Genomic DNA, 141,822 nt, shown 5'->3' on the forward strand with positions numbered 1-141,822 from the left:
ATGTGACTGCATGAGCAGTGGGAAGAGGAAGGGGCATTTTATGTATGTGCACTAATGTGAAGGCAATATTAACTGCAGAACCTCCAATTTGCTTTGGTCAGAAGCTGCTAAGTTTGCTTTTTGTTGTGAGGAGCAAGATTGAAAAATAAGTAAATCAAGAAGTTTTCTACTGCTTTCATCAGTATGAGTGTGAATTTAGGCCACAGAATAAAACAGAGATTCTGAATTAATACTAGGGAGTACAGCATCTGAACCTTTACCTGAACAGGCTTTTCTGCTGTACCAGCTCTAAATTTCCATTGTTCCTAACACCAACCATACATGTAAATCTTTTGAGATGTGTCTCTTTTGAGAAAGTGTATCGAGAGGTGACCTTCAGTGTGCTGCTCATTGTCACCTTCTAACCAAAGCCACTATGCTCAACTTAGTAGGCAGCTCTGCTCAAAGTGCTTGACTTATGTTTGAGATGCTCTGCACTGCTCCTTCCAACGTGTGAGATATTCTCAATAGCATTTAGACTGTCAGGAATTGACAGATGCATCTGTTTTGGCTGTTCCATGTTCATAGTCTCAGTCTGCACCAGCTGTTTTCTCCCAGTCCCATTCAGGCAAGAGGGCAGACTGAGTGCCACGTATATCCTTTCTTTGTGTGTTTGTGAGAATAAGTTGTCTACTCCTTCATAAAATGCGTCTGTGATGACAATCTCATATAAATGAGGGCAACCTCTTGAGACACTATCTCTTTTTACAACCATTGTTTCTCTTTATTGAGATACACAGAACTATTTTCATGAAATAGGATAGTTTCTAAGGCTTCCAATTGTATTATTTTTTGTTTTTCTCTGTCTGTTGCTTTATAAATCAGCAAATCTCTAATGTGTTTGACACTGGGTTTCAACAGCGTAGGCAGGCATTCTGGTTTTCAATTTTCTGTTGAACACAGTGTCGGAGGGTGACAACCCACACTTTAATGGTATTGTTCCTTAATTAAATAGTACGGAATACGGATAGGAAACTGATTCCAAGGTCTTTCAAATAAGCAATTTATTTTGATACTGTTTTCCAATACCTATTTAAATGAAGGATAATGGTGACTAGTGGTTGCTTGTCTCTAGGTGCTCTTTAAATTCATCTCCATTAAACTCTGGTCCACTTTCAGACATACCTCTGGGCAGGTAGAACATGCAAGAAAAATGCATTTGATATAAGCAGTTGTTAATTCAATTGTGCTATCTTCTAGTGAGACTGTTTCAGAGAAATGCAAGTAGAAATCTAAGGGAAGTTTGTTTTAATACACGGAATGAAAATGGATTGGGAGTATGCCACTCCAGCCGTGCTCTATCATCTAAATTACTTTTGGTGACCTAATCCTTGCCAATAGCTGTTGATAGTAACCATAAATGCAAACTGACACGTGAAACCTGTTTTGTTCAACTTCAGGCAAAGGCTGCTGAATTTGCCTGTTCATCAAATTGTTATGCGCCTCATATGTTTTAAAGTACTTCTATTTTCTCTCTTCGATGGTGTGTGATGCCACAGTAAGTAGTTACTAGTTAATGCTGTTTAATTTCCACCCCTATGAAGGGAGACAGGTCATTTTTACACTTTCTGTATATGAGCATGTGGACGTTCAACCTTTGAACTAAACCTTCAGTTTAGTGTTACAAAAGCAACACTAATCCCCATTGCTGGGACATCCATCAAGAAGTCCATTTGTTTAACTGTTCCACACCATAGACATGAATCCTTTGGTTTCTATGTCTATTTTTGCCACAGCATCCTCGTGTTGTCCTCTGTGCTGCCTTGACTTTTTTTTTTTTTGGTAGCAGACTGCTTGATAGACTTCATCACAGCATATTTGAACTGAAGAGGTCAATTGCGTAGCCTGAGCTGAACTCTGTTCCTAGCATAAGTTGTCTTGAGTGGTGTAGCTCTGCAATCCATCTTTAGTTTAAAGCATCTGTCGTGGTTTTCAACTCCTTCTCCATAACTGAAGAACCAAGTTATAACATTCAGAACAGGGCAATACAGTAAAACAGGGACAGGCAGTTTGCATTTGCTTCTGCAACTCTAATCTCATCAGAGTTAAGACAGCCAAGATAAACCTAAGGCAACTTCACACTTAACATATCTTTTTAATGCAGTCATGCTTAACGGTGCTGCTGCTGTATATTCCTAGGGTAACTATGGCCCGTTTCTCAGTGTGTGCTGAAGTGTTTCTGTTTTTAATATAAGGATCTGACTTGAAGAGGAGAAAAACACCCCTTTTCCAAGTTTTTCATGCTGAGAACTACAATTAAAAGTAATTGCTTCTATTTCCAAAGTAAAACATGACTTTTAAAAGCTGTAATATTCAGCAGTACCAGGAGGACACTTATGTCATGTAGAGACAGTTTCGATATTTCACTTTATAGGTGCTCCCATCTGCCTCTCTTAAAGCAGTTCTTCCTGAGAGATGAATGAAGCAGGTTTCTCAAAAAGGCAATATAAAGGGAAGAGGAACACAAAATACCAGAAGTAGAAAAATTAAATAAATATAAATGCCGCATCAATCTGAAGGCATTTGTGCAAATTGCCTCATAAATATAAACAGTGTAGACTGCTGTGATAAGTAGAGGCATTTTAGGGCTGAGATGTTTTGTATACAACTCCGATGCTAATTGTAAACGAAAAAGATTATATTGATAAATGAACCTTGTCTTACTTCTTTTTTTCTTCTTCTTCTTCTTCTTCTTCTTTTTTTTTTTCCCCTCATAAAATAGAGGTACAAATTGCATGAGTTAAATTTGTTTTACCTATAAGCCATTATAAATAAGAGAATCAAGAGAATGTCTGAACTTTGAGAGGAAACAGAACAACGTAAAATGGGTTTAGAAACCTATCTTGATTGGGCAATGAATTGTGCTGAAACAGCTCAACATAGAAGGACATGATCAGAATATCCCAAATTTGGAAATTTAAGTTTTATGCCTGGGAAGGAGAATAGACTGAATTAAAACAAAATACAAGTTCAGATGACATTGGAAGGGGAGATATGGCTTTCTGCAGAGTTTGCGCCTGCCTGGGAAAATCTGCTGTGATCTGACACATCCAGAACAACTGGACAAGTATTGGTTTTGCTGGCTTCCTTAATGTGTTGTTCCCTGGAGTGCGCACTGTGGACAGAGTAAAAGCCAGATGCTTGCCAAATACAACAGAAAGGAATTACAGAATTAGAACCCTTCGCAGCCTCTTAAAACGCTATGAAACTTGTGAGATTTACACATGGCATCACTGCTTTCCGGCTTAATGAATTGGCCAAGTCCATTTTCCACTGCCCTTTGGACCTCCTCTGTAGGTCATCTCCCTGCAGAGACAGGCCAGCTTTTTAGGAGACCCAAGCTTTCAAATAGAAAAGCCATTTTTTTAAAGGCCATGCTCCTGTATCCATAGATGTAGGAAGTACTTTTAGCAGTAAGGATGGGGTAGGTTGGAGCATGTGTAGGAAGGCTGGGAAACCTGATGCCCTGACATCCTGCTCTCCATACGTTTCCTGCAGGATTTGGGGCAAATTACTTTGCCTCTTTGCCTGGCAGTTACACAGTTGTGAAATGGGGACAGCTGTCCTCCTCTATTTCTCAGAGGACTTGTGAAAATAAAGGCATTAAAGATTGTGAAGCCATCTGTTGCTATGGTGATGAGGCTCATTTAGGCACTGAAGCACCAAGATTAGAAACTAATATGTTTCCTGCACAACTTATTTAGAAATATGGATAGGCGGCACTGACGTGTCGGGTCTGGCTCTGCCTCCAGTAACAGGGTTACTGATTTTCATTGGGAACAGAATCTGTAGATTGTAGCAGGCACTCTTTGCTAAGCCTTGGTATGTTAAATGCCTCAAATTGGGTCAGTTGCATAATGCCTCATGGTTGCTTGTTACACCAGGTAAAAACAACGTGCAGGATTTTAACACCTATTATGATTGCTAGATGCTTTTGCATTTCTTGTTAGGCATTCAGAGCTCAGGTGAACGCAGTGGGAATGTGAAAACTTTGCTGGGGAGGTACTGGAGGAAAGAGCAGAGAAAGGGTATAGGGAAATGGATTTTCTTACTTCAGCCCTGCCATAAAGAGCATGCTATGGATGAGTCAGAGGCTGGGGAGAAGGATCAGTGGGATACCTGTGATACTGCTGTTGGTGGGGAAGGATGATTACTTCCATTGTTGCTTTGCCCTGCAAGTGTAAGTTTGATATCTTGAGGCTGACAGATTTTGCAAATCTTACCTGCCTGTCTTTTCCCAATGCTCTGCATCAGTACAGCTAGTGCCGTTTAGCTGTATTGAATAATTCAGGTTGGAAGGGACCTTTGGGTCCTCTGGTCCAATGCCTTGCTCAAAGGAGGGTACGCTTCAAAGCTAAACCAGGTTACTGGAATTCTTGTCTAATCAAGTTTTAAAAATCTCCAAAGATGAGTATTCCATACCCTTTATGGGCCCCAGTTTCTGTTCTGATCCACATTTTTCACTATTATTTAACTAGAATTTTCTTTGATGCTGCTTATCCCTGATGGGTCTTTATTGGACTCTGAGGAAAAACTGCAGTACCTTGAAGCCACGAGACTGTGCTTACAGGACATTTGCTTATTAGCAAATGCTGCATGACCAGAAATCTTCCTGCTTGCAAGGCCTGAGCTTCACCCCACGTGGGACAGCCCTCTGCCACACTGCTGCTCATTCTCAGCCTGAGTCCTTCCTGCATTATGCTGCTGTGCACCATCTGTGTTTGCCCTTGGAAATAAAAAGACTGGAAAACAAAAACCTACTTATGATGAGGAGCTTTAATAAGCACTTGATACAAATAGAGAAAGCATCTGGGGTCGGCTGTAAGATGTTTGCTTTTAAATGGCCTATCAAAGTATGAGATGCTTTCTCTAAATCTGATCTTGAGAGAAATCTGAGTTCTATATCCCATTTCCAGATGGCATAACTTAATATCATGGTGAATTATTTGGCACACTTTAAACAAATTCTTCTTCTCTCTGCACCTGAGACAGAAGCATCATCAAATTATGTCTGGAAAGTTTGGTGAATTATTGTTTCTTAAAAACATAATACAGTTTTTTAGACTTTTCTGGGACCTGGTTAATATTCTCTCTTTTTAAACCTAACATGACTTTTCTCCTATGTGTTTGTGTTTGGGAGTTATTCTAGCACACCATTCTCAACCATCTGTTTTTGTTCAGTGTTTTGAATCTTCTTCCAGCTTCCCTATAGCTCAGAAGTCTCCAATGCAGAGGGAGAATAGGCTCCAGTAAAACACTAGAGTGGTTAAGTGGTTCCAGCATGACCAGCGTGAGTTTGCTCTGTTTTTAAACAATGTGAATATGAACTAAATGAAAATGCTCTGAAGGAGAAGGACAAGGCAGGAAAACTTCTTATTTTCTGTATCTTGCTGAGACTTTGTAGTCAGAAGTAACAGGAAAATTGATCATTTTCTCACATCCAGGTGATGGCGCACATGGCCTCTATTAGCTGACAACAAATTTAGATTATGTTTATGTTGTAGCCAGCTTTGTCAGTAATTTTCTTTTGAAGTAGTAAATAATATTAATTGTGTAGAACAGAAGCATAAATACTCTTCTTTACCACTCTCTGCTGTTTAGAACATTATTTTGAGAAGGATTTGTATTTCCTACAGTTTTTAATATTAATTTGTTAAGTCATTCATGGCGTGTTCAAGTGATTAAGACTCAAGGTCTGCTTTCCTGTACCTCTAGGTCATTGCAATGAATTTCAGTTTTTATTTGCTTCTGTTGCCTGAAGTACAAGCCAACAATCACATGTAAATGCACTTCAGAAATTCCACAGGTGTTCCATGAACACTGGCTTATAAATTGAGTTGAGACAGAATAGGATGCAGCTGAAGCATAAAAGTAAAAGGTTGCAGAACTGTATTCCTGCAGCTGGGACCATGCCTTGGGGGGCATTTATCAGTTCAGACAGCCTCCTGATTAGGACTCAAAGAAACACAGGAAAGCACAGTGAGGGTGGATGTAGGAATAGGGCATTGCAGAACATACAAGCCAAAATCAAACATCTGAGGAGTCAAAATGTCAGATATGGAGTGGCCGAAAAACAATTGGAAGTCAGTCAAAGGATCCCAAAGCCATCACAACCAAAGCAAAATGTGGTCAGAAACAGGGATAAGGCAGGAATGAGTGGTGCTGACCCTTAGAGCAATCTCAGGATGAGGTGTAAGAGCCCCACGTAGCACAGTGGTGCTGTCCCCATGTCCTCCATGCCTGCCTGGGTGCTGCCACCATGCCTTAGGCTGACTGTGAACACTCTCCAACACCTCTGCAAGCTGTACTGCTCAGTTGCATTTGCAAATTCTTAAACACTTTCTCCTTGGCAATGCCTCTGCAAGGAAACGAGTGACACTTAGGTCTCTTTCCTTTCACTGTCGGCCTTGTTCTTTGGCTTGTCAGGGTTATTATCATTAAGGGGTTGCAAAGCTCTCTTCAGCCTGTTAGCAATTAGCAGACTGTGGCCTGGGATTTCTGAGACAGAAGATGTGGCCTTGCAAAAGCAGTTACAGCTGAGAGTGGTGTCTTTGCTGTGCTCTCTTAATGCGTAATTGACTGCTCCAGGGCGGAGGGAATGAGCAGACAGAAGTATCGGGGAAAAGTGTATCGTTCTGCTTTTTCTTGATCTGATCCAAGCACTTGGTTGAATCTACAGTGAGCAAGGCATGCTTGTAATTGGCCTGACTTTTCTTTGCTGGGTTTTGTTATTCCCCGAACTATTTGGAGCTCTCCAAAGTTTTGGTGTTAAGTCTAAAGGAAGGATTTCTGTATGTTATACTCAAAATGGAGTAAAAGGTCTTCAGGGCCAAAAGCCTTTGGACCTTTGTGGTGCTACCATACTGGAAACCCAAGTTAAACACTCTATCACCACTGCAAGCTTTGTCTCTGCCTTAGAAACTGGACTAGTATTTTGTGGACTAACCTTTGTGTCCGTGAAAGCAGACTTGCACTGTGGTTCAGACCTGGTAGAAGCGAAGTTCTGCTGATCTGGAAGAAATGGTTCTTTGTTCCTATTTTCTTCCACTGTTTGGATAGAGAATGTTTTATGAAAAATGACTGTGTTCCAGGTAGCTTTGTTGCAGCTGATAGCTATAGCACTGCCATGTAGCTGTATCATCTCAGTGACTGCAATAAAAGATTCAGTGGGCTTGATTCTGCTCTCCATCTGATGTGTTTATGCCAGCAGGCTTCTGTGGCTGTATTATTGTTTGTTTCTAACAGTGTCAGAACAAGAACAGAGCTTCTGGGGACAAATATAGGTAAATGGAATATTTCTTTGGAATTCAACTCATTCGTTGCTCTCCCTCACCTGTCTAAGAGCAGACTACCCTGGCAAGGCTCTGAACCAACTTCCCATATTGGTCCTGTTCCAAGAAGGTCATCTGAAAAGTTGTACCACTTGGCAGCGATTTAAAAACAAATAATCAAACCTACTTGTCTCATTTCTTCAGAAGAGAGAGAAAGGGCACCAGTCTTAAAGAGAAATTTTTGAGCTGTGAATTCCAAGGAGACAGTGGCATCAACTACGGCCATGACAAAGTTGGAGGAGAATGCAGATTTAAGAATTACTCTATCCTTACTGAATAGTTGTTAGCTAAGGGTAGAGGAGAGTGGATTTTACATGGTCCCTTGGTTAGTGAGCTTGAGTGCATTATATACTGCTATTATGCATTAAATGCACCATGTACTAGACAAGATGTCTCAGTAGAGTTGAGATCTCTAAAGTCAGATATAGTAGTGGCTGTCTTCAGCTCTGTCTTTAGTGTGAACATCTTTGCCAAAGGAGGGAACTTGTTTTAATTGACTTTTTTTTCTCTGCCAACATTTTGCTTTGGTAAAATAAGTGAAAAATCCTATTAGACAGGGGAAGGAAAAAAGAGAGGGACTTTTTGTCCCTCAGTGTGTTCTGAATATTTGAAGGATGTGATGTTTAGAAATCAGTGAAAGCTAGATGGGATTTAAATATTAAGGGGCAGGAATTTGCCTTCAGGTAAAGGATGATATTTGCATGACTCATGTTGTTAGGTGAACATTCCTGTGTATTGGTGACCTTTTACCTTGGTAGCAATGGGAAATATGTTAAGTAGGGGGCCCAGTTCTTCATCATGTTCCACCATAGGAAATGATTAGAGGGAACTCAAAAATAGTGTGTAGCATAACAAGATGCTGAACTAAATATTTTCACTGCTCAACTAAATCTCCCATTGCTTTTAATAACACACTATTTTTTTTTTTTCTTTCTTTCTTTTTCCCATGAATACCATACAAGAAGAGGAAATCTTGTAACAACTGCTATGGAAGCCATGAATTTCACTGCAATTTCATTTCTATAGTTTAAATTATATGAAAGAATATGCTGATTTATCTGCTTAACCATGTCTCTCCTCTGCCTGGTATTACAATTTTCAAGGTATCCAAAGAGTAGGAATGTTTTGGTGGAGGTTTGTATGGTTTCTATAATGCAGCGATACTTGAAACAAGTGTCAAGTATGTAAACAAAGTTTATTGAATTTATTCTTTCCTGTTTAAGTCTTGTACGGGTCAGGAGTCCAAAAGAGAATTAGAAAATGGTGTTCTGCATGTCTGCTAATGATGACTTAGGATTGCTGATACTTACTGAACTTGTAGTGAAAGGTTTTTTTTCCTGTTTTAAGGGGAAAAGATCTATTTTATCAAACTGTAGCCACAAATATTCAAGATTATTTTTCTGATTGGATGTTATCTGAGCTGCCTATGACTGTATCTTTAGTGTCAGTCTTTATGTTGGTCTTTTAGCTGATGCAATATAAAGAAATCATAAACAATGGAGTATGTTTATGTAATTCAAATAAAATAGTGATGCAGATAAAAATAGCTAAGTTCCATTAACTTTTCAGACCATAATAGTGAAACACTTGTAAGTCGTAGGATACGCTTGAATGTCTGTAGTACCAATTTATGCCTCTGCTTAGTCATTCATTTCTATTTAGATCTTGGTGCTTCTGTGCAGCCTGTGATTAGATTGGCAGTTCTCATTTAAACCCTAACTCATTCAGTCTTGGTTATCAAATAGCTTAAAAGGCAAGAACAAACGCTGTTGTTTTTAAGATGTACTGATATATGATTTGCATCCTTACATGTGGTATAGGCTGGATTTACCAGAGTAAATGTTCTTTCATCTGTAGTTTTCTTTGTAGGTATTTTGTGTTTTGTTGTGTGGGTTCAGTACACAATACTTTAAATGTTATATTTGTTCCAAATTCGCTGTTGTAGCGAATCAGAGCGGAGCAGGATGAGAAAGTAGCATGTTTTGTAAAAGAGAAAAATTTTACTTTACAACTCTAGGAAGTGGAGGAACCGGTACTCCCAAAAATATCCCTACCCATCAGTACTGCATCTCTGGCTCCATTCAACTTTAGTTTTCTGACTAGCAGTACTGTCTCATCGTCACCAAGCACTGTTTCAACATCAGTGATGAACAAGGTGAATCTATGTTGTATGCTATAAATGCTTTCCTGTATGAGTCTGTATCTGCTCTTTTGCAAGTTAACTTCTGTGGTGCTCATGAAATTAACTGGTGTTAGTTCATACTGAGTTGAGTAAGTCAGAGCTGTTTTGCAGTTTGGAGAGAAAAATGCAGTTTTTTGATTGTCAATCTTAGACTTGCAAATGTCTGGTTAAAGATAACTGTTCAAACACTATGGAATTTTAGGGAGGTGGGATTTTATGCCAAGTTCTTCATAGTGGTTTTGTCAGAGATAGAGTTAATTTTCTTTATAGTAGCTATGAAAAGTTGCCAGTCTGTGATGAAAACAGTGTTGATAACAGACCGGTGTTCAGCTGTTGTTGTGTAGTGCTTACGCAGCATCAAGGCCATTTCTGCTTCTCAGGCAGCCCTGGCAACAAGAAGGCTGTGGTGCACAAGGGCTGGAAGAGGGCTCGGTCCCGTGTGACCAAAGGGATGAGCCATACCGATAGCATCATGCTTGGCACTAAACATGGGGCCGGGAGGGAAGGGGGAATAATGGGAGTATGTTTGAGGGAGTGAGTAACTGCCTACTATGGTTACGCCATGATATGAAGTTACTGAATTAGAGGTAGCATAAGGTGATCATTCAAGCCTTGCATAGAATGAGCCTAGGGTGCAATAATTGGAATATTACTATATAGGAAAAAACATTAATTGTTCTAGAATACTTGAAATAGTTTTGCATTTTTTGAAGCAAATATCTGCTTTAACCTGTTGAGGAAGTTCTTTAGTAGAGCTGAGTTTAGAGATGTCTTCAATTTCCTGCTTTTCCATCTATTTAGACCTAATTAGCATCTCATCTTTTTCTCTTGGTTTGTGTGATTTGGTTTTAAAGATGATGTCTTGTAGACTCACTAGCAGACTTCATTTTGTTTTATTATTCCTCTAATCTGTGGATTAGAAATAACTAAAACACCAGATTTCTGAACTTCACTGCAAAACTTGTGTTGCATTCTGAATTCAGGTAGTTGCTGCTCTTAGATATAAACCTTTCATTCTTTTGAAAATACAGGTACAACCAACAAGTAACGTTGGCAGTCCTGTGTTCAGATTTTCATCTCCAATTGTGAAATCTACTGAGGCAGAAGTGCTACCTCCATTGTCTGTAAGTAAAATGAAAAAGCTCAACTTTTTATCAGACATTTAGTAGAGTATTGCGGACCATTAAGACAGAGGTGGCTGTGCTAGTGGGGGAAACAATTATGTGGCTTTCTGCCTTATAATTAATCATCCAGTATGTATAGCAAAAATTTGGAGACTTGCTTTCAGATCTGTGCTTGTGTGTGAATTTCATTAAAGTTTCTTAGGTTTCTGACTCTGAAAAACCTTTCTTTTTTGTAGCTGACTGGGTTTACCTTTAGTGTTCCTGTTGTAAAATCGGCAAAGCGTTCTGGATCCAGCGATACACCAGTGACATCCTTACTTACCCGTGGTAACTGCAACTTTAGCATTTCAGTTCTGAAGTGCAGGTTTTCTTTTTTTGGGTATCAAATACTAAATCTGTCCTTTCTGAGCATGTTAGCAATTGCAGACAGTGTTGGGCTTCCACAGTCCTTTTTTCAGTGACAGATCTGCTTTATAAAGTGTAACTAGAAGTTGTAAAGTGGGCTGAATGTTAAAGATTCTTAGATTCATGAAGGTTGGAAGTTGTTGTTTGTGGCAGAAGTGGATGTGTTCTGTTCTTGTTGGATTGTGCCACGAAAGATGTTTTTGTTTACTCTTGTTTCTAAAGAAACAAACCTGCAAACCTGCCAGCAAGGGACTTCACTCTTATGTATGTGTAGGACGTTCTCTTCTGGCTTATGGCATTTAATTGGGGTAGTAAAGATATCTCATTCATCTTTATTTTTATATGAGTGTGTTAGGACACTGGCAAAACCTAACACTCACTTGTAGACTACTTGTTTAGCATAACAGCATAAGGTGGGAGATTGTTCCTGGGTTTTGTCATGAAAATCCTTGTGTTCCCTTCCTCCTGCAGGAGTCTGGCACCATTATTAATGTGAAAGTCAGTTCAAATTGGTTTATAAATCTGATATTTTAAGCATACAGAAGTGCAGGCTTCAGCTGCCATAGCTGTAAAAGTTCTGTGGACTAAGGATGATCCCCGCTGTCAATCTCAGCCTCAGCATTCAGCTTTTGCTTACCCTCCTTAGTGTTAGACTTCTCAGCTCACACTTTGTACATTTACAATATACATATTGTATACGCATGTATACAATATGCTTTTCAACCTGGAAATTATTGGAGATAACTTGTTGACTTAAAGGAGGCAACCATAAACACAAATATCCTAATAACAGTGCTTTAATTTCCTGCCTGTCCTTGATTATTTCTGTGGTATTCCTGATGACTAGGTGTTTTAGTTATGAAGTTATAAAACCTTAAGTGATGACTGTATTCAAAGCAGGTGAGAGAAGGGAGGAAAACTTAGCTTTGAGCTAGCAATCTTGTGCCTTTAAACTACTCATCTTGAAAGGTATCAATGATTTTCTAGGCCTTGGATCTAGTTAACCCTCTGTGTATTGGATTACTTGTTACTTCACAATATATATAATGATAAATAGGTCAGGTTGGAAACAGAATATTCTAAGAGCAGAAATTGCTGTGGCAGTAGCTGTGGAAGCTGCTAATGCCAGGTGAGGCAGTTCCCTACTACTATGTGTGATGTAGGTATACATATATGGAGGTGGGGTAGGGGCATCAGTTTCAGCAATTGCAGCTGGCTCTCTCTAAAGCAGAGAAGCACTGGAGCTGGGCACAGGAATATGTTGGGCCATTCCCTTGTGTGAGCTGGTGATCTTTAAAGGATTAGGTTGAGGGGATTTAGTAACAGGAGCATGACTTGAGCTAGAGGTGAGAGATAAAGCAGAGAGAAACTAGAGGGAAATAACTTGCTTGTGTGTATATATGGAGTTGTTGAAGGGGAGAAACTCAAGACAGTAGGTGTAGGCCTCTTGAATTTGGATGGCAGTGTTACAGCTTCAAAAGCTTACAAGGTTTGCCACTTTATGTGTATGTGGTTTCACTTAGTCTGGTGCAGTTGTGGCCTATGACCAAAGCATGTGAGCCTCAGAGAAAAAGTCTGTGGCCACCCCATTGTTTGAGGTTTCCTATAGGAGTATCCAGTAATGGTTTCGTAAACTCTTTCCATTGGATACAGCTGCAGCAGGGGGTACCTTTACACAAAACCTGCTAGTTTCTTCAAGAATAGTAGTGGAGTGTTTCCTATCTCTTCTCTGATCAGGAAGGTTTGAGGGGCTACTATTAATCTCTAAGTCAATGAGAGAGGAAAAAACAGCTATGGAGAAAGGTTAAAGGGTTCTTAAGAGGATGCATGAATAGTAAATGGTACTTAAGCCATGAATGTTTCTTTTTGCAGGGATGCTTTGGACCAACTGCTTCTTTCTAGCGCTACCTCAAAGTAACGTGCAGATATGACTCACAGGGAAGACTGATCAAATGGCGATGATCACTATCATTCTGCTGGATGCCTATATATATTTGCCTTTTTTTTTTTTTTTTTTTTGTTTCGGCTCACTTTTAGCAACAATTAACTGAAGTGACACGTGTTAACGGGCACTGACCACACCTGCAGATATTTCAGAGTTGTGAGTGTCATACAAGGCCTGTCACTTGTTTAGAAATTGTTCTAAATGGGAAAAACGAAAGTGAAATAAATAAAGCAGCGTTTGAATTTACAGAGGAAATTAGAGTTGAGCATGATAGTCGTGTTCTTGACTATTGACTAAAGATGAGGCCTTCCATGTTCTGCAGGGAGGGTGTTGATAGGAGCCATCCTGCTGCTGCTCAACGTGTATTGACAGTGTGTGTGTGGGGGAAGCTCTGAAAGTGCAGGGTGTAATTCTGCTCACCAGGGGTTTCAAAAGTGCTTTGTATGGCAGTACACGAGAACTGAGAACTAACAGATCCTGGAGGATGACCCTGAAAACACCGGAGGGGGGTTTAAAATGACAGCAACCAAAAAGCATGCAACTACAAGCGAGGATTTATTGCAAATCTTTGGACTGAGACTCCTGCAGCAGTTCCTTCAGTGCTCACTTTGTGTGGACTTTGACTGGGGAAAGGTGGGACGGCTGCGAGCAATCCAAGGGCTCCCTGTGATGGCCTCAGTCACCTTCTGTGTCCCTTCCACATGAAGATATTCTATGCTCGCTGTCTCATTCCACACAACTTTGAGCGTGTTCTGTGCACGAGGAAGCATGTTTGAGTGCTTCCTCTGCTTCCCCTGCTGTGCCAGGGGAGATTCAGGCTGGACATTAGGAAATATTACTTCTCATAAAGGGTAGTCAGGCATTGGAATGCACTGCCCAGGGAGGTGGTGGAGTCACCGACCATGAGTGTGTTCAAGAAACGTTTGGATGTGGTGTTGAGGAATATGATTTAGCTGGGAAGTATTGGGAATGGTTGGAAAAGACCTAGAAGAAGGTCTTTTCCAACCTTGTTGATTCTGTCTTGAATTCTGTGCACTGTAGGCGCCGTGCCTCCCTGCTGTGCCCACTCCCCAAAGCAGCGTTCTAAACGGGCGGTAGAGCTGCACCGTTGCCCTTCCAACACCACGGCAACACAACGGCACATTCGAACGTTCTATTCTTTCCCACTTCACAGGGGAAAAGCGCACTTCAGGCCGAGTCCCGTGCCGGACGCATTTTCTGAGGCGCTTCAATTTCTGCGTGTTTGCGGCCCACTCGCCCACGTTCTCGCCGTGCTTTCCCGCGCAGCCCTGCCTCCACCCGTGTTCGCTGTGCACGCCGGTCCGTCGTGGTTGCTGATGCTTTGGCGCTTCCCGGTGACAAGCGGGCAGCTTGGTGTGGTTGGTCGGAGCCGGAGCCCGGAGGGGGGTGGGGGCGAGCGGGCGGGCGGGCAGCGCGGGGCCGGCCGGTGCCCAGAGCGCGAGGCGGCAGCGGGCGAAGGTCACGAGGCAGCGGGGCTCGGGGTTGAGGCGCGCCCGGCTGAGGAGAGGTGGAGCGGAAAGGCCGGCGGAGCGGAGCTTTGGAGAGCGGGGCGGAGGGGAGGAGCAGGGGCAGGCCGACAGGGGCCCCCGCGCCTTCCAGGCCACGTGGCGTGTGGCTTGGCGGGCGGTGAAGGCGCAGAGCAAGGGAGTGACCCGGCGGAAAGGAGGGCAGCCGAGGGGCCGCGTCCCAGCATGGCCTCGGGTGGCGGCGGAGGAGCGGGAGGAGGAGCCGGCAGCGGCAGCGGCGGCAAGATCCGGACCCGGCGGTACCACCTGGGCACCGCGAATCCTCCGTACCGCAGGAGCAGGCAGGTGAGGAGCGGCGGAGCGGGGCCGACCCTCTCTCGGTCCCCACGTGCGAGGCAGCGGGTGAGGGGCGGGAGGGCGGCCCCTTTTGTTCCTCTCGGTGCCGGCGGCGGGACTGGCAGGGAAGAGGCCTCACCGCCCGGCGGGAGGGAGCGGGGACAGGAGCGGCCCTTCCCTCATCTTCGCCCGCCTCACGCTCCGCGTGCGGCCCGGGAATGGAGGGGGCGGGGAACAAAGGCCGGGAGGTTACAGCCCCTCTGAGCGGCCCGAGGAACAGGAGGGGAGTATGTTGGTACCCAGTGCCTGTGGGTGCCCAGTGCCCGCTGGCTTCGTATGGTTGTGCCCGATCTGCGTCCTGTTCTTTAAAGGAGCGCTGAGTCTCGCGTGCTCCATTGACTGAGCGATGCTGTCCACGTGAGGCTGGCAGCACTCTGTGTGGAGCATCGCCGCGCTGACAGTGCTGAAAGCTCTGACTGAATCAGTGTTGAAGTTGCTGTGTATTTCCTGCACTGATAGTGTGTCTGATAAGCTTCGTGCTTGTGTTTAAAGTAATCGGCAGAGGTGGCTTCCTAGTTCTGCTGTTGTCTGATATCTAGAGGAATTTCTCAGTAGGTTTGTTTAAGCATAAACCTGTGCTGAGAGATGGATGTTTAATGGCTGTTTACAAGGGTGGATAGCGATAGGATAAAGGGGAATGGTTTTAAACTGAGACAGGGGAGGTTTAGGTTAGATATTAGGAGGAAGTTTTTCACGCAGAGGGTTTGTGCCACACTGGAACAGGTTGCCCAAGGAGGCTGTGGATGCCCCATCCCTGGAGGCATTCAAGGCCAGGCTGGATGCACACAGCAGGGGGGTTGAAACTACATGATCATTGTGGTCCTTTTCAACCCGGGCCATTCTATGATTCTGTGATTCTATGTCTGTGGGTTCTGCCCTGGTAGTGGGTGCTGCAGAGCCAACGTGTAGACTAGATCAAGAGTAGCTTGTTGGAGCGGGAAGCTGTAGTGGGTTAGTAAATGATGGACTGAGAGATGCTCTTATTATAGTGAATAGCTTTTTAACCGTATGAGTAGTGTAAACTCATATTACATAAAAGAATGAGCTCTAGGTAGGTAGCTAACTGACAACGAAGTTGAAATTGAAATTAATGAACATATGTTCCTGTTTTCGATATAAGGTTTGCTCTCCACAGGGGATCTGTGATTTATTAGTCTCAGTGATGCATTCAGGAGGACTCGAAAGCGATCAGCGCAATTTAATCTTGAAGTCATACCGGATTCTGATCATTCCCCTTCCAGCTTTTATCATTAAGTAGATTCACTTGAGTAGACCTGCTTGAGATGCTCACGGTCAAAATAGTGGCCCCAAAAACCCTTGGTCTCTTACTGTCAAGCTCTGAGGGTGACTGGGCACTCTGGGCAGCATAGCCGGCAGCTTTGAATCTCTGGGAAATCCAATTCCTTCTTTTTTCCCCACTTGTATGGGGATGATTAGGGGGATGATTAGCGGGATGCCAAGCTCATCACCATCTACTTTCTGGATGTTGTAATTTAACTGTTGTTCTTGGGGATTTTAGTCAGGTGGGAATTCTCCGATCGTCTCCAATATATGCTGCAGTCAGTCTTCTACAAAACACAGTGACAGCTTAGGAAGGCGTTTGCAAGAGGAGGTGCTGATGCTTTTTAAAGGCTATTAGTTATAGCGTTCGTTCAAAATGTGGTAGACCCCGCTTCAGTTTCCTTTTTTTGCCTGGAGCAATCAACCCACATCTTCCACTTTGCAGGCAGATATCCCAGCCGTCAAGCTGCGCGTTAGCTTCAGCTCTCCTGGTTGAAGCTGTGCTGCTATCCAGAAAAAGAAAGCGTGATTCACTGAGCCAGAAAGAGGATATATAAGAAAATGCTGCCCTCCAAGAATGGAGGTGTGCAGGCTCTGGTCCACAGTTTCAGAACTTGTTACTCATTTTACATTAGATGTTCCTGCAGCGAGCATCCAAAGCCTAGTATTTCCTGCCCATATGCTTGATGATTAATCTTTCAAACCATGCTTCATTATGCTTTTATTTGTTTGTTTTAAAGTCTAGTGCATTTTTTAAATCAGCCGTAATAGGAAAGGTGAGCAGATGCAGTCTGGAGAAGAACGCTGGTGACTTGCAATTCATGTGCTGTCCTGGGGGATGGAGATACGGATGCTGATTGTCCCAGAAGTGAAGGAACTTAAACCATGGTGCTTTCCCTCCTGCCTCACAACAAAGGGCACCGTCAGTGGCTTTGTTATCAAACAAATGAGAAGTAGCAGCCTTACTAAGTAAAGGGGATACAGACTCTTCCACTGTGAAGGATTCCTGGTTGGCAGTCCTCAGAGCCAAAAGGGCCCTTCTGTATTTCTAGGTGAGGCATTCTGCAGGTAACATTTAGGAGTTCCTCTCAGCAGCTGGGTTTTCCTAATGGCTGAATGACGACAGCTCCATGCTGTTTGTGTTGACTTTTGGTAACGCCATACTTGGCAAACGACCTGTTCAGTCAGCTGCCTCGTGCTGAAACATCCATCCTCATTCAGCACTACCTGAAGAGTGTGGACACTTGGCCTAAAGTCATGTATTTGCTCTGAGGGCTCAGTATGGTACAGCAAGGGACCTGTTGTTCCTGGCATGTGGGTTTCATCTCCTGGATGTGGCTGGAAGTGCTTTAAATGCTGGGTTGTCCTGGTCATTTAAGTAGGATGATGACTGCAATTACTAGGGTGGGTGTGTTAATGGGATATCTGTTGACATTATTAACTTATTAAATATCTATATGATATCTCTGTGTTCTTATTGTTAGTTTTAGGTTTAGCTTTGCTGTTTTGTGTAGATGTACTGATTAGCGTGGAAGAAACCAGCAGGAGTTGCTACATATTTGTGATCAGTCTGATTCTGACGTCCTTGGGATGATACCAGAAAGATGAGAGGTGCATTTTCTGTGTGTCCTGATTGTAAAGCAGCTCTGCTTGGATGGATGAAGTTTAGTGTCACATGCGATGTCACGTAAGGACAGAGTAGTTATGGGATTGGGAACTTCCACTGTCTGCAGCAATGCCTGAATCATTGCATTATCACTAGATTCTATAATGAACATGGGCCAGTTATAAGCTCGCACTTGATTTATGTCTGGGATTTCTGTGGTGTGCAGTGCCTGCAAGCAGTGGGCAGGAGTTTTATAAACTGCTGGGTTTATTTGGGGATGAGATCTTGAAATCATGCAGAAAGTTCCTAGAATATCCTGTTGAGTAATGTAAGTTAGTTCTTGTAAATCTTAGGAGGGAAAATCTTAATCTATAAAAATACTTAATCTATTAAGAATGTCCATGGAGAGCTAAGCAAGTATGGCTATCGGTTTCATTCTTACCAATAGGATTATACCGCAAAGTGTGCTGAAGTGGTTGTGTTTACACTTGTATGTCTCTCTGCTGGTTTTGATTTAGTAGCAGGTGAGCACATCGGGCTCAACGTTTGTGAACTTCCAGAACTAATTGAATCATCATCCTTAAATGATGTTTCGTCTCTGTTCCAACAATATCAAATTGTATTAGCAAAACAGGTGTTTAAATCTAATACTTGGCTTTGGAGCGGCGTCGTATCCTGGTTGGGAAGACCTTAGCTGAGATGCTGACAGTTTTCCCTCACTGAAGCTGTCAGTGCTGTCAGTGGTACGACAAGCAGTAGAATCTGATTGCTGTCCCATTTTATGAATATTTTGATTTCTGTCTTGCAAAGTGTTTTCACGACAGCCTTGGGGGCTAAGTGTTGGAGGAGAGCAATCTTAGTGAGCGGTGTCTTCAGACAGAAGATTTTAAAGTAGATGAAAGAATGGTCCCTTAGCTGGGACACTGACACGGCCTTCATTTGCCAGCGGCTCATCATTTCCTCCGTGTTGTTTATTCCTCCAGTCGGTAATTAGCATTGCTTCTTGCTTCCCTGCTGTGTGGGAACTGAGCTGCTGATTCAGAAGACTGAGGGTAGAGCACCACATTTCTTCCGCTTACCTGAAGAAGTTTGAGCGGAGCTATTTTGGATCAGCACGACTGCTACGGCAGCACTGTGTAACAAATTTAACATAAGCAGGATGGATGGCTGGCTCAGTCAGCATGGCTCACCCAGAGATCAGCAAGGACCTCAGCATGGTCTTCTCTATTATTTGTGTAGACAGCTTGGTGAAATACATGCTCATCAAGTAGACTGCCAGGTGGTTGGGCCAGACTAGCTGACCATTGGCCTTAAAGAGTTGTGATCTGTGCTGCTGAGGGACACTGACAGCCAATTGTTAAGAATCTCCTGGGGGTTGATATTTGGACTAATTCTGTTTTAGGTCTTTAGGAAGCAACAGGGACAAGAGAAGGGCATGCACCCCCAGCTGGCTCCTGGGTGACAGCAAACTTAAGGGGGCAATGTCCGAATGCTGAAGGGCGAGGCTGCAGTGTTTCTTGACAGTAGTGGGCTGACAGGAACCTTGTTTTGTTGGGGTATAACAACCCCATGCAGTGGTACAGGTTGGGGAAAGCGTGGCTGTAAAGCTGTCCAGCAGAAAAGGAACTGGAGGTGTTAGTCAACGGGCAGATGAACATGAGCCATCAGTGTGGCCAAGGACACCAATGACATCCTGGTCTGCATAAGCTTCGTACTCACTTCTATGCGTCACCACTTCAGGCTGTTACTCCCTCACCTCTGTTAGTGAAAGGGACTGGAAGATTACAGAGCCCTTTAAAGCCAAGGCAGATGGGTCATCTGAAAATGGGGCCAAGGCGAGCAGGAACTGGCTTGTTTGACTGCCTGAAGCGTAAGTCATTTTGCAACTTGCTGATGCAGTGTTTGTCATAGTGGTATTCTAGATTATTTTACAAAAAACACTCATTAATTAAAAGATCCTCTCAACTATAACGTTTGCTTTTCTTTGTTGTTATTGGAGGGAATACAGATATATTCCCCTTCTTTTGACAAGAGAAGACCTGAAGTCATTTTTCTGCTGTCTAGGAAGTGGCACAGCACTAAAGCTATTGTGGTGGGGCGGTAGCACTGACGTTTTCAGGGCGGCAGTTCCTTTTGAGATTCTGTAACTCATCTTCTAATTGCACTTGGCATTTAATTATAGTGTCTCTGTGCGTGCTTGGCATGGTTGTGATTGCCATCTAGTGCATGGGGACAGGACTAGGGGTAATGGGTTGAAACTACAGCATAGGAAGTTCTGCACGAATGTGTGCAAGAACTTCTTTACGGTGAGGGTGACGGAGCACTGGAACAGGCTGCCCAGGGAGGTGGTGGAGTCTCCTTCTCTGGAGATATTCAAGACCCGACTGGACGCCGAGCTGTGTGATGTGGTGTAGGGAGCCTGCTTTGGCAGGGGGGTTGGACTCGATGATCTCTAGAGGTCCCTTCCAACCCCTACAACTCTGTGATTCTGTGATCTTTTTTAAAGTAAGCATAGGCTCATGATAATCTCTACTTTTGTTGCAGAAAAAAATGTGTGTGTTAACATTTATACCTCTGGAACTAGGCTTAAAGCTACAGTTTTAACACACATGCTTGCTTTGCAAATACCTGTGCCAGCAGAAAATTTTCTTTCTCCTTGGTAAGGTTGTTTATTATTGTCTCCATAACGCTGCTGTTGGAAGGAGTTGTGCAAGTGTGTCCGGAAAAAATAGCTGACTTTGCTTTGAAGCTGTAGCTCTGCTTTGAGACAAACTCTTTTCTGTGTGAATTGGGTCTCGTGGCTCCTTCCCCTCTTAGTGCTCTACCTCTGCTTGTCTCTAAGGTATCAACCAAAGATTAAAACTCTTCATCTGCACCGGGCATGTGGTCATTCTAATATCACAGCTGCTGTAATATCAGCCTTAAGTATTCACTATGATAGTATGCAAAGCTGCAGAATACATACAGATTTGTAGAACTGTATGCTGTTATCTACAGCCACTGAGTAAATCTCTGTGCAGTGACAATCTTTTTTGTTTGGTAGTGGTAAGATAATGGTATTTAGAGATCCACTTACGTTTGAGAGATGCTCTTGATTCTGTCAGATGAACTGTGGAGAAGGCACGTGGCCAGAAATATGTTGCCCAGGGCCCCGTCCAACCTGGTCTTGAACACCTCCAAGGACGGGGCATCCGTGGTGTCACTAGGATTTAAGCTATAGTTACATGCTGGTTTACATACAGGAGCACACCATACACTGGCTTTTTGCACTCGGATGGAAGTGATGATGATGGGCTGTCGTCTTCCTGCTGGAAATCTGCAGGCAGTGCCAGAATGCAGAACAGCACCAGTGTCCCTGGGTGTTCATTCTAGAGCTGGACTAAGAAAGGCTCGTTTATCACTATAAGAAGGAAGTACTGGCATCTGAAAGCGTAAACCCTTCTTCGTGGTCTTTGGAAGTAAAGTTGTACTAGTCCAGTTGCCTTAAATAGTTGTTTTTTTCCACTGTCGTATAATTGATGACATTGCTGTAACATATTGTTCTTATTAAGTCATAAGTTTTATTGTCTGTTTTCTAAATGAAATATCAAACTCTGCTGTCCTACATCCAGATTGAAACCACTCCCTAAAGGAAAAGAGCACGGCGAGTTCGGAGCCATTCTGCATCTGTGCTGCTGCAGGAGACAACCATGTCACATTTCCATTTCTGTCCTTGCTTTTGCATTATCACCACTGTAACTAAATAGTGAGCTGTTGCAAGCTGAAGGTGAAATTCTGGCTGAGTTGGTTTGAAGCAGGCCTGGTACGGCTGTTCATGGTTGTGTATCTGTGGATATTTGCTCAAAGGAAGGTCTTGCTGCTTCTTTATCTTGTCCTGCTGCCTGATATTTCTCTTTCTCCTGAGCCATTTTCGTTGCACTGCGCCAGCTGAACTCATTAGTCCAGCAGAGAAACATGCGCTTTTTGCCAGATTAACAAATTCAGCTAGTAAGGAGAGCAGCCTGCTGCGCCAGAGCTGGCACCGGGTAATGTGGGGGATGGAAGGAGCCTGAGTTCTGTTGGCTATTGGCTTTTATTTCTTTATATCAACCATTTCAGAAAATGGTGTTTCAAAGTAGTAAATTAGGCCACCTGCTTGCTTACTCTTGGGTGCCTACAGCACATCATTTGTTTGGAGTCGCATCCCAAGGCAGCGAGCCTCTGAGCTGCAGCTGTAGTTACTGTTGCTGTGGTGGTGCATGTATGTGTTGGTGGAGACATACCCAGCAGTGCTGCAGGTGCTTGGGGGGTACCATGTTCGAGGAGCTGTTGTAAATATCTGTTCATAAGCTATTGGATCTCTTCTCCACGTTCTGTGTTTTGTTCTGCTTTCCTGCCGCTGCTGTTTTCAGATGAGCTTAGCGTGTGAGTGCATTTAACATCAGCAGACAACTGCTGGAACTGAGAGCAGCTTTCAAACTGCTGAAATCAGTGAGTTAATTCTGAATCTGCTGAAGGACCAAAACGTATTCCCTGACCAAATTGCTGCTACTCACAGTTTGGATTCTCCCTGTCACCGTATCACGTTTCAGAGCCTCCCAGGCCAGTAGCAATGAGGAACTACAGAGCTGCCCTTCCTCTGAGCACAGGGCTGGCACCAGAAGAGTTTTTGTGCGGCAACACATTGGGCGTATGTCTAGTGAGTTCAGGTGACGAGGGAGGGCCTGGTAAGTAACTGTGGTGTGAAGAGGTGAGGGGTGAGCATTTCACAAGTAAGTCTTGTTATAAAATGAAGCACGTCTGTTTCTTGGGTTGTTTCCTTTTTTCTGCTTTGCATGCATTGCCCAGTATATTCCAGGAACAGTAAGATTCATTATGTATTTTTTTTGTAATGAAATCAGCTTGGAAGTTGTAAGTGAAATAAACACAGGTAGCGTTTTACTTGAATTTGATTTACTTCACCATATGCATTGGTCACCACGTGGGTTGATGGGCTCAGGCCAGTTGTATGAGGTTCATTGAGACCAATTTTGCTCACAACAGCCCCATGCAGTGCTACAGGCTTGGGGCAGTATGGCTGGCAAGCTGTAAGGAAGAAAATGATCTGGAAGTGCTAGTCAACAGCTGGCTGAACGTGAGCCAGCAGTGTCTCCAGGTGGCCAAGAAGGCAAATGGCATCCCAGCTTGTATCAGAACTAGCGTTGCCAGCAGGAGTAGGGCAGTGATCATCTCTCTGATGAGGCCGCACCTCAAATACTGTGTTTGGCTTTGGGCCCCTCACTACAAGAGAGATGTTGAGGCCCTGGAGCACATCCGGAGAAGGGCAACAAGGCTGTGAAGGATTTGGAGCACAGGTCTTATGGGGAATGTCTGTGGGAACTGGGGTATTGTTCTGTCTGGAGAAGGCTACTCAGGAGAGACCTCATTTCTCTCTACAGTGACCTGAGTGGACGTTGTAGCCAGGTGGGAGTTGGGCTCTTCTCCCAGGTAACTAGTGATAGAATGAGAGGTAATGGTCTTAAGTTGCACCTGGGGAAGTTCAGGTTGGATATTAAGAAAAATTTCTCCTCTAAAATAGTGATGAGGCATTGGAACAGGCTGTCCATGAAGGTGGTGGAGTCATTATCCCTGGAGGTGATGGAAACAAATGGGAAGAGATCGAGGGGAGAAACAGTGAAAGAATAGACGAAACAAAGGTGAAAGAGATTTTCCACCACATTCTTGGATCCAGTGTTGTCTTGAGTTGGAGCCTTGCTCTGTGGGTGGAGACTCAGCCAACAACAAAATGTGTGTGTTCACCATCAAGTATTCCAGTTGTTTAGAGGATGCCGTTGAGGTGGCAGGTCCCTCACATCTGTTCAGCAAGGGAGTTCTAGAAGATAACAGAGTTTTTGACAACGGCCTCTGGTGGTTGTGCACCCTCTCGTCAGTAAGATGCCATGAAGGGAAGCGGGTAAACCTGCTCATTGCCCTGCCTCTGCAGGACCCAGTTCTTCTCTTTCTCGAACTCAAGTTGTTGAGTCAGTTTCTACTGACTACATGAAGCAGTGCCTTTTGTGAAGGAACGCAGCCCTGGGTGCTGTTTGTGTCCTGAGCATTTGCTCTTTTTTGCAAATATTATCCCATCTGATTTGTCCCAATGCTCTTTCATTGGTAGCCCTGGTAAAAAGTGAAGTGTGTCAGGGAAAAGGGTGTAAATAAGGGGCTGGGGGATTAGAAGGAGCCGCTCTGCTGACACCTTGCGTTGAACTGCTTGTGAACTCTGGCATCATCTGCATTTGTGGTTTCTGCAGGGAAGCGGAGGCTTAGCATATAAGAGAATAGCATCATTCTGAGCATTTCGTAGTCGTGTGCATTTTAAGGTAGTAATTGTGATGGATGTGTTCATTCCATGGTATCCTGTGTGGTTCAAACTGTCCACGGGTATTTATTCTGTCCTTGTGCAAATAAACAATAGAATTACAGATCATTAGGAAAAATGTCTAATTGTGAATTAGGATGACTTTCTTCCTGCGAAAAGGCTTTTTGTTTTCTACTTTTTCCTCTTCTCTTACCTCCCTCTCAGCTCTGGATTCAAGGATGTATCGGTGTTTATAATTCTTGTATCTCGGTTTTTGCACTGTCTTCTGTGGAATACTTCAATGATACAGGGTTTTATTTTGGTTATTTGGGTTTGTTGTTGTTGTTGTTATGTGTGTGCATGGTTGTTATCTCAGAATTTTGTTAGACTGTAGCTAGCTTCAGCACGTTCAAAGCATATTATCAATTTTCTACACCCAAATAACAAGTTCAGCTGGGGAATTCTATTTCCCAAACCCAGAAAAGTGGTAGAGCAGGCCTGTTGGTACAGAACCAGCCAAAACCTGGATGTACCCGTTAGCAACAGATTTTTTTTGCTGAATTCCATTCACTCTTGTGTCACTTCTTGGTTTTCAGTGTTGGAGTTGCTGAGTCAGCCTTCATGTTTGCTTGTAGTGTAAGGAGCCAAGCAGCTCCATGGTTGTCAGCAGTGTGAGAAGGAGTGCTGCAAGTGATTGTCTGCCTGTGGTTGAGATTTGACAGAAAGGGATGCTAAAGTTTTCAGGGAATGATAGCAGATACAATGATCCTCACTATCACTGCAGATAACTGCTGAGCTTCTGTTTTAGGTGGTTTCCATTGGAGTGTGTGGAGGAAGAGTTGTGAAACAAGTATGTAGATGAGGAGTTATGTAGAAATAGTTTCCTGGTGGCCTTGTGAATTGACTCTGATGGAAGCTTCGGAACTTTGAATATTAATAGTTAGTCAGAAATTAATATTAGGGAAATTTTAGGCATCCCAGAAGCATAGCAATCCTACACTTAGGATCAAACTCTTGCATCTTACTCTTGCCTTTGAGGTTTGTGGAAGATTGTATCCCAGCATATGCTGTTGTCTGTTTCTGTAATTAAAGAAGCATTTCTTCTTTCAAGCAGGGAATCATTAGCAGAATGACGGAGTCGGTGAAAAACATTGTACCAGGATGGCTACAGAAGTATTTTAATAAAAGTGAAGATGAATGTGCAGATACAAATGAATCTACAAACCAGGAAGAGAATCCAGTAAATTATCATCACGATTGTGGAGATGAAAATACCATAATGACTGATGGGAGAGTCACGCCTGAACCAGCAGGAATTAACCTGGAAGGTATGTGAAAAATCATGTGGTGTTCTGGTTATCTCTATTTCCTCACAGATTTCTGGTTTCAAATCTAAATAACCAAAGGAATTTGCTAAGAGGGTTTTTGATGTAATTAAAATCAGCCCCTCCTCCGCAAGTTAACAAAAAAACCACCCAAACCTCAAAACAACAGTTTGTGAAACTGTCTCTTAGCTTTAAATTGTAAATACAGTTGTAAAGCACAGAACTTACAACTCTTGGAAGCCGTCCGTTGACTTCATGTACTCTATTAGTCAGGGAGGAAACGTTGAAAATACTCACAAGTGTGCTAAATTGTATTTTCTGTTTTATTTTTTAGAAGACCTGTTAGACTTTGTCTAAATGCCTTAGGCAGTTAAAAACATTAATTTGTTTTGAAGTCCTGAAAACAAAAAGTAGCTTCCAGAATGGCAGAGGAAACATTTCTTCTCATGTCTTGATTTTTAGAATTTTATTTATTTTTTTATTTGTTTATTACTTTTTGGACTTTGATCGATTTAGTAAAGCTCCTTGTTAGCTTAATAGCGAGCTGGGGAACTCATGCATGTGATATATTACATTATTTTTAGAATATTCAATAAAATTAAGATATGTGTTAGTATCTAGGCTGTTGTCTTTGAAAAGATATTTGGACTCTTGGCAGAGACTTGCAGCCTCTGTACTATGTTAAAAATTCATCTTTGTTTTAAATCAGGTTCCTCCCACTGGTTCTGTAGTCGTGCTGTGTGAATTTGCGTGTGCTTTCAGTTGGGTTCCTCTTTGATAGCTGTTGGGGGAACTTATCTTTTAATAAGGAAAGTAGTTTAGTCTGAGCATGTAAAGGTAATCGTAGATAATGTGGAAAGTCGGTTGCTTCTGTTGTCAGAGTCAAAAACAATGAGGAAGTATCTTTGCCTCCAATGCCATGTAATTGTAAACAATGGTACTCAGCACTGGTGAGGCCACATCTTGAGTACTGTGTTCAGTTTTGGGCTCCTCGCTACAAGAAAGACATCAAGGCCCTGGAACACATCCAGAGAAGGGCAACAAAACTGGTGAGGGGTCTGGAGCACAAGTTTTATGTGGAGCAGCTCAGGGAGCTGGGATTGTTTAGCCTGGAGAAGAGGAGGTTCAGGGGAGACCTCATTGCACTCTGCAACTTCCTGAAGGGAGGTTGTGATGAGGAGGGGTTTGGCCTCTTCTCCCAGGCGACAAACAGGACCTGAGGAAATAAGTATGAATAAAGGAATAGATAATGTCTTCATGACTGAGGAGCGTGTGTTGGCTTTTCTACAGGACTGTGTTAAAGGACCTTTTAGTAAGAACAGCTGCACAGCAAACTTATTAAGTCCAGAATATTGGAAGCAGGTGGACCGTGTGGGACCTCTGCTAGCTTATGTTGCTGTCTGTGTATGTTACTTGTTATATTTCAGTTTTTTGTTTAAGATTAGTTATTACTGCAATTTTAGAAATATGTATTTCTTCAGCTCTGAGATACCTACGTGCTACAGCACGTATTCCTTGCTTGGCCAATAAACTGTCAAGCAATACTGTCCTCATAATCTGCTAATGTTTCAGAGAACTGATTAGTGCTACAGCAGTGGTAATGAGGATTGAACTAGCTAGTTTAAGCTTCAGTGCAAGTATCAAGGGGAGAGCGGCTCAGAATCTTTTGAATTCCCAGGATTCCTGAGAGAGTGAACTTTCATCAGGCAAGATATTTATTAGTAGTCCTGTTCACTCAGCAACTTGGAGCTGTGAGGCCACCCCCTCCAGGCCACTGGCAGTGTTTGTTGACCCTTTGGTTCCAGAGGAAAACATGCTTACTTGTTTCTTGACTTAAAATCTCCAAAGTTTATGGATAGGAGATAATGTTTACATGTGGCATGACCTGATTTGTAGATTTGTTTTGGAAGGAAAAATAAAAAGTACTGCAAACATTCATTTTCATGTTGTATTCAAACTAATGTACTGAGATTATGTAAACGGCAGTGTTGTCTGCAATTTGCTGCATGGTCTCAAATTTTGGAAAGTTTATTGCAAGCTTTTCATGCAAGAGGAAGGAGTCTGTATGTTTGATTTAGTTAAAGATCCAGTGTTGAAGTACTTGAGCATGAAGTCAGGGCCCGGTGTTGTAAAGCCCCGTAATTAACTTCTTCTTAATGTGATATTAATACTCAGAATTGCAAGTAGTGTTGCTGTTATAGTCACACAGTTGAAACTCTATCTGGATGAGGAAGAAGTTAAATTTGGCTTCTCTATTTTTGTGCTTAGATCTTGGCAATAGCTTGACTGTTGATAGAAAACAGATTTTGGCTTCTATGAGCTCGTCTATAGGAAAGCTAATCGTCTCCCTGTTTGTATTTAGAACCATCCACGAGTAGATCAGCATTGAACTGTTCAGCTGTATTAACGAGGCCCTCTCTTCATCGGGGCCATTTGAACTGTAACGTGTCAGATTCCACTGTGCCACCCTGTCAGCCCTCTACATCTTCTTCACTTGGCATTGGCAATCCTGGACTGTCTCTAGTAAAGGAAATAAAAGATTCTACCTCTCAGCACGATGATGATAACATCTCAACAACTAGTGGCTTCTCCTCTAGAGCATCTGAGAAAGGTAATTTTCATATTTTTTTTAGGCTTTAGTGTAATTTTTACATCATGTGAAATACTTTGCATCCATTCATATTCCTCATCAACTTAGTAAATAAGTGAATGTCAACTTTGGAAGTGAGAATTGCATTTTATTTTTAGTGTTTTAGAAGTATTTGTTTCAGTCAACGTTTTAATGTAACTGTGTTCAGAAGTGCATTATGAGACCTTGGTATTACAAAAAAAATCAGTTCTGATTTACCCACTCTCAGCTAGTTGTATGTAAATATTGAACTGGGATGGTAGCAAGTGAAAGTGAATTGCTTTAGCTCAACAACTAGGTTTATTGCTTAGAAGGAAGAGCTACTGTCCAACAGACAGCTAGTGAGTAACTACAGGTGACAAATGGCAATGCAGGTTGTTTTCTTGTGTTTCACAAAGAGCAGATAAAGGAACTATTCTGACTGTGCAAGTTTTGAGCTGCTTTTCTGGCCTTTCTTGAAAGAAGGCTTCAGCTGTCAGTGCTACCGTGTTTTATGCTGAGTTCACTAAGGAATGATTTTTGTATTAAAGAGCTTAGGTCAGTGTGATCCTTAATAACGGGAGTTCTTTTTGTCCTCGAGGCTTTTATATCCAGTGTTTGTCTTTTTGGCAGATACCGCAGTTTCAAAAAATAATTCAGCACCACTGCTCTGGTCCGCAGAAGCTGAAAGATCTCATTCCCTCACCCAACATTCTGCGTCTAGTTCAAAGAAACCTGCATTCAATTTATCTGCTTTTGGAGCTCTCTCTCCTGTAAGTACTGCACAGTATTTGTTTTAATCATTTGAAATGCATACCCATTTTACTGACCAGTTACCATGCTATGTTTCTATAGACGCTTGGAAACACTTCTGTCTTTAAGACAAGCCAGCTTGGAGACTCTCCATTTTACCCTGGAAAGACCACTTATGGTGGAAGGGCTGCAGCTGCAAGGCAGACAAAAGTGCAAGCTGCTCCTTATCAGGTAAGAGAAAAACAGTGTGGTAAGAAATTGTGGTTGAAATATTAAAGTAGCACTGTAGCTTTGAGAGGGGAGCCAAGAATGTGGCAACAGCTCCTATTCTTCCCTCTTTGCCTACAAGAGCAGAAGTTTAAATGGCAATTGTTATTCAAATTATTTTAATGGTTATTATGTAAGTATTTGTTGGAATGAAGGAGAATGACTGTTAAAGCTAGATGTTTGTAGTTGGGATTTCCTCTGTTAAGTCTTTAAAAATATTCCATTTGAGTGCTGTTGTATACCTCTAACTGTATCACGTTAAAATAACGTCATGCAATTAGAACAATGACAGCACAACACTGAAAACTTGTGCTTATAGTAGCAAAAGCTGCAGTGGTCAGACCTGTCTGATATTTATCTGTAGAAATTACACAATCATATCTATGCTCATGCTATGAATAAATTGTATGAGGCTGTTTGCTCTTTACTGTATCTAGAATTAGCATTACAGATCCTTTGTTCTAATACTGAGAGGAGCATGCAGGACTAAATGCCAATCTCGAGGTGAACAGTAGCATTCTTTTTTCTTTTAATGTTTCGCACTGTTCTTGAAGAGAGTTATTTGCCCATAAGAGTTCTTGGTGTTCTGAAATGAAGCTGTAAATGAATGCTGACAACTCTTAATAGCTAGAGTGCAAGTTTCTGATGTATGGGAAACCTTGAAAACTTGTTTTTAAAACTTCCTGAAAGCTGGGAGCCCTCTATGATCAGTTATTTAAACTTTTTGCAGTGTAACTGTAGGTTATACTGAAAATAGGAACCAAAATATTAGGCTTTTAAAGGAGACAGTAGCTTACTTATTCCTGTATGCTGTGGATTACAGCAACATACTGAGGAGAGTCCAGAAGGCCACCAAGGTGATGAGGGGTTTGGAACACCTCTCTTGTGGGAAGAGGCTGAGAGAGCCGGGCCTGTTTAGGGAGATCTCATCAGTGTCTGTAAATCCTTGAAGAGCGGATGCCAAAAGGGTGAAGCACTGGTCTCTTTTCAGTGTTGCCTAGTGCTGGGACAGGAGTCATTGGGCACAAACTGGAACACTGGAGGTTCCATGTAGATACCAGGAAGCACTTCTGTGCTGTGCAGGTGATGGAACATTGATACAGGCTATTCAGACGCTGTCGAGTCTCTTCCTTGGAGGTCTCCCTAAGATGTCTGGATGCAGGCAAGAGAGAAGTAGAACTAAAAACTCCTGGTTGCGGTTATATACACTGATTTAAAGTTGGTATTGTACCATCATGAAACTCCTGAGGTCTGTGTTGTTAGTGAAAGCGCTGTCTGGATCACAAGCCTTTGCTTCAGTTCAGTTTTTCTAATTACTGCTTCAGAGACACCGGCAGTCATAACATCTTCCATCTTTACTTTCTACACATATGGGCTTCTTGTTTTTGTTTTATCCCGTGTGCAAGATGTATTGGAGACCCAGTTAAACTGCTATAACTCAGAATGTTTTTTCATTGTCTTGAGCTCCCAGCGAATGCGTTTTTCTCTGTCATCGGAGAATATTGGTTATATTGTTCGTGTAGCCTGGGGCCATAAAATACACGTGTGTTTAACTCAAAATTGAACAGCATGACAATTACAATGTTGTTTTTTCAGACACCAGTAAGGCAAATGAAAGCTAAACAAGCAAACGTGCAATCCTATGGTGTGACGAGTTCCACAGCACGGCGCATCCTGCAGTCACTAGAGAAGATGTCAAGTCCTCTGGCAGTAAGCAGCACTCCTTTTAATATATTAGTAAAACTTAGTAGATGTGCCAGTAAAGAATGAAAGTCTTCCCTATGTTGAGCCCTGTTTAATTTATTGCATTATTTTTTCCACAGGATGCTAAAAGAATTCCATCTTCTGTTACCAGTCCACTGTCTTCTGTAAGTTGACCACCAAACCTATTGCATGAAACCCTCTCTCAGGGAAAAAAAACAACTCTAATATTTGGGCTTTCTTTTTTTCTCTTAGCCTGTGGACAGAAGCGTGCTGTGTATCACGGGTTTCCATTCCCCACGAAAACAGGTAAGAACCAGGAACGTCTTAAGCTGAGAAATTGTCTTTGCTTCAGTGCTATCACAAGAAATTTCACAAACCTCGGTGGCAATGTATGCATGAGTACAAGTTAATGTTAGCATTACAGTTATAAATTCATGTCTTGGTTGTGTAGCTAAAAAGTGCCATTCTGCCTGCACTAAATGAAGAGCTGTGAAGATTACTCAGGTTAAACATTTATGTGATCTTTGTGTGGTGGTGTCTTGATATGTCAAATGAAGAAACAACTTTCCTAGAGTGCATAAAGTGGTTTTGTCTTGTTCTGCATCTTGGAGTGAAGCTGTGTGTTAAAATTCCTATTTAGGAAAGCTTGATCTTAAAGAAATTATCACAGATAGCAAAGTAATGATTGAGTGGTCATACAGATTTTGTGCAGGCTTCTGTGTGGATTCAAGCACTGAAAAAGAATACTTCTGTTTACTATCACCATCCAGATAACGAGAAAGAAAACTGTTAATTTCTGTCCTTTATACAATCCCTTGATCGGTGTATAATTAAGTTTACAATCACTTCAGAGTTTCCAAACATCTGAGACTTCCTGCACCTTCTTTTTGCCATGTGCTAAATTGCAAGATTATTGAAAATAAAGTACAGCTTGTTACCCAATTAACTGCAAGCAAATCTGGTGTGAATTCTCAGTCAAATTGTAGAACCACACCTGTGATAAGGCATTAACAAAGATCTGCCAAATTTGCAACAGGGAGCTTGAAGTTGTCAGGCAGTAAACGAATGTTGCACACAGCTGTCACTGGGTAAAAGGAGATAGACTGTCTGTTCACAATACTAGGATTCATAATATTTGGCAGGAGAAGGGTGGCCCGTGATGAAAACAATTATTTGTGAAGGACATGGCTCTCCGTTTTCCTGCTGAAGTGAGCGTGTGGTTGACAGAGCTCTTGTACGCTCAGGCAAAACTTTTGCAGTGGGTAGCAGTGATGTATGTGGCATTTCACTTATTTCAAGGATCTGCACCAGACAGAATAGCTCTTGGTGTACTGAACAGCTAACTGGGCAATACTTTGAACAGGGAAGTTAAAGTACTTTAAATCTATTTAGTACAAATCTAAAATGTTAGATGACATATTAGTGAATGAGATTAATTTAATATTATTTGACAACATTTTTTACTTTTTGCTCTACTGTTTGTTTGGCTCTGTAGGAGGAAAATCTATGTAGTATGTAGCTCAGAAGGCCCTATCAGTTGCTTAATGCTTTGAATGATAAATCAATGGGTTAAGCTAGTAAAAACTATCACAGTGTAGGCAGAGGAAGAGAGGGGAGTATTGTAGGAACATGAGTTATTTTGGTTATGGTAGTGTGAATTGTTTTGTCTATGAAACTAAGTGCCAAAGTTTGAAATGAGATTTAGTCAAGCTTTGGCTACTTCTATGTAGCTTCTGTGTAGCTTTCTGGACTTGATCTCTGGTTTTCTGGTGATTTCCCTCTGTGAGTTGAATGCATTTAGAGTTGAGTTCCAAGACTAATAGGATGTTTATAGTTCTGTAAATGTTTTCATCCATAAATACTGCAGTTAGTTTTGGTGCATGAAAGAATAAATTGATTACCGCTTCCCTTTCTAAGATGGAATCTCAGCATCCACCTGTTCAAAGAGTGGTGACACCAAAGGCAATCTCTCTGTCAGGAGTTCTGGCCCGTTATGTCAAGCCATCTCTGACTCCATCTGCTGATTCTAGCAAAATTCACCAGAGAGTAGATACAAAGCACAAAGTAAGTAAATTTTGCAGCCCTTACCTGCCTGGAATGTTTCTGACCAATTCCTATACCGAGATGTTCTTTCTTTGCAGAGTGTACTGCTAGTACATTTGGGATATGCATTAAAACTGTGGGAACTACTGAGAAATAGGTTGAGTTTTTCTGGATTAAATTACATTTTTGGAATGATTAAGTGGCTTGTGGTTGTTTCACAGTGTAATGATGTACTGTAGGATCAGGTTGTTTTCAGTGAAAGAATATTAAAAGACAGAAGCGACATTTTCCTTTTGTATCCTCCTGTACACAAAGTTTTCTTTATGTTTTTCTTTCTGAAAAACCACCGCATTCCCAGTATTGGTCTGAGTTTAAAAATGGCCCGGTGTTAAATCTGTGGACCTTATAGGGAAGAGATGAAAGTGGACGGTCATTTCTGATTAATTACTGCTTTGAAACCTCTCAATCTCTGTATCATTTAGCCAGCATAATCTTTCTTTAGAAGAGTTCTAAAAAAGAGCATAGCTGCAACTGCTTGGGTTTTTTTGGGGAGGGAAGGTTGTACTGTTCTGTTTTGTTCTTTGATAAATGATATAACTGAAGCCCTTTTTAAGGGTCGGTAAACTAGCTTTATTAACAACTTGATTTGATTCCCTACCATGCAATACTATTATCGTTATGTTTTGTTTAATTATGTTCTTTGGTAGAGAGTTTGACAGATGTGGTTAACTGTTCTGTCAGTTCATCCTCGATGCAAAGAGAAGCAGCAGTACTTGTTTTAGCCCCCAAATGTAGCTGAGCTGTACCTAGAATACTGAATTAGGGAACGAGATTTATTAGCTAGAGGTGTATTTAGTGGTATAAATTAAAAAGCTAGCAAACAAAAATACAAAAAAAAATACGAGTCATTGTCTTTACTTTGCATATAGTATATATCTTCAGCTAAATCTTGAAATAATTTGCAGGAAATGAAAGAGAAGAGTTTGCCTGAAGAACAGCGTGTAGAACCATCTGAAAGGTATGACAGATCTATTAATTTAAGACTAACTTGTATGAAGAAAACTGTCTCCTTTGTCACTATGTTCTGCCTGTATGTCTCTTAGAAAACGCAGTAACAGTTCTCAGTAATGGGAACAAGAATTCTGTATTTTGAGAGCTGTAAAGTCTAAATCACATTTGAAGATCAATGTAAGTTTGAAAAAAAATTTGTTTTTAAGATTGGAAGGAAGATAAACAAGAAGAAAATTAGATTATCAGTGATGTATCAGAAATGATTTCTTTCCCATGTCTATATCCTTAGTAGGATAGGAAGATTGGAAACAAGGTATGTCATTGTAGTGGAAATGCTAAGTCACAGCCTGAAGCAGTGATTGAGCACCTGATGGGGGAGGCAGGGCCAACCCAGGTGAGCTCAGGTACCTGCAGTGCACCTCAGTGACCAGAAGGAGTGTGGAGCCAGACCTTATTTAAGGGTTGGCAGTGGAGGTGAGGGTATCTTGCTGGAGATCCCTGCCTGCCTGAGGCCTTCCAAGGGCAAGCAGCTTTTTTACTTTGTTTCTACATCCATGGCTGCTGCATTTGGGATTATCTTCACTTTCTGTAGCCTAGAACTTAGCTACCCTGCTGTCATTGCTGTTTTCCATTGCACTGTAGCATTATAGTTACGATGCTGTATCTGCAGAAAGAGTATTTGCTATTGGAGGCCTTTTTTTCTTTAGGAAGTAAAGACAGTTTAGTTTTCACTTCAATGAAGTCTACAGTGTAAGAAATTTCACTTTGGCAGATATTCTGTAGTTTATCAGTTTACTTATTGGCAATGGAACCATTTATCCATCTTGATATTCTCTGGAGTAAGACCTATTAGTTTTAGTTAGGATGAGAACCCGGAGCTTTACAGAACCTTTTGAGGCCAAGTGCCAGCTTGTTCCTAAAACAAAGTTCTCAGGGAGTTAACAGTTGTAATTGTCCAGAGGAGATTGATCTGTGCTATACTGCTTACTTGGTTTAGGTAGGTAGGATGAGTTCTCCAGATAACGTCAATAGCTTTCCTTTCTGGACTAATAGTTTGTTCTGTAAAGCTTGACTGAAGGCACTTTGCACTCTAAGGTTACCTTTTAGGGTGTGGATTTTTCTCTTCAAACAACAGTAACAGGGCTCTGTTCATCTGCCAAGCAATTCCAGTGTGGCCTGGGGCATTCTTTGGCTCATAATAAAAAACAAAATGAAACAACCAACAAAACAACACCTCAACGCTTTGATTTGGCATTTAAAAGTATGACTTCACAGCAGCTGCCTTGTCAGGGGTGTGAGAGGTTGGCTTTAAGGTTTTGGTCTTAATGAAAAGAGGCGTTCAGTTTGACTTGTGGTTTCATTCCAAACAGCTCTGAATCGTCTTTTGTTGAAATCCATTCTACTCCTCCATGTAGAGATTCAGAATACATACTGCATTTTATTTTGTACACAGTGTTTATTGCACTATTGCAATGTTGCAGTGTCTTACTTTTTGTCCATAGAGTAGATAAGCTGGCATACTGGTTAAACTATTTTCAACTTACAAAGGGCTATTTGTTCTTTAAACTTGCCTGGTTGTGGGATGGATTTACTTGAAGCCTGACAAATGTCTTTGCCCCTTGAAGCTGATACGTGTTAAGAGAAAGAGGGAAACAGACTATTATATGCAGGCTATAGTTGTCTGTACAAATATCTATTTTGACATAAGACTTTTTTCAGAATTCTGATTGACTGACAGTTTGGTTTAGAGAAAAGCCTGAGCTTTATGGCCTTAGGGATCTGGCTTCCCCTCAACAGTTACAGTGCTAATCAAGCTGCTTTCAAGTGTCTGACAAGTTTAGACTGATTCTTTTCCTCAGTCTTCCAGAAACTGGACCTGGTATCTTCCAATGTCAACTAATAGATTACTTTAACAACTGATGGGATAAGCATTGATATAATGATTTATTTTTTTTTCCCAGGGATATTTCATTTTGTTGCCACAGTACTTCTGATGTTATTTCTTATTTCACTTCTGGTTTGGGGTACGTTTTCTTCTCTTAACCACTTGCATTGGGAAATCTTTCTGGTTTTGATCTAGGCTTTCATAATAAACAGAGAAATGCCTTTGTATGCATTACAAAAGGGATCTGTGTTCGTGTCTGAAAAGACTTCTGGAATGTTGGCATAGCCAAACACCTCTGCTGTTCCTGCTGATGGCCACATAAAAGCCTGAGCTGCTTCTCAAACTTCTTGCCATCTTAAAGGCTTGCTCTGCTGTTGGCGGTGTTTCCCTTATGTGCATATGTGCACTTTTTGTGTATTTTCATGAGTTGTTCTTTTTATATCCTTGTAGAGTTAATGTTTATCACAGAACTGGAGAACCAGTCCACGTCTGGGCTAATTAAAAGAAACATTAGAAATTATCGATATGAATCAGCTGTTCTATTTCAGGTCTTCTGGCTTAGTCATTATTTCCATATGGATGTTGCAACTTTATGTATGTCATTTTCCTTCCTGTTCTTTTTTAAAACTTGATTTTCTATATAGCAGTAATTGTATTTACCGGCATTTAGGAACTTTTGAAGCAGCTTAACTGTTTCTTCTGATTCTGATGAAGAGGTTTCATTTCAAGGACTAATGATGGCTACAATAGCTCAAAAAGAAATTGACAATTTTTTCTTATTTTTCTTTCCTTTTTTTTTTTTTTTTTTAAACCCCATCCCACGTGTTGTTATTCAGTGCTAGCAATTCAACCTACCCCAAATTCAGTACTCCTGCATCCAATGGTCTGTCTTCAGGAGTAAGTGGTGTTGGCAAGATGAGAAGGGTAAGAGGAGTGCACTACGTGTCAAAGTCTGGACAAGAACAGGTAGGTGACTCTTGCATTGATTGTTGTCTTTGAGATGACTGAAGTATATCAGTTTTATTGCCTCATAGTAAATGATAAGAATGCAGCCTTAGGATTTTTTCTTGTGGGTTTCAGAGCAAACTCGTATTTACTTACTCTGAACCTTGCTTATGAAGTTCTGAATTGGTAGTTCTGCTACGCTGGAGATTCCTCGTACTAGGAAGTTTCCCACTAGCAGTTAAATGAATGAATCCTAAGAGTAGGAATGTTTTGGTGGAGGTTTGTATGGTTTCTATAATGCAGCGATACTTGAAACAAGTGTCAAGTATGTAAACAAAGTTTATTGAATTTATTCTTTGCTGTTTAAGTCTTGTACGGGCCAGGAGTCCAAAAGAGAATTAGAAAATGGTGTTCTGCATGTCTGCTAATGATGACTTAGGATTGCTGATACTTACTGAACTTGTAGTGAAAGGTTTTTTTTCCTGTTTTAAGGGGAAAAGATCTATTTTATCAAACTGTAGCCACAAATATTCAAGATTATTTTTCTGATTGGATGTTATCTGAGCTGCCTATGACTGTATCTTTAGTGTCAGTCTTTATGTTGGTCTTTTAGCTGATGCAATATAAAGAAATCATAAACAATGGAGTATGTTTATGTAATTCAAATAAAATAGTGATGCAGATAAAAATAGCTAAGTTCCATTAACTTTTCAGACCATAATAGTGAAACACTTGTAAGTCGTAGGATACGCTTGAATGTCTGTAGTACCAATTTATCCCTCTGCTTAGTCATTCATTTCTATTTAGATCTTGGTGCTTCTGTGCAGCCTGTGATTAGATTGGCAGTTCTCATTTAAACCCTAACTCATTCAGTCTTGGTTATCAAATAGCTTAAAAGGCAAGAACAAACGCTGTTGTTTTTAAGATGTACTGATATATGATTTGCATCCTTACATGTGGTATAGGCTGGATTTACCAGAGTAAATGTTCTTTCATCTGTAGTTTTCTTTGTAGGTATTTTGTGTTTTGTTGTGTGGGTTCAGTACACAATACTTTAAATGTTATATTTGTTCCAAATTCGCTGTTGTAGCGAATCAGAGCGGAGCAGGATGAGAAAGTAGCATGTTTTGTAAAAGAGAAAAATTTTACTTTACAACTCTAGGAAGTGGAGGAACCGGTACTCCCAAAAATATCCCTACCCATCAGTACTGCATCTCTGGCTCCATTCAACTTTAGTTTTCTGACTAGCAGTACTGTCTCATCGTCACCAAGCACTGTTTCAACATCAGTGATGAACAAGGTGAATCTATGTTGTATGCTATAAATGCTTTCCTGTATGAGTCTGTATCTGCTCTTTTGCAAGTTAACTTCTGTGGTGCTCATGAAATTAACTGGTGTTAGTTCATACTGAGTTGAGTAAGTCAGAGTTGTATTGCAGTTTGGAGAGAAAAATGCAGTTTTTTGATTGTCAGTCTTAGACTTGCAAATGTCTGGTTTGGTTTTGGAACTGTGGCAGAAAATGAAGTTGCATCAGCTTCTTTTGCATTTAAGAAATCAGATGAGAAAAAGGACGAAACTCCTGCAGCAAAGAGAGGCTTCTCTTTTGGTAACGCGGAGTCGGCTCCTGCCTCGCAGTTTGTTTTGGGAAGGACAGAAGAGAAACAGGATTCTGTCAGTTCTGCTCCTCCGTTACTGTTTGGGAAGAAAGTTGAGAATGAAGAGTCAAAGGCACAACCTGTCTTTTCCGTTGGGCAGCCTGAACGTACCAAAGAAGAAAGCACAGCAAAACCTATGTTCAACTTCAGCTTTGTTAAACCATCGGAGAAAGAAACTGAGCAGGCAAAGCCAACTTTTTCATTTGGGGCCCAAGCCAATACTTCAGGTAAGCAGAATATCTTTTGTCTTCAGTTGTCTAAGTCCCTCAGATGGTACCTCTGAAGTCATAAGTTACAGAATCTGTAGGAGTTGCTGGGTTCATGTACTGGAGCTTTAGAAAAAGCTTAATTACTCTGTGCAGTGTGATTTGTGTTCCAGTTGTTGACGTATAGACAATTAGTAGAATTCCTGTTTTGATTTCAGTGAGTTTTAAGACTAGGTTTAGACAAAAAATATATACATATTGTCACACATTAAGGAACCTGTATTGCATCCCACATGAGCATGGATGGTTTGTATGGTTTCTGTGCTAGCAGCATAGTTGGTGGTACAGTCTTTAGCGTGGTGACAGAGGCCTCATGCGATGGTTTTCATAGTGAAAGGGGATGTGAGGAGGTGTCTCATTCATGTGTTCTTGCAGCTGTGCTGCTGCAATTTACTGCCATGAAGGTGTGGAAATTGCTTAATAGGTACTACACAGTTTTGTGCATCTTTAACCTTCTGAAAGAGCGGGCTGAAAGATTTTAGTAACAATTGCCATATGGAAGAATTCTGATTCTGATTTCATGACTTATCAGCCATGGTTTGCAGAACAGCGTTCATTACTCACGTCTACTAACTTTGGAAGTTATAAGGGAAGGAACAGAGAGAATAAAAGCAACGCATGGGGTTATGGTTCTTATGATTGAGTTGAAGTTCTGGAGTTTGATTTAACCATGGAAATTTGATTAAACACCTTGTGTAAAAATGAGATTTTAACGAGCCTTCTTCAGCACAGTAGAGAGTCCCTTAAAAGTGGCATAGATGAAAAGGGTCCGTAACTTCTGGAAAAACAGCAGTGGGAAATCAAGAACAGGGTCAGGTGTAATAATGAGAGAGCAGAAGCTTAGGGAAAGCTGAAGAACTGCATACTTTAAAAGATAACTTTAAATGTAAAATTGCACTCAGTACTTTGTGACAGTTCTGTAACAGGGGGCTGTTCTCTGTGGCTCCCAAAAGCAGGTCTTGAAAGTTCTGAATTACAGTGAGCTTAAGCCAAAAGAGTGAGGCTGCAGGATGATGGGCTTAGCCAGCTTTAGGGCTGTAGGCACAGGGCTGTAATTTCAGGAGAGGCTACAAAAGCAGCTGTACCACTGTGGGTTGTTTTTTTTTTTGCTGTGTTATTTAGCAAACTACAGAAGTGTTGCAGGTAATGCATGTTGTTCTTCTCAGAGCATCTGAAGAATAGTTTTGTTTGAGGAGCTGAGATGTACTGGTTCATTCTGGTTCCAGTTGTTATAGCCAGTGCTTGGTGTCCGTAACTACTAAAGCCTAGAACTGTGGTGGTGTCATCATTCTTCACAATTCTCCCATTCCTTTAATTGCACATGGCAGCGATCAGTGTATTAAACCTGGATTTTATGTAATCCACAGTAGCTGGATAATAGTTGAGACATCGTCCAGCATTTCTCCTTGTACAGTGGCTGGAACAGGGTCTCTCTGTTGCGCTTGGTTTGCCGTTTTGCAGCGTTTTATGTTCTGTTCTCCCTCTCAGATCAAGGAGCAACAAAGCCATCCTTCAGCTTCTTGAGCTCTAGTTCCTCCAGCGCAGCCGTACCTGCCACTTCAGCCAACAGCAGCAGCCTGTTTGGCAGCGTCACTTCTTCCTCCAACCCTGCACCAGTTCCCACTCCCTTTGTGTTTGGGCAAGCCAGCAACACTGTGAGCAGCACCGCTTTTGGCAATTCTGCAGAATCTACAGCATCTCAGTCATTTGGCTTCTCTCAAGAAAACAAACCCACCACCACATCTTCCACCACTGGTGCAGCAGTTAATCCATTTGTCTTCGGTTCAGGAGCCAACAGTAGCAATGCAGCAAGTTCTGGCTTTACCTTTGGAGCCACGGCCACATCGAGTTCAACAGGTACATTTAAGCAGGTGCTTTTGTTTTTGCTCTTAGATCACAAAAGTGGAGCAGGGAAAGAGTGTTTCCTGGAGAACAGATAGGGAAAATGCGTGGAAATTGAGAAAAGTAGTGAATATTTACATCCAACAATATATAAACAGTGCTAATGCTTGGGGCTCAGGTCAAGTTTTGAGGCAGTCTGGGAAATACAGTTTAGGGATCAACTGGCTGTGGTGATATTTTGTGCATTGGATAATCCTTTACTGGCTTTCATTTGCATAGGAACTTGTCATTGTGAGAATGAATTTCCCTCTTCTCAGTATCCATCCAGTGCTGAAGGTTAAAAGTTAGTTTTAACTTGAATTTTTCTCTCCCATACCTAAAACTCTTCAAGCGTTGTAAATAACATCAAGATTTGTACTATCCACCCTTCACAAGTGTATATTACAAACACAGTATTGATATATGCAGCTGCTGCTTTGTAAAGCGTGACTTCTAATGAGCACGATAGCCAGTCCTTCATTTTCTTGGTCTTCATAATCTTCAAATCTTCATAAAAGTACTGGAATGCCTTTTAGTCCATCTTAACTTCTGTTTTCCTTCCTGGAAAAACAATCAGCCATTCCGAGTTACGTTGCAGCAGTTGTTATTTTTATGTTGCGTGACGTCTGCTTAAATTGCATTTAGATTAATAGCGCTATTTAGAAGGTCTCTTTTTGCTCAGCAGAAATGTGTATGTTTGAAGTCACAGCTCAGTCCTGTATTTTTTTCTCATTATTTCTGCTGGCCATGCAGAACCAAAGCAGCTAATTGAATGAGCTTGTTTGCTATTATATGGAGAGACAGAATTATTCTGGTAGCTCAGTTAGGTCCCTGCAAGCCTGATGTGGTCTCCAGAAATTGATAATTGTAAACATTTGGATGAGGAAGGGGTGCAGTTGCTTATGAGAGGAAAGATTGGCGTTCTCCTCATTCTAGTAGATCAGGAGCTGTGTTTTGAACGCTTAAAATAATACAAATAAGTGAGTGAGTGTTCTTTACCCGTGGTATAAATAATCTTAGTAATACAAATTAGCCTGTGCTATTTGTGGGAGCCTGCTTCTAGAGCCTGAATGGCTAACAGTAATTTGAGTCTAGACAACCCGTGTTTGAGGTGTGCGTTGTCTGACTCCTTTAAGTATGCTGTTTTTCATGTAACTTACAAGAAAAGGTAGGATTCCTATCATGAATGAGGTGCTGTTTGTTGTTTTACCTACTTGGCTGCAAACATAAAGCTCTGTAACAAACAAAACAACTCAGCACATACTGAAATTTCTCTTCTTTTCCTTTAGGGTCATCCTCTACATTTGTCTTTGGGTCTGGGTCTTCAGCGCCTGCTGCTGGACCAGCATTTGGTGCCAGTCAGCTACCAGCATTTGGCCAGAGCCAGGGCCCTGGCCAGCCAAATGCTCCCAGCTTTGGATCTTTGTCGACATCACTGTTTTCATCTGGCTCTCAGCCTGCTCCTCCTGCCTTCGGCTCTGTGACAAGCAGTACTGTGTTTGGACAGCAATCGAGCCAACAGCCAGGTTTTGGCTCCGGCGCCTCCAATGCTGGTGAGTGTTGACCATCCTTTTCGTTTCAGGTCTCAAAGAGAGCTTGGTTAGTCAGTGAGTTGGTTTCCATGAAGTGCAGCTGAAGTTTAGTGAATGAAATTACTTCTGCCTTTTGTACATACTCTACTGTAAGAATTGCCCTCCATAGAGGGAGTAGACACAGGGTTAAGTATTTTGCATCTGATTCCTTACTGCCGGAGAGGTACACTACCTTCACCAATAGGTTGTACATTGTTGTATCTTGTGTGCATGCAGCCATAGACTAATGGCAGTACAGGTAGCAGCAGACAGTTCCTTAGCAATTTGCCAGCAGTCTAAAAATCTCTTTATGATGCTCTACTGAAACAAATGATGTTGTCTAGGTGTTGTTCCTGTTGTAACTTAGCATTTCTGGTAAACCTCCCTCCCACCCCAAGCTGTGCCGCCTTGAGCAAGGTCTAAGCAATGTATGTTAGAGGTGGTGGGAGGAAGGAGGGGAGGACTTTCCTGGAAAGAACAAACTCAAATTTCAACTTTCTTATTCCCTTCTCCTTCTACCCTGTCTTTCTCAGGTCCCGTATTCCAGTTTGGGAGTAGTACTTCTAATTTCAACTTCACGAGTAACCCAGAAGTATTTACTTTTGGTGCAAATCCTCCTGCACCGGCAGCATCAGTACAACCTTCCGGCTCTTCAGGATTTTCATTCAGCCAACCTGCAACGTTTACAGTGGGGTAAGAGACCAAATCAGATTTTCACTTGAGCTTTTGGTACTATCTGTGGAGCGCAGGCAGCCTCTACTGATGTTAAATTGTGAGGTGCTCAGATGTACTTCGGAATTTATGTCTAAGGACAGCATCTCTCCTCGCTCTGTTAGTGTGACTGGCTAAGTAGGCAACGATGGCTTTATAGCAGCACAGCTCTCAGAAATATCATGCAGCCATGAGAAGTGTTCTTGAAAAATAAGATCTGAATTGAGCTGTTACGCTGCTGCTTACCTGCTGAATGAGAGAGATTTCATTGCTTTTGGTTTCTGGAACTCTCTTCCCGTTCATCATACGTTGTCTGTTGCCAGCTGCTGAGCAGTGAGCAGCCAGATGATAAAACAGTTGTTCTGGAATATCTGCTCAGTGCTGCTACTGAACTGTCAGCTAACAGTAGGGAACGTCAGCTGGGTTTAGACCGTCGTGAGACAGGTTAGTTTTACCCTACTGATGATGTGTCGTTGCGCTAACTCTGCGTTGTCCTAACTCTGTGCTACCGGTTTCTATTCATAGGACTAATGGAAAAAATATTTTCTCTGCCTCCGGATCTTCAGTTCCCGGTCGGAAGATAAAGACTGCAATTAGACGTAAAAAGTAATCGGCAGATTGGTAAAGCAACTTTGAAAGCAGCTGCTGCCCTGCATTGTTCAGTTGTTGGGATCGTACCTCGTGCTGGGTTAGCTGAAGTCAGATCTGCCTAAAGAAATATAAAACTTTGCTGCCCTTTCCTTCTCTCTCTGGTGTAGTTCATTTTGTAACAACTAGAGTTGGCAACAGCACCGTTCTCAAGCAAAACTATTTTAGAATCCAGCAAGTTACTTCTTTCACTGACTTGGCATGGTTCGGCTATAGAGATGAATATAGCCCGCACAGTGAATGGCTTGTACAATATCTCTTCATCTGCACCACTATGTGAGCTCATCCTGTGCAGCAGGAGGAGAACAGCTGGGAGCTGGAGGTGCTGCAGGCCCAGCTGGAGGGCGAGCGGCTCCACTGCCAGGAGCTGCAGCGCCGCTGGGCTGCCGAGAGATGTGAACTGCAGAAGGCGGCAGAGCGGGAGCGGCAGCTGCTGACCGACCAACTGCGCTGTGCCTGGGAGAAGCAGCAGGCCCAAGAAGAGCAGCAGCTGAAGGAGTCGGAGCAGCGGCAGCGGGCGACGGGGACCCGTCAGCTGCTGCTCTGGAAGGAGGCCGAGCTGCGCGCGACAAAGGAGCTGCTGCAGCGTGATTGCGATGCAGCCCTGCGCCAGGCTCGGGAGCTGCAGCAGCAGCTGGCCAAGGTGCTGAGGAACCCCCCCAGCAGCGAGGCGGCCCATGCCCAGCTGCAGGACGTCCTCAGCAAGCTGCGCTGGGAGACGGATGGTGAGCAGCCTGCTTGCATCCGCCACCTCCAGCATCAGCTGGAGCTGGAGAGGAGGCTCTTCACCTATTACATCGTGGGGAGCTGGGCAGATGTGCTCTGTAACGCAATGTCCTGCTCCCAAGAAAAAGAGGGAGCTCTGCACTGCCAACGTGCAGAGCAGGGCTCCAGTCGACTTGCCATGAAGGACGCTCACGTCCAGGTACGATGACACACTGAGAGAGTGGGGATTGTTCAGCCTGGGGAGGGGAGGCTCTGGAGAAACCACAGAGCGGCCCTCCAGTGCCTGAAGGAGACCTGGGGAAAGCTGGAGATGTACTGGTTGTAAGGGAGGGTAGTGATACAACAAAGGACAATGCCCTGAAAGTAGAAGAGGGGAGATCTGGATGAGATATAAGAAGACAGGACACCATGAGGGGGCAGAGGCGCTGGCACAGGCTGCCCAGAGAGGCTGTGGTTGCCACACGCCTGGCAGTGCCCCAGGCCAGGCTGGACGCACCTTTGGGCAACCTGACCTAGTGGAAGTTGTCCCTGCCCTTGGCATGGGCTTGGAACGGGAGAGTCTTGAAGGCCCCTTCCAACACAAACCATTCTGTTATTCTATGATTTTCTGGTTCTAGGTGCCAGAGACAGCCAAGGAAGACCTGGGGATCCCGGGCAGCCGGCCCTCTCCCCGCCGGGACCCGGCACAGCCCCCCACCTGCCCTGCGCAGCGGGAGGAGAAGAGGCAGGAGCTGAAGGCACTGCAGGCCCAGCTGGAGGGCGAGCGGCTCCGCTCCCAGGAGCTGCAGCGCCGCTGCGCTGCTGAGAGACGTGAGCGGCAGGAGGCGGCAGAGCGGGAGCGGCAGCTGCTGGCCGACAAACTGCGCTCCAAGTGGGAGCGGGTGCGGGTGTCAAAGCTGCAGCGCCTGCGGGAGCAGAGCCTGAGGCAGTGGCAAGCAGAGATCTGCCAACTGCTGCAGGAGAAGGAGGCCCAGCTGCACCAGATGCAGGAGCTGCTGCAGAAGCGGCGCAACGACACCATCCGCCAGGCATGGCATCTGCAGCGGCAGCTGGCGGAGGCGCTGCTGAGGTGCGACAGCAGCAGAGCGGACCGCAGAATGCAGCAGGAAGTCCAGCGGCAGCTCTGCTGGAAGTCCCGTGCAGAGCAGGCCATGGAGAGCAAGCGCCTCCAGTGTGAGCTGCAGGAGCAGAGAAGACGCTTCCTGCAGTACATCCTGGAGCACGTGGAGGGGCAGCCACGCGTCTTCTTCAACAGGGCCAGGGCCTGCCATCGGGCTGTAGCAGAGGTGGGTGTTCAGGCTACAGAACAACAAGAGGCCTGCCCACCTGAGCGCAGGGAGCAGCAGGAGCAGAACACCCATCTGCTGAGTAAGCTGAAGGAGCTGCAGAGACGGTGCAGCCTCCTTGAAGAGAAGAGCAGAAGCTCTCAGCAGATGTGGGAGGAGGTGGAGTGGCTCAAGGACAAGATGCGTACGCTCTGCCTCCGTACCCAGCAGCTGCTGGAAATACTCCGGCAGCTCAAGGAGGCCTCTTCTGCATCCAAAGAGGCCACAGAGAAGGCAGAGGGCGTCAACCAGCTGCAGGGACAGCATGTGGAAAAGGAGGCTGCAGAGCAACAAGAGGCCTGCCCACCTGAGCACAGAGAGCAGCAGGAGCAGAACACCCATCTGCTGAGTAAGCTGAAGGAGCTGCATAGACAGTGCAGCCTCCTTGGAGAGAAGTGCTGCCTGCTGAGGAGCAGAAGCTCTCAGCAGATGTGGGAGGAGGTGGAGTGGCTCAAGGACAAGACGCGTACGCTCTGCCTCCGTACACAGCAGCTGTTGGAAAGAGTCCGGCAGCTCAAGGAGACCTCTTCTGCATCCAAAGAGGCCACAGAGAAGGCAGAGAAGGTCAACCAGCTGCAGAGACAGCATGTGGAAAAGGAGAATGAGACGGCCAAGGAAGACCCGGGGTTCCCAGGCAGCACCAGCAGCAAGCTGCTGGAGCAGTGCAGCTACCTCCAACAAGCCCTGAGCAACCTGGAGAGTCACTGCCAGGCCCTGAAGGCCCAGAACCACCTGCTGAGAGAGGGACGCTCTCCAGAAGCGTGCCAGAAGCTGCAGAGTCTCCAGCAGGCTGACATCAAGCTTGGAGCGCTCAGCAAGCGTCTGGAGGAAAAATGCACACAGCTCCAGGAGATGGGGAAGAAGCTGAGGCCGCACAGAAATCCCAAAGAGGAATGCCCCAATCCCCAGGAAAAGCCAGGGGAGTCAAAAGTGTGGCCAGTGGCAGTCTGCATCTACATTTTCGCAGACCATCACCTCCAAAATGAAGATTCTTAGCTCGTCACAGCTACAAAATCCTTATGAGGGCCCTAATGAGGACCCAGAAAACGAGCTTCCACTGACACCTGGACAATACGTTTACATCTGTGGAGACATGGATGAGGATGGCTGGTTTCTGGGAGAGCTGACGGATGGCACAAGAGGACTGGTCCCTTCCAATCTGGTGGAAGAAGTTTCAGACGATGACCTGGATATCACCGTGCCTCCAGGGCTTCGTGATCTCCTGCTGGATACCGATGATGAAGAGAGACCAGGAAGCAGGAGCAGGGGAAGAAAGTGATGGTCACCATCCAGAAATCTGTGTCCGTGTGTTGGCTCAGCCTGGGGGACGCCGAGATTCCTCTCCATAAGACAGCAACATCCCATCAAGATTCCACCTTTCTGGATGAAGGCTACCTCATGCTCCACTTGATGTTCAAGTGGAGTGTGGTCCATCAGCAGGAAGGCCTTAAAAATTCATCCCTTGTAAGACTGAGAATTTATTACATTGGACTGGACTAAAACAACAAAAAACACCAAAAACACCAAAACAACTTAAAAAAATTTATATATTATATGTTATTTATATATTATCTATATTATAATATATGATATTATAATATATATATTATAATATATATAATATACATTATATACATAATATATATAATATAATAAATACAATGATAAATAATATTATATATATTATAATATTAAAAAAATACTAATAAAAATAACCAAACCCAAAAAGTGTGTCCAGTCTTCTTGTTTTTAGACAGTCTGCTTTTGTAAAGGTACAAGGAAAGGTAGAGGCTGAGGAAAGCCTCCAAAGTCTTTCTCAAGCGCTCTACCTACAAGTATTAGAATGAAGAGAGAAAGGAATCATCACTGCTTGCCTCTGTTCTTTGGGACACCTTAAGCACCTTGGAAGGCCGCACTTCCTGAGCCCTACAGACAGTCTGTCCCAAAGCAGCTGTTTGATCATTTCCATTGGGTGACAATGCATAGCGCTTGCATCGTCTGCAGGCACGGACTCAGATGCAAATCCACATCCTTAACTGTAGGTCCGTACATCCTTTATATACATGCTCCAGCTCCCCCTTGAAATTTTCTTTCTGTCCCTACATGTCAGCATAGCACTTAGCAATTCTCCTTCACGTCTAGACACCAACTGCCCATACAAGTGCGTGTGATAATGCACGCGGCTGCCGCCAGCACTCTGTGTAAAGAGAAACTGTCAGAGAGCTGCACATCAGGGAGGGGTTTCTTGGTCTCAGCCTCTGCTTGCTTTTCTGGCTGGCTGTGAGGGACGCTCACGACCAGGTGAGATGGCACACAGAGGGCGTGGATCTCTGGGAGATAGGAGAGTTACATTCCTTGGAGCCAGATGTGCATTCTTCATTCTCAAGTGTTGAAATCTCTTCTGGTGACAAAGCTGGTGAGACTCAGACAGAGGGATGCCGGTGGATGAGAAGGCCAAAAAGACAGCAAGAGCTGTAACAGTACCTGTGGGAGATGCTGATGAGCATGGACTTGATCAGCCTGGTTCTCCAGGGAAGGTTTTGGAGAAGGCAAGGGGCAAGAGATGGGAGCGCAGGGAGACAGAGAGATGCTCTCAGCCAGCATTTGTGTGCCGGGGACAGAAAAGCCACTGGCACTGGAGTTTCTTGCTTGCTTGCAGGAGACTCGAGCTTTGTGGATGTGGCCGTGTATTTCAGCAGGGAGGAGCAGGCGCAGTGAGTGCTCTGCCGAGATGTCATGCCGTAGACATATGATTCTATGGCCCTGCTGGCAGAGGGCTTTGCTGCCTTTCCTCCTCATGAAGGCATCTTGGGCACTGCAGAGTGAGCCTGCACAAGCAGCAAAATAAGTGCAGTGCATTTCCTTCCTGATGAATGCAACAGCAACTACAAAAGAAACACGAATGAGTGTGAGTATCAGAAGAGATTAATGTGCTCTGGACTCTGAGGAAAGACCCACAGTCACCGCTGGCAAGCAGGTGTCAGTCAGCCTTTCAATGAGGTCAGGGAGGGATGAAACAAGGCTCCAAGTATTTGTTGCACAGTTGAGTTGCTTCCTGCAGTGCTTCACAGCACAACGTGTTTTTATAAAGATGAATGCCTGGGAAACGGAAAGACTACTTTCATACATCTTGTCTGTGTTAGTTGACTGCAGTTCCAACCAGCTGGACATACAGGGTCTGGCAAATGACACCTGGAAGGAGGTACAGGCAGGAGGCCCAGCACCCTGCAACCTCCAGGTGAGGGAGAGCAGCCAAGGATTCCTTTGGGACCTGCAGGTTCACTGTGTGCAGCAATACATGCAGGAGCATCTGAGTATAGAGATGATGGCAGAGGTACAGAGCTAAGCATCACAGAGAGGGAGAGTTGCTCATTGTTGGAAGTAACCGCGGGAGACGAGTCTCATGCTATCATGATCAACAGGTCTCGTTTATTAGGTGTAACAGCATCTCATTTATACAGTCAGTAATAAGCTCATGCATATTGCAAAAGTAAAGCTCAGGATTGGTGGGTTACATATTACTTCATCTGACCTTTGTGGTTAGCCTTATAGTTACTTTTTCTATGTCTATACATTGCTACACATCTTGTTTTTCCCTTAGGCTGTCCTTGCCTCTAGATACATATTCTGTCTTTAGATACATATCCTGTCTTTCACATCCTGATTTCTCCTCAGCTGGTGCCTTCAATCACGTACCTTCTCTTACAATTTAACTAACGGAGTTTCATCATGTCCTTTCTCACAAAGCCATTCTGCATAAACACTCTCCACAGCTCATCTTGTTTCCCATGGTGAGACAGGAACTAGGAGCCACGAGGAAAATGTGGCCGCATTCTGCTTTCCTCTTCTGTCCCACACCAGCCCCGTCAGAGGGGAGGAACAGCCACGCTTCCACTGAGACGTTCCTCTTCATGCACAAATGAGTGTGCACGGAGCTGTGGGCAGTGCTGGGGCTGCACACACGTGGGTGTGCACAGGTGTGTCCATGCACTGCAGAGATTTGTGCACGCATGTGGGAGGGTGTGCAAGGACGAGGTGGTACGTGTGTGTGTGTGTGTGTGTGTGCAGGGATGGGGTGGTACGTGTGTGTGTGTGTGTGTGCAGGGATGGGGTGGTACATGTGTGTGTGTGTGTGCAAGGATGGGGTGATACATGTGTGTGTGTGTGTGTGTGTGTGCAAGGATGGGGTGGAACGTGTGTGTGTGTGTGTGTGTGTGTGTGTGCAGGGATGGGGTGGAACGTGTGTGTGTGTGTGTGTGTGCAAGGATGAGGTGGTACATGTGTGTGTGTGTGTGTGTGTGTGTGTGCAGGGATGGGGTGATACGTGTGTGTGTGTGTGTGTGTGCAGGGATGGGGTGGAACGTGTGTGTGTGTGTGTGTGCAGGGATGGGGTGGAACGTGTGTGTGTGTGTGTGTGTGTGTGCAAGGATGGGGTGGTACATGTGTGTGTGTGTGTGTGCAGGGATGGGGTGGTACATGTATGTGTGTGTGTGCAAGGATGGGGTGATACGTGTGTGTGTGTGTGTGTGTGTGTGCAGGGATGGGGTGGTACGTGTGTGTGTGTGTGTGTGTGTGTGTGTGCAGGGATGGGGTGGTACGTGTGTGTGTGTGTGTGTGTGTGTGCAGGGATGGGGTGGTATGTGTGTGTGTGTGTGTGTGTGTGCAGGGATGGGGTGGTACATGTATGTGTGTGTGTGCAAGGATGGGGTGATACGTGTGTGTGTGTGTGTGTGTGTGTGTGTGTGCAGGGATGGGGTGGTACGTGTGTGTGTGTGTGTGTGTGTGCAGGGATGGGGTGGTACATGTATGTGTGTGTGTGCAAGGATGGGGTGATACGTGTGTGTGTGTGTGTGTGTGTGTGTGTGCAGGGATGGGGTGGTACGTGTGTGTGTGTGTGTGTGTGTGTGTGTGTGTGTGTGTGTGCAGGGATGGGGTGGCACGTGTGTGTGTGTGTGTGTGTGTGCAGGGATGGGGTGGAACGTGTGTGTGTGTGTGTGTGTGTGTGTGTGTGTGCAGGGATGGGGTGGAACGTGTGTGTGTGTGTGTGTGTGTGTGTGTGTGCAGGGATGGGGTGGTGGCCATTTGCACGAGCACAGAGGTGTGCAAAGCGGTGGGCGATTGCTCCGTTGAAGCAAGAAGCAAGCGTGACAGTGCTCCAGTTGTAAGGAAGTGCATTGCTGGAACAGGGCAGAGCTGAGCCTGCAACTGCAGCCTCCTTTGCACAGCCCAGCTCTCAGAGGGTGAGACAGTTGTGCTTCCTGAGCAGCTCAGGGACGTTGTGGACAGAAGCAGCCGAGTCCAAAGTTCCTGGTGTGAAGTGCTCCGAACATCGGGCTCTCTGGGCGAGCTCCCGGCTGACAGCACTGCTCCCCTCTGCCCTCGCCCGGGCCTGCTGGGAGCTGCAGGGCCTGCTGGGAGCTGCAGGCCCCGCAGGAACTACCACTCCCAGGATGCTGTGCGGCAGCACCGGGCGCCGCCATGACAGTGCTGTGTGCAGTGCTGTGCAGGGCTGGGCCTGTGGGCTCAGGGCACCGGGTGCTCCTTCCCTGAGCCTGCCAGGAGGTAAGGCACCGTGAGGGTGGTTTGGGGGAGACCAAAAGACGTAGAGAGGACGTAGGTGGGACATGGAGGTGAGATAGATGGGGCATGAACTGGATCTAGAGAGAGGGGTGAGAAGGCAAGGTGGATATCCGACAGGTGGGGACAGGGGCCTGTACAGGTCAAGGGCCAAGTCCAGCTCTGCAAGCACAGCAACATGTCGGGGACGCCGGGCTGCGGCTGGGGATGGAGCAGAGCAAGATGGAGAAAGGGGGGAACATTCAGGGAGCGAAGAAATCTCCAAGTGGGGCTTTCTCCATAGCTCAGCCTGCAGCGCAGCCACACGACCTAGGCAGGCCTCAGACTGGGATCCTGCTGCTGGGTGCTGCAGGGTGCAGCCTGGCTCAGTCCTCTCTGCACCTGGGGACTGATGGCTGTGTCTGGGATGGCAGTGAGCCTCCTCCACTCCAGGCTGAGCCACTCAGCTCTCCCAGAATTCCCGTCCATCCCCCTTTCTCATCCCTCCATTCCCACGCAGAACTGACTGAGGAGGGGAGGGATGGGTCCAATGGTGGTGGCAGATCTGGGACACTGCCCTTTCTGCTGCCCTTTCACATTGCCCTGAAGGTGGGCCTGGGGGCCTGGGGAGGTGGGCTTTGTAACTGAAGGAACGGCCGCAGGCAGGCAGAAATATGGCAAAGACATGTAATCATTGAACGTAGCAAACAGTCAAGAAATGACAGTATTCCCAACCATTTCCCATCCTAACAATCCTTTCTGATCCCACCCCCTCAAACTCCCACCCCCAATCAACTTCCCTCCCTCTGCCAAAAACCTCCCAGCCCCCTGTTGTAATCCAAGAAGAATGGCAGCAGCCATGGATCAAGAGAAGGACTTGACAGAGCAGCAGCTGTGGAGCAGGATAAAGAGCAAACCGTGTTGGTGGTGGATGCGGCAGGCAGTGCCAGCAGGGCGTCCCCTGCTTCAAAGTGCACCTTTCCTCTCTCACCCACCACACATTCTCTCCTGCATTCAGGGTCTGAGGGATTTCTTCCAATTGTACTCCATATCCGCATGGCCAGTGCGTGATACAGAGCCCAAGTGGAACACCTGCTTGGAAAATGAAATCAACTCCCCCATTTAGTTCTATGAGCGTGCGCCTTCCTCTCAAGTGATGCGTGGTCATATTTGAAAAATCCAAATTAGTTGGATATAAGAGAGGTAATAGCATCATAACCGAGCATTACTAATACATTCAATGATTATTGCCGCAGATTCCAGCACCATTTGTAACATCAGACCCCATTGGATTCACATCCAATCTATTAACATAGTAGAAGCACAAGATAACCTGGATAATGCCTAATAACTCTGGTTCCTGAGACAGTAGTTGGCGAACCTGAAGGCAAAAGGTCAGCGTGCTAGGACAAACAGCCAGACAGCAGTATGGTTAAATATGGCTGCGTCCATCGACTGCCCGAAAAGCCATGCTTTTATAGCAGACAGACGAGGGCATTTAAAAACCACACACACTAATTGAAGGAAAGCTATTGCAATAACAACCCTAAAACCCCCGTTGAAAGCCCCGAGCTACTCATTCTTTTCCTAGAGGTGTCCTTGGTTCTCATGCTGTTTCTCCCTCCACAGCTGCTGCTCTGTGAAGCCCTTCTCTTGATGCATGGCTGCTGCTCTGTAAAATTCTTCTGGTATTACAATGGCCCCCCAGATTCCCACCCCAATAATTCCTTCCTCCAAATTGCAACACTGAATTTCAGAGTGTAACATTATCAGAGTACAATTTCTCCCCCAGAATTGCCACCGCACCAAGTTCCTTCCTCATCTCCCTTTCTGCTCTTCTCGTCTGCGCGTCTTCCTTACTTTCACCCTGTCCTTTTTCTTCTGGTGATGGAGATCTTCAGGCTGGAGGAGCTCTTGTCTTGCTGCAGCCACCCCAGCATCCCTTGCCAGCTGTGCTGTGCCCAAACTCATCCTCGCTGATCCATGCCAGCCGATCATCGATGTCAGCCATGTCCTCCGGGCTGCCTGCGCTTGTTGTCACTGCTGGAACAGCAGTCTGGAAAAGGCAATCTGGAAAAGTAAGTTCTTTGTACTTGAAAACTTCTCAGTTCCTTCTGATCTCGATATACAAAGTAGTTCCAAGTCCCTGTAGCTTTTGTGTTTTCTTTTGCAGAAGGATTCTGTGATTCTGTGTGATTCTTTGAGATCCTTTTCAACCCAGGCCATTCTATGACTGTACAGTTCCATACTGGAACAAATATAAAATGCTAACTATGTAAAACATGGAGTCAAACCTGTGTGATTTGTCCACACCAGGAGGTGATTAGAAAACAATTTGTAAGCTACAAAGCTGCTTGCTGGAAAGGAAAAGAAAATAAAACTACAAGAATAAGGGAAAACATTTCTTCCTGAAAATAGGAAGAATAATGGACCTGCCATGAAATTTGGGTGAAGCTGCCTGATTTTATGAAGCTATTCACATTATTTTCTTGGTGCTGTGTTTCCCAAATGAGTGGTTTCTGGCTCTGCTGCAGCACCAGTCTGCATGTGAACATCAACTCTACTCTCCATCTGGGAAGATTAAGACTTCACTTCTCCCACCAGCACCACTGAATTACAGTTACTCAGTGATTAAACAAAGGAATCCTTAAAGAAGGGTTTACAGCTGTCGTGTTATCTGAAGTGCTTGGGGCATTCTGATGCTATTAAGCTCTATGTATTAACAAGTTCAAAAAGAAAAGGTAGGCATCTGATTGTTGTGACAGTTTCTAAGTTATTTGGAAAGCTGTACCACCCAACCACTCCTTCTATTTGATGGAGGTGACAAAGCTCAGTTTAATTTCTGACTGCTGTTTAAATTCTGAAGCTCGAGCTGGTTCCTGGAGCAGAAAAAGCTCGGAAGCTGTCCCTCCTACAAGCAGGCACCTCTGAGCAAAATATGACATCTCAATTTCTGATGGTAAGGTCAGGAGATCTGATACCAGCGTCTAGCTTTCGGCTTCATGCTATGTTAGTGGGACCTTTGGCATCTAGCACTTAATGATCTTGAAGGTTTCTTCCAACCCAAGCCCTCCCATGATCCTATGATTCTGTGATTTCACTCAGGTTTATTAAGATGAGATGAGTTCTCCTAAATGCACTGTTCTCCATATGATTATATTTGGAGTCTTAAATTATAATTGGGTGACTTAAACCAGACACCAAACTTTCTGATGGCCAAAATTAAATGAAATCAATCCTTGACTGTGTCAGTAGTCTGTAACTAGAGCCCATCAGGTAATTCCCAGCCTCCTGCCTGTATCAGTGGCTGCACACAGTGAAAAAGTCTGATGGGATTTTAACCTCTAAAATGTTCCAAAGCAACCAGAGGGTGAATATATTCACTATGCAAATACCTGCAGGAATAAGCTTGTCATGTATGTCCTCAGGTAGCACAGTAGTTAATGGTGGGACTCAGTAGGTCATGCTGAAAGTTGAGTCTGCTGATCTTGAAGGTCTTTTCCAGCCTACATGACCTTCTGCTAATATTTCTGTATTTATTTCTGTTCAGCTCCCAGAAAACCTCCCACCCAGCCCCCAACTGACCCCGTGGTGAAAAATAAAACAGAAACCTCAGTGACGCTGGCATGGTCCCCTCCGAAGATGCACCTCCCCATTCCAATCAATGGCTACGTCGTGGAATGCAAGAAACTAACTGGCTTCACCTGGGTGAGGTGCCACGAGTCTCATGTCCCCGTCCCAGAGTTCACGGTGAGCAATCTGTCTGAAGAGGCTGATGATCAGTTCCGAGTGTCTGCAGTCAATGCGCATGGACAGAGCCCGTCTCTGGAATTCCCAGGGAGCGTGCACCTTGGTAAGCACAAAAGCCCCAATGGAAATGGGTCAGTGTGTGCTGAGCAGCTGTGTTGGTTCCCTAAAGATGTTTCCTTTGACTTTAAGGACAGTAGTGCATTAACACACCAAAGGCTTTCCTTTATTCCTAGTTCTCCTATCTCCTATCAACCTCCAGCTACCACTAAAGTGATAAAAGCTCTATTTCTGTGACAGAGACATGAATATCCTTATCTTTTGATATCTCACATGTGCAAGAGGCAGAACTTTCTGTAACAGATCTTAAGCATAGAAGTGCTTCTTCCAGCACTCATGCAAAGGGGGAAGTAGAAATGTCCCTATGATTTAATCTTCCATCTCTAAATGAGATACCAGACTTGCATCTAAAGAGCATTAAGACAAACATGTTGTTCTTCCTCAGACCCAGTCCTGGCTGTGAAATCCCCCCTAACAACTGGTGAAGCTGTACCTGGAGGGGATGCCATGTTTACTATTGACCTTACAACAATGTGTTGCGGCACTTGGTACCTCAGTGGTAAAGTTTTACAGGAAAGCGAGACCTGGATCATCAAGAGAACCCAAACTACTCACAGCCTAATCATAAAGAACGTCACCAAGAACGATGATGGAGCAGAAGTGAAATTTGTTGCCAAAAATGTTGGTTTCAGCAGCAAGATGAGAGTGAGAGGTATTTGCTTTGATCCTTCTCCTTTCCTCTTACAGTCAAGGCAGAGTTGCTGTGATCTGATGATTAGAACTGGGGCTGCAGGCATTCACTGACTGTACCAAATACCTGAAATTGCATCCCATGGACTGATGTGAGTTCTGGTAATGACCTAAACATGATAGCACTGAGTGTAGGGTAAGCCAATCTACCCAGCTGCTTGGTATCTGAACCAGATTGCTTCATGCCAGCTGATGAATGTCTGCAGTTCACAGCTACTGGCCAGTGCCTTCAGTCACCAGGTTTACCACTGCATCACCATAGAGCAGTACTTTCAGCTCCAGGTTCAGACAGCCTTTCTGATTGCACTGGAATAGTTTAGAAGTAGGGGAGCAATCATTCCAATAATATCTCTATCAATCAGCTTTGCATGACAAAATAGAACAAATAAAGATTCATTATGGGAGGAGCTGTTTGTCATTGGGTGGAAACCTCTGCAGAAGCATGTTTAGAGCATTATTAATCAGTAGAAGGAGATGTTTGGTTGATTTTTACTTAGTAAATCCGGCAAGAAGACCAAATGAAACATCTTGAATTGCTCAGCACTGACACAATGATGAGTGCAGGAACAGAAGGTGATACTTTTTCAGAGATCTTGCAGCAAATATTGACCACGTTAGCCTGATATAAATTGAAATAACGCGGCCTTTGCTCCTGACAGGTGCTGCAGACCAATAAGAGCAAAGATGTAGAAAAGATCTGCGCTCGGCTGCGTGAGGAAGCCAAACTGCAGGCTGAGCTTTCAGACACAGGTGCTACTGTGGAGTGGATGAAGGATGGGAAGGAGCTCAAGGCCAGTGAAAAACATGAACTGCACATCGTGGGGAAGAAACACACCCTGAAAATTCACAGCGTCTCTATGGATGATGCTGGAAGTTATCAGTGCATCTGTGAGGGGGATAAAATGCTCTATCAGCTTTCAGTGAAAGGTATGTGACAGTCTGGGCTGTGCTCCTCCTGCCCAGGGCCAGCAGACTGCATTCACCTGACTCCCCGACAGTCCAGCTGTTGTCAGACAGCATCTGGGGTGTTTTCAGTGGCTGTTTTGACTTGAACTGGCCAATCTGCTTTGTAGAGCCATTTGATTTCTGTGTTCTGTGCTGTGATTCGTCCCTAAGATACAGAGGAAATCAAGGGAAAGATAGGAAAAAGAGCATCCCAGTCTTCCTGTTCTTCTCTCAGGGTGGCCACGAGAGATGATGTCAACAGCTCTTTTTGTAGCAGTGATCCCAAATGTAGAAGAGACCTGTGAAGAGTCACAGGGATGTTTACTTAGCTGTCATTCCATGGTGGGCTTTTTCTTGCACAGATGTAGAGAGAAACTTAACTTTCCCACGCAGGTCTCTGTTTTGCTGCAGGGTGTAGGTCTGATCTCTGAGATCCACACGCTGGGCCTTGATTGCAATAAATGAGAGCCCTTTGTTTGCTCCAGTAGAAGACTTTCCATTTCTGCAGTACCCTCTGCAGATGACACAAATGCAAATGCACCTTCTTCCCAGCAACAATTGCCTTTTTTTTTTTTACACTGAGTATGCATGAGGCTCTTCATCATATTCTGCTGGCTTGTCACCCTTGTTGATCCATGGAGAAACAACAAAGCCCTAGAGTAGTGTATGCACTTTGGTATTGGAGAGCTTACTTAATTGCTTCTTCTCAAAGAACAAACTCCAGAGAGACATGGAGACAGCTCCAAACAGAATTGAATAATGGGACTAAATTGATGGAGAGCAGAATTCCTGCCAAGGCTTGTCAGCTAGTCTTAATTTTGCTTTTCTTCTCTCAGTCATGTTAGCATAATATTTCATACTGGCAGGTCTGCCCCCAGAATTAATTGAATTCGCTGATGGATGTTTCCATGTGCTTTGCATTGTAATGTGACTATCAAAAGAGTAATCAATGCTGTTATTTTAAAACCTGTGTTGGCAAGCTGTAAGACAAACAACTGCTGTTGGTAGCTTGGTTACTGCAGAATCAGCTTTCGTGTATCTCATAGATAGGGAAGAGACCATTAAGGGTCAGCTAGTTGGACTCCGCCCGCAATGAACAGGGGCACCGCAGCTCCATCAGGTGCTCTGAGCCCTGTCCAGCCTGACTTTGAACATCCTCAGGCTCACCAATCTTATACCCCTGCCACACACTCGCAGTATTTCACCATTCAGCATCGCCACTTGTATCTTCTCTTGCTGTAAACCAGAGCTAGCTGGTAAATCATCTGCTGTGCGGGTCAGCTGTGTCTCTCCCATGGGCATCACGTGGCTGCTGGGAGGCTCTGAAGAGCTGCAGCCAGAGGTGTGTCACCCGCTGGGCCTCGTGCCCAAAGGAGCCCACAGGAAAGTGTTGTTGCAGTTTGTCATGCACTGCACTGCCATGAGACATGACGTGCCAGACATCCTCTGACACGTGACCTCCTGCATCCAGGCAGGACATCTGAGATGTCTCCTTCAGCCTGACGTGGCTGCAGTTTCACACTGGTTTTACTAAGGAAGGAGAAGGCACGTGGATGAAACTCTTTTCCTGCCCTTCCTGGCATTAGCTCATAGTACAAGTAGAGCACTGTCAGGTCAAGCCTGGAGGAGTAATGCTTGTCACTGACATGTTCCTGTTCAGGGTGGAGCTGGAGGGTAGAATAACACAAGAAATTGTCATTGAAATTCAATATCTGTGAAATTCAGCTGGCTGCATTCACAGAACCTGGCGTTAAGATCTGTTTTCTGGTTTATTTTCCATAACCCAGTCCTCATTTATGAACTGAAGCTCTACTGAAAGCCTTTCGCTGTGTATACTCATGCTGCAGTGCAGCTCTTGTGACCTTTAACAGCACATTCACGTTCCTCTGATCACAGGATCCTTAAGGTTGATTAAGACCCTCTAGTCCGACTGCTCACCCATCACCACCATGATGCTCACCATCAGCTAGCTAAAAACTCAGCAGAGATGATAGATCAAGCACAACACTGGATTTGGGATGGCTAGAGATTCCTAAGATATTGAAGGATTGCTTGCAGGTGGTGTTGGCTCAGGTATTCACCCTGCATCCCACCTCCCGTTCTGTTTGGTTGAGAATCATGCATTCTGCAATTTCACTTTGTAATTCAAAGACCCTGGCTTTACCTGTTGACAAACTGATCTAAAACAAGCCAAGAAGACTCCGTTGGAACTGGTGGATGCAGAACAAAGGCATCCCCAAAGGACAAGTTGCACTGTTTGATGAACATTATTGGATGAGAGCTAAGCTAAGATTTAAAAAGTTCTGGGGCTGTCTCTGAGCATCAGATACAGAGGAAGCCTGCATGATTCCCTGAGAATGGATACCTCCTACTTTGGTGTTGGGTTAAGGGAACACTGGCAGTAACTCCTATCACAAAATGTCACATGGCTCAGACAAAATGCCATCAAGTGGGCTTAATTAGAAGCACCAAATGGTCACAAGATGGTCTTAGGGCAGGGAAGTAATCTATCTATGTGATATTGATTGATGCTGTTAGTTCTTAACAGCTTGACTCTAGAGGGACTGTTCTTCTTTGGTCACCTAGTTTTAAAAGAATAGATGGCTCCTGTCTATTACAATTTTTAACGCATTATTTGTTCACTGATGCCATAAATGTGCCTGTCATAGCAATTGGCCTTGGTATATTCAGTGACTGAAAGCAACAGTTGTTGCTCTAAGAACTGCAATACTAAGCTAGGTCTGCCTGTAGCTGACAGCCATCAGCTTGCTCCTCAGGCAGGTTTCTGTGTGGATGGAATGAAGGGCATGAAATACTGATGTGCTCATCAAACGCTGCTTGTTAGCTTAGAGACAAGGTGTTGAATAGGTTTGTTCATGTATTGCAAACACGTTACTTAGCTGCCTTCATTTTAGCTTCAGAAGAACATGTGCAGAATACAGAATTGATTAAAAGAAATAAGAACTGTCTGCATAGAACTTACTCTTTCCTTCCACAGGAGAATCAAGCACACGTTTGTATGTGAGTACCTCCAGAGGTGAAACTCGATCACCCAAATGTAATGAGCAGAGATATTACAATCAGTTCTAACTGTATCTTCATGCTGTGCTGAATAAGCCTGAGTCAGGATGTAAACCACTTTCTCTTTTTTTCTTCAGATGGAGCCATTAATTTTGTCAAGAAGCCCAAAATGACTCCAGAAATATCAGTCAGTCCTTCTGAAGACCTGGAGCTGGTGTGTGAGGTGTCAGCTGCAAGCGGAGCTGCCGTATAGAAGAAAGATCAAACAGAGGTGAAGCAGGACCAGAGGACAACCATCATCTCCCAGGGGACGCACCTCAAGCTCATGGTCAAAAATGTGACCCTGAAAGACCAAGGGAGCTACAGCTGTGAAACAAAAGATGACAAAGCAACATTCCAAGTGAAAGTCAGAGGTGAGAAAATGCTTGGAATCCCAGAGATAAAGGAACGCTTCATTTTGTGTGTCTTGCATTGGGAGGATCAACTGACAGCCTCTCTGGTGCAAAACATTTTGGCTATAGGACTTTCTTTGTCATCTAGTGTCATAGCAACACTTTTCTACATGTGCTTTTCCATCCAGGAATGAATTACTGCAACAAACAATAGGCAAGGAGGGTAACTTGTGTAGCTCTTGTAGTCAGCTGGTGTCTGCAGGGTTACAGTGCAAGAGAACACCAGGCATGCAAGGAGTGAGAAAAGGGGAGGTGTTTGAAGAGATCTGGTTACAAAATTTGAATGACACAATTAGGTGGAAAATGCCACTAATCAGACTCATAAATGGCCTGGGTTGCAAAGGCCCACAGTGCTCATCCAGTTCCAACCCCCTTCTTCCTATGTGCAGGGTTGCCAAGCAGCAGCCCAGGCTGCCCAGAACCACATCGAGCCTGGCCTTGAATGCCTGCAGGGATGGAGCATCCACAGTCTCTTTGGGCAAGCTGTTCTAGAGGGCCATTCCCTTCTGATTTACTGGAAATGTAGAGAGACATGAGAAGAAAAAAAGAGAAGGGAGGAGGTTCAGCAGTGCATGCAGGTGTTCTAAATCTCATGTCCAAATCTGCTATCAGACTGCGAAATGTTTAGCTTTGTGATATGATGTGATATGATATGATATGAAATGATATGCCTATCATTTCCCAAGGCAAGATAGAGGGGAAAGTATTTTCCTGTCTTAATGAGGTATCATGATGCTCCCTGTGAAGGGCAGGTATAGTGAAAACGGGGAACTGGAGTTAGCTCTGCAGCAGACTACAGCAAAACGGTGTGACTGTTGTGATGTCCCTGCAGAGAAAGAAGACCTGTTTACAAACAAGGACAAGGTACAAAAGGAGGTGAAGGCTGTACTCACTCAAAACGCCACGCTGAGCTGCGAGGTGGCCCAGGAGAAGACGGAGGTGAAGTGGTACAAGGAGGGGAAACTGATCACCTCGAGCAAGATGTTCAAGGTGGAGTCAGAGGGCAAACAGCGTCAGCTGGTGGTGAGCCAGGTGGAGAAGAAAGATGCAGGGGAGTACAGCTGCAAGGCTGCTGGCCAGAAACTCACCTTCAAGATTCATTTCACAGGTGAGAGAAATTGTTTCGACTGTACTGAAGCCCCCAACAAAGAAGGAAGGGAAGGTTAAGTGGTTTGACACATTCAACCCCAGCATTCAGTGATGTAGACGGTGCTTAAATTCTGTTTAATTCGTGTACTTTCTGTTTGCCTTCTGAAGCTATGAACGCAGAGGACTTGGGTAGCCTCAGCTTAAGACAGGCTGGAAATAATTGGGGAATTTCCCTGGGCATCTCAAGTAGATGCAATGATAGCAAAATGAGAAGTCAATAATTTCAGGGGAAATTAAAGAATATGAAAGATATCTTCAGGGCACAAGCACACCCCTGCAAATGCTTCTTCCTAAATAGTCTTAGAGACAGCATTTGGTCACAATGCTAGAAGGCGGCATTGGTGGTTTCTATTAAATTAAAGAAACCTGCAACTAAAAAGGTTTTCCTGTATTTTCTTTTGTTTTCTTCTCTATAGCAGGTACAAAAGAAATGCTTAAAAATAGAAAGGCTTCAAGCTGGTGCTTTTCTTTCCAGAAATGGAGGAGGACAGGCATTCTATTTATTAGGAGAGTCTGATAAGAAAGTGGAAAAAGGCTTTTTACCAGGGTCTATAGCAACATAAGAAGGGGCAATGGTTTCAAAAGTGAAGAGGGTAGACTCAGTTTGGACATGAGAAAAGTTCTTTATGATGAGGGTGGTGATACACTGGAACAGATTGTCCAGTGAAGGTTGTGGGTGACTCATCATTGGAGTGTCCAAGGCCAGGCTGGATGGGGACCCTGGGCAGCCTCATTTAGTGAATGATGTCCCTGACCACGGCAAGAGGTTGGACTGGATGATCTTTAAAGCTTCCTTCTATACCCAAACCGTTCTATGATTCCATAGGGGAAACCATTTTATTACTGCCTATGAAAACTCAGGGGATATTAGAATTGTTTTCAGAAATAAGTAGGTGAGAAAAATACATTTCCTCACTATGACTTAATCACAAACAGAATTTAACCTTGACCCTCACCTGGCTTTTGCTGGCAAAGCAACTTACAGCTGTCAGCTTGTTTGGACAATTTAATGCCTGTCCCCTTGTATGAAACAGACTTTTCAATGACTGCGTATGCTGGTGTGCTGCTGGACAGTGGGGAAAGGGGTGTTTTTTAATTTTTGAAGATTTTGGAACATGATACTGGTGGAAATGAAAACAAGTTTAGGGCTATCTAAGCTGTTTTGGTCTGGCAGGGAGGAAGTTCTTCACTAGCAATTGATATAGTTCAGATGTTGGCATTCAGTTCATAGCACTGTCAGGAAATGTGAGTGGGAAAGCTGTCCTCAACGGTACAGTCCAAAGACTAATTTGGGCATTTGTGGAAGGCTGTGTAGAAAAGATTCGTGTCTTAAATGTGCCCGTTTGCCTTCAATTCCAGAAGCAGAAGATGTTTTTATCAACAAGGAGAAGGTGCAGAAGGAGGTGAAGGCTGCACCAACAGAAAATGCCACGCTGAGCTGCGAGGTGGCCCAGGAGAAGACGGAGGTGAAGTGGTACAAGGAGGGGAAACTGATCACCTCGAGCAAGAAGTTCAAGGCTGAGTCAGAGGGCAAACAGCGTCGGCTGGTGGTGAGCGAGGTGGAGAAGAAAGGTGCAGGAGAGTACAGCTGCGAGGCTGCTGGCCAGAAACTCACCTTCAAGATTCATGTCACAGGTAAGACAGGTGTTGTCTGAAATACAGCAGAGAACAGTAAAGTAAAATCTAGTTTCCATTATACAGTGATCCAGGTGCAGTAGTCTGTGCTGAGGTTTTTCCCCTAGACTTGATTGCCTGGGTTTGTAGCAAGTATTTGGTTTTAGTATGGCACAAAGACCTGTTTCAGTCTGTCTGTAGAATAATAATTACTGATATATGTACAATGGAAGCAATGTTCAAGATATTATTCAAATCTCTCCTGTGCCTGAGATCCCAAACTGTAATTCTTGTTCACCGAAACATTTGACTAAGATAAGTATGTGCAGTGAGGCTGGAGTGCATGTTGTACGTGCAGCCTTTCATGGCAGGAGAAGCAGGAACTTCTCCTAGTAGTACACTGCCTTTTTACTATGCCTTTATGTTGGAGGCTGCATCTGGATAGGTGAGTCTGCTACTCACAGTAAGAGACCTGGTAGAGCTGACTATTCCCAGAGCTCAAAGTAAGATAGATATCTGCAAATCACACACAAAGAACAAAGGACTGCGTTGGTGAGCATATTTCCTTTGTGCCTTTGACAGTCACAGTTGTGGCAATGGTAGAGGCCATGAGGAGTCTGTTCAGGAAGCCAGGAGTACTGTTCTGGGTCATGAAAAGGCAGCCAGTGGTTTGACTATCACATGTTTATGTGTTTTGATGTTTCACAGTGGGTCTTAAGTAAAAGGAACTCAGGTTTTGGTTGCCTGCAGGACAGATGTTGTTTTGGGTTCAATATGTTTGCATAGTGACTTGCAACCATGGGACTGGTGTTCAAGGACTCTTGGTTCCTTCAGTTCCTAGGTTCTTTCTTGCCTAGATTTGACACTTTGTTTCAACAGAAGAGCTGATATTCTCTAGTGAAGGCTATTAGTTTGGGCACAAGTGGTAACCTAAACCTGTTCCAACCTGTACATAAAAACCTGCAAGATGGTCTCATTTCAGTCCTTCTGTTTTTCTTTTCTTCCCTCAGAGCCAAAACCTGTGTTTATAAACCAGGAGAAGGTGCAGAAAGAGGTGAGTGCTGCCCTGGCAGCAAGTGCCTCCCTCAGCTGTGAAGTAGCACAGGATCCAACTGGAGTAAAATGGTTCAAGGATGGAAGACTGCTTGCTTCCTCCAGAAAGTTCAGAATGGAATGTGTGGGCAAAACACGGCGTCTGGTTGTGGAGCAGCTGGAGAAGAAAGATGCTGGAGAATACATCTGCGAGGCTGCTGGCCAGAAGATGACCTTCGAGCTGGAAACAACTGGTGAGCATTCAGAAATTCTCAGCCAGGATTTTGTAGCCTTGTTGTGAACTGGGTTTTAGGGTGAAATCTCAGTTTTCTTTGCACCTGACAGTGTGAGAATTTGCTCTGGCACTTTGTGTACCTCCCCGGTGCTCAGCTGTTCCTTCCCTTACTTGGGGATAACGTCATTTATTCAAGGTGATGTCCAAACGGGCTTGTTAACAGTCCTCTGCAGTGCTTTAAGCTGTCATAGGTCAGCCAGAATTTATGCATGTTCTATAGCTATTCCTACATGTTGAAAACACTGCACTGTGCTTAAGCTTCAGCATATGTGCCAGTAAGCACAGTTCCATTAATTCTAGGGAATTGGGTGAATTAAGCATAGATCTGAAGGCTGCCTTTACTCAGTGCAGAGATGGAAGGACTAATGTAGATTTGACTTGATATTTTCCCTTCTAGGATGGGAAGGAGCTCTGTCAAAGTAAAAAAGAGGGCATTACTTCCCAGGGAAATAAGAGAAGTCTCATTATTCACAGGTGGTGAACTCTCATTTTCTCTCTCAGTCTGCAACCAGGTTGGGTTGCTGTTTCAGTACTGGCTGTTTTATGCAGGAACTCTGCTCCTGAGGTTAATCCAAGTTGTATCCAGGCCCTTCAGAAGGAAAGGGAAATAGCAGCACAGAAATATGGTCTGATTCTGACATAAATAAGTGCAGACCTGGACAGTTAAAAAGGATTGTGTGATGTTCAAGGGATTTTGAAGCAAAGACGTCCCCTAGGTAAGATTTGTGGCTGACATTCCCCATACATTGTGGGCACACAAGCTAAGGAGAGACTAGTGATGAGCATGCAGAGAAGCCAATGATTCAGACAGGTTTGTAGTGACACGACACTGTAGAGTTCTGTCTAGTTCTCCTTGGCATAGTTTGGAAAATAAAGATGAGGAGATTGATGGTAACCAGTATGGCTTCCTCAAGGTCAAGCCATGCCTGACAAACTTGGTGGCCTTTCATGATGGAGTAACAGCATCAGTGGATAATGGGAGAGCAACTGACATCATCTACTTGGACTTGTGCAGAGCATTTGATCCCGTCCTGCATGACATCCTGGTCACCAAACTGGAGAACAATGGTTTTGATGGATGGACCAGTTGCAGGATAGGGAACTGTCTGGATGGTCACACTCAGAGAGCTGCAGTCAATAGCTCAGTGTCCAGGTGGAGGGTGGTGTTGGGACCAGTGTTATTTAATATTTTTGTAGGCAACATGGAGAGTGGAATCAAATGAACCCTCAGCAAGTTTGCAGATGACACCAAGCTGAGCGGTGCTGTTGATGTGCTAGAGGGAAGGGATGCTACTCAGAGGGACCTGGACAGGCTGGAGAGGTGGGCCCTTGGCAGCCTCATGAACTTGAGTGTGGCCAAGTACAAGGCCCTGCACCTGGGTCAGGGCAATCCCAAGCACAGGCACAGGCTTAGAGGAGAATGATTTGAGAGAAGCCTTGACCCTGAGGAGAAGAGTTGGTCTGGAGGGAGGTGTCCCTGCCTATAGCAGGGGGCTGGAACTAAATGACCTTAAAGATTCAGTCAGTTCTATTGTTTTTCTACCCTTAATTTTGCTTGAAAGGTTTTAGAATAAATGAGATTCTGGTTTCCATGAAAACTGTTTGCAGGGAGCTCCATTGTAGCTAGTAAGTCTATCTTTAAGTTCAAGGGCAATAATGCATTGACTGTGTTGAAGAGAGAAATGACTCAGGAATGGATGATGGTTTAGAATAAAACATAATCCTACTTATTTTCTATGCAAATATGTGTAAGGAAAAGATGCTGCACTCAGTTCTGGAAATACCCTGGCAAATATATCTCTAGTGTTTCACAGCTGGAGATATCAAGATTGTTAAACCACTGGAAGATGTGGAAGTGAATGAATATGGGAGTGCATCTTTTGTCTGTGAGATTTCACACGATGAGGTTCAGAGCCAGTGGTACAAAGATGACAACAAGCTGAAGGCTGATGACAACATCAGAATGCAGCAAGATGGTAGGGTGTAAGAGGGGGATCTTTCTCCTGAGTGGGGGGTGGGTTGGAGATCAAGCATTTAAGACATCTGAAATGAAGTGAAGAGGGTTCAGAAGGGAGTTCCCCTTTTGTTTTGGGACTGAGGTTAGGGTGGAACAAGTGACATGGTGGGAAGCTTAGTGTGGGAAGTGTGATGCTATCCCACCATCCCACACTGCCAGGAGCAGGTAGGAAATGAGTGCAGTTATTTCCAAAGTGGGGGTGAACAGGGCAGTCAGTTCTCCTCTCCAGAGAGGTTTTGTCTGACAGTGAGTGTGATCCTTCTGTATCAGGTACTTTGAAGGTGACGACGGCCACATTTGGTCAGTCCTTGTAGAAGCCATGTTTAGATTACGCTTTGGTGGGGATGTGGACGTGGGGGAATGGGTGGTTTCATTGACATGAGAGAACAGGCAGTGATGCTGTGAAACCAGATGGATGATGCTCAGCCTGGCCATGTGCCTCAGAGCTCTTTGCTCAAGGAAGCCAAGTGTAGTTGTGGGTTTGCTCTCAAGAGCACAGTTTGGTAGGGATGAGCTGGTGGTTGGACTAGATGACCTTAGTGGTCTTTTCCAGCCTTAGTGACTCTGTGGTTCTCTGCTTCAGGAAAGACCTACTCGGTGACTTACACACGTGTCCAAGTCAAAGATGCAGCAGAAATAAAATCTGTAGCAGAAAAGGCAGAATCTCGTGAATCTTGTGTCCATCTTACAGTGAAAGGTAATTATGCTTCTGATGACGATTTTGATTAAATTATCTTATATTATAAACGAGCTAACATCCTTTGCTTTAATGTCAAGGAAGTTAAACACCACCAGGACCTTTCACAGAAATAAAAACTCCTACCTACCTACCTTTCTGCCCACAAAATATCCAGCTTCTCTTTTGGAATTTACTTTTGCTAAGTAAAACAGATTATTTTCTTAGGAGGTTGATTTTCTATGTTTAGACTTCAGATTTGTGTTTGAACGTTGAGGGATAAAAAACATAGCTTGACTTTTTCTTCATTTTCTCTTGCTGTTTGAAAAGAACACAGGGTTTTGTTTTTTTTTTTAATATATACAATGTTAGGGTATATATATGATGTTAAGTGTTACAAAGAAAAGGGAGACATTTGAATTAGCACACTACTTAAGAGTTCAGTCCCCAGCTTTACCACTGTTACAATTATAAGGGCAAGAACTTCCTGGAAAATGAATTTCTCCTAAGTAGAGTCATTACATTTGAGCTACAGAGACCTTTACTAGGAGAAAACTTGTTGTTCAGAGCTAAGTTGCTGTATTTAACCAAAGTAATTATCAATGTCCGTGTTTCATTGAACCTCTTTTCCATTTCGTAATGCGAGGAGTTTGATATTGGGATGGGAAGGTCATGGTTTGATTTAGATGTTGGACTGGGAATCAGAAGATCTGGGCTCTTTTCAGGTTGTCAATCTTATTGACTGACTTCTTAACAACATTCTTTTCTTTCTATTATTTTTTAATGATGTTTCAAGGCATTCTGAGCTGATAGGTGTAGTGTTCATGTGCAGTAATGCTGACGTGACTAAGTAGGGTGATAATGTAAGGGTTTTTTACATTCCTTCTAAATCTCTGCTTTCTCTTGTTCCATCCTTCTTAAAGAGCAATCCATTAATCTAGTAAAGGAGCTGTGTGATGACTATGTGACTGAGCCTGAAAAAGCCAAATTTGAATGCGAGATATCCATTCCTTCTGTGAAACCTCCCAAGTGGTATTCCTACGTGGGGAAATCTAACAGGCTGGCAGAAACTTGATTATGCAGCAAGAAGGCACCATCCACCAGCTGATCATACCGAAAACCACCACTGATATGACAAGCACCATTCAGTTCTCAATTGGCAAATCAAAATCCACAGCCAATCTGCTTGTCAGAGGTAACATATCCTGGCTTGGTTTACATCATGAAGATGAAGAATTAATTAACGTACAGTCTTCCTTCACTGGGGTCTTTGAAATATTTTGTGTGTGTCTGGAGGGTCTGCTCCATTTCCAGTTCAAAGTCGTTGGACACTAAATGAGACAGCTGCATCTCAGTAAAAGATCTGTTTGAATAGCTGTGATGTGCTTACTATTCAGATCTACAGAGCTGAGGTTTTGTCCTTGGCTATACCAAAGAAGTCAAATCAGGTGAAATTAATTGTATTTCTGAACTAGACAAGGTTAAGTTTGGTAGCACCTAAATTTGATGCAGTTTGTCATTGATTTCATCTGAAAGAAACTTGCAGGCTTTTTATCTGCTGTTGTCCCCAGCATAAGAGTCTCCATTCACATCCTGAAGTATTTGTTATATTTTCAACTCACTCTTATTTGAATAAAAGCCTCAACAATTTGGAGCAATTTAATAAGCACAGAACAAGAGCTGGACCTTGCATTTGGTAGATAATATACAGTATTACTTTATAGAAATGTAGTCAATGGCATTCCCTATAGACAATCGTTTGTTTTATCTTTAGAGTCGTTCAAAGAACCATTGTGAACTTGACATTAATTGGAATGGAATACACGCAAGAGACTTTCCTCTTCTTCCAATTGTCCTCATCCTTTCTTCTCTTCCACCCCTGCTTTGCAGATTACCATATAGAAATCACCAGGAAGTTGGAGGACAAGACAGCTTTGGAACGTCATTCTGTCATCCTGTCCTGTGACTTCAGGCCTTCTCCAAAGGTTGTTAAATGGTTCAAAGGCCACACACTCATCAAGCCCTCTGAGAAGTACAAGATCAAGAGGGATAAGCATTCAGCAGAGCTCCAGATTCTGAAGCTGAAGCCCGATGATGCTGGTGTGTACAAGTGCAAGGCAGGAATTGCAGAGAGGCCACGCTGACAGCTGAAGGTATGAGCAGGGAGGGTGGCCTCTTCCATGTCCTATTTCACCTCAGATTTCTCTTCTTGGGGTTGATTTCTGCCGTTCTCTCCTGCTAACTTTATAAATGTATAATCTTCACTGAGAAGATTACACAAAGATCATCTAGTCCAACCATTCTACCACATCCCAGTATGATTTATAGTAACAGTGGTAACAGTTCACCTTGTTTCCCCACAGCCCGCAATGTAGAAGTAACAAAGCACCTGCAGGATGTAGAAATTGAAGAAGAGAGCTCTGCTGTCTTCTCCTGCGAGCTGTCCCATGATGACGAGGACGTGGAATGGTTCCTGAATGGCAACCTCCTTTACACCAACAATTACAATGACATCAAGAACGTTGGCAATTGCTGCACACTGACAATGAAGCAGGTTAAGCCTGAGGATGCTGGCACAGTGACAGTGAAGTCAGACAAGGTGTCAAAAAGCGCACCTGAAGGTGATAGGTGGGTCTGATCACACCCCTCCTGGATGTAAGAGATGCTAAAGAGCTCCAGTTCATTCTATTGTGCAGCAATCCTGCTTCTAAAGCTGACCTCTATGGGGTGACAAGTCATCAGAGGCTTTCTTCCAGTGGAAGGTTCCATTGCAGCAGATATCAAGGAAGGAGGATGGTTTTGGTGTCCTGCCAAAGCATTCCATTGCTTTTTATCATCATTTTCTTTAGCACAAGGAGAGTTACAAGAGCAGTTTCTTTTACTGCTTCAGTGCCATGCAGTGTCAATGCTGTTGTCTCCAAGGATTTATGACTGCAGGGAGAGATCATTCAGTGTGTGTTTTGCCTCTGGGATGACTAATGACCAGGCTGTGAGCAACCTGATCTAGCTGTGAATGTCCCTTTTTATTGCAGGGGAGCTGGGCTAGATGGCCTTGAAGGGTCTCTTCCAATTCTAAGGGTACTGTGATTCTAATCTGCTCTCCCCAGCAATTAAGCTCTTTTACTCTATGCGCTCAGAGTTTGAAGGATTTCCTCTTTCTCCTTTCTTTTGCATTTGGTGGAAGTTTTTTCCCCAGTATAAACATCTGATGTGTGAAATAGAAGATAGATAAAAGGAGTCAATAAAACAGGAAAATCAAAAGTGTTCAGCAGCTTATCCTCTTAATCCTGAGGCCTGCTGTATGAGCTCTGCTCCATGTGAGGGCAATGCCAGCTCTCCAGCTTTAGAAGAGCTGCATCCCAATTACTGCATATGATATCAGTCCCACCCAAGGCAATGCAGGCTGTCCCTCCTGTTCCCTGTATTCTCCTACTGATTAGTTCAGAATTACATAAAGTGCATTCAGTCAACAGACATGAAACCGCTTTAGGTTCTATATTGGTGTCGTCAGTGCTGGTAAAGATTTATTTATCCCTCTTTAAAAATCTGAAAGCAACTGGAAATGTCTCAACTTCTGTATCACATTGTTCTGTTTTGCCCTTTTAATTGCAGAGAAGCCTGCTGTCTTCATGAAGTCCTTGGATGATGTTTTTGGTGAGGAGCGGGGTGTGATTAAATTGGAATGCGAAGTCTCTAAAGAGAAGGTCAAACCAGTGTGGAAGAAGGACGGTGTTGTGCTCACTTCTGGCAACAAGTATGAGCTGGTACAGTCTGGGAAGACCCTATGTCCCCTTATCCATGACTTCGAGAAGTCAGATGCAGGTTTCTATACCTGTGATATTGGCACTGATGTTGCCAAATCAAAGGTCGGCATTCAGGGTAAGTACTGTGGAAAGTAAAGGAGTGCTGAAAGCACATTCAGTGTCTTACACCTATTCCCCCACGAGCCTTAATAGTTTCTACAATAGAAGTGTATTACTGCAATTTAGCACAGTGATGTCTGGAAAATTCCCATTGCTTTTGATGTAAATGTATCTCATTTTACCATGAAAATCACCAAACACATCAAGAATGTCCTGGAAATATTTCCTTTCTAAACATCCCTAAAATGGAGAAATGGTTTGAACACCAGTAGGGGTAGGATGGTAACAAATTAGCTAATAGAAACATTTAATTTCTTATCATAGGCAAAACCCTTTTTCTCACGCAGCATCCTAGAGTTGTCCTCTCTGTTAGGTTGTTCCCTCTGTAGCTCATTGAATCTTCATTCTGCTCCATGGACTGAGCTGCTCTAATTGTAGTTCTTCCAGAGCAAAGACAAGAGATTCACGTCTCTTTTTTTTTTTATAGCTTTCTGGTAATTCTGAGTGGAGAATGTCTTAGAGAATACATCAGTAAGGAATGCAGCCATGTTCTGCAAATCCTGAGTTAAAACACCAGTACTGCTACTCATGTCAGTCACAAATGCCTTTTCTCCATATAAACCTCATACTAACCTATCTCTTACCTTCCAGAGCTGAATAGTGGCATTACCAAACGGCTGAAAAACACTGAAATCCAGGAGGGAGAAGATTGTACTTTTGAATGCATTCCGTCCCATGAAAGCATTGATGAGTTCAAGTGGACACTGAATGGAAGCAGAGTGGAAAGTGGTGGGCAATTTAAAGCTTCTAACGTGAGTCGGAAATATACTCTCCTTATCAAAAGTGTGACTCCTACTGACGCTGGGGAAGTCGTTTTTACTGCCCGTGGTCTAACCTCCAAAGCCTCTCTGTGAAAGGCAATGAGATGGGAGAGATTCTGGGGTCTGATTCCTTCAACTGTCTTCTGATAAGATTGTCGTGAGAGCTAACTCATAATATGGTTAAAGTGAATAGCAACCTTCTACTTGAACCTTGAAGCACTGAGAATTTCTCTTAAAAATAAGTAAAAGGAGGAACCATTTGACACAAATGTGAGAACTACCCAAAGCACTGGGGTAGTGTTGGAAATGGGCATCTCACTACAGCTTGTTCCATTAACAGTAAATCAGGAATGCTCTGTTGAGGGAACTGTGGGAGCAAATATCCTCTAAGTATAAGCTGAAGGGATGGCCTTCACATCATCTAGCTGTACAACAAATTCCTATCTAGAGCATGTGCATCTGAGAGCATCATCCGAGGCTCCCAGTGTGATGAGTGGAGAGAAGAAAGAGGCAGTTTTCAGACATGGTTCATCATCCTCAATTGGGTAGATTTAAGAGAGAATAAATGCTGCCTGGAATTCTATTGTCTGTACTTTGCAGATTACTGCTGGCTGTAGGATGGCGTCTGTTGCAAGTGCCTCTCTAACTTATCTCCAGCATGTAGATGCATGTATTTTGAGAGAGGCATCCTACCCTAAGTGTATGTTACTCAAAAAGCAATGTTTTCTTCCAGGAAAACCTACTGAGGTTTCAAAACAGCTGGAGGATAAGACAGCAGCAGCAGGACAGGACATCAGCCTGAGCTGTGAGCTGTCAAAACCGGATTTGAACATCAGGTGGTACAAGGATGGCAAAGCAATCAGAAAAAGCCAGAAGTACGACTTGCAGCAGGAGGGAAGTGGGGCCATTCTGATCATCCATGACTCTACTGCCAAGGACAGTGGGGAGTACCCCTGTGAGACAGAGGACTCCATAACAAAAGCCAGGGTCACTGTGCAAGGTGAGTTGAAAAGCACACTGGGGATGGCATGTAGAGAAGTCGAGGTAAATATCTGCAGCCTGTGGGTGATGTTTTTCTATTCTGTTTCCTTGAGCAGGATCAGTTCTTAGTTTTCAGAAAATACGATGGATTAAAATCTTTTCCTTAAAATAATCTGGAAACCGAATGATTCTCCAGTGTGATGTGGATCTGGGCAGCCTGGTCTGGTGGTTGGTGGCCCCTTGACAGTGGGTTTAAAACTAGATACTCTTTGAGGTCCTTTCCTACTCAGGCCACTCTATGATTCTGTGATCATTCTATGGTTCTATGATCTTGGTTGTTAGTGAGCCAAGAAAAGATGGCAATCTGAATTAGTCTATATTGAATATGTGTAATCAAAACTATATGCAGTTTATCAGATGAGATCCTACCAGCGCATGTATAATGGTATTGAACTTTCCAAGCCAACCAGCCAAATAAACAACAACAGACCCCAAAAGCCCAACAACCAGAAAACAAGAAATGTTCATATCCCAGTGTTTTTGTTAAGTTCAGTGCTCAAGCAAGCAGGAGGGAAGAGCTCCTTCCCCTCTACTCCACACTGGTGAGGCCGTATCTGAAGTAGTCTGCTTATGTCTTCTACTCCCCAGTACAAGAGAGACACAGAGCTGCTGCAGAGTCCACTGCAGGGCCACCAAGAAGATACAGAAGTTAGAGCAACTCTGCTATCAGGAGAGGCTGAGGGAGATAGGGGTGTCCAGCTGGAGAAGGGGAGGAAAGTTCAGATTTTGGAAACCACCACATCAGCTTTAACGGAGTGAACCAGTTCCAAAAGCTGTGTTCCAAAAGCACTGCTAAATAGCCCCTGTGACTCCTCGAGCTTACTACAATAAAAGAACAACACATGGGGTTGTTTAAACGTTGAGGCCAATGCATCCCATTCCTATGGGAGGTAGTGATATGTGGAGGAACTCAGTACAACAGGGTACCTTTGGAAAAGCATGTATAAAACATTAATTGCATCAATCAACAAAATGTATAAGTGAATAACTGTTCAAATCCATTTAGTGCATTTCTTACTTCTGTCACGTTTTTAATTCTCATTATAATACCAATAGAAAAGAAGAAAAGCACTTTTTCAGCAGTCAGTTTACTACAAAAAGAAAATACTTCATTTAAAGCTTTTGCAGCTCCATCTTATCTGTTTCTTTCTCAAGGATTTGATCATGAATTATACATTCCAGCACAACATGAAATATTTAACTGATGCTCTTCAATTCCTTTTCAGCTTCCCAAACAAAGAAATGAGTTTGAGCACAGGAAAATTTGGGTATACAGCTGTGAATCCACTAACGTCCACAGTAGCTTTCCCCTGTTTAGTGTCCAGATCAATGGGACAGGAGCCTCAAAAGACTTCAGGTTGTCAGCACTGCTCTGTGTGCTGTAATTACAGGAGAAATGTGGATGGATTTTGCAAGTATGAATTTAGGCTTGATGCTCTGAAAATATTCCTGTAGATTTCTAAAGGCTAGGAGGGAAATATATGAGGAAAAAGGAGTGTAATGACTGTTACTAATGCAGTGAAGCTATTCTCTTGTTCCAGAATTTCTTCATGCTGTCAGGAAGGTCACAGCACTGTAGTGGGACACCAAGCAGTCAGGGAGGCTACACTCTCAGTGTCCTGGACTCCTTGCCCATACTGTGCTTCTACAGTGCTAGTTAATCCCTAGTGCTGTGCTGAAGAGGTCTGACGTGAAGCAGAGATAATTCAGGTCAGGAGTTGTAAGTGATTGCATTCAATTTAATTTTAATAAGTGCGCATAAGATTATAACTGGATAGAAATAGAAGGTTGATACTATGTAGCTATATACAATATCATTAGCTCTGGCTGTCCAAAGTGTGGAACAGTTATTGATCAGCTGGTATTGCCTTTGAGGAAAAGGACAGAGATCTCTCCTAGATTTCATTTAAGGGCTGACCACTAAGGCAGCATCTCTTTATGGAGATCGCTCCTTTGTGGCAAGACTCAACCTTTTCCATCTTGTCTGAAGGCCTCAGAGTTGATGAGTTTTTCCCATAGATAACATCTGATTATTTATTTACAACTGTTCTTGTGTTATTCCAACTGTACATTACTGTTCTTGTATTATTCTAACCATACATAACTATTCTTGCCTTATTCCAACTGTACATCTGACTGCACAGGGTTCAGTGTAAGTAATGCCCAGAAACCTGAACTTGAGGTACACTTGGGAATTCTCACTGAAATCCCAGCTGATTATTTTTTCCTCTGCAAGATTTCTTGGTATGTTCTTCTTCTTTTCATTCAGAGCCAGGAAGACTGAAGGAGCAAGCTCTTACCTTAGCTTTTGTTGACTTCCACATTTCTCCTCAGGTGGACCAGATTACAGTTAATGAAGAAAGTGACATTAAAACTTCCTCATAGCTTTCTCTGAACTAAATCCAAAGTGTATCTTGTGCAACAGTTGGCTTTACTTGACCTCTTTCTTCCTAACTATAGATATATTAAGAATGTGTCTGTTTGCATCTGCTTTCCAGCACATTTGTTTGTCTGGCTGTCAATACATTGCAGTTTAGATGGCTTGGAAGACATAAATTACATATTTTGCCAGAAATAACAAGAAAGAAAATAGAGTAGATGTTGGATTTCTAGAGTACTAGCAATAACATTTCAGGCAACATCTATCTGACACCTGAAAAATGGGGATGTACTAATAATTTGTGAAAGGCCATTAATCTGCTGTGCTTGCAGGCAGTGGATTTTTGTGGGTGCAGTGCAGCACATCCTCTATGTACCATCTGTTCCTCAGAACAGGTTCACTATAAAGTGAGATGAAGTTGTTCTGGCATGGTGTTTCAAATACAGATGCTCTCAGAGGCAGCTGGGTAGAGGAGGAGGTTCCTATCAGCAATTAATTGGTTACATTAATCTTAGAAGGTATTCTGTCTTTTATGTGTGGAAGGGGGGTGGGGGATCATGGACTACAGTCTATGAATATACTACTGAAGCAGTGCGTTTCTATATGAACTCGGAGGACATCAAGTCAGGCCTTGTTTTGAGTTATACTTGGATGAGGTGATTGGGATAGTGCCTGATGTTATGAGTGTGTCATTCTCTGCAAATCTGTGGGTTCATTTCCAGGGGAAAGCTGAAAATCAAATGTAGCACCTCCTGATTGTGTACAGTGTAATGCTGACTTGTGCTGCATCTGTGTTTTCAGTAAGATAAATGCAATAGTTTTGCTGTTTGCTAGCTAGCATTTTAAAGATAATTCTGGATTTGGATACACCTTTTTTCAGATGTTCCATACAGAAATGCGCTAACAAATTTATTGAGCCATATCCAGTATAATTTGTTCAAATCTACTGACATGAGCGTAGCCATTCTCTTTCACTATTTTACTTACCTTCTACAGCAATTCTTCTTCTGTTAAAGAAAACGTATTCTTGTTGTTCTGGCTGTCTGTATGTATGGCAATTGCACTTCCTTCTGTTTTGGTTTGTTTGTTTGTTTTGCCCGAATGTCGCACATCTGAGAGCCTAATTGCAACAGTAAATCCTCTAACTAATGTGTTGTTTTTGTAATAACTCGTAGGCTTTCTGGTTGTAAATCTTTCCATTCCAAGGCAGTAATATTCCACAATACTCTTGGAAGTCTGTGAAACAGAGACTACCAAAACAGGTTTTAGTTTCTTGGCATAACTAAAGCGATGAGATACTCTTCTAGGTTTCCTCTAGCCTTCTAAATTGATTTCTTCTGCAGATAAAGGGTGGGGGCAGTAGAGAGTTGGTTTAAATTAAACTGGATGTGATTTCAGTGATTTGACAGTTACCTTTTGAATAACAGAATTACAGCTGGATGGCAAAATGCCTCTTTTTTCTGCTGCGATATTCACATCGCAGCTGTGATTATCCAGCCAACATAGCTGTCTATCCGAGGGAGTTCACAACAATTTGCCCTTGAGCCGAGCCGGGGCCGCCCGGGCAATGCGCAGCAGTGCCAGCAGATGGCACTCGTGGAGCGCAGCAGCTCCGGAGCTTCTTGCAAAGGAGAAGAAAATTCCGTCGCTCTGTGCCGGGCTCAGGGCTGGGCTCGGTTCACCGCTGGGAGAGAGCCGGGGTTCTCAGACGGTGCCAATGGCGTTAGGCCGTGTATTTTAATATAGATCGTCTGGTTCTGGGCAGATCGTCTGCCCGAGCAATGCCTTATCAGGCCTTTCTGAGAGTTCATAACATAGTGTGAGCAACTGAACAGGCTGGTAGCCCTTCCAACCAGTGGTTTTATGGTTCTCTTTACTACCTTAAGGAAATAAGGAGAGAACTGTTAGACTTTCATAGGCTATAACTACAAATGCTTGGCTTTGTGTACTCTCTGCTTTGATCTCATTTTCTTAAAATTTGCTTAATTAATACAAGATTTGTAGAATTTAAGTTATGAAATATAATAGTATATGAAGTTTAAGAATATGATTTACCTACAATTTATTTTTTATTATGAGAATTTCTGTTCTTTTCTTCCTAGAATAAACTTCAGGAAAAAAAAACATTTATATTAAATGTAGATTCATTACTAAGTAGAATGTTTACAAGCATTTAAGGTTCATGGAGGATACTGATGTGATGATCCACAATTTAAAACCTATGCACACAATGACACAGAAGCCAGTTATTCCTATAGATACGAAAATAAGGCATGTTCTCTGTATAATTCTGGCTCTGCTAAAATATGCACAGTGTTCCTGAGAATTTTCTATAAGTAATGCCTATGAGAGACAATTGATAATCCTCCAGAAACAGGCTTTAGCTGAAAATTACAGGACCATTAGGAGTGTAGAATCCTGTGTTGAAAGTAGACACATCGGTCTTGCTCTTTGTAGATTAGCATAGTGCCTTTTAAGTCAACCATTAATACCTTATTAAAATATTTACTACTGTTTTGCACACATACTTGAGAGCATTTGTGTCTTTCCAATAACCAGCATTGTTTCATTATGGATTTCTGTGCACAACAGCATAGGTCTGTTTTAATCCTGTTTTATGGATACAGGAGTTCAAGCTCAGATAAATGGGGAAAACCACTTGGCAGAAATGGGGACTGTGGGTGGCCCTTCTGAACACCAGCTCAGTACCAGGTGCAGTGTAAGTGACCAAAGGCCAGTGAGCTTTAATCCAACAGTGCTATCATCAACCAAGCCACCTCTTTGCTGTGGGAGAACAACCATAAGGATGCAGTGTGACAGACACTCCCAAGCCTTTTGCAGGGGCTCTGGGAGTTAAAAGGGTCCTTTGAGCCCAGGAGATACTGTGCTATTCCCACTGTGCCCTTTCATAGACTTATAGAATCACAAGGTTGGAAAGGACCTACAAAATGATCTTTCCAGTGGGAAAAGCTGTCAAGTTGAAGGTTTAACTGGAGAGCTCTGTCTGTCTTGTAGTTACTGTCTCCAAGGAATGTTTCTTACACATCTCCAAGACAGCAAGGTGCTGGGGCAGCAAGGCAAGCAGGGAAGAGAATGATGAGCAACACTGTGGTAGTAGAAAGGTCTGAGTATACGGTGTGGGAGAACAGCTTGTCCACTCCAGCATGGTGAAATGCAATGTCCAGTTGTTCCCTGTCTGTGAATACAGAGTTGTAGTTGACTACATAAAGTCATTTAATTTCATGTCCCCGTCCCAGGAATGTAGCTGTTCTGTCTGTACAAAATGTCCTTAGGTATCAAGATGTATTTGTGTCCCCCAGCTTCTGTTCAAGTTCAGAGCTCATTCCCTTTTGGTAATTTGATGTTGTCAACTGTGCTTTTATTTGTGAATAGCATGATTTTTGAGAACACCAATGGTATTAAAGAACAAAGTTCATGTGGTTATTATATTATGCTCATTTTTAGGCTATGGCTATGTTGCAGAAAAAGTCACCCCCTTCCATAGACTTCAAAGCTGAGCACATGTTCTACAGTGAAGATGCAGGTGCCCAAGTAAAAACCATCTTGGAGGGATGGAAGGCTACCCTCAGGTGGGAGCCTGATGGCAGTGTGGATGTCTGCTGCCCAGGTCCTGACCTGCTTGTGCCAGTTGTTGCCCAGGGCAGAGCTGAGGGCAAGTGCAGTGCTGGTTGCCTGGGAAATACCACTGTTACTGGCAAATTTGCTGTAAGGTCACTCTTTCAAAGTACCCTTTTTTTCTTCCAAACATAAGCTCATGGATTATCAAGATATTTTGTTTAAGTATTCCTCTCTCTTTCTGTTTCTCCCTCAAAAAAACAAACAACAACAACAACAAAAAAACAGCCTTCCTAGAACCAAATTCAAAACAATCAAATGGAATTGTTGAGTAGAAGTATCTCTTCCTGATGCATTTTGATGATGTATTTGTAAGGGTTCAGATTTGTTAGCAACTTTCAGTGGTATCTTAAAACTCATTTCCTTCAAAATCATTGCTTCTCAGTTAGACATGGTCATTTGTGTTGGTTGATATTTTAATTATTTTTATTTTTTTGTTTGTTTGTTTAATCTTTCTCACAGATGCATGAGGCTAATACTAAATCTTGTAGAACAGAATATAGTAACAGCCATGGTATAGAGCAATGCAGATGGAGTCCTGTCTCATGTTGCTGAAAATTAATCATTTATGGCTACTACTACTTGAGACTTGCATGAGATTGCTGTGAGACAGGCCAAGAACATTGGTTCAGCAGCTTCTCTTGGCCTGTTAACCAGTGATAAGCATGACAGGCACACCTGAGGCAGCAGGTTTGGTTGCAGCCTGGAGCAGCTGGTGATCCGGCTGGTAGGAGCCCAGCTGTGCCAGGCAGGGGCTGGGTGGCATGGCCTGGGGCTGACTCCTCCTGACATGTGCTGGGGTGGGAACAGGGACGGGAATAGTTCAAGGGAGAATTTTAATCTGCATAAAATAGGGACTATTTTAAGAATAAGAACCTGTGTTCATAATTTCATTCCCATGAGTGCCTCTTTGCTCATAAATATCTCCTATTTGCATGGAATTGTTTATTGTAATAGCTCTGGTGTTTAGAAGGTACAAATAACATTTCCACTGGGAATAAAGAAGTGTCTTCTCTGACATCTCTAATATCTGCCTTGTCTACTTTTGAACTAAGGAGAAGTATTTTGAGAGTAATTTTTAAATAGTTTTCAACAGCTAATGGGAATTCAGGCTTTGATGTATGAGGGATCATCTCAGTGGTCCATTTGCAATATCAGCTTAGAAAAGATGATTCCCAGCACAGCACCCACCTCTGCTGTGGTGCAGCCCAGTCCCTTCCTCACACTTCTGGGGGCTGTGGCCTCTCCACTGGACCACTGGACTGTACGTGCTCTGTGCCCCCAGTGAGGGATAACTGTACTGAAAGGGGGAGGACAGAAACTCTGAGCCTTTGCTCAGCTGAATGGAGACTGCAGCAGCCTGTGCACAAAGAAGGCAGTGTGCAGGAGTTGTATTTGTGTGCTGTGAGGTGGACCAGAAGTGTTGCTGGGCACTGTTCAGGGTTGATTTGCATCATGATACCAGCTATTTGGCAGTTAGCTTCAATGAACCATTTCTCTGCTGTTGTCTGTTGGTTTAAACTGCAATACTGAATGAAGAAATTGTCTAGTAAATTTATTTATTAGGCCTTTCAAAGCCTAATAACAAAATATGTCAGGCATTAATTTACCTGGAAAGATAATCAGAGACCTTTCATCTGGAGCAGGCAGTCTGGACAGTGTCTGTAAAGTTAATGGGTTATGAAACGAGAAGCTAAGAGGCTGCACAGCTTCAGTCTCTCTAAGGTCCTCTTTGCTGTGAGCAGCACAAGTATGCTGTGTGCCTCTAGAAACACTGCCCAGCCTTCCCCCCTCCTCCACCCCCCACAGCCAATGACAACTTCGGTGGCAGCAGAACTTTTGCTGGCCTGTACAAAGCGGGGGAATTTCCTGAGGTGCCTTTTAATCCACATGGCTCTGACATTTCTTGTCCAGTTTCTGAGCTGTGGGTCCCAGCTGGAGGAACACAGTGCAGTGTGAAGAAGAATTCAGGAGCTGGAGAGATGGGGGCATGGGGTGGCTACTAGGAGGTCAGGGTTCTTACTTCAGACGGGTGGGTGCAGTGTCCATGCAGCCCCAAGCACATAGTGCCCATTGCACTGCATAGCCATGGGGTTCACTGACAGAGCACCAAGGAGCATAGCTGCTGAGATGCATGAAGGCATGCAGTCTCCTCACAGCAAGGTTAAGTGGCACTATGCTTTAGCTTCTTAACTTTACAGTCAGATTAGTGGCTCAGAGGCCCTTAGTGTTTGCTAGACAGAAGCAGAGATTTTTCAGGGCTGCTGTGTACCACACTGTATCCCTTAATGAGCAAAAGCTGCCTGAATCGTTTTGTATATGGGTCCTATCAGTTTAAATGCCACAAGAGTATCTCTGATGTCAGGATCATTGGATCCAGGACTTCTCCCTACAGCAACCCCAACTGCTCCAGCAGTGATATGCACTGTGTAGCCCCTGTTCTCCTGCCACCCCTATGTGTGGTGTCAGCCCCATCCCTGATAGCACCTCATGAGCCCAGATTGGCCATCACCTCCTGCCTCATCTGGGGCCTGTCCTCAGGGGAAGTGCTCTCACCCAGTGCCTTGCTAGGGATGCTCAGTGGTGCCATGACAATGGCTCTGGGCTTCAGTGCCAGCCTATTTAAGGAATGTATTATCTACTTTGGTAATTGGAAGTGTAATGTATTCACTCCCTGCACAGCACAGCTGATGGCTTCATTTGTCACATTCCTTTCTGTGGTTTACGCGGCTGTCACAGTGCAAATAAACCGATTACATTTCTTCAACATTGCTTTCACAAGGCTAGGCTGTGTGATGTGTAAATCAGTAAACAGAGGATGTCTGACTGCTCTCTTATCTTCTGTGGAGCCTCTTTTGATTAGTCTGGATACAGGAGCTAAAACAGGTGTGGAGGCTGTGAGTTGGGTGTGCTTTCTCTTGGAGGAAAAATAGCTGTGTAATGCTGTGGGTGTGCAGCATATGGGAAGAAGTGAAATATGTTGTGTTAAATGAGCCCTACTTCAGCTAGAGGAGATAGCCCAGTTCCAGCTGCTTCTTATGCCAAATCTAAAGGACACAAACATGACATTTTAAAATATGGAATATCTTAAAGAAACAGGAGCAAAATAATATAAAGTGAGGTAAAATAACATATAGATCAGGAACAACAATCCACAGGCCAGATGCAGCCCATGGAACATAGTATAACTATGGAGTTAGAGAAAAATTTCTGCTTTGTTCTGTGTGCTTATACCTCAGGAATGAGAGAAACACTCTGCCCAAGCGTTTGTTAGAAGCAGTGTATGACTGTGATGGAGCCTTCCATTAAGAGTGTTTCTGAAAATGTATTACCATCAGACCATTCTCTGTATTAAATCAATATTTAAACATTCTTTCTCCCTTCTCCAGAGAGTTTTCTCTATTTAAAAAACAAACAAACAAACAAAAACAAACAAACAAAAAACCAAAAAACACCAATGGGAAATTAGTTGATAGTGATCTTATTTTATATGTTCATTTTTCTGTATCTGCAGCACATCAGAGAGCATGTAATGGGCAGCTTTGCTTTCCATTAGCAGTCTGATGAACCGTGCTTGCCAGATGTGTTAGGTCTGGCCTGCAGGTGAGTCCTGCACCCAGTGGGACCAAGCAGTGAGTAGTGCATGGGCCAGGAGCTGTGCTTCTGTATGAAGTGTCTGCTCAGCCTTTCGCTTTGGAGTTACACTTTCTTTGTGGACGTTATTTCACCTTCACTGAAAGGTACACTGAAAGTAGTGATAGCTCTGCAGATATCATTGGAGTTAAAGCTTGAGACAGCTCTGCTGAGTTCAGTAAAAGCTGATCTATAATATTGAGAGGGGTATGTCACTTTCCTGCACTGCTCACAGTGCTTTTCTTTGATTACTGCTAAGACTCCTGGCTCCATTGTCCATTAGCTGACATGTTTGTTTCCTCCCATTTGTACTCTCACTTTGCTGAAGTCTGATCACTTTCTGCAAGCAGATGAACTTCTGAATACAGAGGTCTGATGAGATTTGAGCAGAATGATCTCAGAAACTGTTGCAATCAGAAATGTAAAAATTCTTTCTGCTCAATAAAATCTCATGGATATTGCCTAAAATCCTATAAAACCTGTGAGATTAAAAATGGGACTTCTCTGGCCTCTTCCCCTCTCTTGTAACCAGACTGGTCTGGGTGTGCCAGATCTGACTGCTGGTTCTCATGAGGATCTCAGATACCCCAACTCAGTCTCTTTTCACAGAATCACGGAATGACCTGGGTTGGAAGGGACCTCAAGGTTCATGAAGCTCCAACCCCCCTGCCTGGCAGGGCCACCAAACTTCCACATTTACTAGATCAGGTTGCCCAGGACCCCGTCCAAGCTGGCCTTGAACACCTCCAGGGACGGGGCATCAACAACCTCCCTGGGCAGCCTGTTCCAGGACCTCACCACTCTCCTAGTAAAGAACTTCCCCCTAACATCCAACCTGAATCTTCCCTCTTTTTCAACTTAAAACCATTTTCCCTTGTCCTGCTATTAGTGGTCCTTTCAAAGAGTTTACTCCCCTCCTGGTTACAGGTTCCCTTCAGGTATTGAAAGGCTGCAATGAGGTCACCCCGCAGCCTTCTCTTCTCCAGGCTGAACAAACCCAACTCCCTCAGCCTGTCCTCATAGGGGAGGTGCTCCAGCCCCCTGATCATCTTTGTGGCCCTCCTCTGGACCCTTTCCAAAATCTCCATGTCTTTCTTGTACTGAGGGCTCCACACCTGGACACAGTACAACAGATGGGGCCTCACAAGAGCTGAGTAGAGAGAGATAATCACCTCCCTATCCCTGCTGACCACCCTTCTCCTGATGGAGCCCAGGATACCATTTGCTTTCCAAGCTGCCAGAGCGCACTGCTGGCTCATGTTGAGTCTCTTGTCCATCAGGACCCCCAGGTCCTTCTCTGCCGAGCTGCTCTCAAGGACCACTCCTCCCAGCCTGTACAGGTGCCTGGGGTTCTTCTGGCCCTAGTGCAAAACGTTGCACTTTGCTGTGTTGAACCTCATTAGGTTCACCCGGGCCCACCTTTCAAGTCTGTCAAGGTCCCTCCAAATGGCATCCCTTCCTTCCTCCATGTCAACCGTACCACTCAGCTTGGTGTCTTTTGTGCTAATCCTGTACAGTCCATCTTTTTCTACTTGACTACCTGCCTCTGCATCCTGCCTGCATAGAGCATTGCTCTTGAGCACACAGTTCACGCTATAGAAGAGAGCTAGGTTCAGCTTGTGGGATTTGATGAATGCAGTCTGGAGAGATGCTGCAGTGCTTTCACGTGGCTCCTTGTGACTCTCCTTCTCTTCTCCAGCTGCCAAGGAAGCAATGAGTGGAGAGAGGAGTCCTAGAGTGCCTTGGCCCCCTGCTGGGTGCGAATTCCAGAAGGTGGGGATTGTTCCTCTTCCTTGTGCTCTTTGGTTACTTGTACCTCAGCATTCAGAACTTGAAGTGCCCCTCCCAGCAGATGAGGGGCGGTGCTACTCTGGCTGTGGGACTGTCTGCAGGGTTAGCAGCCTCCCGTGAAGTGCTGGGGTGTGTGAAGTTCTCTCAGTGAAAAAAATCAGCCTTCTGCACTTTTGTGCTGAATATTAACCACGTTTCTGATCATCATAGTTCTGAATCCTACATCTTGTCTCAAAATAAGAAAGCAACAAGTTATTGTTTAAATCGAAGTAAGTAAATAAAATAGAAGCTCTTGCTATGGAAAGAATACTTTTGTTCATTCTCCATAATGCATCTTTTCCTGCTAAGATTAAAAGGTTTTTATGTATCTTCTTCACTTTTCCTTGTGAATTGCCTTTCTCAGGGTCACAAGCTATTTACATATGTATATATATGGGAGGAGGGAAGCACCACTTGTTCTCCAGACATTCACTCTCTTCTCTCATTCCAGGAAATCTCAGCCATGCTTTGCATTTTAGGAACAACACCAGATTTCCAGGAATATTGCAGTGAGTAAAGAGTTTCTTACCACCATAGACTTTGAGGGCACTGGGTTGCCTATGGTCCTGCTCAGCCAGTATCCCATGCACTGGGTTGTTTTCTGTGACTTGGTTCTCCTTTTTGGAATCATAGAATCCTTAGAGTTGGAAAGGATTTCTGAAGGCCATCTAGTTCAACCCCCCCTGCAGTGAATGAGGAAATCCACAGCTAGATCAGGTTTCCCAGGGCTGTCTCCAGGGATGGGACATTTCCTATCCAGATCCTCTCATTTCCAGCCCCGAGGATTACTGCTCTGAGGCTGCACATCCCACTCATCTACCCATGTGGTATTTCTTCTGGCACATCACTTCGGGTTTTCCCTGAACCTGTGTCCTAAGTATGGTTCTCCTACCCCATGGACTCTGGGCATTGCTCTGTGTGCTCACATCCCAAGTGCTGTGTCTGCATATGCCCCAGAGCCCCCACTGCTCCTGGGCTCCCCTCCAGTGACAGGACAGTGGGGACTTGACTTTGCCATGGATGTGACTGCATCTCACAGGAAGAAGTCCATTCATGCTCCTGTCATGTACAGTGCTAAATAAATTTGGGAGTTGCTCAATAGCTCAACAGAATGACAGCCTTTTTCCTTAAAGATAGATATTGCCTTTAATCAGGTGCTCACTTGCTTTGCTTGAGTAAGCCAAACTCATTCCAAGAACAAAAGGGCTGCCATTGCAATAGCCTGGCTTTTCAATTTCAAACTATCTGCAGATTACAGAATAAATGAAATATTCAGTATACACAAATACTATACAGAATGATATGATACAGACCATTTCATTTTCTTTCATCCTTTTCTAGCTTACTGGCTTTTATGTAATGGGTAGACCTACATCAAAAGCCACGCTCAAGTAAGAACAAACAAATACTTAAAGCACACATTACACATGGCATTCCTAAGCCTTCTGTAAATGATACAGAGTTATTCTTTGAAGAACAGAGAGGCAGTCTAATAAACTTCTCTATGAGACCAGACCATGACACGGTGACAGAGAGGCATTTTTGAGTGCTTGGCATATGTAAGATACCAGCTGCCCTTGGGGGAGCATGTGTATTTGACAACAGAAATAAGGGCAGTCTTTGCTGCTAGGACCCTAGGACACAGTGCAATGTGCATCTTCCAACTCTTTTTAACCGTATCTGTCACTCCTTCAGTAAGGAGATGTGAGCTCCATCTCAGGCAGCACCGCACTGCCAACTTGTCAAGCAATCTCTCATGGTCCTCTTGTAGTATCCCTTACACCTGGGACGTGTATTCAGTCTCTGAGGGACTACTTCATTGACTGTCTGTCTCTGCCTGAACATCTTTTCTGCCTGTCAGGGTGCTGGCAGTCTGGGGTATTTCCTGCTGTGACCATGAGATCCTGCTCATCCCCAGGTGGGGGCATATCACTGCAGTCTGACTGCGACCCACTTGCTCTGTGGGTCAGGAGCCAGACATGTATTTAGAGCAGTGTTTGGGAAGGACAGAAGCTCTGGTCAGAAGTGCTATGGGGGACAATACCAGGCCGACTCTCTGAGTATGGGATATACCCTGCAGCTGGAAAACTGACATTCATCCAGAAGGAAAACATCTGAGCAGTTTGCCCAGCCTGTGACACTGGAGGAATGTACACTGCTCAGTGCCTTTGGGACTCAAATGTGATCCATACTGAGTCTGACCAGTGGCTCATCGTGTTGACGCAGAAGCTCTTCTGTTCATATCTTCTGGCTCATTAAGTCCAGACAGTCACTGACTGCAGCTGTAACCCTTCTCTACTTTCATTCCTGTGGGAATCTCTTAGTCAAACATAAAATTTCAGCATTATACAACCAAACTTCATTGTTAGTAAGGCCTGTACAGTAATGCTTATGTTTTCTTAAAATATATGTATGAGTTCTCCCTTATATACACTCATTCCAGTCATTCATAGTTACTATTAATGATTCAGCATTTTTCTGTGGTTTCAGGCTTTCCATGCCACCCATGCTATTTGCCAAACTAAAGTCACTGCTACTTTTTGCACCAGAGACTATGCTACATATCCTGTGGCCAGCCCGCACTGCCATTTAGACCACCTGCTCCCAGTCTGTTCTAGAAGTTTCCCACAATGTCACAATTGCCAGTATGAGAAGGATCTCTCTTACAGCACAGCAAAAACTTCAGAGTTTTTATTACAATATTTCAAATGTGAAACAAATCTCTCCAAGTGGGAAGTGACCTCATCCCCTGATGTGAGTCCCCTCTCCCTTGGCACATGGTGGTTCCCTGGGGCATGTCCTTGCCACCAAAGTTCAACCGCTCTTTCTGTATCTCCAGAGACTGTCCCAAAACTACTCATTGCACATTAGTATCAGCTCTCCTTCCAGCATCAAAGTGCAGATGAATCAGCCGGGCTCTTCCTAGGAACTCCCATCTCTCTTCTCACTTCTTAACCAAGTTGAATTTTAGTTCTGATCATGCTTCAGTGTCCACAAAAACGTGATGAAATATCGTTAAGCTGTCTGAAATTGAGTTTTATTTTGCTTTCAGAGGGTACTTTGGAAAATTTTTCTTTATCTTTGTCAGCCTTTGTAAGTAGTTGAATGACAGCTTTACCTGTCTCCTGTGATGCCTTGCAATGTGACATGCTCCCTGTGAAGTGCTTTTCTCAGAACTATTATCCTGTATGGTACAAATCACACACTTTATGCCCAGCACCTCCTCCTACTCATGCCATTTTCTCTTAATGCTAGCAGGTCAGACTGTGTCCTGGATGTTATACCTTGTCTGTTGTGTTCCTTCCACCCAAGATATCTGTTCTCATCTCTGATTCCAGGACCTCAGGTCCATTCTCCCTTGTTCCTGATCATCTGTCCAAAGCATAGCCATTTCTGTGTTTCTTACAGCCTGCATCCCCTCTTTAAATGTTGGGCAACAATATCCATCATCCATTCAGCTGATGTCCTCAGGAAATAATCATACATCTGTGGCCACTTCACATCATTTACCTTCTAACTTTCTAGATATCATTGCTAAATTCTCACTAATTCATTTCTTCTACCGTTGTGTAAAAGTGAACATACATATTACGGCATCTCCCTGCTCTTTCCCTTCCTTTCCCCACCATTAATTTCATTTCCCTCAAGCCCAGAGGGAAATGCTGGAAGGATGCACCTTCCTGTGAATGTGCCCATGACTCTCCTAAAGCTTGCCTTGTACCAGTCTCAAGTCCTTCATTTCTTTCCTTTTCTCATTGCATCCTTACATTACTCCCTTAAGAGGGTCCTGGTCACCCAAGTCTCCACATTATGTCTTCACATTTCATCAGTCTTCTTTGATCTGTGCTAGCTGGCATCTAGCATTGTCAGTCCTTTCTGGTTTACTTCTTGTAGTCAGTCCTCCTCTTTTTTGGCTATGACATCTAATGGGTCACCCAGTCTGCTCTGATTTATGGTATCTCTCTCCATAAAAGGTTGTGGAAGTGGCACATAACTCCATAAGTAATCCCATTCATCAGAGCAGAGTCAGAATAATCACCTATTTATCTCCTATTCAATAGACTTGCTACAGCACTCATTATGAATTCATTTAAACTGATGCACAGTGTCCCATTATGCACTAATGGTGATAAGAAACATGACAAAACAAATGCCATTTTAAAATTGGGAAATGAATCTGTTCAGCAAGATGTATAACTATGGCTACTCATGAATTCTTACTCTTGCAGTCTTCTGCAGCACACACCTTGTTGTCTCCTCATACCTGAGCTGTACCCTGCTATGATGCTTCTGGCAGAATCAAATCCCCCCCTGCCATGGCTACCAACACATGTTGCGGCTGCATGACTCCTGCATTCCTACAGCCCACCCCTCAGCACAGCCCCTGTGCAGAGCTCCCACTGTTGCAGTGCTTCTCTCATGACTCTGTAGCACCAGCACAGCCTGAGTCCTTGGTGCTGGGGCTGGGAATTGCCCAATGACTGTGGCCATGCTGAGCGCCCTGACTGTGCTGCACTGCACCATGCAGTCCTGGTATGGCTCTGAATGTTCTTCAGGTCTCTCCCCTGTTCTTATCTTCAGGAGGATGGACTTTGTAGGGCTGTTAAATCTTCCTCTGGCACACCTTTGAAGCCATTACTTCTCATCCTATCACTAGTTAGCTGCTTCTGCTGAATAGTTTTCCTAAGGCAGTGGTTCGGCTCTGTAATGTAGTGCTGCAACCTTCTGTAGAAACAGCCCAAAGGATCCCAGCCATGTGTATGACTGCCCAAGAAGCTGATGTCTGGAGCGGTAGGATGAGTCCAGGAGCTTGTGGAAATCCTTGCCTTGCCATGGAGCCATATGTTTGAAGACTTTGATCACAGCTTTGCGGGGAAAAAAAAAAGCACACTGGGAGATGATGGCGAAAAGATTTCTTCAGAAAAAGAAGCATGTGTAGAACAACCCCTCCTCTCGTTATGTTGCTGATGCTCTGGGTGCCCCTGTTCATGCCGAATTGTTCTGGAAATCAGCCCTGGATAGGAGTGTGTCAGAGGCCAGCAGACCCAGCACTGCTCAGGGGGTTCAAGCCTCTGCCAACCTGGTACAGATAGTGGGGCTGCTAGAATGTGTGATCCCCCTTTCCCCATCCTTCTCTCCCCCCCCCCCCCAGCCATGTCTAGGCTGTAGGAACAGCAGTGGAGTTGTTGTTGTACCTGTAATGATAGTTCTGACCCTGGATGTCCCACCGCTCACTGGCTGCAGCATCTCCTCTTCAAACTTCTGACTTCTAAGGGCTTTGGTTCATGTGGAAACTTCTCTCAGAGGTCTTGATGAGGAGCAAGTTGGATGCAGTCCCAGAATAGCACCACTAACAAAAGCTCTCACAAACAGCCAACCAAAATGCATCCTGAAGTGAGATCACAGAAATGATGCAAAGCAATCAGATGAGAGACATGGCCATAAAGAGCTGTTAGATTTTTAGAACAGAGCTTCCCTTTGCCTCAGAATAGCAAGAGGATTGCTTTACATGTGCATGTGGCCTTGTAAAATTCCAGTATCTGGGAGTTGTGTGTGTTTAAAACTGCACGAGCAATGCAAGGCGCAGTGCCAGCTTTCAGCTGCATTAAATCAACAGGTGGGTGTGCAGTGCAGGGCCTCCCCAGCTGGAACCACCTCCTCAGAGCCTGTCCTGAGCTGCTGTGTCTCCACCTGGAGCCCAGGGCAGGATCCTGTGCTCAGCCCTGCTCAGGAGGACTGTCCCCTTTGTTCACAGTACTTTGTCACAAAGCCCAGTGACCCATCCAAGCCCTCGTCCTCCAGCCCAGCACACTGTCTGTGTGATACAGACGTGCTCCTCGTGGCCATTCACAGAGGTTTGCTCCAAGTCCTCAGCTCCAAATGCAAATAAACAATTATAAGTCATCAATATGTCTGATATCATGGAATTCTTGGCTGGCAACAGCTATCCTGTGTTGTATAATTGAAAGAAATGCAATGGAGTGTTATTTAATAGGTAATCAATCAGTGCTGTACTTGTACACCTGAGCTAATCAATTACTGCAGGAATGCCAGTGCTGGCCACCTGCTGGGAAACCACCTGTGTACATCAGGGCACCAAAATGCTCCCCTGCTTGTTGTGGGTTCATTAACAAAATTTCATGAAGAAATCTTATGTTCATAGATGCCAGTCATCTAATAAATGTTGTAGAGTTGTTTCTCAATCTAAGCTTTTTAATTTTTATTATTCCATAGAAAGTCTGAAAATGTAATAAAAACAGTTTAATAATTCTAAACAAACAAATGAACAAACAAACAAACAAACAAAAAACCTAAAATGGTAATTCAATGTTCCTGACTTGCTTTAAAAAGATCCCAGATTTAAGAAGTAATTAAAAAGTGCAGGAGAAAAAAATACATCCTAGAAAGCCCATCTGTGCTTTGCAAAGTGGCCTCGTTGGTTCTGGGCTGTGTCCTTCAGTCCTGTGCTTTGGGTGCTGGGTGCCTGCCCAGAAGGTGTTCTACAGTCCACTACCTGCATCTCATCATGTGCATCCCACCTGAGCACTGGGATTCTACAGCCCTCTGTATTGCTATTTTATTTATAAAATGTTACCAATAAAGCCAGAAGCTTCAAACAGATTAGATTCATTCATCCAGCCTTCACACAACGTTGAATTACTCACACAAACCAGGCTGTCTGAGGCAACGACAACAATGTTTTCACAAATTGTTTAATTAGACAACTTCTGGGCAATTTCTTCCAATGGTTTCACTTCCCCTGCCCACAGATATTCTGGTGCTCACCACATCTGTCATAACAACCCTTCCTGGATGCTGGAGTTTTGGGGCCAAGCCCAAATTTTTTATTTATTTTTATTTTTATTTTTTGCTTTGAAGGACAAAAAGAAGCATAAACAGCAAAGAACCTTCTTTATTTTTTCCTTTTTTTCCCCCCCTTTTTCTTATTCTTTTCCTTTTCTTTTTTTTCTTTTCCTTTTTTTTTTCTTTTTCTTTTTTCCTTTTTTCTTTTTCTTTTTCTTTTTTTTTCTTTTTCTTTTTCTTTTTCTTTTTCTTTTTCTTTTTCTTTTTCTTTTTCTTTTTCTTTTTCTTCTTCTTTTTCTTTTTTTTCTTTTTCCTTTTCTTTTTCTTTTTCTTTTTCTTTTTCTTTTTCTTTTTCTTTTTCTTTTTCTTTTTCTTTTTCTTTTTCTTTTTCTTTTCTTTTTCCTTTTTTTTTCTTTTCCTTTTTTTTTTTCTTTTCATTTTTTTCCTTTTCTTTTTCTTTTCTTCTTCTTTTTTTAAGGAACAAATTATCATCATTTTGTTTGCTTAGCTGAGAACTCAACCAAGGTCTGGCGGGCAGCTCTGAGGGCACTGCAGGGGACTCCAGGCTCAGCTTCATCACCCCAGGCTCAACCAGAAATCCAAGGTCCCTCCTGCAGCCACAGCCATGAGTCACTGATGTCTTATGCAAGAAAATTCCTCTTCCCATTTTAAACTATGGATGAGAATTTCATCAGAGGGAAGCAGCTTCGGAACAGACGTTCTCACAAACTCATTCTTTGGCTCTATCTGTTTCCAATGAGGCTTTACAATCTGCCCTTCCAATAGTATTCCCATCTTGTTTGGTGGCTTTTATCCAAGTTGGTTAATAATTTCTGTTATCGTCCTTCGAGCCTGAACAATTTTAGCTCCTCCAAATCCCTTGTTGTTCCTTATTAAGACACTAGCTACTACTGGAGAAAGATGACTGATTACAATAGCTGTAGGCAGAACTCATGCTGATTAACAAATCACTTGAAAATAATATGCTTTTTAGCCATTAGAGTTATTAATAGTATGTTTGCTCCCTTTCTTGGGGCATTTAATGCTCAAGGAATTAGCCAATCTGGAGAGTAAATCTTTTAGTTCATAGTGGACACCAAACTCAATCTGTCTAGCTGGAATGGGACTATACACTCATTTTCTTTTCAAGACTCCACAGAATTTGACATTTTAGTAGAAACTTAATAGCTTGCAGTAATTTTTTTTACTACCTGCAGCAAGATTAGCTGCTAAGATAAGGAGCTGATGGAGCTGGTGAGTGACAGGGCACGTTCACCTCATTTAAAATATGCATAGGGGAAGGGAAACACTTTGGTACAGAAGTGCTGCTGCTGCTTCCCAGGCATCCAACGACCCTCAAAAGACACTGCCGTCGCACTGAACCTTGCCTATGGGAGCCTAGTCAGAGAGACAGCAGGTGTTTCTAAATGAAATCTCCATGCTGCCTGATTTTAATGGGTCCTTTACTTTGTAAAACCAAGAATTATTAATTAATATTTATACTTTGTTTACGAGTTAATGGGTAACTGGCTTGGGTAAGATCCCTGGATGATCTATCAGTTCACACTGGGAGTAACTGTCATGCAGAACAAGCAATGCTATTAATCAACACAAAGCAGAAGATCACATGGAGGATATTCTTTCTTGCTCTCTTTTTCAGTTTTTTGTCTCCCTCTTTGTTCTCTCCCTCTGTGCACTGTATCATAGAGTGATGGGTAAGACTGTATTTCAGCCTCTCTTGAGGAATGGTTTTGTGGTAAGGAGCCCAACAGCCTCTGGTGTCAATGCTGCTCAACAACCAAAGTTAGTTAATGTGTAGGAAGAAAACAAGTACCTCTGGCATAGGTGTGGTCTCGCAGTGCAGAGCAATGTTCACAATAAAATGGCTGTCTGGGATAGAATGGGACTGTTCCCATATGATGAAACAAATATAGGTCTAACCTGGCATAAAAGTCTACAGCAATTAAACAAGTGGCTGTTCATTTTGGTCTTTTAAAGAATTTCATCGTATCCTGATGCTGTAAGCCTTACCAGGAAACTCAGTATGTGAAAACGGAGGAGTAATGCTTGATTTGATTTGATTTGACTTGATTTGATTTTTTTTTTATACTGATTACTGTGAATATCACTATGCATTTGAAATACCTATATTTGAATTGCATTAATCTGCAGAGTGTTTCTGAATCTTTTTAAAAATCTAGCAGTAAAATAATGTCTGCTTGGCATTTAATAATGTCAGATACAACAATAAATATTCACTTAGGATGACTGTTTTTTGCACTGTTCTGTCCATCAAAATATGAACAGAAAATGTGTCCCATTAGTGCAGAAAATGTCTGGAAAAGATACTCCCTGATTAAGGCAGATGTGTCTGCTGATGGTTTGATTTGGAACATGGATTGCTACAAATGAGTCACATTCCTGGGAAGGGGATTTAACGCTCAACAGGTTCAGGCTCCAGGCTTTCCTCTGGCTCAGTCTCACTGCTCTCTTTCTGCTTCACACTTCTTTCGTACACAACAATTCAGTTGTCCCTTATTAAGAGTGCTCCCTCTGTCAGTTCTTCCTCAAGTGCATAACCTTGCTACGCCCAATCATATTAAAGAGTGACTGAAATGGCTTTGCTTTCCATCACAAAAACAGCTGCTACATCAGTTGTAAAATCCTGTCATTTATCTTTTCCCATTTCTATCATCTTATTCAATGCATGAGACAGACACAAATGCTCTGTATTATAGATATTAATAAACCTCCAAATTCTGTGCTATTTCCATGCTGGTTAAACATGGAGTAATCCTTAAATGGAAAAATAAAGCAAGATAAATGCAACCAAAACTCAGAAAGCCAAGGTATACAGCTTTTGTCTATGTACAAGCAAATCTTCATCCAAATGGCTTAAAGGAAATAATAGTGATATGCACATTCCATGCAATCATCATAAAAAAGAAACTGTACAACAGAGCATTTGTCAGAAATCACTGTGAGTAAATGACGACTTTCAGGAAAATCAGAAACATTCTTTGCTATAGTCACTGTCTAAAACTGAGGAATAGAATGAGATGAAATGAAGCAAACCAAGAGATCTCCAATGGAAGTTTTAAAACATTACAGCTAAAAGCAGAAGCTGAAATAATGAAATGAAACTGGTCAAACCCTAGAATTAGAGATTATGTGATAGAAACACATTTTGTTAGATTGTGGGTGACATGCAAGCCTGATTTCTTTTAGTTCTATTATAAGAAACATCACTGGATTCAAAATATCTTGGTGTGGTTTTCAATCATACTTCCATTTTACAGATAGATTTTCAGTTCAATACTCATGGTGTCCTTTGAGAAACGAGCAACTACATAGCTGATGTATACATATTTAGTATGCACATGGCAATCAATTCTGGAGGGGCTGGAATTACATGATCTTGAAAGGTCCCTCCAGACAACTGTTCTGTGATTCTATGATATATTCTAAGTATACAAATACACAATAATTAAATGTTTATATAACATGTGTAATATATACGTATATTTAAGAACAGCAAATCACACACAAAAAAAATGTTAGACAAATTTTGGAAGAATGCAATTCCAGTCCTCTGCTCAGATGTGGCCAGCCTGGAGGTTTGCTTCCACTGCAGACGTGGGCCAGTCCAGCTCCGACTCTGACTGGGGATGGAGAACCCACAGCTTCCTTGGGCTCTGGCAGAGTGCCTGGCCATCCTCTCGCCAATAGCGTCATCTTGTGCCTGCTCAAAATGTACCTCACTTCAGCTGTGCCCTCTGTCTCTTCTATGTCCTTCCATGTCCATCTGCCAAGGGCCTGGCATCCCAGAGGGCAACTGGATAGAGGAATAAAATACCCATTCTACACCTCTCACCCAGCTGCCAATACTCATTCACGCAGCATTGCTTCACGCCACCCATTGCCCATCATGCCTTGGTCTCTAAGTGCTACAAATTAGGAGGTTTTTGAAAATGCACAAGGGCATAGATGTTGAAAATATGTACCATCGCTTGGCTAGCAGAGCTCCAGTTAAGCCTTTTGTGTGTTTCTGTAATACACAGATTTTGTAAGGTAAAGGACGATTTGCACTTTCCCTAATAGCTTACTGGTAGTTTGTGTTCATGGCTAACACACACCACAAAGATCTCTCCAGCTGCTTGTCATATCTTTGCAGGCATTGTTTAAAGGATGAACTGTACTGAATAAGTTTCATTCTGCATACATTATTCATCAAAAAAATATTACTTCCATGAACTGCGATTAGTACAGTTGCTGTCCATAGACTTCAGTGTATTTTGCCATGAATTTTTCTATAGCTTTTCAAAGAATACACAGTTCCAGGGTTCTTTTTCTCTGTGCCTTTTTTAAACTTCCTTCAACAATCACTTGTAGCTGGTGATATGTTTCCATTGAAAACCATATTGTGATACAAAGCAGTGTGACAGCTGCAATTTTACACAACATGAAATATCAGCTGAGGAAATTACAAAGAGCATTTCCCTGAAACCACGATTTCAAGAACAAATCAATTACCTCAGTGAAGCTGCTGCTCAAAAATTAAACAACCCTGATTATCCTCAAGTAAAGTTCAGATCTGAGGAACTCACGCTGAGGCCCACTTGGAGTTAGCAGAAAATCGTTATTCTAGGGTAATTGCAAGGAAGGAAGGTTGCGATCCCACACATGTTGATAAGGAAAACCATTATTTATTACAGCTGTTTGTCTTGCTCCAATTCATAGGAAGGAGAGGAGGTTCTTTGATATATGTATACCTGACATGAGATTAAGAAACAAAGAGTTCAAATGGTGGTCCAACCAGCTTATTACAAATCTTAATCAGGGAGATGGGGAAGGGGAGGACTGGCAACTATTATGAATTAGGGTGATGGGGAAGGGAAAGTGGGCAATAGGAAATATAGGAAAGAAGCAAAAATTGCATAAAGCAGGGATAGTCACCACCAAGACCTAGCAGTATTCTGTTGCATGCCATTGCAATGCCCCAAGGCAAAAGTGCAGGGAAGAGCAGCAGCAGAGTGGCTGGCCTTAGGCAGCAAGCAGGTAGAGACAGAGCAGGCCCAAGAGGAAGGGGCAAGTTTCAGGTAGCAGGCCCAGGAGAGTCTATCAGCATGCAGGAATCATGTTGTGAAGCACCTGATGTCATGTTTATTGGTCCCTTTTTTATCCTTCTTCTGCCAATGTGGTATTCCTGGGTACTTGGGTAAGAGCCATGTGCAGAACCCCCGAGATGGCATCTCCCTTGAGAAAAGACTGCTTCCCAGCCACTAAGCTGTGGCTTATCTCTTTCTCTGTCGTTGCCTTTGGACTGCAAATCTTCAGACAAAATATTTCATCAACTCTGACTGTGATTTGCCTGGACTTGTCCATATGTGTCCCTAGGTTGGATATTAGGAAACATTTCTTTACAGAAAGGTTGTTAAATACTGGAATAGGCTCCCCAGGGAGGTGGTTGAATCGCCATCCCTGGATGTGTTTAAGAGCCATTTGGATGTGGTGCTCAGGGATATGATTTAGCAAAGGGTTGTTAGTGTTAGGGTGCTATTGTTAGGCTGCTGTTGGACTTGATCTTCAAGATCTTTTCCAACCTGGGTAATTCTATGATTCTATGATTTAGACAAAGGATTTCTCAACCCTTGACCAGGACTTGTCCATCTGTGTCCTCAGCAAACTTTGAGACAATGGTGTGAAAGAATAATCTCTTACACTGTTTTATAGAGGTCCTCAGATGAAACAATAACAGAAATGTATTAGTAGTCTTTGTGTTTAGTTATCCCTCAAGGCAGCCCTATGACTCCCTCATAGCAGCTCCTCATGTCAGAATGCAGCTCCATGGCAGCCTAAAGCTCCCCATGGCATCCCTACAGCTCCTCATGGCACCCTGCAGCTCCTCACAGAGAGTGGAGGGGTAGCACTGAGCTCTGCTCTCTGACAGCCACAGGGTCTGAGGGAACACATGGAGCTGTGTCAGGGAGGGCAGGTGGGGGTGAGGGAAAGGCTGTGCCCCAGAGGGTGGTGGGCATGGCACAGCTTCCAGGGCAGCAGGCACAGCCCCGAGCTGCCGGAGCTCAGGGAGTGTTGGGACACCACTCTGACACCAGGTCTAGGTGGTGCTGTGTGATCCCTGTGGGTCCCTTCCAACTTGGAACCTTCTATGTCCTATGGTGACCCCACCACGCAGCTCCCCACGGTCCTGGCACAGTGGCTCTCTGTAGCACCTGCCCCTCAAAAAAGCTTTCCCAAATCTCTGATATTTTCATGGAAAGAAACCCACGCAGTTCTCAAGCACCTCTGTAACACGTTCCTCCTTATGCTGTTCTATCAGCCAGCTGCAGAAATCCCAGCTGCTGCGGATGCCTGTGCCAAACGATGACCATGCCAGTGATTGTAATCTGAAGTTTGGGCTGTGTTCTAGTCTTGCTTATTTTGCACTGAATACATGAAGGTATAGTCTGCTTCTGTCTTAATTAACATCAGGAAATTTACACTGTTCCCTTTTCACAAAAGGAGAAAGAGAATCACTTTTACCTAAGGTAAATTAGCATGACTTCAGTGAAGCTAATTAAGTTATCCCTAAATTATGTGCAGAAATCAAGGGAAGCGCTTTGTTCTCCCTAGAAGGCTGTCTGTAAAAACACACTGCTTTTTCTCTTTTCTTAGGCTTTCTGCAAAATTACTCCTGGGGAGCCCAAATGGCTCCAACTGCCAGGAGACAACCAGCACTGACAGCTCCTGCAGCACTGAAGGCAGCCATGCAGCCATGCAGAAATGCAGCCATGCAGAAATGCAGCACTGCTCCTTGGCCACTTTGTGTGAAGTGCTCAGGCACTGCCCCCGTCAAACACAGCTCTGTCTATGAGCTCAGCAGCCAGTGATGAAACTCTGGGAAGAGAAGCTGCCTAAGATCCCTTTTATATTCTTGGCAATCGTATTTTGAATGTATGAATTTTCACTCAGTCAAAAGCACCGATACACACTGCAGGTGTGTATCACAAACAGGTTGCTGTTTGTCTCCCAAACAGAAGGTTGTGTTGAGTTATGGAAGTAAAAAATACGTATATGGTACTGTATCCGGTTCTTGAGTACTGTATCCAGTTCTGGGCTGCCAGTACAAAACAGACAGGGATCGTCTGGAAAGAGTCCAGCTGAGGGCCACAAACATGATAAAGGGCCTGGAACATCTCTCCTATGAGGAAATGGGTGACCTGGGTCTGTGCAGCCTTGAGAAAAGAAGACTCAGAGGGGATCTGATTAATGTTTATAAGCATTTAAGTGTGGGAGATAAAGGCACATGGCCACCATCTTTTCATTTGTCTGTGTGGACAGGACAAGGGGAAATGGCCACAAACTGGAGCATAGGAAGTTCCACACCAATATACAAAGGAACTTCTTCACAGTGAGGGTGATGGAGCACTGGAACAGGCTGCCCAGGGGAGTTGTGGAGTCTCATTCTCTGGAGATATTCAAGACCCATCTGGATGCCAACCTGTGCAGCCTGCTGTAGAGTGCCTGCTTTGCAGGGGAGCTGGATTCGATGAGCTCTGCAGGTCCCTTCCAACCCCTACAATTCTGTCATTCTGTGACATCTGAAAATGGGGAAGGGGCTTACAAAAATGAAATAACGATTGCATCTTAGGGATGTAGTTGCTGGCTGATACAGCTAGAACACTTGTCATGATAATTCTACACACAATTCTACAAGTTAATTTTGCTCGTTGCTGTTCAGCATAAGTCTGGGAAGCGACCCATTTAAAAAAGATTCTGTGCCAAATGAAATAACCCTCCTTGGAATTGCAGCTGCTCTTTGAGAGTGTGACGTGAGTGGCATGGTGAGGGCTGCAGCAGGGCCGGAGCTGCTCTTGCAGGACCTGGGGCTGCCCCTGGGGGGTGTTGGAACCCTGGGTCTATTCACCTTAATTACTCCATCCTAACCACAATACAGTAAGACACAAACCAATGGCAGACACTGTTCCATACCTTGTTTGTTCTGGGTACGTATAATGACAGGACAATACAAAGGGAAAGTCAGTTAAAAAATGAGGGAACAGAGTAAGAAGAAGTGGCACAAGAAACACTGCAATGGGGGGAAATCTTTACAATAAGCAGTTTAAAAGGACATGAAAATAAAAAAAAAAATGTCCCCATCAGCAGAGTATAAATCACAAGTCAACCACTTTAACTCCAGGAACTGCTTAAATTGAAGTATATGTTTGAAAAGAGTTGTGAATCCTTGAAAAAAATGAGTTTACTGAGAGTACGTGCATTAAATAGTTGGCAAGAGACTGCTTAATGTGTTACACTTATAACCATAATTGCACATAATTCTGTAATTAATTTCATTGCGCGTGTGACACTATACATGCCAAACATAAGTGCTTGTGTGCAGATGCACACTGCTTATAACGTGGTCATTAATTCCCCCACTGTTGACAATCAGCTCATGGAAATAAACTGCCAAATCCCAGTAGGACTCCAATGTGTCAGATGTGTTCCTTTCTTACTGCAGATCATATCCTGTGCTGAGTGCTGTGCTTCTGAGCAAGCAGAAAACAAAATTCTCATGAATTGAATGGTGTCACTTACTTCACAGCTAATTACACGTGGTTTTGTTCTGCTCTGGGTTAAGTGATCTGTTTGCAAAATTTATAATAGGAAGAAAAAAAGAAAGAAGAACATGGCTATTCCATAGAAGTCTGTAGACCTGTGAACAGGATCCTGGCTCACCTAAGCCAGGGCTTGGTGACTTGTATTTACAAATGAGGGTGGTACCGCCTGTTGGTTTAGGACCCTTCACCAGTCTCTGGGTGTCTGTTGTTTCCTGCATTTGGCGGAGCCTTGCAGCCAGAGCTCCAGGCTGGTGCCTTCCAGTGCCAAGCAGTGCAACTACAATGGGGGGCAAGTGGGAAGCCAGTCATCATGGTAACACTGGAGCACTTCTGACATCCTCCTCTCCAGATCCTCCTCTCAGGCATGTTAAACTTGACTCTGTGCTTATCTCAGGTCACTGTGCTTAGCGAAGGCCTTTACCAAAACAGTGTTGGAAATGTCAGTGAAGCAGCTCCTCAAACTGTTTGTATCCTGTTCCCCTTCTGCAATCTGGTCAGCCTCCACATGTGAGGCTTTGCTGCTGCTGCTCAGAGAATCACCAATGTGGGTTCCTCTGTAGGCAAACCAGTCAAAGCCCCTTGCATTATGCATCTATCCAGTGCACCCTCAATAATTTTGCACATGACAGCAAGTTGTTAGGAAGTGCTGATCTGCCTTAGGGTAAACAGGCCCCACAGAGAGACCAGGACAGGCTGATCAATAGGCTGGGGGCCAATGGGATGAGGTTCAACAAGAGCAAGTGCTGGGGTCACCACCCCTGAGTGAAAAATCTTACATGCTTGGAAGAGGCAGAACACAGCAAAGACCCATTCCATCTTTATTCTTGCAATCTGAGCTGTATTTTTCCTTATTGAAGAATCCACCTTTGCTGGATTAGGACTTTTCCTGAAGTCATTCTCTGAACTGTATAAAGGATGAGCCAATGTCTAAATCCATACTGCTAGCACAGGAAAAGCAGCAGTGCTAAATAAACACGGGAATATATTTCCACAGGTTGGAAATTCTGGGCAAAATCAGTGGATAGAAAACTAAAAAAGGTGAGACTAAAAAGGAAGGGAAATAAAAACATTCCATCCAAAAATGACATTTCACTGTCACCATTACTAGAGATATATTCTTGGGTGCTCTGCTTTATATATGAATCTTACTTTGATGTGAAAAGAATATCATAAAGGCAAGTATGAGACTCGGCTACCAACTAAGAGATTTCTTTGGCATTCGCCCACCAGGATCCGGCTCTGTCTGCATTCAGAGGCTGCAAGGCAGAGAACATGCAATGGTCCAGCCAGGGAAATCCCCCCGAGCACAGTGCCTCATGGACAGCCTCCCGTTCCACTCCTGCACGCTCCAGGCCCTGCAGGCAGCCCCAGAGTAAATGAATGAGCTCAGGAAGCCAGTGTGATGGTGGCAAGGCTGGGTGGTTGGTTACAAGTGCAGGCAGAAACTGGCAGCACTGCCCACTGACTCTGTCAGTGTCTCTTTGCTAAGTCCTTTGTTGTCAGTTTCTCTCATCCGCTTGTGGATGGACTCCTGTTCTGGGATTAAGAGGTATGAAGCCAAGCGGCATGTTGCATTTCATTCTTAAGGAGCATTTGTTGGGGTGAAAGCAGCAGAAGCAGAGATCCAGGCACCCTCTGTGCAGCCAGAACTGAGCTCCAAACCTGTAGGGCCATCCCCAACCTTGGGACTCTGGAAGCACTCAGCTGGCCACTGTCTTCTCCCCTCCCCATCCACATTAATGACTCCAGCAAGAAGCTGCTCCTCCCTGATCTCGCTAAACATCAAGTCATGACTCGGGGAACAAAAGAACCACAAGGAACACTTCAAAACTTCGAACAAAAGATGAAAGCTCCAACAATGTCAACCCAACCAGGTGTTGCTGTTTACCATGATGGCCTCATAATCCTCCAGATGAAAGGGGCCCTTTGCCACCCTTCAGGCAGTGAGACAGGGAGAGCAGCCGACATGATAAAAATGCTGTGATACATCCCTTTCATCAGCACTCCAAACAGTAAGTACGCAAAAATTATGGTTTGCATACAGCAATTTCTCTTTGCTTACACCATGCATTTCACTTAACTACAACCTATCCCACCGGGCAAACACATACAGAAATCCAGGAGCGCATTCACTGACTCCCATTTAAAGCTTGATTCAAACCAAAGAATGATCATTTAAAAGAGAGATGAAGGTTTCCAGCAAATGAAACTCACCATAGCAAATAAGGGGCCAAATACTGTCGTGAACACAACACAAAATCATGGGTGCTCTGATCTATTATTTTGGTGTTTCCTTGCTTGAAACCCTATAGGCAATCAGCACTGCATGGCAATGCTCCTATAACACAAAGCCTCTTCCTTTCATCTTTGCGGTGCCACCAGCGATGGAATTAGATGATCATTGTGGTACTGTTCAGCCCCAGCCATCCTATGAGTCTATGATGATGATTCTGTGATTCTCTAACTGCTCCTCAGTGATGCTACAGCAATGCAGCATCCCAAAGATCAGCATGGAAAGGAGCAGTGAGAGCACAGCAAAAAACCTCCAGGTAACAGCAGGGACAGGAAATGCTGAATGGGACTCTCTCTTCTAAATGGTCCGAGACAATAGCTGTTAGAAGGCTTAGCACCAGGTCAGGTTTGATAGGAGGAACTGCAGCTCACTATCATATGAAATTTCTCCTCGTTCTGGTTGCAAATTGCTGGAAGGCAATTCATCTTATCTACCACCTGCTTTCAGCTATACCTTGGCAAGTCCCTGTCCATGTGGGACTGCTCTGTCCTTGCTACCTGCAGGCAGAACCCAGAGATATGTTCCATCTGCACAGGTAATAATCAGGTGGCAGGAGATGTGCAAGCCTCATCCACCTTTAGCACAAGGATTTACAAATCCTTCAGGAGCCCATGGACACAGAAGGGCAGAAAGTGCCATTTTTAACAGCAAACCTGTGCCAACCTCCCACTGATCACAGAGTTCTGTAGTATGTTGGGGTGCTAAGTTGTCTTTGCGAGGATTTATGAGTGCATACAGTAGTTCTGAGTAGATGGAGTGTTCTAGAATAGCTGAGTTAGGCCTGTAGGTTAAGAGTTAGTGGGCTGCGGGTTTAGGTAGGTGTGTGTATAGGTTCTCTCGCGTGCATCGGGTTTTGCGTAGCGGGTGTACGTGTCTGCGCGGGACTTAGGATGGCATATAAGGTGTGTGACAGAGCAATATATTGAGAGAAGACATGATGGCATCCATGTTTGTGTCTCTCTCCCTGGGACAGTTGAAGTCCTGGGATAAGTCAGGTTAATTGGCGAATACGTCAGTAGTACCTCTCAGATTACTTTCAAGAAGCTGAATTTTTTACCTAATCCTCTCTCTAAAGTGGATTTCTCATCTCTCTTATTTACTGATAAACTTCCAGGGCTAAGCATCTACAGCACAAAACAGACCTGTGTAGTTCATCACCACGCTATATTTTTGGTCCAACATGATGAAAAAATGGAGCAGACATTTAGAAAGATGACAAGAAGATCCAGAGCAGAGCAGTTATAGTCATTGATGATTATATCAAAATATTGTTGAAGGAATATTAAAACCCCTGCTTCAGGGTATAAAATAATATATACATTTTTGTCAAACAGGTGGACAGAGTAATATATGTTTGTCCACTGTGCTGCATTTATATACCCTTCTGAAAGGTCTATCATTTTTATATATGTAAAGGTATATTATTTCTATATAATACTGCTATCGATGGACATGAGATCTGGTCCTAATGAACTATACAGGCCTTTATGCACCATTTGTATTCGTAAAGCATCTACCAGGATACGACCCCAAACAGGACACCCAGGGCAACACCAGCAGTATTTGGTTAAGAGCACATGAAAAGAAGCATATTGCAACAATAATCAGACAGCGATTTATGTCACCCATCATACAATCATGAAATGGCCGGGGTTGCAAAGGTCCACAGTGCTCATCCAGTCCCAACCCCCTGCTGTGTGCAGGGTCACCAACCAGCAGCCCAGGCTGCCCAGAGCCACATCCAGCCTGGCCTTGAATGCCTGCAGGGATGGGGCATCCACAGCCTCCTTGGGCAACCCGTTCCAGTGCGTCACCAGCCTCTGAGTGAAAAACTTCCTAAGATCCAACCTAAACTTTCCCTGTCTGAATTTAAAGCCATTCCCCCTTGTCCTATCACTGCCCACCCTCACAATGTCATGGTTTTGTACATTTTTCTATTGGTATTCCACATCATAACATCATATAGAGCACAGAGAACAAGTACATGTCCCAGAGGGTCTCACAGTCAGAGAGGGAAACACATCACGGAAGTGATGCTGTCTCTCTCTCAAACTGCCTGGTAGCGAGTCTGGGTGTGCTTCCAAGCCGTGGCACCTTCAGTTTCAAAGTAGGCTTCTCGGTCTTCGGAAAACCTCTCTCTCTCTTTCCCTTTTATTTTACTTGGCTTATTAGCCTCAATTTCCATTAGATTGTAATTAGTAAAATAATAAGTTTTCCTCCTTAGATCGTTGCCACTTCTCTGTTTGTTTCCTTGAGTCCAGCTCCCATCTCCCTACCCCTTTCTTATTTTCCCTTCCTATACGCTGGGAGCCAGGGGGAACAGGAGCCTACTGCCCCTCCCCGTCACAGACATAGATTGATCTAGATAACACCGTGACACAGCAATTCCTCCTCTGTATACGCTCCCTTCAAGTACTGCAAGGCCACAACGAGATCTCCCCAGAGCCTTCTCTAAGCTAAACAAGCCCAGTTCCCTCAACCATTTCTCACAGGAGAGCTGCTCCAGCACCCTGACCATCTTAGTGGCCTCTATATTCTTTCAATATACGTACACACGACGGCGAGATTGAGACACAACAGGATATATAGTTTATAAGAGTTTATTAAAAGTTGTTGTTGTTTAGGGAAATGGGGAAGGGAAGTCGGGTGATAGAAAAGAGATAGGAAATAAAAGCAAAGAGTCTTTGTAGAAAGCAAGAGAGAATTAGTCACCACTGGGTTTCCAGCATGACTCGTAGTTCAGATGTTGATCTTCAGTAGAGATGGTCGTCAGAGGGAGCAGGGAAGCATCTGTTTGCATCTTGCCTTCACAAGATACAATGGTTCCATCCCCAGATCTCCCATACCAAGATGGAGTCATTTGGTCACAGGCCGGATCTTCCACTGGTAAGCTCTCTCCAACGTGACACTGACTGCCACAAGGAAACAGCCACCTCTGGCCTCCTAAATAGGTCTCAGAGTCTTATTGCTCACAGGATGTGAGCTTGCAGCCAAAACAAGAGAAGGGTTCGGACAAAGGTCTCTCTCAGCGTCCGAACAGCAGCAGTCTGATGTAGCGATCTTTCAGCTCCCTGAACTCACGCAGCGCTATGGAGTGGGCGTCCGGGTCCTCCTCCAGGTGCTGGAAGAGGTTGAGCGGCTTGGCGGATCGGAAGGACTGCGGCAGGACAATCGTGCTGTGCACCGACTTGCTGCCAAGGAAGAAGTGGTTCAGGCATTTCTCATCCAGGCAGAAGCGCAGGTACCGCAGGAGATTCTCCATCCGATTCAGGAAATACTTCCTGCGCCACTTCTTCAAAGGGATGATGACCAAACTGTGGAGGACAAGAGTCTTGATGACATAGGTGGAAAAGCCCATGCCCACTAAGATGCTGGCAAGCAACGTCAGGCAGTGCAGGTGGGAGCTGTCCTGTCCGGTACTCCTGGCCGTGTGCTGGAAGAACTTCTTTTCTGCCACAGCACAGCTCTGTGGCCATGTTGTGCTGGGCGTAAAGCCGGCGTCTGTGTTCTGGCTGGTCAGGTAGATGTCCGAGTATTCTTGCTGCACCCCGAACAGCAGCTCGACGAGGACTTTTTCCCCGCTGTAGGCTTCTGTCAGCTGGAGCTTGCAGGAGCGTCTGGAAGGCAGCACCTTCAGGCTGTAGGCGTGCGCGTGGTGGGTGGTCTTCCAGATTGCTGCCACCTGTACGGTGAACCAGGTGACAGTTCTCTCCACATCCAGGTAGGAGTCAGTGCAGAGAGTCTGTAGCAGGCTGGGGTCCTGATTTTGGCTCAGCTCTTCCTCATGGTGGTGGAGGAAGCACAGCACATTCCCCAGCTGCTTCTCCCTTTGGCACATGCACTGAAGCTCCACGCGGACGCGGGAGTTCCTTGCCAGCCCGTGCCCTTCATCTCCCAGCTCCAGGAGGAAGGTGTGCCCGGGGGGAGGCTCTATGGGCACGAGCAGGCAGTACACATTGTCCCACTCCTGGGGACTCCAGCCTTCAAAGGCACTGCCCACCCCAATGGCAGGCTGCAGCACCGGGAAGAAGCTGTTGGACCAGATGAATCTGAAGGTCTGCACGAGCTCGTTCATCAGCTCCTCCACTATAGGGCACCTGGTGGCCCTTCCTTCCACCTTTTCCAGGGCACGCCTTTTGAGAAATTTTGTCAGTGCTGAATCTTTGAAGTCTTCTTCCTCGTCATCCTCCTCTTCTTCCTGTTCCTCCTTTTCCACCAATTCCACCTGCTCCTGCTGTTCTACCTGCTCCTGCTGTCCGCCCTGTTCCACCTGCTCCTCCTGCACCTGCTGTTCCTCCTGTTCCACCTGTTCCTCCTGCACCCGTTCCTGTTCCTCCTGCACCTGCTGTTCCTCCTGTTCCACCTGTTCCTCTTCCTCCTGCACCTGCTGTTCCACCTGTTCCTCCTGATGTTCCTCCTGTTCCTCCTTTTCCACCTCTTCCTCTTCCTCTTCCTTCACTCCCGATGCCTCCTCCTTGCCACTGGAGCTGTCATTTTCACTGCTGCTTTCATCACGCTTTTTCATTTTTAGGGACTGCACCATGTTCCAAAAGAGCAACAGAATCAGTCCCATACTGAAACAGATCTTCCAGTGCTGCAGCAGAGCAAAGAGCAGAGATGACATGTCCACCCAGCTCTGCTGCTCATTCCTCTGCTCAATCTCGTGCTGCGGAGGTATCATGTGCTTTTGCAGATCAACCTCGCGCCGCTGCACGTTCTCGAGCATGAGCACATCAGTATTGACACTGACACTTAGCGCCCGCACCAATAATGCGAGAACAAACACCAAAGCCATGATCTGCAAGAGATGGGAGAGAGGGGCTCAGTGGGGCTGGGAGGGAGCGGGGCCAGGAGCCGCATGGCCCTGTGCTCAGGTAGGAGCAGTGGGTACGAGGGAGCTGGGTGGCAGCAGGGACCGAGGTCAGCGCTGGCAGGGACAGTTCCAAGCACTGCCCGTGGTGCTCCCACAGGGGCCGGTGTTTGCACCACATCCCTCGTCCAGCCCGACCTTCCCCTGCTGCTGCACTCACCATTGGCCCAGGTCAAAAATGCAGCAGCGCTGCCTGCCTGTGGCCCTAAACCCATCCCCTGCATTGTGATGCAATGCACTCCTGCTGATGTCACAAATGGGCTGCCCGACTCCACCCTTCTCAGCTGCCCAGGGTGGGCACATGGCCACTGAGCCACGGCACTGCCTCAATTTGGAGGCATATCTCTGGACAGAGCTCCTGGGGACGCTCTTTACTAAGCAGGTGGGAGCTGCCCGGGCCTTTCTTTAAAATAAAATGGGGTGGTATTTCCCATGGATGCTGTGCTCCTCATGTGCCACCCCACAGGTTATGTTCCAAACACACTGTCCCTGGAAAATCATTTGGACAGAAAAGGAAAATCAAAACTACTGCTCCTGAGGAAACATAAGAATTTGCAGCATATGCAGAAACTCATTTTAGTGCTGAAATGCCACAGAGGGAACAAAGCTGAAGATCAGTGCCGGTCATGTCAAAGTCTCAGCACCTGACATCACACAGCCCTTTGCTGATTGCTCCCTCAGCCACCGGTGGTCTGAACGTCCTCTGAGCAAAAGGCCAGATGGCTCGATCCAAGCAGCTCAAAGGGGCTCTAACAATGATGATTAGGATGCCCACATGTGCAGCAGCCTCTTCAGCTGCATGGGCTCTGGCTCCTTTGGGTGAGCTTATGCTGTAGAGAAAACAGCAGGAGCAACTGCTGTCTACCCCATGTTGCAAAATCACATGTGCACGAGGCAGGAATATTTCTCAAAGGCCAACAGAGAAAGGCTTGGCTGGGAGCCTGTGGGTGTTGAACCAAGGCAGCCCTGCAGGCACAGAGTAGTCTGGTAGGTAAGGAGACAGCCCTGTAGGACAGGAGCGTGATGGCAGCTGTCAGACCAGCTGTGCTTCACCTGCATACCTTGCTGCCTGCAGCACAAGGCTCCCAGCCATGGCTGTATTGACTTCTGGGAGGTAAGGCCAGAGTCACCTCCTGAAGCCAGGGGAGATCCCAGATCAACAGGGTTGGAAGTCATTTGAACCTCACGAGATCCCCTAGACCAAATCCCCTGCTACAGCAGGTTCCCTAGTGTAGGTTTCTCCACAGAAGATAATCGCTCTTCTTCTCTGTTTCCGGTAACAAGGATATCAATAAATATTATTAACCAACAGAAGCTGTGTAACCCAGTGAAACAGGACCTATTCTTTCCTGAATCCGAATTCAGCATTCAGATTTCTGTACTTCACCAGTCTCTGGGTGTCTGTTGTTTCCTGCATTTGGCGGAGCCTTGCAGCCGGAGCTCCAGGCTGGTGCCTTCCAGTGCCAAGCAGTGCAACTACAATGGGGGGCAAGTGGGAAGCCAGTCATCATGGTAACACTGGAGCACTTCTGACATCCTCCTCTCCAGATCCTCCTCTCAGGCATGTTAAACTTGACTCTGTGCTTATCTCAGGTCACTGTGCTTAGCGAAGGCCTTTACCAAAACAGTGTTGGAAATGTCAGTGAAGCAGCTCCTCAAACTGTTTGTATCCTGTTCCCCTTCTGCAATCTGGTCAGCCTCCACATGTGAGGTTTTGCTGCTGCTGCTCAGAGAATCACCAATGTGGGTTCCTCTGTAGGCAAACCAGTCAAAGCCCCTTGCATTATGCATCTATCCAGTGCACCCTCAATAATTTTGCACATGACAATAAACTTCCAATCTCTACTTTTTGCATTTCAGGTAAACAACTAAACTGAATACTCATTAACAACCAAGAAATAAATCCGGACAAGCACTTGAACTGCACACTCACAGGTGAGCACTCACCACAGTGTGAATGCAGACTGTGTGCACAACTGAGACAAATGTAGTTTGCAGCCCTGGAAGGAGGATGCTCTCCACTGGTTCCCATCATTTATTGCTCAATTTCCCTCAAGTGAGACAACGGAGAGAAAATCAGCTCTGTATGCAGAAACCAGGAGCTGTCTATTAATGTGCTTGATTTTCACTAACCTGAAAATCATGCTTATCTTGTTCAAGTTTTTATGCAGGTCTTACTTCATATTTTTGAAAGAAATCTTTCTATGAAGTCACAAAAAACCTGTGATTTTTTGTCAGAAGTACTTTTCTAAACAAAACAGTGATGACGTATTTCCAGTTCTTCTCCAGTCAGTTCACACATGGCCTAGTGCATCCCCTCCAGTGGTGCACTCCCCATGTGAGACAGAAATGCGATGAGAAATGTCATTAAGTGTCATTGTGTTGTTATAAACTGTGAGGTCTGGAGGCTGCCACGTGGAAGCACCTCTGATTGGGAGTGAGACACTGAAGGAAGCTCTCATTTTGAAGGGCTTTTATCCAGTTACAGTGGGCTCATAGTTTCTCTGATGATGAAAATATAATTGAGGAAGGTGCTCCTGTCAGCAAGACTGATGCTAAAGTGCTCCCAAGCTTGGAAAGTGTTTTATTGTTTTTCTGTTGTTATTGTAGCTTTAAAAGACAAGAACGGGAGAGATGGCCAGGAATTCTTTTTGTTGAGTTTGAACTTGTTCTTGGTTGTGGCTGAGGCTCCTTCTTAACAGTTCGGGTTTAGTTCTAACAATGAAACTTTTAAATAATAGACATTTTTCAAACCATTCACAGTGCAGGCTGAGTTCAACTCCCTGGGAAGCCGTCTGTGCAAAATCATGTGTGAAGGAATACTAAAAGTAAGTTTGCTTTTCCAGGCAGAATGTACTGCATAAAGCAGTCTTTAAAGCAGCCCATGCCTATGAGATCACACAAGTCATCTCAGCCTCATGCAGAAAGCACACAGTGAGGGCACGGGGCAGTCTGACCTCTACGCCTTTGGAAATTGAAAGGATTCACTGAACTTCTCCTCCAGAGAAAAGAGAGCTGTTGTTCCTTTTAAAGACCTATTTTATTTCTGAACCACAACACATCAGACCACGACCCAGCATCTGCCTTAAGATATCAAAAATAGTTTTCTTTTCAATGCTGTGTGAAATTTCAGGTTTTCCTTTTCTCATTCTAAGTGTGTAAATGCAGCACTGGCTGCTGACTGCCCGTGCTATGCTAACTTGTTTCAGAGATAATAGAGGTTTCTTCCATGAACACTGAATCTTATTTGCTGACTATTTCCAGTGGAGCACTCAGGAATATTTCTTTTAGTTTTCTTAAAAAGATAATCAAGAATATACAGATGTGCTCACAGTCTAAGTTGAGTTTGTCTCTATACTGACATCTTAATGCCCTTTTTTCCTGAAATCATGTTTCTTTTGACACCTGTCTGAGAACTGATCAGGGATGAGGGGAAGTCAGAGTTGCACCATGGTGATGCCACAGTTTTCCCTCACATTAATGCTGCACGGGAGAGTTGGTGGAGACAACTGCGGGGTGCTGAGCTGGGAGGAGGAGGAGGGGGAAACGGCACCTGCTGAGCCTTCTGTGCGCCGGCTGTGCTGTGCTGGGGCTGCATGGACTGCAGGCACTGACTGCTGCCTGCCTGCATGGGCTGCTGGGGGAGCATGGAGCTGAGCCCAGGCAGTGCCCCATCAGAGCAGCCAGCCCATCCCTGTGGGATCGGATGAACCTTTACTGCTTTGCAGTCTCTATGGGCTGAAAACAATCCTGATATAAATAATTTATATGAGAATGTTGTGGAGACAGATTTTCAGTTGTTTTCATTCATTCTCAAAACATGAAATGGTAAATGAGATAGATTTGCTCATCTACACAACACTGCTCTCCTTCACCCTCAAGCCCAGACCAGAGAGGCAGGATGACCTTCTAAGAATCACTGTGGACCCCCAGGACCAGCAGAGGGAATCCCTCCCAGTGCTGCCTTCTTTTATCACAACCAGAGCAATGTAATCACCGAGGTCTGCTCCTCAATCTGCATGTGGTGCTCATCTCAGTCAAAGAATGTCTGTGGAAGGTTGGCTTTGATTTTTTGTGTGGATTGCATCAATGACAGGTTGGACTCCAGACTCAGTGGGATCATTTTTCATTGCGCTCCTTCCTCTGCAAATCTTCCAAAAATGTTGGTTTCTGCTGAGCTAGAGGAAGGAAGGAGTTCAGGCCTCCTTTACTTTGAACTAATTCTGAATTATTCTTCCATGAAAGTGGGTGATGAAATAAAACCTTCAGTATATGCAAAAACAAAACAAACAAAGCAACAAATGCTTCACTGTCTTTGCATCCTCTAGTTGTATATAGCTGCATCTTGAGAAAGATGAAAGGAACCCAGTGCCTGAATACCACAGTAAACACAGCAAACATTCCCTTCAGTTTGAAAATAAATTCCAAACTCATGGGAGTGGAGCATTTTTCTCAGCACGTTCCTAATTTATCGAGAGCATTAAAATCAATAAAACTATTTCTCTTCAACTTGGAAGCAGACCCAGAGCTCATGAGCATTTGTCTAATTTTAAATAAAAAAGCAAGATCACTTTTCACATGCTTAGTTTACCCAGAAAATACTGTGTTAGCTCGATTCAATACATCTTTAGGACACTGAAGCAGTCTTCAATGTGTCTGTTTTCTAGTGGAGAAGAATGGAAATTCTTTGATCAAGAGAAAAGACCAAAGTTGCAAAAACTGACCAATAAAACCATTCCAACGTAAATCACATCATTGGATGCACTGGTAACATACATGTAAAAATCTGGGAAAGCACCATGTGAGGATCACTTTTAGGTAACATTTGTGTAATTCATAGGATGAGTTTTGCATGTATCAGCTTTCTATAAGTATTCAGTTAATTCAGGTATTTATGAGGCTTCCTACTGAAGCACGGAATTTTAAGTTAATATTGCAGGGTATTTTGAGACAGGATATTCAGAACTGAAAATCTCAAATATTTGTATCTGGGAATGGGTCCTGAAAGTCCTATATAGATTGAAACAAAAACAAATTGAAGACTGGTACATGTTTCTTTCATAAAGACACATAGTGAAATCATAGAAATAGGACTCCTCTATTCCAGACAAGACTGATTCTGTAATGGCAGAAGTTATTCAAGCCAGAGAAATATCAAGAAGAAGAATGCTAGCAGCATTTAACCAGCAGTATATAACCAGAAATCCGAGAGCAAGGAATATGGAAGTAAAGATGTGCAATATAAAGGTCTCCATCAGACTAACTCATTTAAAAATCTCACATTATTATACTTGATCTACATTCATAGAAATAGAAGGTGTCCTAGGACACATTGTTCCTGTAAGTTTTTTGTGTATCATCTTTGCATCATTCTGAGAAGTCTGTTCCCAGGCCTGCCTGCTTATTTGCTTTGCTCGTTCTTCACTCTGGAATAGATGTAACCCTAATTGAAGTCTTGGGTCACCCTCTCCTAAACCTGAAGCAAATGAAGAATAGAAATATTTATTTTCTTTCAAGCTGTTGGTTCTTATACAGCATTTTGAACTCAGCGTCACAAAGAAACACAAGTATTTCATCAGGCAGTTATTTTTTAGAACTGCCCTTGGCCTACACTGTCTGCGGTCAAGTGAGCTTCACATTCATCATTCACAGCACACAGTCATTGGTTTTCCTGGTACTTTGCAAGAGCATGGGGAGACACTGTTCCTGATCTGAGTTCGCAGCCTAATGAAAGACAAAATAACAGAGACACTTGTGGCATTCAGAGTACAGGATTGAATTATGGGAGAATAACACACATCGCATTCAAAAGTGTTTTCCTGGCAATGTCTGTTCAGAGGAGAATGTGAAAATTTGCTTTCACTGAATCTGAGAAGAAGAGGAAATACCATAATATATTTTCTGCAGATGAAAATGATTTTACAGTGGTTTGCAGATTTTGTGTAATTAATCTGGAAATGGGTTTAGAGTTACAGTATGTCCAGTCTGGCAAATTATGGGGCTCAGCCCTCACATGAGCCAGAATTCTTGCCTCCCCAGTGTTATAGGCTCTGTTTAGGGTTCCCACTTTGTTGTGAGAAGACCTACTGAAATTTTTGTCTCTGATCTCATTCATAAGAAGCTTCTGACAGTGGGGTAGAACTGCCTGCACAGGCTAACCATGGTGTTGCCTAATTTGGCAAGGCTACAGGCAACAGATGAGTTCAAAAGAATTCAGGCAGACAAACTCTTTGATCCCAAACCTTTCCCTCACAACAAGGGAACCCCTCATGCCAATGGGAGACCTGCTGTGCCTATCAGAGACATTTCACTGCCTTCATCTTCACATGGAGTCAATAGAAGCCAAAACTGGAGCACAGGACTTCACCACCTCTTGTAAAAGTCTCATTTTGTTATGACCCTCAGTAAATTTCTCATCTACTTTCCTCCCTTCCATCTACTCGGCCACATCTGTATGTACCCTCTATGATCTTGGTTTGCTTTCACTGCTCCTCTGCCATTCCCCCTTTGCTCCTCACATTTGTCTGGTTCATTATTTTGCATCAAAATTACATGCATTAATCCCTCTTATTCTAAATATAATCCTATAACTGATCCTATTTGCCTTTCCTATCATAATTCATACTTCCACCAGCTGGAAAATTACTTGACAAGCAATACAGACTGACTTTCATCTGTTTTATACCAATGACCAAACACTTGCAAACTTTGTCCCAGCTGTTCCCAGTTAGTTTGATTCCCCAAAAACATAGCACAGTGGAGAGCGATGGATTCCTCTCACAAAAGCCCACTGAGTAATCAGCTCATCAGCATAAGGAATGAATGGGCAATTGATTCCCTGCCAGCCCATCTCTTCCATGTATTTCTCAACTAATAATCAAGCTTGGCACTGTTTATGCCATCAGCTATTTACATCTCCCTATTTCCGTACTCACCTCTGCACTCTGTCATTGCCTGAATGTGTTTAGATCCAGCTACTGCCTTGAATTTTCATCTTACAACTGTCTACCTGAGCAAGTTAATTCCCATTTGCCCTATGGTCTCTGCTCAACTTTCACACTTCTATTTTTTATAATGCCTATACTAATCAAGTCCTAAATGTACTGTTAGTAACTCCATTAGCCACAGAAACTGCTCATATGAAAATCTCTGAAAAACTCCCCTTGGAATCCACACTTAATCTCCTATCCATCTTCTGTTATATCGACTGTGAATCTAAAAGCCAAATAAGTAAATTAACTTCTGTTTTTCAAAAATAAAAAACAAAGCAACAACAAAGAATTAACATAGGATCCACTGTCTGAAATATGGCTGGTGCTTTCTATTTCTGATTTCAGCTAGATCTGTTATTCCAAAATGAATCTGATGAAACTGACAGTTATGAGGGAAAAGTTGGGCTCATATGTCTGTTTCCCAAGTCAGAAGGAAAATAATTCTGCTTTAGAAGAAGAATTAACAGGTGCCTCCCATCATTTGCTTATTGAAGCACTTACTAAATCTCAGCAGTATTTGACAGTATAAATGGTTACTCCAGTGTGCTAATAGGAGACCAGGGGCTATTTCCTTTGTCCCTTTCAGTTTCAACATCCATCTGCTCCTCGTGCCTACAAGATCCCCTGGCACTGGGCAAAGCCCATCGCAGTTAAACTGTGCCAGGTGCTTTGGGCAGGACCTGAGGAAACTGGGAATTCCTGTGTTTTGGAAGAAGTACAAGAGAATGACCAGCAAGGTTTTTTGGTGGACTTGACAATAACTGGGCCTGACAGCAAGGGATTCCATCTGTACAAGCTTCAGTCCGTGACAGCCTGGTAGGTCACATTAGATTCACAGAACAAGAAATTCAACACATACATGTCTGACATTTTCAGTAGGATGAAGGGCTAACATCTTTTTTATAACTAAAGATACAAACTGTTTCTGAAACTGTCTACTGCTACTGCTTGTGGACAGTCACTGCAATTTTCACTTTAAAACAGTTGTTGTGAGTAACTTCCTTGCTGAGCCAGATGGCACAATACTTGCATCATTTCATTCAACAATGCGGTGATTTATTCATTCATTTTTTAAGCTATCAAGCCCAGGAAAAAAATACCTCAGTGCTTTAGCTCCTGTGTTTTTGTTTCACTGCTCTATATGCAAACCTATGGAGCAATATGATGTGAGTTGCTCTCAGGCCACTGATTCCTTCCAGCTCCATATGTGTTGTGCCAAGAATGTTAAAACTGCTGAAAGGTGTATGTTATGGTAGTAAGGGGCACTGGATAAATGTTTCTCTTCTCACACTCATTAATTAGGCTAATATTGTATCTAAAGAAATCATATGTAGTATTTAAAGAAACAACAAAAGAAAACTATAAAACTGATTTTGGCATGAAAGGATGCACATCCTGAGACCATTCTTAACAAAGTGCAGTTTGTAGCACACTGCAGGACTGAAGATGCAGCAGACCCTCATAGGCAAAGCTATGTGTAATGGTCACTGCTGGAAGGGCAGCAGGAGAAAAGGAAGATGAAGACATTACTGGACAAGAACAGGCTGTTACTTGGTGAGACACAAGGAAGTTGCATTGAGTGGAAGTGGTAGTGGGTGTGTGTGTCAGTACAAAATCATACAGCCCATCTTGTGCCAGACACCAGCGCTGCTAAGTGCAGCATCTGAGTGCTTTCTACTTCAGTGTTTATAAAACCAAATAATGTGATCTACCAAGGAATAGCAGAGAACTTACAGCCACAGGCCTTCTGTGGAAGGCTGGAAATTTGCTTTTGACCATCTGCAGAGGCTGCTAGGCTTTAGGGAGGTGCAGACAAGGTAATCAAAGGACAGAAAGACAAAGCTTGGCTTTGGGCACATACCCAAACTTTCACAATATTCCTGGGTAAATTAAAGGGAAAATACACTCCTAAGGTAAGGGCTTGTGAACTGTTCTGCACCCAAAATTACTTTCTCAGAGAGGAGTCCAACCCTGCAAACATAGTGCAGAATTAAAATGCTTAAACAACCATTACAGCAGAGATGTGAATATGCTCCTGTAATTATATAGCTGTTTGTTCATTAAAGGAGAAATTTAATGCAATTAAAATATTTACAATCCTGCACACTAAAATCCAAAACAAAATTAGTTTGTACCAGAGATGCAGGCTGTGTTGCCTCCCCTCCAAACTGGCCTTTAGATACCAGAGCTTACAATGGAGAACTTTCCATCTTCAGATGATGTAATCCAGAGTTAAGAACTGAGCTGGTGACTGAAGGGTCCCTAATAATCTTTAAGATATCAGATTAATGCCAGGCATGCCGTGTAAAGTTCTTGGGATCAGAAACCAAAGGAGAAAGGACCCTGGGACAGCCACACAGAAGGGTCACTGGAGCTGCACTGCTTGCTGTGTCTGTGTTCTTTCAGACTGGCACATGGCTATGTGGGATGGGAAGACATGCTGCTCAAACTCTTGCCCTTTTGCGCGCTCCCTGAGGGCTGGATCTCTGAGATTAAACATTTTCACTTCTCTCTTCAAATGAAAACGTAACAGAACAGCCCAAAGGCCATCCCTACCAAGAGTGCAAAGTGCAGACACAGAGAGGCACAGAACCACAGCAGACAGATGTGAATGCAAGCTGCGAGCAGCACATTTCAGATCCAGCTGCAAGGAGAATAGAGAAGCACTGCAAGAGCACGCTCCTCTCCCATACAGATAGCTCACTGCTATATTGGACCTGAATTTACATGCCATTTCACTGCACCTCAGCCTTCTCCTTGCCTGTTGTTACCAGCTTGCCTGTGTCACTCACTACTGCGGGGGAGGTGGGGGGGGGGGGGGGGGGTGGTACACCCTTGTGGACTTTCCTTTTCTTATTGAGGTACCTGTAGAAGACTTTCTTGTTCTTCTCATCAAGTTTAGTTCAAGCTGGGCCTTGGCTTTTCTGACTACATCCCTACACAAGCATCCTCATACTCCTCATACAGGACCTCTCCCAGTTTTTACTGCCTGTGCATTTTCTTCTTGTTCTCCAGTTTGACAAGCAGGTCCCAGTACAGCTATGCTGGTCTCTTACCTTCCTTTCCTGACTTGCTGTACTTGGGGATGGAGAGGTCTTGTGCTCTGAGGAAAGCATCTGTAGAGCTTTCTCTCATTCTTCAGCCATCAGAAATCATCCAGTGAGTGCAAGTAATGAGGATGACATGGTGCATGTAGAAAATGTAATTGGCAGAGCTGAGGGGACAGAGAAATGTGAATGAACCTTCAGTACTTTCCAGCAAGAGTGGCTTGGTATAAGATCTGCTCTTAGCCAAAGAATGCAGGGCAAGCTGAGGAAAAGCTGGAACGACAGCTTGGACAGTTATAGTATTTAACTTTATTCTAACGCTCATTACTCATGGAAAACTTAAATGAATAGCACACTGAAGGCTGCACTTGACTTAGATGAAGTGGATGTAACTAAAGCATCTCTGCTACATCATTCAGACTGAATGTATGGTAACAGGAAATCAATTAATCTCCACCAATATTTGTTCTTTTTAGTGTGAAACTTCTTTAATGAACTCATTGTGAGTGGTCAGTCACCACTCACTCTGGAAGAGCCTCACACATTTGATAAAGCACCGTACTTTTAAAATTCATGTTGGAAAAGTGACAAATGTTGAAGATGAATTGCTTGGCATATGTGATCAGCTAATGAAATATCTTCCTCATCCCTATTATTTAATTCATTTTCTGCTGTTTTTCCCAATTAGGCAGTAGTCTTCTGCCTTTGGCTCTGAGTCCAGAAGCAAGCCTGCCATTATCACTTGTCAACATTTAATTTGTATGCAAAAAACTGCTTTAGTGGAGGTGGCAGTCACCTAATTTTTACCTGGTACTTTCTGTAGTCATTAAAATGTTTGAAATGAATAAAAGCCACCAGCAGCCCAGGGTAGGTCCTTCACTGCAAACAAAATGGGGTAAGGGAGCCCACTGCTTGATGGAGCAGCTACAAAGGTGTGTAAGGGAGTCCCTGTCAGCTGCATGAGGCACACCTACACTGCTCCAGGCAGAAGTCAGTGTATAGAAGGGAGAACTGAAATGCATGGAGTCTCTAATAAGATAATAATTAAAAAGAAAAAAACAACCAAGCAACCAAACAAAAGAAAGAAAACCACTGAAAAACTGAAAAACACCACAATCTTGGGCCCACGTCACTGTCTGAAGCTTCATACCAGCTGGAACATTTGCAGCCAGATAAGCAAAGGGAAGCTCCGTGATTGCACTTGTTTTCTTTGGTGTCAGTTTTCTCATTTCCTCACACTGCTGAATTTTGTGACTGCACACAGGCAGGTTTTGGTACATAAGGAGAAGGTAAGTGTAGCTTCTGCTTGTTGCAACACAGCCCACGATAGAACAGATGTGAAAGAGATTAGAAGGGGGAAGAGTGGATGAGCCTGTGCTCCTGCCTTGCAAACAGAAGGTGCCAGCAAAGCCCCACTGCTCTGCTGGGCAGCAGGGCTGCCAGATGTACCCACACCAGTGGCTGTCTGGCTGACACACCCCAGGGTTGGTAGGAGGGTCATCGGTAATGTAGAGAGCAGAGAAGAGGGGATTACTTTGGAGCAGATGTTTACACCTTTCCATCTTACCTCTTCTCATTGCTTTCATTTGCATCACCTGCAGGAGCTGCCTCATCCCCACCAGAGCCAGTTTCACCACTGGGGATGATTATAGGGCTCTTATCAAGTACATGCAAACCACTTCTCCAAAGCAGGCATAGAGAGTGCTGATGACACCCTGATGAGAGACAAGGAGTATGGGTCATGACTATTGTCTGTGGGCAGCTCTGGCTGCACCTTCCTGAAGAAGGAGCAGAGGTTACCCACAAGTACTAACTGGAGGTGAGAGCTACAACAGATAAAACCTGGAATGCCTCACCTGGTAATCAGGTGGCTTTTCTAAGCAGGAGGTCAGGTGTTGCATGATTATGGTGATGGATGTAAGAGTGCTGCACAGCACCCCAGCTCAGGGAGCAGCAGCATGGCAGAAGCTCATTTACGTCCTCTCAGTCATAAAGCTTTGTTGTTGTTGTTATTGTTGTTGTTGGTGGTGGTTTATTTCCCCCTCAGAAAAAATGTAGTAATCCAAGCTTGCCTTGACAAAGTCCTTCAGCCTTATCTTCCACACGTTATCACTGTTTGGAGGTCTGTGCTGGGAGAACAATGTCCTGAACTACTTAGCAGCAGGGAGGCACCCACTGGCACCTGGCCTGCCCCAGAGGAGGGCTTGTTTCCTGGTGTTTCTCATTTAGAGCCAAGGGAAGAGATCTGAGTCCCTCAGGCAAGAGATGGCTATAAGAGATGGGAGGCGCTGCAGCAAGACAGGACAAAGTGCACTAAGCTTCCCAACAGAGAACTTAGTGGTGGCAGAAGTCACCAGTGTAGGAGTACTTTGAGGAAAAGTCAGTGCCCTGTTTTCCAGCAGTGGTTGTTCTGAGGACATCCCCACGTGTTTTTTCCTCTCTTCATGCAAGTGACAGGAAAGGAAATAGGTAGTCAAACACCTTATGAAGATAGCCTAAGATTGGGAGAAAAAGATGATTAATATATATATACATATATATAATAAATGTTAATTAAAATATTAATAAGGAAAGACTTCAGTCATTCATGTATAAATGAAAAGATAGTACTGTGGGCATGACATGGGAGCAAAGCAGAGCTCTGACCCCCAGCATGTACCTCACACTCATCCTTCTCTGAGCACACAGCAGCAATCTTTGCAATTTGTGTGGCCATAATTATATTCTCAGTATCTCTCCTTAAGCTGTCTTTGACAAGTCATTTATATTTTGCCTGCTTCCATGAGCTTTTATAGAAAAAAATGTTGGCAGGCAGCTCTCTGCTATCCTGCCTGTCTCTTGTCTGTCTGATGACTGATTTTCAGTGGGAGTCAGTTTTGATACTTGAAAGGATCCAGACTGTTATTACTGCACATGTGAGTGGTGCGATGGAGGTGTCTGACAAACGCAGACGGGTATTTGAGTGAAGGGTTCAAAGGCTGAGGGAAGTTCTGGATCATGTGTAAACCACTGTCCAGTGGCTTGTGTCTCTGCATCAGACAGATAATGGAGCAAAGGCAGCACCAGAGGAGCACAATCAAGTGAAGGGAAAACAGAACAAACTGAATATTTCAAACAAGCCAGCAGAAATAGTAAATTCTCTGAGGACTGAAAAATACAACACACGATGGGACAAAAAGAACTGATCCTGATGTATGTATCTAGGCAAAAACCTCTCCAACGGGGAAAGAGTGTGCCCCTGATCTGCACTAGTATCAAGACTTTGGGCAGACAAAATTGGGTGGATACTACAGAAAAGGGAAAAAAATCACACCTGGTCCAATAAACAGTCTGAAGCCAATGTGAGGGTTGTTGGCAGCTTGATGTGTGCTCAGCCTGGGCTTAAGATGAAGTTTGTAGGTGGGTAAACAGAACCACCTTCAGCTGAGGACCAGGCACTGGTGAGAGTTTAGAGATGAGCTCTGCCAGGACAAACACCACGCATGGAGCCGGGCAGTGTCAGCTGGTTACAGGGCATGCCCACGTTGCACTGCTCAGGGCCCAGTTCCAGCTCAGAGCATCGTGTGCAGATCTTGCACAGGACAGCTGTTTTTTCTGGAAAACACACAAAGGTTACGCAGTTTGCACCCTCAGCCATGGCCCCCCCCGTATCTCATTGCTTATGTCAAGCACACAGCTGGGCTGATACAGCACTCACATTATTGCTCACAAACTGCTGAGGGGAAGGCACGTCAGATGTGAGGCAGTGCTGTGCCCTCAGCAGCCAACAGCTGTGAGCCATGAAGGAACTCACCTCTTGTAGCCAGGTGGGCAAACACATTTCAGGGAGCCGGGGGAAGGATAACAGCCATGTCTTGAGGCACTGAATGCACAGGGAAATGCCACTCATATGTGCAAGGAGTCATCATCACAGTGAGGCACTGTGCTTCCTCACCACAAAACCAGTCCTGAAGCCTGACTCTGCTGTGACAGTGGTGGTGCATGGTGTGATCCTGGCATTGAGTGGGCAGAGCAGTGAGTGGGGATGGCACTGTGCAGGAGCGACCCAAGGAGCTGTGCCCTACAGCAGAGCTGTGCAGGCAGTGCTCTGCAGGTTGGGGAGAGGTCTGTCTTGTCCTTTTTGTCATCAGTCCCAAGCAGGTACTTCCTTTGCTGGGCTTGTTACAGCAGGTGAATTATTTCTGGGGGTAACTACTCATTGTCATGTTCTAGTACATCTTGTCAATTGACTTAATTGATTTATCAACTAACTTAGTTGATTCAGGTGAGGGTTGGCCTCTTCTCCCACATAACTAGCAATAGGACAAGAGGGGCTGGCCTCAAGTTGCACCAGGGCAGGTTCAGGTTGGATGTCAGGAATAAAACATTCTCAGAATGAGTGGCACTGGAATAGACTGCCACGGTGATGGAGTTACCTTGCCTGGAGGCAACATGTAGTGCATCACTAAGGGACATAGTTCGGTGGGGAAATATTGGTGGTGGATGGATGTTTGGGCTGGATGATCTTTTCCAGCCTTGGTGGTTCCATGATTCTATGATTTTAACTTTTTAATTTTTTTTTTCTCACAGTTGGATTTGTTTACCAGTTTTATCAGTGCAAGCTGTTTCCAGGGTGCTCATGGATCACACATGCAGCCATCCCACCCAATCCTCCCAAACTGTCCCAAATCCACCCTGCTCCAGAACCATAAAGCAGAACAGGATTCCCTTAAACTGTTCCATGTTTTGATCTGCAGAAGTCTTTCGGGCTGCTCATAACATCTTTCCACTGTTCTTCGAACAAAGAGAAGAAAATTTTCCTAAGATCAGGAAGTCCATAAGAGTTAAACAGCCTTGCAGAAGAGACACATCATCCCATCCTAACACAGAGACAAATGCTGTCAGAGCCTTCATTAGCACTCTGCTTTGTTTTTCACTAATCAAGTCAGTGTGAATGATGCTGCTCATGATTGTGCTTGATTGTATTAGTGTTACAGATTGAACAGTCCATTTTTTAATCTGCAGAAAGCAGCAGCATTATTGCTGAACTATATTTAGAGATTTTATAGATAGCATGCTCTGTTCTGTTACTGCTTCCTTGTAATAGGATATTACATGTAGAGCCCCAGGGAAAAGGAAATGTGCCCTACACAGGTGGCTGCGAGGTAATTTTGCATGATGAGCATGTACATTTCATGATGAGTCATCAGTCATTTCACATCTTCCTGTCTGACCAAAGACCATGATGGTTCCATACAAAAACACTGTCACCTCGGATGTTGGTACAGATCCTGCACAGTGGTGGGGGTTGAGGCAGAGCCTGGCAGATGCTAAAGCCCAGAACCCTCTTCTGGAGATTGATAAAGCCAGGTCAATAACGCAAAGGAGAAGGGAAATTTTATGATTTCTGGTGTAACTTCTAATAGTTTTATTAAACTGGGGGCAGTTTCAATGTCAGAAGGACGGAAGATTCTATATGCTCTCAACTCCTACATCCCCCACAAAGGTGATGAGAAGATTCTTTTAGTCCCACCTTTGTCAGGTGTCAGCAAGAAATAAGGTCAGTAACTGTGAAGAGAATAACCCTACTCTCATTTTAAAACTACTGTTATTTCTAATGGTACTTTCAGTTTGGTATTTTTGGATTCCTAAAATAAAATTAGGTAAGGTTGATAAGGAATGCACTCATAGGCTGCACAATCACTGTGAGAGGAAAAGATAATGCTCACCTCCATCACACTCTGACTTCAGTGCTGCTAAATAAAACCCAGAGATAACACTATAGTTTTAAACCTCACAGACAAAATCACATTTTGTAAATCACATCCGCCTTGCCTGCACTTATACTATATCAAAATTAATGGAGACATTTTCTGCTCCAGCAGTAAAAAGTAATTTATACGTCAGGCCTGAAGTTATAATTGCAGGCAAAAAATACGTGAGCATGGGAAGCAGATTTCTATGTAGCTTTAATCACCAGCCACGGTCCTTCGAGGCCACAGAGGCTTGAAGGTGATGGTGCAGCACCATTGCAGCCATAGCAGGATTTATGGGCAGCTCCACATGGTTTCCAAGAGTGGGGAGCAGAGCCCTGGCAGCCCCCTGGGGCACAACTGGAGCATCGGGGCCCCCACCCCATTCTGGCCCAGAGCTCTGGCCAGGGCTGCAGTGTCCCATGGGGAGGGCCTGGAGTGGAGGCACTTCTTTGTGGGAGGGATGGCTCTGACATCTCTCCTTCACTGATGGCCCTTTGGGGGGCTGCCAGGACAAGAACCCCACTGACATGGCTCTGTGGGACCCCCTGCACTGACCACCAAGCACCTGCACCACATCTGTATCACATCCTGCCCTAACACCAACAGTGTGTAGAGGTACAGGTGCCATGGGACACAGAGCCATACCTAATGCAGCCATGAAGAGAGGGAAATGGAGCGTTTGCCTCACTTTTACAAGGCTCCAGCTGATCCCTTTACACTGAGTAAATTGGTATGTTTGATTCCTCCACAGGAAGGAGCAGATAAGGAGACAAACAAAATCAAAACAAATACGCACAGCCAGAGCAGTAGATTTGTTTGCTTTAAAGAATGGAGACCATGGTTAAGATTCTAGACTATGAAGCTACAGGATGCTTGCAATGACATTAGTTGAATGGTTCATACATTTGCTCCAGTGAGAGGTGGGTACTGACATGTGTGACTCCGGAAGGATGAAGGAAGATCTGGATCCTGCAGCTCAGCAGTGGAGGGGGGGGGGGACAGACCCTCCTCAGCAGAACCTGCACACCCACCCACTGCCACTCTGCTCTGCTCAGGCTGTGGCACTTCTCAGCCAAAAAGGGCCATGCAACCATTCTCAAAACATCTTTGTACTCATTTACTAATCCATTTCTGTCAAATATTCTTGCCTGATGTCAAAAGCACAGTTTCTATTACTCTGCTCCTCACATTCACTTTACCTTAATGCTGTCTGTAAATACAGAATTTGCATAATGAATGGTATTTATGAAAACCAATTGCACTCTGTGCGGGTGACTCTGTGACTTCATCACCTCTGAACGCAGAGGTCTGCAGTTACACAACAGTGGAAGGGAGTAAGTGCTGCCAGCACACAGATGGGGCTGCGAGGTGGTGGGGAGGGTGTGACAGACACTAACGGGCTGTGGGAGCTGAATGCACAAAGCCAGTGCCGAAAGAACACACAGCTGATGGGATGGGAAAGCACAGTCAGAGACCCACTTCTCAGCGACAGGCAGTTTGTTGCATTGCTACAGCAATTGAAAAGCCATTATTAGAGGATGATGCTTACAGACTTGTGTAACATTCAAGTATTAATGATGCCACACAGAGAAAAGTCATCCAATTTTGCCTCTTTTTCAGAAAAAATGAATTTAGTTGCAAACCGCATTCTGGGCCTAAGACTTTATTCATGCATTCTCTAATTATCTCAAAGTTTGTGAAATCAAGCTTTCTCCATTCATATGCTCGAATTTTCTTTTACCCACATTTCTTTCTGTCTTTGTCATGCTACAAAAGCCTCAGTCCATCTTTATGAAGTCTCTGAAATAGAAAAAAAAGAAAAGAAAACACCAATAGAGAGGGACTGCACTGGAGTTGGGGATCAGCACTGAACCAGAGGGTCATTTGAGGGGTGGGAAATGGGAGCCAGGGCCAGGCCAGAGGCTGAGGTCCCATTGCCTCAAGGCAGTTGATTACAGAGAAATCATCGTATTCTCAGCCCAGGCTCAGTCTTTCAGTGAGAAAGATGTGAGATAAAAATAAATTAAAAACAAAACAAAAAACTAACCAACCAAATAAAAAGACCCACCATAATGGCAGGTTTGGGTTCCTAGTAACTGCTTAGTGGTACCTGCCAAGAGCAACACGCATCTCCTTCATTAAGCTGATCACCTGTGGACTGCACCACAGAACGCTCACAGAGAAGCAGTGGGAGGTGGCAGGAAGGGCAGCCCCCAGCACTGCCCAGACCCAACCCCCTACAAGGTCTAGGAGAAGGAACAAGGCAGCTCAGGGAAGGCAGAGGTCTACCCCCAGTCCCCCCGCTTGTGCCACAGGACCCCAACTCAACCTTCACCCCCTCCCCCCGTTGCCTCTGCAGAAAAGTTCCACAGGAGTCCTTGGGTTGCCCCGCCAGGTGTTTCAGTGCTCAGATGAGTTTTGCAAGGCTGGGGGCTGCTGTCCTGGAGTGACATCGGGACATGCTCAGCCAACAGGCCTCAACGCGCTGTGCTGCTGCACAACGTCCTTTCCATTTGAAATGCAATCAACTTGCTCTCCCAGTGAAGCAAGAGGGAAGTACAAAGGAAACAGTAAATGTGCACTACTCGTGACACATAAATCACTGAACAATCCTGCAATTATTGTTCTTTCAGATAAGTCATAAATAATATAGCAGAAGGAACGAGGCCTAATGAGAGAAAAGGAATCCACACTGAGATTGTTTATCAGCCCTGCCCAGAAGAGGAGCAATCTGTATTTCTAACAGTGAATTTCCAGGCAAGCAGCAGAGACTGCTTCAAGAAGTGCTGCTGCTGGTCTGCTTTGTTCATGTGCTGCAAGATGCAGTGCAGAATGTTTCTCAATTGTTTTCCTTCCCTCTTCCCATACCTTATCTATTGCATAGACACCTCTTCCTTGTGCTGAAGAACTCCATTACATTTTGGTTATGTCCTTTGTGAAGTTCACCACCACATTTTCCAGCTTGGCAGGATCATGGCTGCACAGAGCAGGGCAGAGGCCAAACCAGACAGCGCTGCCTCAAACTCTGAGTATTCAATTTGCCTCTTGCTGTCTCCAAGACCTGATTCAATATCAGATATTTGCAGTGATGACATTTCATTTGCTTCTTGCAGAAATACCAGATACCTAGTTATGCACTGTGAACAGTTCACTATAAACCTCTGCCTTTTGTTTCAGCAGTATAAACTTCATCAGTGATTTTATACCTGATTATTTAAAGCCGACACCAAAGGCCTGAAAGAAGGACCTCACACAACTAAGTATCAAGAGAGAAAGTGATGAAGTCCACTAGCAATGGAAGTTTTTCAGCATAGGTTGAATCATCTGCAGGCTTTGTGTTCCCACTATGTACTGAGTTTTCCAGGTTATCTATTGAAGTAGAAACGAGAATGAAGTGTCCTTGCAAAATAAAATTTGGGAAGGATATGGGGTCCCCTCAAAACAAGACATAGAAAAAGCTGAAAAGAAGAATTTCAGCCCCAAGGATCTGGTTAAGCAATCTTATCTTGTAAATATATGGCAGGAGATGCTAGCTTAGCACCTGCAAGTAAATCTTGTTTGCAAGAGCGAGACTTTACAGGATACAAACATGGTTCTAGTTGGGCAAAGCAACAAACTGGTGAATCAAGGAGAACGTGAACCCTGAGTAGCTCAGCCAATGGAGACAGGGGAAGGGCTCATTAGTGTCGGGGCTCAGGGGACTGTGCTCCCCAGAACCTTGAGGCCCCACAGGGATACAAATACAGAAAGATGAAGGCTCTCTTCAGTCTCTTTCTGGGATTAAAAGACAACTGAGCAAAATGTTTGGAGCTGAAATTTTCCCAACATCTATGAACAATATATACTGAATATATTACGTAGAAACAAAAGACAACAAATGCTCTCTCCACACATCCCACAGCACTGTTACTTTGCAGAGAACATTTGGTGAGGACTTTATAAAAAACTTAAGGAAATCCAAATATGCTGCAGGAATTAGGCATCTCTGGGAACATTTTTTATTATTATTATTTTTTTAATCAGTAAAGGTAAGAGACAGCAGTGCTGCTTCCTGCAGCTCCCAACACACCTCACCCACAGCAAAACACTGACTGTGCTACAGGGCACAGCCTAGGGGAAGGAGTGATGCTAGGACACTGCTAGGACACCACTGGGAGCAAGCAGCACCGTTTGCTACGAACAGACCGCAGGGAAGAACCCAGACCCAAAGCACAGGACAATGAAGAGTGGAGAGCAGAAAGTACACAGATCCCGAAGCACCAGCTAAGCAGAGAGGAGAGTAACAATTAAGGTAACATTATAATATAATTAAGTAACAGCAACAATTAAGGGTTTTATAGCTGCAACTTGCAGGAGCAGGTGTTGTCCATGGGGTCAGGGGATGGCATTAGATTGGGTGGGATCCCAAGCAACAAGGGTTTCCCTGGGCAGCAGCAGCACAGGGTGGGGGAAGCACCATGTGGAAATGGGCAACATTTCTGTGGGGAACTGCATCACAACGATCAGAACTGTGTAAAGTCCATTAAGTGTTACACTTAAAAACTGAGTTTAATTGCCACCTTTCAAAATGAAGAACACTCCACATGTGAGTACCAACTTCAGAGGAGAAAATCATGGTTTGTGCTACAACAGAAACACGATAGACAGTGCAGTAATAACAGCATTGTAGGCTGTTACAAAGATATGCTCAAACAGAGCAGCTGTGTACACAGAAAAAAAAGATAAGAATCTGCCTACTCTTTCAAAGCCTCAACTACACAGCGATCTCCAACAAGAAATACTCACCTCCACTGCCAGCCCGTTAATGAGGTCTGGGAAGGGGAGGATCCTGGTTCCACCTCTTTCAGTCAGAGCTCCCCTGGGTTGGCTCTGCATTCCCACCATGTGCTCCATCATTGCTTCAGGCCACTACAGCATTTCCACTACAGCAACAAGTATTATTGAAGTAATACAACTTGTGTATGAGTTAATGTTATTTGTTTGCTGTAGTCTTATGGTTCCCAGCAATGTTTTTGCACATGTAGCTGCAGTGGGCATCCTGCCTTTTCCCATGAGTAGTGGGAATGAGCAGGTGAGCGCCTGCTGCAGCCATGAGATCTGGATTATCATGAATCTGATTCCTAAGATTTCAATAATGCTCGGTAATGCCATGGTTTTGGTTATATATGAGGTGTGCCCATGTAAGTACAGCGCACAGCTGGGCTCCAGTAACTTGTGTGACCCTAAGAGCCCTGGCAAGAGCAGCCTTGCCCCAGGGATGGCTCAGGCTACATACACTTACTGCACTTAGTACTCAGGAAACATCATATCTAAATCCCACAAAACTCAGGGGTGAAAACATCATGCCATCTTTGTGTCTTTCTGTTTCAGCAATGATGAACAGTTTCTCAGTTCAGTTAGTGCCTTAATTCTGACAGGACACAGAACTATAATGCTCTTTTGCTCTTTTACTAATGGAGGACAGCTCACTAGCAATTTCTGGCTGATCAGCTGTCTACCTTTACTGCTTTCATGACAGCTGTAAGAAAGTGCTCTTAAATGACAATCAACAGATGATGATTCCCACCTGACAATGCAGCATAATGAAAGGAAATAATTCTTTTCAGTTTTACTCAGGGCAGTTACACTGTAAAACAGACACCCATGCTATCTTTGGGCCAGACCCTTCTGTCCTAAAAAAGGCAGAAATGGAGAGATGGTGACACTCGGTGAAGCTAGTGTAACTTCTGTGAGGTCAGGGAGAGAGGAAATGGGTTATGGTCCAGGGGATTGGGTGATGATGGGAAGGGGCATCAGCACACAGGGGTTCGTCCAGGTGGACGGCAGTGGCAGAACCAGCTTGAGATAGCCATCATCAGGACATTATGTTGTATAAAAAATAGACGCACAGAATCATTAAGGTTGGAAAAGACCTTTAAGGTCATCAAGTCAACTGTCAACCCATCACACCATGCCCACTACACCACATTCCTACGATAAATACTAAGAAAAGAAAAAGAGAGAAGAGAAGAGAAGAGAAGAGAAGAGAAGAGAAGAGAAGAGAAGAGAAGAGAAGAGAAGAGAGGAGAGGAGAAGAGAGGAGAAGAGGAAGTTGGAGGAAGGGATTCCTCAGTGAGTTTCCACTTCAATCAGTATTTTTGTTCTGTGTTCTGTTCCTTCCATTTTCTTTTCATCCCTTTTCCATTATGGAAAGATGGAAATGAACTGGGAGAAGCAGGAAATGGTGACCTGAAATTGCAGATGAGAAGGGGATTAGAACTGAAACATTTTCCAAAAAAAGAGAAAATTCTTCCCAAACTCTTGATTCTTATTTAAGCAAAATTTGAGGGGGGGGAAAAAAAAAAAGAAATATGTTTATGCTTCATTTTGCTGAATTATTTATTTATCCTGCGGGAAAAAAAATAGTGTGTCTTTCTGAGTGGCCGTGGTGGCTTAGGACTTTCAAGGCAATCATGAGATAAATGGGGCCTCCAGACTGCTCAGTGCTGCCAAGCAGAGTTCATGGCATGTGGAGCAGTGATAAATAGTAACTGCTATACAGTGCAGACTGAATAAATGCATACAAATTGGGAAAATAAATAAAGCACAAAGGGGACACCCGAATGGGAAAAACACACAACTTGGAGGCTCATAAAGTGGATTGTGAGCCTTGGGAAAATATGGAGGACAAGTTTTCAGTAATAGTTTATGCGATGTCTGTAATACATCAGATCTTCTTTGATGCATTATTAACTGTACCCACAACCGAAAGCTTGAATTAACACCTGTGCAGCAGTAAGTGTTGGTTCCTGGGCCATGATGCTCCCTGAGCTTCACCCACAGCCACTCTGCCATTCTGTGTGCAATGTGCTGCTGTTTTCATTTGGCACACCCTATGTTAGAGCACGGCAAAGCTCTGCTTATGGAGCTGTTCTGAAAATCACAGGAACATTTTGTATTTTTGGCCTTTTTACTTTTCATTCTGGCTTGCAATTAAAAAGTGTGAAACACGTAATTAGCCAGAGCAATCCCTTACATGTTTAAGGCTTAGATGCATTATCAGCAGCTCAGCTCAGGGTGAAAGGAACTTCTTCCTGGATGCATTGTTTTGCAATTCTAAAGCAAGAGAACACAAATGTTTCTGTCTTACAAAGGATTTTTATTATTATTATATTTTTTAATCAAATTGACACTTGCAGAAGAGTCAGCTTTGTGAGGCAGTTGTAGACACCACTGACTGGGATTCCCCACTGGCTGTGCCCTTCCTCAGGACAGAAGCACCGCTGCCCATGTGAAGCACAGCACTGGGGCTGTGGTGCTATCAGGACAGCAGCTCTGAATGTTCACAGCAGAGGCAGGATCCTGTGCTTTGCTGCCTAATGCACTGGAAGAACACTGGCAATGTTTCAGAAACAAAAGCTCTTCAGATCTGAAACTTCACCAACCGTATCAGTGGTTCTATTAAGAAATAAAATCTCTCTACACATCCTTTATCATCTTTAGTGTTTAGATGAGGGCTGCCATTGCTTTACTTCTGCAACATGGAAAACTAATCACATTTTATGTGTTGCGAGATGCAGCAGATGATGCAATTGGTTCTAATCAAAAGCCCACTAACATCTATCCACTGTGAGCTGAGTCTGAATCGTAGAATAACAAAGTCACAGAAAGGCCTGGGTTTGAAAGGACCATAATGATCATCTAGTTTCAATCCCCCCACCACATGCAGAGCCGCCAGCCTCTAAACCAGGATGCCCAGAGCCACATCCAGGGATGGGGCATCCACGACCTCCATGGGCAACCTGTTCCAGTGCATCACCACCCTCTGGGTGAAAAACTTTCTCCTAATCTCTAATCTAAACCTCCCCTGTCTTAGTTTAAAAACATTCCCTCTTGTCCTATCCCTATTCATCCTCATAAACAGGCATTCCCCCTCCTAAGTGCTCCCTTCTAGTACTGGAAGACTGCAATGAGGTCTCCCTGGAGCCTTCTCTTCTCTAAGCTAAACAAGCCCAGTTCCCCCAGCCTTTCCTCATAGAAGAGGTGCTCCAGCCCTCTGACCATCTTAGTGGCCTCCTCTGGACCTGCTCCAAGAGCTCCATGTCCTTCCATGTATTGAGGGCCCCAGGCCTGGACTTAGCACTCCAGATGGGGCCTCACAAGTGCCAAGCAGAGGGGGGACAATCACCTCCCTCTCCCTGCTGGCCACCCCTTTTATAATGCATCCCAAAATACAGCTGGCCTTCTGGGCTGCAAGTGCACACTGATGGCTCATATCCAGCTTCTCATCCACCTCCTGGTGGGACCCCCAGGTCCCTCTCCGCAGGGCTGCTCTCAAGGAGATCTTACCTCAGTTTGTATAAATACCTGGGGCTGCCCTGACCCAAGTGCAGCACCCTGCACTTGGCCTTATTGAACCTCATTAATTTTACACAGGCCCACTTCTCCAGCCTGTCCAGGTCCTTCTGGATGGCTTCCTTTCCTTCCAATGTATCGATGGCACCACTCAGCTTGGTATCATCTGCAAACTTGCTGAGGTTGCACTTGATGCCACCGTCCGTCATTGAGGTGTTGAAGAGCACCAGTCCCAGGACTGACCCCTGAGGGATGCCACTTGTGACTGGCTTTTTCAACCTTGAAGATTTTTCAAACTGTATCTGAGAAAACAACCAGAAAATGACTTCAGGTGTTCTCACCACCTCCCAGAATGTTGGTGCCACACTCAGCAAGCAGTGCCAGCTCTGTCTGGGAATTGGGTGCTGGGGACTATGGAAAGGGGCACATTCCCCTCATATGAGTCAGATGGAGAGCAGGGAGGATAGGAAACTCCTGAGGCTGCTTGTTTTCTGCAGCATCTCCCCACATCCCTCCCCTACAGAAGGACATTCTATCCTCCTGGCCGTACTCAGGTACCAGAGACTCACACAGCTTCCCCTTTGCCCCCACTTTCACAGCTGCAGCTGGAGCTGCTGTTTCCTGGACTTTACCTGCTTGGCCCTTGGGCTGGGCAGAGGGACCAACGCTGTCCAAACAACCTGGTTGCTGATGGCAGGCTGGTGTGCAGCCTGTGCTTAGAGAGCAGACATGATCCTTCCAGGAGGAATCCAAGCACTTGAGAGCTATTGCACAAGCCTAAAATTCATTATTAACAATGTAGAATTGCTAATTGTAGAATTGTGATGTAGAATTTGGTAATTGCTTACTATACAAACACTTGAGCAATTTAAAGAACACATCTAATTACTGGCTTTCAACATAATGCAGGCTTGTAATAACACCAGAGCTGCGGAAGAGCACGGCTCAGCATCCCAGCGGACTCTGCAGGTGAAGTCAAGATGAAGTGGATCTGTGCTGAACTAAGAATCCTTCCTCACCCTCCTCTTTCTCAGCCCACTCACGCACAGTCTGTGCTGCACAGCAGGATGGGGCAGCCGCATGTCTCCCAGCAGGGCACCTGTACATGTTTTGTGTGAAATCCATGTTTGGTATGGAACTATATCAGAAATGAGACCAGGTGCTTTGTGTGGGTTCTCTTTTGTGTGTTTTGGTGCCCATCATGTTTGAAGATAAAACCAGGAATGGCAAAACTCTCCTCTGCTTTTCTGCTGGAAATATACACAGGCTTACCAAATTGCAATGGTAAATTTATTTTAAAAAATGATTCTAAAATCGGATAGAGCTAATAAAATCTCTAGGAATGTGTTTAAAGATACTTCTTTCTTCTCTTCTTGTTGTTGTTTGTTTTTGAGAAAGCAAACAGCTGTGTGGATCAGTCCCTGGGTGATGTGTGGCTCTGCAGCGGGGAGCAGGAAGGGCTTTGCCTGCAGTGAGTGGGGCCCACATGCTCAGAGCCTTGGGGATGGGCTCTGAACCAACTACACAGGACACACATTTTTGGGTGTGCTGACTGAGAACATCTTGTCCGTGAGTATCTGCACTTCTCCAGGAGGTGAAAAGCTTTTCTGGCAGCACACCCTTTTGCTATCCAGCCTGAAATCTGAGAGTGGAGTCATAAGAGAATGGACTAAATGGAGACAGTAGTACTTATTTCTTTACTGTACATAAACAGCCCCACTTTGATTTTAAAAAAATACTTTCCTACTAACATGTAGCTGTGTGCAGCGCATTTAGGCTCCTCCACAAAAGGGAAAATTTGAGTGATGGTGCCTCAAATGGATGAATGTTTTAAAGAGGCCATAAGAAATGAGAAAACTTTCAAGAACTGGGGAAAAAAAGCTTATTGACCATAGGGAAATGCGTCCAGGATTCAATGAAAATCACAGAGGAAACAAAGGTTTCTAAAAGAAAAGTAAGAAGAGGTTTTGATGGAGCGTGTGAAGTACTATGAGAGAAGTGGAACAGCAAAGCAGGAGTGGAAGAGGGCTAGGGAACATGTTTCAGGTCAGCACCAAAGGGCTGGTGCTGCTACAGCAGAAAAAGGTGAATTTCTGATGTCCACTTTTAACAATAAAAATAATAAAGTCACCTGGGTTTTAGCAAGAGGGTGGGCTGAGGAAGCTTCACACGTCCCTTTCCACCCCTGTGGTTCTGATTTTGTGACATACGTATTCCCCATAGACTGCCCCATGGCACCATGAGTAGAAAATAGTTCCAAATGGGCTTTAAAATGTGCTTGCTGCCTGACTATGTGGGAGTGAATCCTCCATTGGAAACACTGCCACAGCTAAACTCAGTAATTCAAGAGTGTTCAGAAATTGCATAGTATCATCTTTATTAGATTTATCTCACAGCTCTTCCTTCCTCCTCTGTAGGGTCCTTTATTGAGAATTTGCTCAAATATTTTTCTTCAGAAGATTTAATATCTCAAAGTGCAAATATCCAAACCTTGTATCATTTTGTAATTTCATACTCCATGGTTCTTTCATATGCATATCACTCATTTGCTATCCCTTTGAAGAATGCAGCTTGAGTAATGGAAGTGAAAGAAAACCCACTCAGTGTTGATTTTAATTGAACAAGCTTGGAAGCTATGGGGACCCATGCCAGATTCCAGCTCCCTCTCTTTTGAAGAATTATTACAAGACTTCTTTTGCCCATGTGCCTCTGCATTATTTTTTTTTCCCCATTGGCAAATTCCTGACAATATTAGTTACCCCAGCATCTTTCCATTTCTACTTGTTTGGGATGTTTCTGCCTAAGTCATTCTATCTAACTCCTTTTCCTGCCCAGTGGAATATTCCTTCTCTTGTCAGAAAATCATCAGACAGAATTAGACCCTGCCAGTACCTGTGAGTAAAATTTTGGAGTAACAATTGATTTGCTTTGATGCAACTTTGTCACTGAAGTGTGGTTATGCTAGTGATGAAATTCTGTAATGAAATTCTGCTTTAAGCTGTGACCACAAAGACTGTAAACTGAGTGATTATTATTTATTTTTTTTAAACTTGTGTGCATAAATGGTTCTTCATCCTCCCACTCATCAGCTAATTGAGAGCCTTCAGCTGATTGGGTGGGTATAATAGATAGGACATGCAGAAGGAAGATGGAGCAAGCGGCTCAAATTACTCTTCTCCACTTAAGTCTTGGCCTAAGGTAAATACTTGAATCAGCAGCTGGGAGACAAGCAAACCATTTTCAGTTCATGCTGTAAACCAGCCCTTCACCTGGCTGCTTCAGAAGCAGCAAGGATGCTCAGGCAATTCATGCAGGCTGATGATGCTGACTTTGCTACTTCCTATAGAGATGTCATCTCCACAAGGATAAGTCACATAAGGAATAATGTGAATAAGAAAGCATTAAAAAAATAAAAACAACCAAGCAAACAGCAACATGAAAAGAGTGCAAGTGTTAAGGGAGCTCATTAATAACTGCCAAGGGCACACCTAAGTACTGCCAGAAGAAGGGAAAAGGAGATGGGCAATGGAGCACATCCTTAACCCAGATGCTTGGTTTTATTTCATGAGCACAGGGATGGCTGCAGTGTGTGGGACAGAGGCACTTCACTACAGCTGGGTGCAGCCCGTCCCATCCCATGCACTCCTCACCCAGCAGCTCTGCCTGCCTGAATGCAGTGGGAGTGCACTGACCCTGTGGTGAGCAGGCTGGAAAGATGGACAGTGCTGACGGAGGCACTTGGAGTGGTGCTCTGTGTTCCTCCCCATCCTCCCCGTCCCCCATGCAGCCTGGTGCTGGGGCCACGCTGCTGTCCAACAGGCCTTGTGCTGGTAGTGATCTGCTGGGTGGCATTTGTTAGATAAAAGAGAGATATAAACCACCATTTTGAAAGTCAAGTGCCAATTGGTAGAAATCTTCATTTTATCGCAGACGAGATTTAGAAATCAACCCAAAAGGTGACAGTGCTTTGTTTTACTTCTTTCTCAGAAAGCAAGGCTGTTAGAGAACAAACAGTATAATACTGTAATCATGAATGTAAATCTAGGCTGAAAAGATTTGTAAAAGATTAAAAAACAAAACAAAACAACAACAAAAAGGCCCAAAACAAGCCACAATCAAACAAACCAACAAACCCATAAACTAAGAATCCCAAGGTGCACATCAGCAACCAAGCATCTATTTCACCTGGCTTAGTTTCAGCCAGGGAACCAAGCTGACCTGATGACCAGCCTGCTTCACCATCACCCAGCAGTGAAGCACATCCAGGGGCAATAAATGAGTCCGTGCTGCTGCTCGCGAACACGTGTACTGTGGGCTTCAATGCAACGCCAGTCCACTTTACATAGCGTTAGAGCTATTAAAGTAAGGAAGAGGCTTATCCAGCAATCCCTTCCGTGGGCCAGGCTCCCGCGGAGTCATCGCTGGTGATGGATCGGGTGAGCCCGGCCCGGGAGGCTCTCACCGCGTGGAACCGGGAGGAGCAGCCTGCGCGGTTCTTGTGCAATGCAACAGCTCCCCCATCTTACAGACCGCAGAACTGAAACTAAAATAATTTAAACCGTGGGAAACCAACAGCGATGAACCTGACGTACCGCGCTGCTGCCTCCGGACAGAGCGTCCCCTGTGCCCGATAACCGCAGTGCTCCCATTGCCCGGCCCTCAGGGGAGGACACACTGCATGCAGCGCTGCCCCGACATTTCCGTCACTGAGGCATTGAGCTTCTTGTAAAAATGAGTAAAAACCGCAGTTCCCAAACGCTTCTTGATTAGCCACAACAGACTACCATAAAAAGAAGCATTTACTCCCTCTTGCTTCAATGTTCCAACAGGGATGCTAAACCTTGCAGCCACCCATCCATTGCTGTTCTACCTCCCTGCACTGCTGTTGGTCTCCTTTAGGGTGTGTACATAGCACACTGCATTAGCACTCAGAGGTGGTTTTGGTTTGTTTTTAAGCATTTTGCTCAATCCAGACTGTCTCCCTAATCTGTCACTTCCCCAGGCTTGCACACAACACCTTAGGAAAGTATTTCTCCTTCCTTTCCCCAAGAAAAACGCCTGCGTTCCCAGCTGCTGGGCAGCACTTCTAACTGATGGCATCTTCCCCAGCTGCAAGGCCAGCAAGGGGTTATGGTGTGAAGCAGGTGGGGACAAGCAGCCACTGTGCCTAGGGCTGAGTGGGGCACATGGCTCTGGGGGGCAGGAAGCACTTGGGCAGCATGACAGGTACAGCACGTAGCTGCAGCCTTCCATCTTTATTTCAGCCAAAAGAGACCAAAGTGATGTCTGTGAGCCAGTAATGTGCCCTCACAGCCCAGAAAGACAACTGTATCACAGAATCACAGAGCTGTAGGGGTTGGAAGGGACCTCTAGAGATCATTGAGTCCAACTGCACCCTGGGCTGCACAAAAAACAGGGTGGTCAGAGACTGAGGGAGGTGATCCCACCCCTCTGCTCTGCTCTGTGAGACCTCACCTGGAGCACTGCTCCATATGTGGAGTCCTCAGTTCAGGGGAGACACAGACCTGATGGTGTGTTCATCCAGAGGAAAATGGTTAAATGGTTTCAAACTGAAAGATGGGATATTTAAATTGGACGTAAGTTTTTACAATAAGGGTGGTGTTGGCACTGCACAGTTTGCCCAAAGAGGTGGTGGTGCCCCATCCCTGCAGGCCTTCAAGGTCAGGAAATGGGTTCTGAGCTCCTGACGGAGCTGTGGGCGTCTCTGTGCATTGTAGGGGAGGTGGATGGGATGACTTTCAATGGTTCCTTTCAACTCAACCCACTCAGTGATTCTATCAAATAATTCTTGAATGATACCTATGAAGGGAGAATATAGGCTAACAAGTGGTCTTCTGCCAGAAAGAAGGCATTTATCCTGTTCCTGAAGGCTGCAGTAAGACAAAGCTCCCTCAAGGGCTCGTGGGGAAGGGTGGAAGTGCAGGTACAGTGGCTGAGCTGTGGCACAGTGGGTGCTCCCCATGGCCACCTGCCTCTCAGCGCTCCCAGACCCTCTGGAAAAGAGCATTTTTCCCTGGGGATGTTACCAAAGCAGCAGGGCCATTTCAGGCCCATGCCCAACATGAATTTTGAGCTGGCAGTAGCCCCTGCACAGCCCTGAGAGCAGAGGGTGCAGGATGTTCCTGAACCTGCCTGTGAGGAGGCAGCTGCTGGGAGGTGCTGTCACAGTACCTGTTCAGAGTGATTCTGACCCAGACCTGGTGTTTGTGTTGGATGGTAGCAAAGCAGAGCAGCCTCCACTATGAGCCTGACTTGGAACAAGCTTCTCCTGTCACCAAGAAAGTCATACCCAAACATTTGCTTCCTTTCCTCGCACCAGAACACAGCTGGCACCGCTGCTGTGCCCGCCCTGCTGCTCCTGGGCCAGAACGGAGTGCCAAGGCAGCAAATGCTGGGAATGAGAGGCCTGAGGAGGCTGCTCCATGTGGCAGAGGTCAGCCAAGACTGCAGATGCATTACCACAGAGCGCCTTCCTGTCTGTCTGCTCCCTTCCAGCTGAGCAGGGCCAAGCATGGGACTGAGGAGCACCAAACACACTCCCTCCAGTTCTAAAAGACAGCAGTGATAGAACTGAAAATTAGGGATGCACAAGAAAACCCCGGCAAAGCCAACTTTCTGACGTGGCTTTTCTCTTAGGGGAGCAGAGGAATCAGTCGCTCCCTTCCTTCATCACTTGGGCCTCTCTGCCCTTGTAACAGCCTGATCCTGATCCATGGAGCAGAGGGCTTGAAAATGGATAGAGGAGAGCTGCCCTCAGTGCCAATCCTCAGTTCCCAGCCCCAGGCAGCAGTTGCTGATAGGGCAGAGGTGGCCACTGCTCTGGGAAGGGCAGTTTTGATGGTCCACAGGCACAAGCTGTGGTGCTGATCTCAAAACAATGCTCCTTTTCCCCCTTAGAGGTTGCAAGAACTGTGTCCTCAGGCTGCACAGAGATGGGTCTGGGAGCAAAGCCGCATTCCCTTTCCTTGCTCACACTGACCCCAGGCGCTGGATCCCAGGGCAGGAAGTTCTCCAGGAGGAAGGTGTGAGGTGCAGCGCTGCAGCTTTCTTCTTCTTCTGGGGCGGTTCCCCCCCCACGTGCGCACCCAGCACAACGCCCAGCACAAGGTATCCAGAAGCATTGCATCCATCCCGGCACAACGATGGGCTGTACCCACATGCTCCACAGTAACCCTGGCCCCGCGCTCCTCCAGCTGCAGGCAGCATGAGAGTGGGGACAGCCCCAGCCAAGCGGCACCACTGCTGTCCCCACGGGAGGGTGGCCGAGGGGCCAGGGTTCATGGCCAGTGGTGGGGGCCTCTTTCCAGGCACGGGGTTGCTGCATGTTGGCAAGGTACGGCGGCTCCTCTCCGGGCAGGCAGTGTTTGTCGCGGTGCTCTGCTCGCCGTGCTGTAACATCGCTGTCATTTTCTGAGAAAACCGGACCAAGGTTTCAAAATGTCAGAGCTGCACACTGCTAGGAGTCCTGGAGACAGGTAACAACCTCTAAACCCCTGACGCCTACAGAATTTATTGACCCCGGAGACAACGTAACCTCTCATTTCCGCGCCGGGCTCATCTCCTCCACCCAGCCGCGTGTCGGGGCCGGGGCCGGGCCGGCAGGAGACGGTTCCGCTCCGCGCAGCTCCGCGCTCGGCTTCCAACGCCGCCTCGAATCCGTGCGTGGCTCCTCCTGGCGCCGCAGCCGTTTCTGCCGGTTCCCTCAGCGGAAAAGCCGCTCGAAAGCCGAGCACGCTCCTGAGCGGTGGCAGCAGCATTCCTCTCCTCTCCTCTCCTCTCCTCTCCTCTCCTCTCCTCTCCTCTCCTCTCCTCTCCTCTCCTCTCCTCTCCTCTCCTCTCCTCTCCTCTCCTCTCCGCTCCTCTCCGCTCCGCTCCTCACGCACCCGCCTCCCCACGGGGCCCGGGGTCCCGCGTCCCTCCCGCATCCCGACCCGAGCGTTGGTCAGACTCGTGGCTCCGTGCTCCCTGTCGGCGCTGCCCCGCCCGGTGCGCGGCTGCCCGGCCCGCGACACGTCTGCGCGCGGTCGGGCGGCTGCGGCTCAGCCGTGCGTGCGGGGCGGGGAGCGCCCGCATCCCGTGCCCGCCCCGGCGCGGCGGCGCGGCGCGGGGGAGGCGGCGGCCGCCTCCGTGCTGCATCGCGCGGCGCCGCTGGCGGGGGCCGGGGCCGGGCGGCAGCGCTGGGTGCGGAGGATGGGCGCAGCGAAGGGCCGGGCCGAGCACCCCGCCCTGCCCCACCGCACCGCGCGGCGCCGCGGCTGCTCCGCCTGAGCGCGGAGCCGCATGGCCCTGCCGCCCGCCGCGCCGTAGGTGCCCCCGGGGAGGCTCCGCGGCCCCCCCCCCCTTCAAGCTCCGTCGTTCCGCAGCGAAGCGCGGACACGCAGCGCTCGGCGAGGATTCACCCGGCTCGGCTCCACCGCGAGGTCGGCGGGCGCGGAGCGGAGCGGCGCGGGCTGCCCGCGGCGGGGCGATGCGAGCGGGCTCGGAGGGCTGCGCCGCTGCGTGCCCCGCGCCCGCGCCGTCCCCCCGCCTCCCGCCCGCCCGGCGCGGTGTGTGCGTGTGTGCATGTGCGCTGCCGCTGCCCGCGCCGGAGCCGGAGCCGGAGCCGGAGCCGGAGCCGGAGCCGAGCCGCCGCGCTCCATGGGGCCGTCCGTGCGGGCTGCCCTTCCCTCCGCGGCCGCCGGCAGCCGCCACCGCGGAGCCGGTCTAGGATGCGGCTGCTGAGCCATGGCACAGGGCAGAGAGGCGGCCAGCCTGCCTGCTGCGAGAGTCTGAAGCCCCGCCGGAGCCCGGCCGCGGCCGCCGCTGCAGGGGAAGCGCTCCGGACGCCGTCTTTCCCCGAGAGGCACCAGGTAATCGCGGAGCTGGCGGCCGTCGCCCGGCTCCCGCCGCATTGCAGCCGCCGTTACTTATTCATGGGGGAAGGGGCGCGGGAGGGCGCCAGCGGCGGGGTCCCGCCCGGCTCCGTGCAGGGCTCGCCCCGCATCGCACCGGGACGGGACGGGACGGGGTGTCCGCCGGCGCCTGGGACTCCCCTCCCGGGGGGGCGGCGGCCGCGGGGCCGCGCGGGGCGAGGGTGGGGTGGGCGCCACGAGCCGGGCCGGGCCGGGCCGCGCTCCCATCGCTGCCCGCGGGACGGCGCCGGCGGCCGCCCGCGGCTGGGGGTGCTGCAGGGCCGCGGATACCGCGGCGGCCGCCGCCCCCTCCGCTCCTTGGCGCGGTGCTGCCGCCGCCTGGGGAGCGCCGGCACCGCCGGGCCGGGCCGGGGCTGCGCGGTGCCGCCCGAGCCCTGCGCTGCCGGGGTCGCGGCCGTGCCCGCGGTCCTGCCGGGCGCTCGCTCGGGGGCACGGCTCGGCTCCTCCGGCTGCGGGGGGTTCCTGAGCTCCTCCGCAGGGAACGCACCGGGTGTGCGGAGATGCGGCTCCCGGCTCCCTCCTGCCGCCTGCCCTCACCGCGGGAGGCTCCCGTCAGCCGCGCCGTCCCGCTGCCCTCGCCCGGCACACGCCTCTCATTGCACCTCTGTCCTGGGAGGCTGTCGCTTGTCCCCGGGATCCCAGGATTTGTGTTAAGTGCCGTCCCTTCCCCTCCCCTCCTTTTTGTGTGTAGTGAGCGCTCCTCGTCTGCGGGAAAGCAAATGTAGGACACAATCAACCTTTTTTTTTTTTTTTTTCTGATGGAAGGTTCCCGTTAGGGGAGACAGCACGGCAGTTGTTGAGGAGCCAGCCGAAACCTTGCAGCCATGTTGATGTCAGGAACAAACAAACCTCTCTGCAGGGATCGGCTGCAGCTGAGGAGGGGGCCACGGAGGGCGGCTACACGGAGGGGCAGTTCAGTGCTGCCACACCTGGGGAGCACGGGCAGAGGTGGGCGAGGAGCTGTCACAGCCCTTCGTGGTGTTGCTGCTTGCCAGGCGCTGGCTTGGCATCAGCATGGCATCTGCAGATCACGGCCACTGCCCTCTGTCATTTTCTTCTGTGATACAGGGCAGCAGTATTTCCTCTCCTGTGCTGTTGTCTTCTCTCTCTAGCCTGGTCTGTCATGTCTCCAGGGCAGGCAATTTTCATTGCATTGAGCAACTGGAACAGGAGGGTGTGTTGGCCTTAGCTGCTGGTGTGAACATCATCTGACCAGCCCCCAAACCAAGGAGGGGAAAGCTGGGAGCCTTTAGCTGGGGCTGTCCCTGCACGGTCTCTGACTGTCTCCTACAGAGCTTGACAGCCCAGGATACCTATGCCTTTCTCGTCATGTTGCTGGTTACTGATCTTTCCCATTCACGTTTACATGTCCCCAGAGTAAGGTGGTGTCTGCTCATTCCTTCTGAGAATCCTTGTCTGAATGCTGCATGTCCAGCCCTTTTCAAGTGAAGGTCGACAGACAACAAAGCAGTGGGATGGATGGATCCTCCCTGGGTTGTTGGAGCCTTTTGGTGATAACTGTGTGTCAAAGGGTTTCTACTTCCTTGGGAGGGCTGGGCTGGTTCTGGCAGCACCCATCCTACCTGCAGCCATCGGCAGGAGCACAGTGCCCAGGGCTGTTGGGGCAGTGTGTGCCTCGTGGTGTGCTGGGGCCTCTGCCTGGTTCCATTAGCTTGGAGTCATCCCCTGGAGCCGTGGGCTGTGTGTGGGTCTCCCCTTGGTGTCAGCCCACTGCTGTGTTTTACTGCTGGAATCTGTCCTGGTGGGGTGGAGCCGCTGTGCTCCAAAACGTGGAGCAGCGATTCCTCTCTGTTGGTCTGAGAGTCAGGTTCAATTCTGCAGGAAGAACCATACCAGAAACTGAATGCTCTCAGTGCCCAAACACCTTTCTGATCTACATTTCTAAATATAAGCTGTTCTCAAGGGATTATGCATTTGTTTAAATGCATAATAAATGCATTTTAATGCATTAAGGCTGTATCAAAATGCACACCCAAGCTTGCCAGCTAGGCCTCCAGTCACAAAGCTTACTAAGAAGCTTCCCATGGTATATTAGCTTGCATTTCTTCTTTCAGAAAAAGCAGTTACCAGTTTTCTCATGGCAATGCAGTCAGTGGAAATAAATCCTGGCTATTTGAAGAGTCTCGCATGAGTTAGAAGCTGAGCTGGTCTACCAGTTTTGTGGCTTACTAAAACCTACACAAGTCCAGGAATGGACTCCTTGCACTCATCAATC

The 141,822-nt window shown here is 44.9% G+C and overlaps 6 protein-coding genes and 2 long non-coding RNA genes across 8 annotated transcripts; all 8 read left to right on the top strand.

The window, feature by feature from the left end:
* The first annotated feature begins 9,387 nt into the window (after positions 1-9,387).
* LOC146752893 (uncharacterized) lies at positions 9,388-10,999 on the top strand. Its single transcript, XR_014940256.1, has 3 exons — positions 9,388-9,525; positions 10,584-10,676; positions 10,913-10,999. It is a non-coding gene; the product is annotated as an uncharacterized LOC146752893 (long non-coding RNA).
* A 3,681-nt stretch (positions 11,000-14,680) lies between these two features.
* On the top strand, positions 14,681-43,480 carry LOC146752894 (nuclear pore complex protein Nup153-like). Its single transcript, XM_085531238.1, has 16 exons — positions 14,681-14,858; positions 25,227-25,443; positions 27,803-28,051; positions 28,682-28,821; positions 28,904-29,032; positions 30,665-30,778; positions 30,892-30,936; positions 31,025-31,078; positions 32,690-32,836; positions 33,781-33,833; positions 36,548-36,677; positions 38,208-38,538; positions 40,066-40,434; positions 41,748-42,011; positions 42,563-42,722; positions 43,266-43,480. The coding sequence occupies exons 1-16, from the start codon at positions 14,739-14,741 to the stop codon at positions 43,348-43,350; spliced, it is 2,607 nt and encodes an 868-aa protein (XP_085387364.1). The 5' UTR covers positions 14,681-14,738; the 3' UTR covers positions 43,351-43,480.
* A 664-nt stretch (positions 43,481-44,144) lies between these two features.
* Positions 44,145-47,534, top strand: LOC146752895 (uncharacterized). The gene is made up of 2 exons (XM_085531239.1): positions 44,145-44,313; positions 44,732-47,534. The coding sequence occupies exons 1-2, from the start codon at positions 44,221-44,223 to the stop codon at positions 46,433-46,435; spliced, it is 1,797 nt and encodes a 598-aa protein (XP_085387365.1). The 5' UTR covers positions 44,145-44,220; the 3' UTR covers positions 46,436-47,534.
* A 3,367-nt stretch (positions 47,535-50,901) lies between these two features.
* LOC146752896 (obscurin-like protein 1) lies at positions 50,902-64,934 on the top strand. The gene is made up of 6 exons (XM_085531029.1): positions 50,902-51,001; positions 52,889-53,073; positions 59,656-59,931; positions 60,803-61,078; positions 62,479-62,747; positions 64,923-64,934. Exons 3-6 carry the CDS (start codon positions 59,844-59,846, stop codon positions 64,932-64,934), a joined length of 645 nt encoding a protein of 214 aa, XP_085387155.1. The 5' UTR covers positions 50,902-51,001; positions 52,889-53,073; positions 59,656-59,843.
* A 1,637-nt stretch (positions 64,935-66,571) lies between these two features.
* On the top strand, positions 66,572-68,959 carry LOC146752897 (myosin-binding protein H-like). The gene is made up of 3 exons (XM_085531224.1): positions 66,572-66,774; positions 67,677-67,948; positions 68,644-68,959. The coding sequence occupies exons 2-3, from the start codon at positions 67,831-67,833 to the stop codon at positions 68,895-68,897; spliced, it is 372 nt and encodes a 123-aa protein (XP_085387350.1). The 5' UTR covers positions 66,572-66,774; positions 67,677-67,830; the 3' UTR covers positions 68,898-68,959.
* Positions 68,960-69,098: 139 nt separating this feature from the next.
* On the top strand, positions 69,099-71,608 carry LOC146752898 (obscurin-like). Its single transcript, XM_085531200.1, has 3 exons — positions 69,099-69,381; positions 70,366-70,632; positions 71,268-71,608. The coding sequence occupies exons 2-3, from the start codon at positions 70,383-70,385 to the stop codon at positions 71,528-71,530; spliced, it is 513 nt and encodes a 170-aa protein (XP_085387326.1). The 5' UTR covers positions 69,099-69,381; positions 70,366-70,382; the 3' UTR covers positions 71,531-71,608.
* Positions 71,609-72,139: 531 nt separating this feature from the next.
* Positions 72,140-99,246, top strand: LOC146752899 (myosin-binding protein C, slow-type-like). The gene is made up of 2 exons (XM_085531030.1): positions 72,140-72,437; positions 97,437-99,246. The coding sequence occupies exons 1-2, from the start codon at positions 72,140-72,142 to the stop codon at positions 97,649-97,651; spliced, it is 513 nt and encodes a 170-aa protein (XP_085387156.1). The 3' UTR covers positions 97,652-99,246.
* A 7,615-nt stretch (positions 99,247-106,861) lies between these two features.
* Positions 106,862-109,660, top strand: LOC146752900 (uncharacterized). Its single transcript, XR_014940293.1, has 3 exons — positions 106,862-106,927; positions 108,406-108,480; positions 109,392-109,660. It is a non-coding gene; the product is annotated as an uncharacterized LOC146752900 (long non-coding RNA).
* Positions 109,661-141,822: the final 32,162 nt, after the last annotated feature.

The sequence above is a fragment of the Coturnix japonica genome, unplaced genomic scaffold (genome assembly GCF_054131305.1).
Source record: "Coturnix japonica strain WE unplaced genomic scaffold, WE-NBRP24 Scf040, whole genome shotgun sequence".
NCBI lineage: Eukaryota > Metazoa > Chordata > Aves > Galliformes > Phasianidae > Coturnix > Coturnix japonica.

Bases quoted from the DNA above. Each gene is read 5' to 3' on its own strand.
- LOC146752894 (XM_085531238.1), top strand. From the start codon at position 14,739: ATGGCCTCGGGTGGCGGCGGAGGAGCGGGAGGAGGAGCCGGCAGCGGC. The intron at 30,779-30,891 runs GTAAGCAGCACT...TTTTTTCCACAG, and splicing joins AGATGTCAAGTCCTCTGGCA to GATGCTAAAAGAATTCCATC. The intron at 31,079-32,689 runs GTAAGAACCAGG...TCCCTTTCTAAG, and splicing joins TCCATTCCCCACGAAAACAG to ATGGAATCTCAGCATCCACC.
- LOC146752895 (XM_085531239.1), top strand. From the start codon at position 44,221: ATGTCCTGCTCCCAAGAAAAAGAGGGAGCTCTGCACTGCCAACGTGCA. The intron at 44,314-44,731 runs GTACGATGACAC...TTCTGGTTCTAG, and splicing joins TGAAGGACGCTCACGTCCAG to GTGCCAGAGACAGCCAAGGA.
- LOC146752896 (XM_085531029.1), top strand. From the start codon at position 59,844: ATGGTCAAAAATGTGACCCTGAAAGACCAAGGGAGCTACAGCTGTGAA. The intron at 59,932-60,802 runs GTGAGAAAATGC...ATGTCCCTGCAG, and splicing joins ATTCCAAGTGAAAGTCAGAG to AGAAAGAAGACCTGTTTACA. The intron at 61,079-62,478 runs GTGAGAGAAATT...CTTCAATTCCAG, and splicing joins CTTCAAGATTCATTTCACAG to AAGCAGAAGATGTTTTTATC.
- LOC146752897 (XM_085531224.1), top strand. From the start codon at position 67,831: ATGCAGCAAGAAGGCACCATCCACCAGCTGATCATACCGAAAACCACC. The intron at 67,949-68,643 runs GTAACATATCCT...CCTGCTTTGCAG, and splicing joins AGCCAATCTGCTTGTCAGAG to ATTACCATATAGAAATCACC.
- LOC146752898 (XM_085531200.1), top strand. From the start codon at position 70,383: ATGAAGTCCTTGGATGATGTTTTTGGTGAGGAGCGGGGTGTGATTAAA. The intron at 70,633-71,267 runs GTAAGTACTGTG...CTTACCTTCCAG, and splicing joins ATCAAAGGTCGGCATTCAGG to AGCTGAATAGTGGCATTACC.
- LOC146752899 (XM_085531030.1), top strand. From the start codon at position 72,140: ATGTTACTCAAAAAGCAATGTTTTCTTCCAGGAAAACCTACTGAGGTT. The intron at 72,438-97,436 runs GTGAGTTGAAAA...CTCTTTTCTTAG, and splicing joins AGCCAGGGTCACTGTGCAAG to GCTTTCTGCAAAATTACTCC.